The sequence below is a fragment of the Tachyglossus aculeatus genome, chromosome X2 (assembly GCF_015852505.1).
Source record: "Tachyglossus aculeatus isolate mTacAcu1 chromosome X2, mTacAcu1.pri, whole genome shotgun sequence".
NCBI classification, from domain to species: Eukaryota; Metazoa; Chordata; class Mammalia; order Monotremata; family Tachyglossidae; genus Tachyglossus; species Tachyglossus aculeatus.
The window spans coordinates 9,029,601-9,163,531 of NC_052100.1; the positions used below are offsets into that span (position 1 = coordinate 9,029,601).

At 54.8% G+C, this 133,931-nt stretch overlaps 11 protein-coding genes across 21 annotated transcripts in view; 3 read left to right on the forward strand and 8 right to left on the reverse strand.

Annotated features, from left to right (window-relative positions):
• The window catches only part of ICAM3 (intercellular adhesion molecule 3), a 5,889-nt gene extending 160 nt beyond the window's left edge, over positions 1-5,729 (reverse strand). The window contains exons 1-7 of one of the 2 annotated variants that reach the window (XM_038770873.1): positions 5,672-5,729; positions 2,693-2,959; positions 2,070-2,390; positions 1,578-1,874; positions 1,210-1,464; positions 377-625; positions 1-278 (exon numbers count right to left, since the gene is read on the reverse strand). The exon at positions 1-278 is cut by the window's left edge and continues 160 nt beyond it. In XM_038770873.1, the coding sequence (XP_038626801.1) occupies positions 73-278; positions 377-625; positions 1,210-1,464; positions 1,578-1,874; positions 2,070-2,390; positions 2,693-2,957 (1,593 nt within the window). In that variant the 5' untranslated portion in view covers positions 2,958-2,959; positions 5,672-5,729 and the 3' untranslated portion in view covers positions 1-72. Of the gene's footprint in view, positions 279-376; positions 626-1,209; positions 1,465-1,577; positions 1,875-2,069; positions 2,391-2,692; positions 2,960-3,280; positions 3,718-5,671 lie in introns of those variants that run through there. The other variant, XM_038770872.1, reaches the window with a different exon arrangement.
• On the reverse strand, positions 5,684-17,411 carry TYK2 (tyrosine kinase 2). Its single transcript, XM_038770871.1, has 24 exons — positions 17,326-17,411; positions 15,599-15,793; positions 15,383-15,506; positions 15,072-15,219; positions 14,664-14,827; positions 14,014-14,413; positions 13,701-13,910; positions 13,157-13,314; positions 12,955-13,078; positions 10,448-10,658; positions 9,627-9,730; positions 9,209-9,361; positions 8,957-9,044; positions 8,657-8,784; positions 8,271-8,406; positions 8,022-8,173; positions 7,413-7,563; positions 7,216-7,313; positions 6,903-7,095; positions 6,672-6,790; positions 6,385-6,557; positions 6,186-6,303; positions 5,980-6,090; positions 5,684-5,872 (listed from the first exon to the last, which is right to left on the reverse strand). The coding sequence occupies exons 2-24, from the start codon at positions 15,777-15,779 to the stop codon at positions 5,684-5,686; spliced, it is 3,633 nt and encodes a 1,210-aa protein (XP_038626799.1). The 5' UTR covers positions 15,780-15,793; positions 17,326-17,411.
• Positions 17,412-18,418: 1,007 nt separating this feature from the next.
• CDC37 (cell division cycle 37, HSP90 cochaperone) lies at positions 18,419-22,999 on the reverse strand. Its single transcript, XM_038771541.1, has 8 exons — positions 22,829-22,999; positions 20,853-21,140; positions 20,455-20,560; positions 20,155-20,270; positions 19,912-20,034; positions 19,432-19,614; positions 19,265-19,336; positions 18,419-18,889 (listed from the first exon to the last, which is right to left on the reverse strand). Exons 1-8 carry the CDS (start codon positions 22,928-22,930, stop codon positions 18,740-18,742), a joined length of 1,140 nt encoding a protein of 379 aa, XP_038627469.1. The 5' UTR covers positions 22,931-22,999; the 3' UTR covers positions 18,419-18,739.
• A 22,639-nt stretch (positions 23,000-45,638) lies between these two features.
• On the forward strand, positions 45,639-51,500 carry PDE4A (phosphodiesterase 4A). 3 transcript variants are annotated; one of them, XM_038771077.1, is made up of 10 exons: positions 45,639-45,753; positions 47,474-47,567; positions 48,168-48,346; positions 48,452-48,550; positions 48,646-48,810; positions 49,233-49,332; positions 49,733-49,887; positions 50,003-50,125; positions 50,223-50,405; positions 51,075-51,500. In XM_038771077.1, the coding sequence occupies exons 1-10, from the start codon at positions 45,688-45,690 to the stop codon at positions 51,402-51,404; spliced, it is 1,494 nt and encodes a 497-aa protein (XP_038627005.1). In that variant the 5' UTR covers positions 45,639-45,687; the 3' UTR covers positions 51,405-51,500. The 3 variants fall into 3 exon arrangements, with proteins under 3 accessions (XP_038627005.1, XP_038627003.1, XP_038627006.1); XM_038771075.1 differs by lacking the exon at positions 45,639-45,753 and adding an exon at positions 46,601-46,624; XM_038771078.1 differs by lacking the exon at positions 45,639-45,753 and having other exon boundaries at positions 47,465-47,567.
• A 2,225-nt stretch (positions 51,501-53,725) lies between these two features.
• KEAP1 (kelch like ECH associated protein 1) lies at positions 53,726-59,815 on the reverse strand. 2 transcript variants are annotated; one of them, XM_038770962.1, is made up of 6 exons: positions 59,745-59,815; positions 57,244-57,921; positions 56,039-56,727; positions 55,541-55,746; positions 54,417-54,593; positions 53,726-54,164 (listed from the first exon to the last, which is right to left on the reverse strand). In XM_038770962.1, the coding sequence occupies exons 2-6, from the start codon at positions 57,787-57,789 to the stop codon at positions 53,998-54,000; spliced, it is 1,785 nt and encodes a 594-aa protein (XP_038626890.1). In that variant the 5' UTR covers positions 57,790-57,921; positions 59,745-59,815; the 3' UTR covers positions 53,726-53,997. The 2 variants fall into 2 exon arrangements, with proteins under 2 accessions (XP_038626890.1, XP_038626891.1); XM_038770963.1 differs by having other exon boundaries at positions 59,741-59,787.
• A 5,633-nt stretch (positions 59,816-65,448) lies between these two features.
• Positions 65,449-68,408, reverse strand: S1PR5 (sphingosine-1-phosphate receptor 5). Its single transcript, XM_038770706.1, has 2 exons — positions 68,338-68,408; positions 65,449-66,786 (listed from the first exon to the last, which is right to left on the reverse strand). The coding sequence occupies exons 1-2, from the start codon at positions 68,406-68,408 to the stop codon at positions 65,511-65,513; spliced, it is 1,347 nt and encodes a 448-aa protein (XP_038626634.1). The 3' UTR covers positions 65,449-65,510.
• Positions 68,409-83,211: 14,803 nt separating this feature from the next.
• Positions 83,212-86,250, forward strand: ATG4D (autophagy related 4D cysteine peptidase). Of its 2 annotated transcripts, XM_038771273.1 has the most exons (10): positions 83,212-83,534; positions 83,980-84,063; positions 84,149-84,322; positions 84,414-84,672; positions 84,852-84,916; positions 85,073-85,206; positions 85,305-85,383; positions 85,499-85,575; positions 85,657-85,776; positions 85,894-86,250. In XM_038771273.1, the coding sequence occupies exons 1-10, from the start codon at positions 83,345-83,347 to the stop codon at positions 86,065-86,067; spliced, it is 1,356 nt and encodes a 451-aa protein (XP_038627201.1). In that variant the 5' UTR covers positions 83,212-83,344; the 3' UTR covers positions 86,068-86,250. The 2 variants fall into 2 exon arrangements, with proteins under 2 accessions (XP_038627201.1, XP_038627200.1); XM_038771272.1 differs by having other exon boundaries at positions 84,852-85,206.
• Positions 86,251-86,735: 485 nt separating this feature from the next.
• Positions 86,736-93,440, reverse strand: KRI1 (KRI1 homolog). The gene is made up of 19 exons (XM_038770933.1): positions 93,347-93,440; positions 93,158-93,234; positions 92,263-92,368; positions 91,673-91,796; positions 91,263-91,320; positions 91,094-91,140; positions 90,904-91,000; positions 90,693-90,770; positions 89,707-89,837; positions 89,249-89,375; positions 89,040-89,135; positions 88,783-88,953; positions 88,421-88,499; positions 88,255-88,328; positions 87,937-88,093; positions 87,645-87,775; positions 87,472-87,536; positions 87,289-87,384; positions 86,736-87,199 (listed from the first exon to the last, which is right to left on the reverse strand). The coding sequence occupies exons 1-19, from the start codon at positions 93,438-93,440 to the stop codon at positions 86,842-86,844; spliced, it is 2,166 nt and encodes a 721-aa protein (XP_038626861.1). The 3' UTR covers positions 86,736-86,841.
• A 1,570-nt stretch (positions 93,441-95,010) lies between these two features.
• Positions 95,011-96,529, reverse strand: CDKN2D (cyclin dependent kinase inhibitor 2D). Its single transcript, XM_038771383.1, has 2 exons — positions 96,343-96,529; positions 95,011-96,061 (listed from the first exon to the last, which is right to left on the reverse strand). The coding sequence occupies exons 1-2, from the start codon at positions 96,484-96,486 to the stop codon at positions 95,690-95,692; spliced, it is 516 nt and encodes a 171-aa protein (XP_038627311.1). The 5' UTR covers positions 96,487-96,529; the 3' UTR covers positions 95,011-95,689.
• Positions 96,530-97,582: 1,053 nt separating this feature from the next.
• On the reverse strand, positions 97,583-104,713 carry AP1M2 (adaptor related protein complex 1 subunit mu 2). 3 transcript variants are annotated; one of them, XM_038770960.1, is made up of 12 exons: positions 104,662-104,713; positions 104,378-104,534; positions 103,833-103,900; positions 101,828-101,958; positions 101,150-101,297; positions 100,888-101,014; positions 100,097-100,239; positions 99,899-99,970; positions 99,432-99,590; positions 98,993-99,118; positions 98,414-98,489; positions 97,583-98,288 (listed from the first exon to the last, which is right to left on the reverse strand). In XM_038770960.1, the coding sequence occupies exons 1-12, from the start codon at positions 104,701-104,703 to the stop codon at positions 98,266-98,268; spliced, it is 1,272 nt and encodes a 423-aa protein (XP_038626888.1). In that variant the 5' UTR covers positions 104,704-104,713; the 3' UTR covers positions 97,583-98,265. The 3 variants fall into 3 exon arrangements, with proteins under 3 accessions (XP_038626888.1, XP_038626887.1, XP_038626886.1); XM_038770959.1 differs by having other exon boundaries at positions 100,097-100,245; XM_038770958.1 differs by having other exon boundaries at positions 100,876-101,014.
• A 4,455-nt stretch (positions 104,714-109,168) lies between these two features.
• Positions 109,169-125,574, forward strand: SLC44A2 (solute carrier family 44 member 2). 4 transcript variants are annotated; one of them, XM_038771033.1, is made up of 22 exons: positions 109,169-109,299; positions 114,341-114,389; positions 114,605-114,678; positions 114,778-114,862; positions 115,061-115,145; positions 115,422-115,541; positions 118,178-118,238; positions 118,449-118,572; positions 118,846-118,929; positions 119,024-119,136; positions 119,372-119,503; positions 119,976-120,075; positions 120,190-120,282; positions 120,765-120,849; positions 121,012-121,271; positions 121,454-121,548; positions 122,060-122,163; positions 123,019-123,092; positions 123,358-123,428; positions 123,744-123,832; positions 123,965-124,049; positions 124,475-125,574. In XM_038771033.1, exons 1-22 carry the CDS (start codon positions 109,260-109,262, stop codon positions 124,594-124,596), a joined length of 2,145 nt encoding a protein of 714 aa, XP_038626961.1. In that variant the 5' UTR covers positions 109,169-109,259; the 3' UTR covers positions 124,597-125,574. The 4 variants fall into 4 exon arrangements, with proteins under 4 accessions (XP_038626961.1, XP_038626963.1, XP_038626962.1 ...); XM_038771035.1 differs by having other exon boundaries at positions 125,026-125,574; XM_038771034.1 differs by lacking the exon at positions 109,169-109,299 and adding an exon at positions 113,924-113,985.
• Positions 125,575-133,931: the final 8,357 nt, after the last annotated feature.

Consider the following 133,931-nt stretch of genomic DNA (forward strand, 5'->3'; position numbering starts at 1 on the left):
CTTACGAGGAAGAACTTCGGCTTTCATTTCAAGCAGTTTATGGAGGGAGGAGGCTGATTATGGACCTATAGGCTAGGAGCTGGAGGGGCAAGGGGGCTGAGGGATCATCGTGTCCCCTTTGGGTAATTCGCTCAGAGCCGATCCTTGGGAATTCTGCACCTGGTAGCGGCGAATCCGCTGCTTTCGGTAGTACCCGTAGCCTGCACTCGCCAGTCCAGCTGCGACGGCCGTGATCACAAACACCCCGATGACAATGGCGAACACATTCACATCGTGGACTGGCGGAGAGAGGGGAGGGCAGAGGTAAGGCTACTGGGGGTGGGGGGAAGAGTGAGGGGGGGCACCCCAGACCCTCAGACCCTCTGCCCTCACTCACAGTCCACGGTCACGACCACGTCCCTGGCCTCGGTGCCCAGATGACTGCTGGCTGTGCAGCGGTAGGTGCCGGCGTGGGCTCGGGTGACCCGCAGCGGGGTCTCGGGGAGGAACGTGTCCTTGATCCCAGCGTGGACACACTGCACAGTCGGGGGCGGGTTCCCCCGGGCCCGGCACCGTAGAACCTGCTCCGTCCCCTCCGGCCACGTCCAGTTCCCCGGGCAGTCCGAGGCATTCATCCGCGGCCCATCTGGGGGAGCACAGACTTGGCCAACAGTGGCCTGGGAACCCCCCTCCATCCACTGCCCACCCTTCCGGCTCTCCCCGCTGAGCAGTCTGAGCTGGGGGGTGCAGGGTCAGAGGTCACTGGGGTCAGATGAGGTAAGCATGGAGGACCGGTGGAGTTGGGAAGGGGCAAGGACTATCACAGGGTCAGTGGTGCTTCAGGACCACCTAGAGGCCCGAGGTTGGGCAGGGTCTGGTGACTGGCCCCAGACCTAGCCTCACTTTTCCTCATCTCCCACTCCCTTCTGCGTCACCCTGACTTGCTCCCTTTGCTCTTCCCCGCCTCTCCGCACCCCCCACAGTACTCATGTATATATCTGTAATTTTATTTATTTATTTATATTGATGTCTGTCTCCCCCCCCCGCTCGCCCAGACTGTGAGCTCACTGTGGACAGGGATTGTCTCTATTGCTGTATTGTACTTTCCCAAGCGTTTAGTACAGTGCTCTGCATAGAGTAAGTGCTCAATAAAAACGATTGAAATGAATGAATGAATGAGTGAATGAGTGACTGGGAAAGGGATGATTTGTGAAATCACGAGGCACTCACAGAGGACGTGGAGCTGGACGTTCTGGCGCTTGACGAGCCGCACATATCTCAGCGACAAGGTGGCCTCACAGGACAACACGCGCCCATCGTCCTCCTCCCGGGCAATCAGCTCAAGATAGGCAGGCTCTCCAGGGGGCTGCTCTGGTTGCCCCTCCAGTTTCACTGAGGCACCGGACCGGGCCCTACAGCTCACATTCACAGGGGTCTTCTCCATGGGGTTTTGCTCGCTGAGGATCAGCTCGGGAGGGAGGAAGTCTGAGGACACAGATACACACACACAGCTGAGGGAGGCCCTTCCCCTCCCAGGACCAACAGATTCCCCCCTCCCTCCATCTCCCCAGTACCACACACACCCCCACCCCGCTTACTGTAGACGGTCAAAGTTTTGTGGGCCGTTCGGCTCTCGCCCCCCACGGCCACGGTGCAGTTCAGGTCCAGCTCCCGCTCGGGTCCTTCCTCAGCCCAAACCGTGGCTTCGGCCGCGAGCCGGTCTCCGTGCCGAGTGACTGTGATGTTCTGCTCCTGGCGCCCCAGAGACAAGTGGATCTGGGCCTCCCCAACGGGGAACACCTCAGCCTCGCAGCTCACGGACTTTGGAGACCCAGCCTCCAAGAGCCGGGTGGCGTTGACCTCAGAGAGGTTCAGCTTGGGGAGACTCAAGAATTCTGCACCGGAGATAAAGAGATTCAGAGAGAGGCAGGCACCCAAAGACAGAGAGCATCAGGGAAAGAGGTTGACATACACGGCTAGAAGGCCGGGTGGGCAGGAAGGTGAGGGAGTTTGAGGGGCTGGCCCCCATTCTGGGACTCAGGCTCTCCCTGCTCCTTACTCGCCCCCTGGCCTGCCCCTCTGGTGCTCACCAAAGACGTGGAGCTGGATGGGCTTCGAATGGCCTTGAAAGATTTCTAGGTCAAGTTTTCTCAGGTCCAAGTCAGCCCGGCAGGACAGATTGGCCCCGTGGTCCTCCCTGTGGGCAGGGGATGTGAAATTGGCCGTGACCACTTGAGATCCGGGTGCCTTCCCCTGGAAACTCTGGTGTCCCAGCTCCCGAGTCCCCTGCAGCAACACCACAGTGAGACTCGCCAAGGGCACTGCCCCCTCGACCTGGCAGCCCACGGTGTAGTTGGCCCCCACGGATGGCCAGTGTTCCGGTGGCACCAGCTCCACGTGCTTTGGGGGCTCTGTGGGGAGAAAGAGGCACGGTGAGGGATGTTGGGGGACCAGGCTAGTGCTTTCTCAATTCCCTCTTACACCTACCTCCATGATCCCCCTCTGCCCCGCCGTCTTCGGGAGGGTAGCGTACGTATGGGGGTGTTTGGTAACCTACCCCCCCACCCCGGGCCTCACCAGGAAACCCCTGGGATTAAAGCCCCCCGGAAGAGAAGCGGCGGCAGGTGCCGGCTTCCCCACGGAGGGTTCGGTGCTCTACACTTCTCAGGAAGATCAGGGGCCCCCTGCCCTACCATGGGCCATCTCCACTCACCGTAGGCAGTGATGTTGACCTCGGCCTCCATCTGGGTCCCGTTACAGTTGGCGAAGCAGAGCGCCCGCCCTCGGTCCGCACCCGCCGTCACAACATACGCCCGCCAGTGCGTCCCACTGGCATTGAGGTGCTTCTTCAGGGCCGTCTCCAGCCCCAGTCCCTCCGGATTGGGGCAGTCCGAGCTGCAGTTGAAGAGCAGGGAGCTCCATGCCCTCACGGCAGGCTCCTGGGGTTCAATCCACAGAGAGAACGGGGTTCCCCACATCCCTAGAAGGACACAGGGTGTTCAAAGCCCCCCCAACCCCACCCTTCGGTGGGCCTCCAGTGCCTCGCAGCCTATCTCCTCCTGCTCCGGCACAACCTCCCTGACTGCAGGAAGGAAGAGGCGTGGATGGAGCCCCACGGGGTTTTGTCCGCAGCATGGGGGACAGGAGGGGGGACTCCAGTGACCACCCTTTTCCCCTTCCAGCACCGAGAAGAAGTCGAAGAGTGGGAAGCCACGGGGCCTCAGGGCCATGGCCTGTGCAGCGCCTCTCCTCCTGAACCACAGCACTCTCTCCTCTAGGTCTTCCCCGTCCCCCATCTCACCCGGGTAGAGCAGTAGCAGCAGTAGCAGCGGATGCGGTGGCCCTGGAAGCAGCATGTTAAATTGCGGAAATGGGGAGGGAGGCAGGGGCAGTGGTAGTTATATTCTGGTAGTGGAGGGGAGAGGAAGTACAACCCTTCTGAATCCAGGAAGCCTTGCAATTCTGCAACAGTAACCGACTGAGTGACGGGTGGGGACTGCACGCTCTGCACTTTGCTTTTGTTCTCACACATTTCTTGGCCTCTTCCTCCTTAAAGGAGGGGTCACGGGGGCTGTTGGTGGATAGAATTCAGCTGAGCGCTAACACCGATAATTTTGTGGTATTATAGATTTGGCAGGACACCCCCACTTCTACCAATGGGCGGACTCTAAAATAGTAACGGCATTAATTAAGCGCTTACTATGTGCAAAGCACTGTTCTAAGCGCTGGGGAGGTTACAAGGTGATCAGGTTGTCCCACGTGGGGCTCACAGTCTTAATCCCCATTTTACAGATGAGGTAACAGGCACAGAGAAGTTAAGGGACTTGCCCACAGCTGACAGGCGGCGGAGCCGGGATTTGAACCGATGACCTCTGACTCCAAAGCCCGTGCTCTTTCCACTGAGCCACGCTGTGCTATCACTTACCTTGGCTTCTTCGGGGAGGCGGGGGTAAAGTCAGTCAGCTGGGGTCAGGGTTGGGTTGGGGGAGAGTAGGGGTGTGACCACGTGAACATCTCTGTGGGACAAGGGGTTGTTGCAACCAACAGAGTGGAAAGTAGCAGCAATGACGCTACTGAATCGGCAGTGTGACTGATGATTGGTTAAAGGCCTGATTCCAGATTGCAGCCTCTGACCCTCCTTGAGCCCACGCCTAAGAAATTAAGCAAAGTCCCCGCTGCCAGGACCCCACCCACCAAACCCCAGTCTTTGTTACGGCCACTCTGTGGGTCAGGGAATCTCATCCTAACCTCCCCGCCGCCCCCGCCAATCCTGTCCTTCCTTCCCCCAGATGCACACACAGATTGGCAGTCTAGAAGGATGATGGCTTTATTAGGACGGGTGGTTACTCAGATTGCTCTAGGGTGGATTCAGTCTGGTGGGAGGAACGGCTTCCGCGTGCTGCCCAGCAGCAGAAAGGTGAACCTAAGGGCAAGCCTAGTGCCCGTGGCTGGCTTTGGGGAAAAGAGGTGGCCTAAGAGGGGGGTACTGATCACCCCGCGGCAGGTTGTACGCACCTGCGCGCGCACACACGCACCCGGAGACTGTCAATATCCTGTCCATCCGTGTGCTGAAGCCTCAAGCTTTGGCTGACATTTTGCCTAACCATGGGCTGCTGAAAGGCAAGACCTGAGCCCTACCGCCACCCTGTCCTGCAGAGCCTCTAAGGACAAGCCACCTCCGCAGAGGATCCCCTGATGAACGGGAGGATGGCCGGCAGATTCACGGCTCCTGGAGGGGACCGGATGAAGGCGCCGGAGCCCAACCGCTGCCAGGGCAGAAGGTGGGGTCCTGAAACACCCGGGGATCATCATCATCAATCGTATTTATTGAGCGCTTACTATGTGCAGAGCACTGTACTAAGCGCTTGGGAAGTACAAATTGGCAACGGGGATGGTGTTTGGCTGATGAGGGGGGAGAGCAGAAAAAAGCCCGGACCCACCGGTAAGCGGTGATGGAAAGATCTGGGGAGGCCCGGATCCAGGGAGAGATTTGCGGTTTATAACTGGGTTGGATTTAATGCTATTTTGACCTTGTACTGCAGCAACCTTGTTATCTCCCGCAAGCCCGTTCACTTCCAATTGTCACTTATGACTTTAACACGGGAACAAGCTTTCTTCAGCTTTAGCAAAACATTCCTATTCTTTTCCGAGAGAACAGCGTGTGACTTGTGTTTCCAGGCCTCCCGCGACCGTATCTGACCCTGAATGAGTCCTGCGTTTATGGGTCAGGAGAGGGGATTTGTAACTCTAAGGCACGGCATGGTGGCAAGTAGTTTGACCTAAATAATCATCTCGGGGTATCCAACTAGGGAACAGCCAGAGGGGGACCGATTATAGTAAAATAAAACAGGTTATTGGCTGGTGGTCACAGGTGGGAGGAAGCCCTGGGGCAGGGAGAGTTTAGACAAGGAACCTCCACTCTGGGTCTCAACCGAACTGCCACCCAGGGCTGGAAGTTAAGTCGGCCCTGGAACACGCATGCACATCCAGGGCGCCCAGCTCCCTCTCCCAGGAAGCGGGGCCACAACCCCTTGGCCTTTCAAAGCAGGGAGCATGCCAGCATACTGGGGGTCGGGGACGGAGGACGGCCCGGAACCAGGGATCGGGCCCAGCCGGACAGGAAAGGGAGGGCTCCAGGGTGTGAACTCAAACCCCTCCCCGCCCCTCCCGGCCCTCAGGCCTCCCACCTCACCCCCAAAACGTTCTATCCTCCGGGACGTGGGACTGGAGGGGGACCGAGTCCTGGACAGGAAGGGGAAGCAGGCCTGCTGAAGATGGAGGGGGCCTGGCCCCGGTACTTCTCCCGGAAGGCCCCGAGAACGGGGATGAGGTTCTTGAAGGTCGGGCGGAAGGATGGGTCGGGCTCCCAGCAGTTCTTCATGAAGAGATAGATCTGGAGTTGGAGGGGAGCAGGGGTGTCAGGGTTGGAGAGGAGGGAACAGATAGGGTAGAGAAATGGGAGGGAAAGGGGGCAGGGTAGAGAGGGAGAGACGATCTGACCTCCCAGGGACAGTCCTTAGGGCAGGGCAACCTCTGGCCTCGGTCCAGCAGGTCAATGAGCCTCAGCACAGTCATCTGGCCCTGGGTGGTCCCGATGAGCTCCACTAATTTCTGACCCAGACAGACGAAGAGAGAGAGAGAGAGAGACCCTCAGTTAGCAGGCTGGCTGGTTGGGCGGGGACGCTGACCCGATCGAAGGCTCTCACCATCGGGGGACTCTGGCCGGGGTCGCAGTGGGTCAGGAGCTCATAGAGGGTGACCCCAAAGGACCAGATGTCGGAGCTGTAGTAGAACTTGCACTCCTTGAGGCACTCCACAGCGTACCTGGGAGGAGCGAAGTGGAGTTGGGGGCGCAGGGGGAGGGAGGGAGCCCAAGCCCAGCCTCCCGCCCCGCTCTCGGCTCACCAGAACACAGGACTGTCCCCATCCTCGCGCACACGGTAGTAGTCCTGCCCGTCAGGCACGGCCTTGGCCAGGCCAAAGTCCCCGATCTTGACCACACTGCCATTCTCCAGCAGCACGTTGCGGGCCGCCAGGTCCCGATGGACGTAGTGCTGGGAGTGGAGGTAGGACATGCCCTGGCAGGGAGGTGGGGGTGGCAATAGGTCAGTCGGTGGCCATCCACGCTGGCCTCCATGGCCCTGGCTTTGCTTCCCTCCCTCCCTCCCGTCCCCTCCCCATCCGGGCCGCACCTCACAGATCTGCTGGGCAAAGAGCAGGATCTGGGCCAGACCCACGCTATGTTTGGGTAGATAGTCCCGCAAGCTGCCCAGCGGCATGTACTCCATGACCAGCTGCAACACCTTCTCCCCTGCAGGACAGAGCGGGGCAGTGGGAGTGAGGGAAAGGAGGGAGGAAGCGGGGGAGGGTGGGGAGAGGAAGAGGAGGGGGGAGGGACGGGGCCCCTCCGACTGGCCACCCACCTTGATCACTGCAGCAGCCCTTGTACTTGACAATATTTTGGTGATAGAGCGCCCGCAGGATCCGGATCTCCCGCTCCCAGCTTCCCCGGAGCCGCGAGCCACAGTCGGCCTTGAGAGACTTGACGGCCACCATCTCGCCGGTGCCGTCGCCCACGGGGTCGTAGCAGCACAAGCTCACTTGGCCAAAGTGGCCCTGGCGGGGGTGGGGCGAGCAGGGCCATTACCACCCTCACCCGTGCCACCCCTGTTAACTGCTCCTTCCCTCCACCGCCCGGCCCCGGCCCCCCAGCCTCCCGGCCTCTCCCCCTCTTACCTCTCCCAGGTCTCGGACCTTCTTCAGGTAGCGCTTCTGGAACAGCGAGGGGTCCACGGCGGGGGCACCGGGCCTGACCGCGATGATGCCGAGCAGGTCTGAGGAGCCAGGGCCATCGTCAGCCCCTGGGGCCTCCCCACCAAACACCTGACTCGGCCGAGCCCCTTGGGTGACGGGGGGTGGGGGGACGCCCTTACTTTGAGGTTGCAGCTGGGTGAGGTCACGCAGTACGGTGCGGAAGGAGGGCCGCTGGCTGGGGTCGTAGGTCAGGCACTGGCCAATCAGGGTGGCAAGTTCTCGGCATGATGGCTCGGGGAGCGGGTGCTGCTTCTCATAGAAACGCTCCTTCTGCGGGGTGGGGAGCACGCTTTTGACACCTGTCTACGTGTTTTTTTTGTTGCCTGTCTCCCCCTTCTAGACTGTGAGCCCGTTGCTGGGCAGGGACCGTCTCTGTTGCCAACCCGTACTTCCCAAGCGCTTAATACAGTGCTCTGCACACAGTAAGCGCTCAATAAATATGAATGAATGAATGACACTGAACCTGTTCCACTGGTGGTGGGGAGGGGACGGAGGGAAGGAGGAGGAAGAGGAGGAGGAACAGGGCAAGGGGCCAAGAGGGGACAAGCCAGGATCGTCTTTCCCTTTCCCTGCCCCCTGTCCCTCCCTAGAGACCAGCAGCTTGTGTGTTTGGCAGGGAAGGAGGGTGAGAGAGAGGGTGGCGGTGGGGCTCCCCAGCAGGGCCGACGGTCCGGGATTGGGGGGCGGGAGGGAGAGAGGCAGCAGGGAAGCCCGGGCCGGTGGTCTACCTCAGAGGGAGTGCGTTCCCGGAGCGGAGCGTCAGCATCGAAGCAGATCTCCAGGAGCGTCGTGCCAAAGCTCCACTTGTCCGCGGCCGGGCCGCAACCTGTCCCGCTCTGCACGCACTCGGGCGCGATCCAGGGGATCCTCTCCACTCGCTCTGCCAGAGGGCGGGGTTGGGGGGGGGAGGGTTGGGACGGTGAGGTGGGGACCCTTTCCCACCTCTTCTCCCCTGCCCCGCCCCCCACCGCTGGCACCTTCCCGGGAGAGCACAGCAAAGCTGACTCCAGGGTCACTGAGCTTGATGAAAGGCTGCAGGCCGTCTTCCAGGCCCCGCCGCGCCAGCAGGACATTCTTAGCGCAGACGTTCCCGTGCATCAGGTTCTTGTCCTCCTGGAAAGGGGACGAGTTCGGCTTTGGTGACTGGGCCAAGGGGCGGGGACTCGGTACGGTTCCGAGCCATGTCCCCTGCCTCCAGGGGAGCCCGTGGTCGAGATCCTGTCCCCGGGGAGCTGGCCACAACCCTTCCACAGAGTCGCAAGTGGCCCAGCCCACGGGCACAGCTTCACCACCGGAGTGCTCGCCTGCCCCTTTCCCCATGGTTCCTGAGCACCGCCCTCAACCCTCAGCCCCGGGCACCCACCAAGTAGCTGAGGGCACTGGCCAGCTGTTGGGCCACGGTGACCTTCCAGGCCACAGGCAGGCGGCCCTTCTCCCGGCGGAGGCAGACATCCAACGGGCCGGCCTCCACAAACTCCTCCACCATGATGTCTGTCATCGGCCCGGAAGAGGGGAAGAGGGGACATGGGGAATGAGGTTGGGGGACCCAGAGAGCTGGGCGTTCGGCAGACTCCTCGGGAGGAACGGTCCCGGGGCCCCGGCTGTAGCCCCCCCTAAGCCCCGCAGACACAGTTCCGCCAACCGCCCCGGCCCCGCTCCTCACTCTCAGAGCCTCGCACACAGACGCCGTAGACGAAAGCCACGTGGATGTGGGAGACCTGGTTCATCAGGCTGGCTGTCTCGAAGAATGCCTGGTTGGGAGGAGACACGATGCAAGGTGGGCCGGGGCGGACACCTGAGTGGGCACCGCGCTCCCACTGGGTCCCACCAGTGGGTCAAAGCAAAGGCTGCAACGACCCCACCTGGCAGAGCCCCCTGCCCCCCGGCCCGCCCGACCCACAGCCCCGGCGCTCACCAAAGAGATGTTCCGGTGGCTGGGGTCCAGCACCTTGAGCACCACGCGCAGCTCCTGCTGGTTGTTGTTTGGCTCCGAGGGGCTCCCCGCGGCCCCCACGCGAAGGCGGCCCTCGTACAGCTGTGTCCGGGTGCCCTGGCCCAAGTGGGCCAGCTGGGTGCAGACCGAAGGGAGCCTCCTGTCACCGCGGCATTGGGGGCGGAGGAAGAGGGAGGAGGTGCGAAGGGGATGGGTAGGAGGGGGCATGCCTTCTTGCGACCGGTCCTAAACTACACGTGCAGGATACGGGTGGTGAGGGGTGGGGGGAGAGGCCCCCCAGGGCACCCAAGCTGCCAACTAGGCTCTCGGAAATGCCGAGACCCTAGTTTTTTCCCACTGCCAGCTCTGTCCTCGCCCCCGCCTCCGCTAACTCTCCTACCTGGGTGATCTCGTCCTTGTGGATCTGGTGGAAGCTGAGCTGGGTGAGGCTGTGTGGTTTGGGGCTGTCCTGAGGTCGCCGGGTAATGATCAGGTTGGAAATCTCTGCAAGGTGGGGGTGAGGGGGGTAAGGGGGGTGGAGAAGCAGACGACCCATACCATGTGCGGGGCAAGAAGGAAAATTTCCAGTGGGGAGTAGCCTGGACAGAACCACTGGGGGAGGGGAGGGGGCCCAGCCATAAACTGGACAGACCCATTTGTGTGCTTGGGTGGGGAAGGAGACCCCCCAATGAGGATGGCTTGGATGGTACTATCCCCCTTCAATTGGGAGCCCCGTGGGAGACAGGGACTGGGTCCATCCTGATTCTCTTGGGTCTACCCGATGCTTGGCATGTAGTCAGCATTTAGCAGGTAATAATAATAATGATGATGGTATTTGTTAAGCGCTTACTACGTGCCAAGCAATGTTCTAAGCGCTGGGATAGATACAAGGGTTATCCGATTGGCCCATGTGGGGCTCACAGTCTTAATCCTCATTTTACAGATGAGGTAACTGAGGCACAGAGAAGTTAAGTGACCTGCCCAAAGTCACACAGCTGACAAATGGCAGAGCCGGGATTAGAACCCACAACCTCTGACTCCCACGCCCGTGCTCTTTCCAACTAAGCCACGCTGCTTCTCTACATGATAACAAGTACCGCTGTTATTATTCACTATTATTATTACCGGTGAGGGAGGGGTGCCACCTACTAGAGATCTCAATGGTGCCAACCTCCCTGCCCCCCCCAGCTCCTCCCACCATCCCCATCCCTCCCGTGGTACCTCCCGGCCGGGGTGGGCAGCAGCGGCGGACGGTGAAGCTGTCGGGGCCAGAGCGCAGGCTGCAGCCCCGGAGAGCGGCCGTGAGCTCGCCGATGGTGGAGAAGCCGCGTTCCCAACCCTCCAGCTGGAACGTGGGGCCCTGGTGCTGCCAGATGCAGAACTGCCTGTAGGTCAGCTCGGAGAGGGCGGCGGTGGGAGTGGGGGTCGGGGCCTGGGTAAGGGCAAGAGGAGGATGGCCAATTCCTCAAGAAACCTCCCCTGGGACCTCAGGCTACAGGGGTCTCTCCGCCCCCACCACTCCACTCTGATCCTCCTTGACCTCTCAAACCCTCCGACACCAAGGACCACCCCCTCCTTTAAACACTCCCAGACCTTGCTACTGCCGGCCCGATGTGCTCATGGCTCTTTCTCCTTTTACCTCACTGGCCGCTCCTTTTCAGTCTCGTTCGCGGGCTCCTCTTCTGCCCCTAACCCCCTCCATGTGGGTCTCCCACAACATCCCCCTTCTGGGGGGCTCATCGCTCTCACGGCCTCAACCACCTGCTCTACGTGGCCGACTCCCGAAGAGCATGACCGTCGGTCGCTATCCCATACGGCTCGCTGGGCACACCACGGTGACATCACTGGTGCCATTTTGCACGAGTCTAGAATGTCTCTCCAGAGGGACACCTAATCCCCCCGCTGGCCCCAGAGCCTTGGCACTCCCCTCTCAGATCTGAGGGAGGCTGGTGGCCAAAAAAAAAAACCAACAAAAAATCAGATATAAAAGCATCCAGTTCCATATCGGAACCCTCCAATTTAGAATGGGAGCCCCATCTGGGACAGGAACTGTGTCTGACTGGATTACCTCGGGTCTTCCCCAGTGCTTGACACAGAGTATGCACTTCATTCACACCACAATTACCCTTATTTGAACTGGACAGGGAACAGGCCAGCTGAAATTCAGGCTGTTCAGAAGAAAACTAGACCCCCTCTGTACTCCTAAATCTACAATACCACACTTCCTCCTGCTTCTGAGACCTATCCATGTGATAGGGCACTAGACTAGATAGGTCCCTAGAAAGTGAGCCTTCTGTGGGCAGGGAATGTGTCTACCAACTCTGTTGTACTGTACTCTCCCAAGTGCTTAGTACAGTGCTCTGCATACAGTAAGTGCTCAATAAATACCACTGATTGACTGATTGATGTGGCTGTCCAAAGATAACGTGTCCAAAATCCCTCCCCGGATCACTCCTAAATTTCCCATCTCTGGCAAAAATACCACCAGCTTTCCTGTCCCAAAGTCCAGAAGCCACTTTCTCATCTTCAAAACCTTACTAAAAATCACATCTCCTCCAGGAAGCCTTCCCTAACTAGCCCTACCCTCTGCATCGTCTATGCACCCCTCAGGTGCTTGGATTCTCACCCCATCCCCAGCCCCACAACACCTATGTCCCTCTCCTTGCACTCTACCGCTTCCTCCTACCTATAGTTTATCTTACGGTCTGTCTCCCCGGCTAGAACGGAAGCTCCTTGAGGACAGGGACCGTGTCCACCGACTCTACTGTACTGTAGTCTCCCTGGCTTTCTGCACACAGGGAACGCTCAAAAAAACCCCACTGATTGACACTGATTTTGTCCTCATATTCACTTAATTGCTACATCTTGACCGTCCCATCCGCAACATCGACGCGCACCTCCCTCTCCTCCCACGAAGCGACTAGCCCTGTGGTCAAATCACCGTTCAGATGACCGCATCAGCTTCCTCGCTGGCCCTCCGGCCTCGAGACTCCTTGCTGTTGCGCAAATCGACGCACATCTTTCCTCGCTTCTTTAAAGCCCGCCTTCCACTGCCAGAACCAAACCGCACCCCTCACCGTCGGCTGCGAGACCCTCCGCCAACTCACCCCACCTCACCGATCGGTCCCCTTCACCCTCTACTCCCCAATCTGCTCTCTTGGTTTCTCCCAAGCCAACCTTCTCCTCACTGTACCTCATCCCTGCCTCTCCTGCTTCTGACCGACCCCTCGCCCACGCCATTCCCCCTCCCCTAAGCCACCGGGTCTCGGCTCTTCTCATCTCTCGAGTCCTACTAAAATTCCACCTCCTTCAGGAAGCCCTCCCCGATTCATGCACAATGTCCTCGAGTTGCCTCACCCTCCCAGAACCCCCACCCTGGGCATTTGATCCTACGATCCTGGGCATTTGATCCTATTCTCGGCCTTTGTGTGGATAGGGAGGTGTGTACTTTTTTTCTTTTAATTTAAAGGTATTATTTAGAGCTTTATCTTGACATTCAAGCGTCTGGACGCCTGTTTTATCCTGAAGTGGATGTGCTGCTCCCTGCTTGGTCCTGTTCTCCCCGTGGCTTTCGCTCTCTGAAAATTGAGTTCCACCTGTCTCCCCCGTTAGAGCGTGAGGCTCCCCGAGAGCGGGGAACACAGGCGTCTCGCTCCCGTCGTGCTTTCCCGAGTGTCCGGTACGCTGTCTACCGCTCGATCAAATGCCATTTTGATTGACCAACTGACCCTGGCCCGATCCCACCTGGACACAGCCAGGATCATCTTGTGGAAATGACGGGCGCTCCAGTGGATCAGGTACAGCCCATCTTCTGGTTCTTCTCTCTGCAGCTTGGCCCGGACGTATGCCTCTCTGCGGAGGGGAGGGGAGCGGGAGTGAGCGAGGCCCCGGCGCTCCCGTTCCCAGCCTCCCCCAGGCCCCGCCACTCACCCGAGTGGCCCGTGGATGCCATTCATGATGCTCATCATCAACTGGGGGGGAGCTACCTGACGGCACAAGTAGTGGCTGGCATCTGTGGTTAGCCGAAAGTAGCCGTCTACCAGAGAGATCAGGGAGAGGGCGGCTGCCGGGGTAGGGAGGGCCAGCTCCTGCACGGGGTGGGGGAGAGGGAGAGAGAGAGAGAGACACACACACACGCGCGTGTGGGGGATAATAATAATGATAGCATTTGTTAAGCGCTTACTATGTGCAAAGCACTGTTCTAAGCGCTGGGGGGGGGTACAATGTGACCAAGTTGTCCCACGTGGGGCTCACAGTCTTAATCCCCATTTTTACAGATGAGGGAACTGAGGCTCAGAGAAGTTAAGTGACTTGCTCAAGGTCACACAGTGGACTTGTGGTGGAGCCGGGATCCGAACCCATGACGTCTGACTCCAAAGCCCGTGCTCTTTCCACTGAGCCACGCTGGGATGGGGCAGGGGGAGCAACAACTGGGTTGCGATCCTCTGAGCCCACTCCGAACCGCAGGTCTTACCAGGCTCTGATTGTCCCGCCGGTGGATGGTGACGCGGCTGCCCGTGAGGACAACGTGCGTGATCTCCTGGAAGTCACAGAAGCGTTCCCACGGCGCCTCTTTTCCCGCACCTGTCTCCCGGCTCTCAACCTTCCGGGCTCGGTGCCTCGGCCTTCTGAGGCGGGAGCCGCCACCAGGGAAGGGGCCCCTCTCCGGGCCCAGAACCGGGTCCTGAAACCGTCCAGACAGCCCCTTAGCTGTGGGCCGGGGAGGGGAGAAGGAGCGGTAGCATCCAGCTCCCCCGGCCTCCACCCCCAGCCCCGGTCCCGCTCACCTGGGCCGGCAGCGGCCGCCACGCAACACCCCCGGTGCCTGTCACCAGCACCTCATGGGTGGCCGTTGGGTCCCCGGGGGCTGGCGGGCCAGAGTGGGTGTCAGGCGCGAGCAGAGGGTGGCTGCTGGGGACGCAGCCCGGTTCCGGCTCCAACCTCGGCCCGACCGGCAGCGCCAGTTCCAGGGCCGGGAAGCGCTCGGTGCCGAAGCGGGGCGCCAGCTGCTCCAGAGTGGCCAGGTACTTGACCATGACGTCCTGGGGGCCCAGCTGCCCGGGCCGGGCCGTCTCCGTCTGGAAATGCCGCAGGAACTTGCGGAAGACGTTGTGCATGCGGAAGCGGGTTAGAGAGCTGTGCCGCTGCAAGTGCCAGTAAAAGGAGCGCGGGATGCAGTCCTTCAAGCTGGCGGGGAGGGGAAAGAGGGCCGTCCTGGGGTCACGGGAGCCGAGGGCAGGCTGGGCCCCGGACTGTCTGGCCAACGGGTGCCAGCCTGGCCCCGGGGCCCACGGGCCCAGGCGGGGGTCACAAACGGGAACAGGCCGGGGGCCCAAATCGTGGCCGCCTCAGAGCACCCCTCTCCCCCACTTCCCCTGAGGAAGGAAGACTCTCGCTTGGGTTAATGGCTCCCCCCCCCCCCCCGGGGCCCAGGAACCTGGTGGTCTTGGCCACGTCCCAGATGGGGACGCCTCGCCGCAGGGCCAGGTGAGCGAGGTGCAGAACGGCCATGCCCAGACTCTCGTTCTTGAAACGGCGGATTTCAGCCTCACTGGGTTGCTCCCACAGGGACACGACGTCGTTCACAAAGTCAAACTTGCCCTGGATGGCGGGAGTCGGGGGGAACCACAGGGCAACCAGCGCGTCACCGGGACACAGGCACCCTCTCCCGGCCCGGGCCGGCATTCCCAGCTGCCCAAACGGGCTGGGGCCGGCAGAGCCTCCCACCCAGCGGTCTGGCTCCCATACCCCCGATGCCGTGGCCGCCCCCAGACCATGCCGTTGTCCACCCCGGCCCTGGGGACCGCTTCTCGTCTGACCCCCTGGCTCTTGGCACCACGCCCACCTGCTCGAAGAGATACTCGAACGACGCTTGGTCCAGCAGCGCCTCTCCCTGCTCTGCCCGCCCCCTGGGGCCCCCAGGGGCCCGGGGCCCGTGGCGGTACACGGCCAGCTCCTGGGTGTGCAGCCCATGCCAGTTACGGAAGTAAAATCTATAGGAAGACCCCCAGATGCCCACGGATGACTCACAAATGCCACCCCCATATGCCCGCCCATCACCCCCGACCTCAGGGAGAGGGGGTTCCCCTTGCCCTTCGGGACACACGGCCGGACGGTGACGGACTGGAGCCTGTCCATCAGCCTCTCGGCCCCCACCTCATGCGGAAGTGCAAGCTCCAACTGCTATCCCGGGCGACCTCAAAGACATGGCTGGGAGGAAACCAGGTCCGGATCTGTGGGTCATACAGGGCAAAGAGGCTGTGGCAGATGGGGGTGATGCCTGAGGAGGAAATAGCAGAGGCAAAGAGTCAGGGGCTCTGGCTCCAGCCAGGGTCCCACCTCCCCTGCTCCCCGCCTCCCCCTTCCCAGTACCGATCTTCTGGGCAATCTGGATGCAGATCTCCTCGGCAGTCAGGGTGCCCAGGTCGAACGTCACGTGGCCCTCCCCACCATCACTCCAGTACAGGAAGACCTTCAGGCCTCCGGTCACTGAGCCCTGGGCCTTGTCCACGTCCAACTCGCTAGACCGCAGGGAGCGGCGGCACAAGGGCATGGCATCCGCGTCGGCTGCAGGAGGGGGAGAGAGAGATGGGCACGGCGGGTGGGGTGGCGGGCCTGGTGTCTGACCCCAGGGAGAAGCCCGTGGAGTCCCAGTCTCCCTCACGTCCACCTTGACTGGCTCTCTACCTGCCCCCCAGCCTGGCAGAGGACAGATAGAGATCAAGAGGATTAGGATTCTGCGGTCTCAACAGATACAGACTGAAAGCTTACAGGATCTTCAAGGGTGCAGACAGGGCAAACACAGAACTGCTGTTTTCCAAATGCCCCAGCACCGGGAGGAATCTGGAGGGAGGCAACCTCCAAACATACAAAAGGAAACACTCCTCGACTCGGAGAGTCAGAGATGGAGAGGGAGCTGCTTGAAGGCTCAGAGGGGGTTTGGAGAGATTCAGGAGCAGACGGTCCATATTGGGTCACCAGAGGGAAAGCTAGGGCTGGTTGGATGGCCCGTCGCTAAGCCTGAGACGCGGCCCTGCCGTCGGTCCAGGGGAAGGGGCTCGGACGTGGGAATCGGTCGACGCGGGTTCTAGTTCTGGTTCTGCCTGGAGTGGCGAACGTGGGCAGAGACCGCACATGCACTGCGCTGCAGCCCTGCCCGCCTCCTCACTCATTGCCCTCTGTGCCCAGGGGGTACGGGACCGGCAGCGCCCAGAGAATGAGATTGGGACAGTGACAAGCCACTAGCTTGTCAATTCTTCTGCACGGGTTCTCGGCCCTGAGAACTAAGGTCCATCTGTCGTCCCTGACAGGAGACTCATTTAACTGTGACGATAGAGAAGTAGCGTGGCCTAGTAGAAAGAGCATGAGAACCTTAGAGTCAGGAACCCTGGGTTCTAATCTCAGTTCAGCCACTTACCGGCTGTATGCCCCTGGGCCAGGCGTTTAACTTCTCTGTGCCTCAGTTTCCTCAGCAGTGAAATGGGGATCCGAAATCCGTGCTCCCTCCCCCTTTCGACGGGGAACCCCATGCGGTACGGGGACCGTGTCCACATTTATCTTGTATCCGCTGCAGTGCTTGGCACGGTCGGTGGCTAACAACCACGGTTAGTTTTCTCTAAATGTTACCAACTTGTACTTCCCAAGCGCTTAGTACAGTGCTCTGCACACAGTAAGCGCTCAGTAAATACGATTGATGATGATGATTAACCAAAGAGGGTGGGTGTCCAAGAAAGCCACCATGTCACGACTCTTGCAACTCTCCCGGGAGGCCGTGGGAGACGGAGTCCCCTTCCTGTTCACCAGCCCCGCAGTGGCCGGGGAACCGACAGCCGCGGGGCTATGAGGAAGGGAATCAGGGCAACTGGGCTCACCACAGGCCCAAGGCTAAGGAATGGGGGCACATGTGAGGCAGGCATACAGACGGCCTCCTTCTTCAGACCCAAGAAAAGGTTGCGACCACTCCCACCATGAGCCCCAGCTGCATCTGCAGCATCGGCATCATCGTCATCACCCTCCTCCCGGGCCCTGAATCCATCGTCCCTTTTGCAAAAACCGCCCCCAGCTCCTCTTTAATAGCTGGAGGGGAGAATCGCTCCCACCTGTCACTCTTGGCTCGGCTCCAGCCTGGTCCTTGCGCGGTTCTTCCGGCTGCCAAGAGGCCGCTTCCCATTGGTTCCCTGTAACGCGCGTCCCCATTGGCCCCCGGGGGCATTGGCCGCTCGAGCGCACTTGAAAGCTCGGCCGCCATTGGCCGGGGCCGCGCTAGCGGTTGGCAGTTAGGCAGCTTGATAAGGAGAATTACGGTAGTTGGCGAGGCACTGTATTAGGCGCCGGGGTGGAGACAAGCAACTCCTGTTGGCCCCAGTCCCTGCCCCACGGCTCAACCCCCAGTTTACAGATGCAGTAACTGAGGCCCAGAGAAGCGAAGCGACTTGCCCAAGGTCACACAGCGAATTCGAACCCATGCCCTGGCCACCGGTTCTCTGTAGTTTAGGGGCACCTTTAGCACCCTTGAATCGTGGAGGGGCCTCAGTGGGGCCGCCATCTCCCCCCCCCCCCAGTAGGGGCAAGGGTAGGCCGAAGAGGAGTGAGGTTTTCGCGTTTTTCTGGTAGACCGTCTTCACAGCCCTCCCGGCAAAAGTCGGGACTCAGTGGTGAGTCGCTTGGCCATATCCATGGACGGTATTGGAGCTCAGGTAAGGTCAGGGACCGAGCGGGGAGAGAGAGTTCTCCCCAACGGGCCCCAATCTGGTGAGTCAGGCAATGGCTCTGCACTCCGGGGTCCAGGAGACCCTTCACCAGTTTAGCTCCACTTGGGGAGGGAGGGCCAGTCGCCCTTTGTGCTTTGGTGCACTTTGGTACTGGGGGATGTGCGATAAGGACGGGGAGGCCGTTCCACTCTCACTGTGGCTGCGCTGGCCCCCGGGCTCCCCATCCCTGGGAATCACGGGGCCTGGGCAACGGCACCCACCTAGTCGCCATTTTTTTTGGTTAGATTCGCCCGACAGCGCCCCGCCATGGTCAGGAGGCAGAAGGGCTCAGTACAAAAGCTGCTTCTCCAAAGGCCTTGGGGAGCCTGGCCATCGAGTCGACTCCCCTCTCAGTTCATCCAACTCTTTATTTTTAAGGTTGTAACTGGGTTCTCGCCCCCTCCCCCCCCCCACCCCACCCCGGCACGCTCCCCACCCCCCTCCCCGCAATGAAAGAGAAGCAGCAGCCCATTCACTGATGAACAGGGCTCAAAAGCCACCTCCGACACACTAGGCCTAACATCCGAACCTGCTCTGACAGACACCCTCACGGCCACCCCACCCACAGCCCCGTCGGGAGGCTGCCAGCAAAGGATGGGCGGCAAGGAGAAGGGGTTGGGGGAGGTCAAGTCCTTGGAGCTCGAGGGGTGCTGGGGGAAGGAAGTGAAGCTGGGTGGTGGGGGAAGGTAAAACAGGCGGGCCCACATTTCTTTGTCCCTCAGGGAAGAGTGTGTGTGTGTGTACGTGTGTGAATGTGTGGCCCTCAGGGATGCTCCTTGTCCGCCTCAGCCTTCTTGGCTGCTGCTGACAGCAGCGCCGCCTCCTCCTCCCCCTTTTCCAAACTGGAGGCTGGTTTCGCATTCGGCACCCACAGCCCCGAGTCGATACAACGCTGCATGTGGTACTTTGCTTCCTGAAACAGAGATGCAGGGGGTGGAGGCAGAGTGAGGGTGACCTCCACCGCCCCCCCAACCCGATAACTCAGCTCCCATCAGCTCCTTCCCTCCCCCGTCCCCACAGGCTGGTCCGAGGTCCCCCCCACTGCCCAGACTCAATGCCTGGCTGGTGAGTGGACTTGCAAGGGAAAGTTCTAATGCCCACCACCCCTGCAGGTGACCAGACAGAGACCAGGAGGGAGGTGGGGTCAGAAGCCAGAGCGGAGAAAATGGCCGGTCCTTTCCCAAACAGACTGGGCTACTTCCACAGTGGGGGAGAATCGTAAGGAGGGGATGCTGGGAGTCAGCCGGCCCCCGCCAGGAGCTACCGGTCACCCATGACCCAAACTCACAGTGGGATCCATCTGGCTGATGGTGTCCTGTAGCATCTGGACATCTTTCACGTCAAAGCACTTTTGCAGTTTCTGAAAGAGTGGGAGATGGGGAGGGAAGTGAGCTGGGGGCTCCCTAGAATGAGGTCGTCCCACCCCAGCCCTCCCTGGCCTCCTAGGTCACGTACCACAGGCAGGGCCTCGTACACTTCCACGGGGTCCAGGCCGCCGGGACCCAGCCGCTTCCGGCGTTCCTCCTCCTCATACTCCTGCACGGCTCGCTCGACCCGCACCTTGGCCCGGCCCCGCACCCGTTCCTTGAAGGACTCCAGTTCGTCGTTAAAGCCCTCCATGTACTGCTGGTCGGCCGTCTGCACATCCGGGGGATGGACAGAGAGAGGGATGAGAACACAAGGACATGCACCCCAGCGCGGGGGGGGGACAGATCCACAGATGACAAGAAGACATTTGGCACGGATCCGCCCCCCCACCGCCAACAAGTCCCTGCTGAGTCTAGCCCTTAGTTCCTGCTCTCCAAGAAACAGCAAATCGCAATTGGCATCCCTGATCCTCTTAGCAGAAGCGTCTTTTGGATGGCGGTGAGAGAAGACTGAGGAGATGGGGACTGACTGATTGACATGCACGTGCGCGTGCACGCGAACCCCCACCTTGATTTTGGTGAAGAATTGGCGGAAGCAGGCACGGGGATCAACCTTGAGGCTCTTAGCCAACTCCAGGATGAACTGCATGACGATGGTCTGGTGGGCCACTTGCTCCATCAGAGCGCATTTCTGTGGAAGGAGGGGATGGGGCAGTCACGGTGGAGGACAGGTTCCTCCCTGCGCCCTCCCCCCACCCACCCCAACTGGTTCGTGCCAAGCCCCCCACCAACCTCTGCACTGGCCACTCACCTCTTCCACCTCCAGATCGATACACCAGATAACCAGATAGTTGGCTGTCTCCTCACAGACCAGGTGGGTGTGATCAGACAGATATTTCTGGCTGTCATCCCAGCGCCTCAACATACCTGCAGGGAGACCAAAAAAGGCGTGGTGGCTTAGAAATAGCCACAGACGCCCCCCGGTACTCTCCCCGCCCCAGCAACCTCTGGGAAGGGAGGAGTGCGAGGTCAGAGGGCTCCAGCCGGAAAGAAACCTCGATGGATGGGACCGCTCAGCTCCTGACCCTCTCCCCCAGGCTTCTAGCCTCACCGAAATGCTTGATCTGAGCCTCGTACTTCTCTACGAAGGTTTTATGTTTCTGCTCCTTCTGTTCCTCCGACTCTTCCTCCTGGTCCGGCTTCACATTGAAGACGCTCTGTGGGACCAGAGATGGGCCTCAGGCCCGGGTCCGGGCCCGAGCCGGGAGGTGCAGCAGGAGGAAATCATCTCCGCTACCCGCCTGGGGCCCTGGCCTGGGGGTGAGTGAAGTCGAGGGGAGACCTTGGATGAAAACCGGATGGGTCTCCGTTCAGCCGGGACCTGACAGGGGCAGGCCAGTGGCTTCCTCCCCCAGATCCGTCCGTCCGTCCGTCCGTCCGCCCGCCCCAACCCCCGCGGCCTCTCTCCTGTGGCCACCGGGGCTGGGGCCATCCCAGCTCAGCACCCACCTTGCTGAAGCCATCCCGACTCAGCGTGTCCACATTCCACGGCATGCTCTTCTCCTTCCGGTGCAGCTCATCCAGCTTCCTCTCCCAGGTCTTCTCTTCCTTGCGCAGTTCCTGGGCCTCCGCCTGCAGCCGCTGCCACTCGCCCTGGGCCCCTTTCCCGTCCCCGTCAGCCACTTCCAGCGCTTTCAGCTTCTGTTGGCACTCGGCCACCTTGCGCTGGCAGTCCCGGCAGCCCCGGTCCAGCTCCTCCTTCTCTTTCTGGAACTGCTCCATGCGCTCCACACGGGCCTGGGCAACAGGGAGACAGTAGAGGAGGAAAGTTGGGGGGGAGGGAGGGGACGTTTACCCCCTGCAGGGGGAGGGGGCCATCCGGCACATGGCACCACTCCCTGTCCCAGTTCCCATGCCGGCTGAGGTCTGCGGTGGGTTCCAGCTCAGCTGGACTGGGCCCCCGCCCAAAATTAACATCAGTGACGGCCGGCCGCTTTCGGGAATGCACAGCAGAAATGAGAGGCAATCCCTGCTCTCGAGTAGTATACGGTCTAGCGGCGGGGTGCGGGGGGAGAGAGGCAGATGGAAATGGTCATTCACAAAACAGGTACAAGAGAAGGCGCCCGGCCTGGTGCTCTGCTCACGGTCGGCGCCCGGTACGTATCGGTGCTGGTGATGACCACGGTGAAAAGCCGAAATGTAAAGGCAAATACACCAACCGATTGACTAAGGAGGCAAATCCAGGCTTTCTTAGGGTGGTGGCATGACCCGGAAGGCGAGGGAATCAATCTGGGAAGGAACCTCTGGTGGCTTTATAGGAGACTCGGAAGGGGCTCTCCCCTCCTCATCTCCTGACCCACGGGGCCTGTTGGGCTGTTTGTGGTTTCCCGAGGGACGGGTGGAAAACCCAAAGGGAGTTGGGCCTCTCCCTGTTTTCAAGGGGAGACCCTCATGGCTCGGGCCTCTCCCTGTTTTCAAGGGGAGACCCTCATGGCTCGGGCCTCCGGTCACCAGGATGGAGGCCTCGGGCTCGGGAACAGATTACCCCTGCGGCTCTCGGTCCTGCTGACCCCACTCCGGGGAAATCGAGACCCAGAGCAACAGAGGGAGAATTCTACTGCCGCTCCCAGCAGGCCGTGGCCTACTTTGGCCTCCAGCCTCGGCTCCCTTTTCTTCTCGTCCCAGACCCCGGTAGGCGGCTCAACAAAGGAGTTGCTCCCGGCAATTATCACTTGGGGAAGAAAAGGGGCCGGGAGGAGTGGAGGGAGCGCGGTTTCCTCAGTTTGGGGACGAGGGAACGGCTTGGATTGCATTTCGGGGAGCCGTCCCGGGCAAGTTCCAATGGGCACCCGGGTGGAGCCGGGCTTCGGGCGGGAAGCGGCGGGGTGGGAGGGAAGGTGTCACAACCCGGCCCGAATTAGGAGAGATTGGGGGGGGGGGGGGGGGGCACAACATGTGCCCGCGGCACACGGGGTAAGGGAAAAAGGGAGGGGACAAGATGAAGGAGGAGGAGGAGGAGCCCCAAGGACAGAACTGGTCTAGGTAGGCCTGGCTGGGTGGGACATCAGAAGGGCTAAACAGGAAGTATGAAGAGAAAGGAGACGGGAAAGGGAGCGAGGGAGAAGGGCGGAAAGTAGGGAACGGAAAGACAACACCCCTAAAGCCCAGGTGACCGAATGGAGAACTTGTACTTCCCCAGCGCTTAGTCCAGTGCTCTGCACACAGTAAGCGCTCAATAAATACGATTGATTGCTTGACTGATTGATTGATTGAGAAAAGAGCCGGCCCCGACGCCCGGCAATGGCGAAGCCGGGAACGGCGCGGGGGGGGGTGGGAAACGGGCGGAATGGCCTGGGGGAGGTCCAGGAGGTTTGGGGGGGAATCTCGGGGACCGGGATGGGGGCGGGGTCAGATGGAACGCATCGTTTCTAGATGGAACGGAACGGAGGGGAGGAATGAGGGGCCCGAAGCGCGCCCCTGCCCACCTGGTGCCGCCAGCGGAAGAGACTGGCCGTGTCGATGTTCGGGTGCGTCTCATCCTCATCGTCCGACACCTCGATGTGATCCCACACGCTGTAGTCCACCATCTTCGTCGGGCTGCGGAGCCACTCCCAGGGGCTGGGGCGCCTGCGGAGCGGTGCGGTGCGGTGCGGAGCGGTGCGGAGCGGAGCTGGCCGCGGCCCCGCCCCTTCCGCTTCCGAGGGCCATGGCGACATTGGGCCCGGCCCGCCCTCCTCCGTCGGTCCGATCGCCTCGTTTCCATAGGAACGGGGCCAGTTGCGCGCGCGCGCAGCTTTGAATCAATCAATCAATCAATCATATTTATTGAGCGCTTACTATGTGCAGAGCACTGTACTAAGCGCTTGGGAAGTACAAATTGGCAACATCTAGAGACAGTCCCTACCCAACATTGGGCTCACAGTCTAAAAGGGGGAGACAGAGAAAAAAAAAACCAAACATGCTAACAAAATAAAATAAATAGAATAGATATGTACAAGTAAAATAAATAAATAGAGTAATAAATATGTACAAACATCTATACATATATACAGGTGCTGTGGGGAAAGGAAGGAGGTAAGATGGGGGGGATGGAGAGGGGGACGAGGGGGAGAGGAAGGAAGGGGCTCAGTCTGGGAAGGCCTCCTTTGAACATGGCAGTCATTTGTTTTTTCCTCCCCTTTCTCTCTGTGGGGGCTGTTAAGCGCTTACTCTGCATCAGCCACCGTATTTAGCCCCCGGGGAGCTAGCAGATCTTCACGTGGGAACCCAGTCCCAATCGAAGGGAGGGGGCTCCAATCCCCATTTTCCAGACGAGGTCGCTGAGGCCCGGAGAAGTGAAGTGACTGGCCCGAGGTCACACAACAGAGCAGGGGCAAAACTGGGATTGGAACCCGGCCCGCCGACTCCCGGGCTCCTTCTCAATCGAGGGGAGAGGGTGAACTGGTAGACAAAGGAGATTGAGACCAGGAGCCCCACGTGGGACAGGGACCGTGTCCAACTCGATTTGCCTGTATCCACCCCTGTGCTCAGTAATAATAATAATAATGATGGCATTTATTAAGCGCTAACTATGTGCAAAGCACTGTTCTAAGCGCTGGGGAGGTTATATACCTGTATATATGTTTGTACATATTTATTACTCTATTTTACTTGTACATATCTATTCTATTTATTTTATTTTGTTAGTATGTTTGGTTTTGTTCTCTGTCTCCCCCTTTTAGACTGTGAGCCCACTGTTGGGTAGGGACCGTCTCTATATGTTGCCAACCTGTACTTCCCAAGCGCTTAGTACAGTGCTCTGCACACAGTAAGCGCTCAATAAATACGATTGATTGATTGATTGATTACAAGGTGATCAGGTTGTCCCACGGGAGGCTCCCAGTCTTCATCCCCGTTTTCCAGATGAGGGAACTGAGGCCCAGAGAAGTGAAGTGACTTGCCCAAAGTCACCCAGCTGGCAATTGGCAGAGCCGGGATTTGAACCCATGACCTCTGACTCCAAAGCCCAGGCTCTTTCCACCTAGCCACGCTGCTTCTCTACAGTACAGTGCCTGCCACATAGTAAGCACTTAACAAATACCACAACTAACTACTACTACTACTACTACTACTACTACAAAGCACTTGGAAGAGAATAACACAATCGAAGCAAGAAACCCCTTCCTCGATGCCTTGAAGGAATTAATAGAGAAGCAGCATTCCCTAGTGGCTAGATCACAGGCCTGGAGTCAGAAGGACCTAATAATAATAATTATTATTGTTATTATTAATAATAATAATGGTATTTCTTAAGCACTTACTATGTGCCCAAAACTGTGGTATAATAATAATGGTATTTCTTAAGCACCATGTGCCCAAAACTGTGGTATTTGTTAAGCACTTACTATGCACCAGGCACTGTACTAAAAACAGGGGTGGAGAGCAGCAAATCAGAGTGGACACAGTCCCTGTCCCGCGTAGGGCTCACAGTCTCAATCCCCATTTTACAGATGAGGTAAATGAGGCACAGAGAAGGGAAGTGACTTACCCAAGGTCACACAGCGGACAAGTGGCAGAACTGGGATTAGAGCCCGTGACCTTCTGACCCCCAGGCCCGTGCTCTATCCAATATGCCATGCTGCTTCTCTAATCCTGGCTCTGCCACTTGTCTGCCGTGTGACCTTGGGAAGTCACTTCACTTCTCTGTGCCTCAGTTCCATCATCTGTAAAATGGGGATTTAGACTGTGAGTTCCCATGTGGGACAGGGACTGTGTCCAACCTGATTAGTCTGTAACTACCTCAGCACTCAACACAAAGCCTGGGCACATAGAAAGCACTCAACAGATACCATATAAAAAAGACAGAATACATGATCTCCGCTCTTAAGGAGTTTATAGCCTAATGGAGGAGACAGACACTTAGTCATAGGGTCTAACTACATAAGGGCTATCGTGGCAGTTGGAGGATATAAAAGTGGGGAGATAGAGATGAGGCGGGGAAGGCCCTGGAGGAAATGTGATTTCAGGAGGGCTTTGAAAATGGGAAGACCTGTGGTCTGTCAGCTATGAAGGGTGGGAGTGGGGGCGGAGGGGGGAGTTCCAATCAGAGGGGAGAGAGTGTGCAAGACCAGAATGAGGAGAATGAAAGAGAGTATGAGGTGGGGTGTAGTAGGGGAAGAGAGTGGATAAATACGATGGAGGCAGAGAGATCAGCAAAGCTAACAATAAAATTGAGTAGACAGTAGTACTAATAGTAATAGTATTTATTAAGAACTTAATTGTGTGCAGAGCCATTGCGTTAAATGCTGGGAGATTATAACACAGGTGGGCATTAGACACGGTTCCTGTTCCTAGCAGGCGGGAGCTCACAGTCTAAAGATATAAAAGGGAAGAGGAGATTGGTGACAGACACATAAGAAGAAAAACAATGCAGAAAAAAACAAATTTGTAAATGAAACGGGGGACGAAACAAGGCCATAAAAGGAAGTAGTACAGCTATATCAGGATGATATGGGTGAATAAATGTACTAATAAAATATACATATGTTCATAGGGGCTGAGGTTAGAAACGAAATACGAAAGCACAAAGTGTGACTGTTAGGGAGTTGTGAATTAATCAAGCAAGGCTTGAAAGAGGTGGGATTTTAGGAGGGCTTTGAAGACAGGGAGAGCTGTAGTGTGGTAGATTTGATGAGAGGGAAGAAAGTGTCAAAAACACTTTCAAACTCTGTCCAAAACAAGAGGACAGCGTGAGAGAGGGGTCAGTGGCAGGGAGAGCTGAAAGCATGGTACTGTTAGAAGGAGAATTTGGAAGGAGAGAGGAGCATGAGCTGGGGAGTAGAGGGTGAAGAGAGCCAGTGTGTAAAATGGGGAGAGTTGAGAGCTTTGAAAACAACTGTGAGGAATTGGCTTGATGCAGAAGGAGATGGGCAATCACTGGAGATCTTTGAGGGGGAGTGGAGAGACAGGTATCCAGCAACACTGCAGGAAGGGGATCCGTGCTGCAACGAGTAGTAAAGTCTCAAGTGAAGGGAGACGGGCGGCAGGGAGACCAGTTGAGGAGGCCGATACAGCAGTCCAACTGTGATAGGCTAAACACGGGATGGGGTGGTGGCTATCTGGGCGGAGAGGAAGAGGCAGGTCTGGGATATGCGGCGGAGGATTTAGCGGTTTATTGGATGTGAGAGCTGAAAGATGGGACACTGGGGGCCCATGGTCTCCTGCCCCACCCTGGGGAAGGACTCGATCAACTGCAGCCAAGTCAGCTGTCCATGGCTCTCTCTGCTCCCGATCCCCGGGGCCCAGCCGCAGTGGAAGGACGCTGACTCTTCCCCAGGACACCGAGACTCCCATGATTTCCTGCTCTGGGCCGGGGCAGCCCGTGACCTTCCGAACTTTAAGAACTTTGAGGTCAGCAAGGTGGCCGCGGCTGTGACTTCTGTGACTGTAGGTCTGAGCTGGGTGAAGCCTCATTGTGGGCAGGGAATGTGTTTATTGTTACATTGTACACTCCCAAGCATTTAGTATGGTGCTTTGCTCACGGTAAGCACTCAATAAATACAAATGAATGAGCCTGAAATCCCGCGGCTCTTTTCTTGTTGGTCGTCATCTTGTATTTCGTGTTTTTGTTCGCCTTTTCTTAAGTGTCTATCTCCAACACATTCTAAGAGTGTGAGTTCCTTGGGACCAGGGACCATGTCTGTACCTTTTCCGTGTATTTCCTTCCCAGGGCTGATTACAGTGCTTTGTACTTAGTAATAAATATTTAATGAATACTATTACTACTACTAGGAGTTGAGGATGAATCAAACTATCAATAGTATTTATTGAGCACTTCCTGTATACAGAGCACTGTATTAAATGCCTGGGAAAGTACAATTGAATTAGTAGGTGTGATTCCTGCCCTCAAGGGGTTTGCAATCCAGCAGGGGAGGAAGCATAAACTACAGATAGGAGGAAGCAATAGAATAGAATATAGAATAAAATAGAATAGATTTTCTGTAAGACTATAGAATGAAAGTAACCTGTGCTAGTGGAAAGAGCCTGGGACTGGGAGTCAGAGGACTTGGTTTCTAATCAATCTATCAATTGTATTTATTATTAATAATTATTATTATTATTATCATGGTATTTGTTAAGCGCTTACTATGTGCCAAGCACTGTTCTAAGCAATGGGGTAGATACAAGGTAATCAGATTGTCCCATGTGGGGCTCACAGTCTTAATCCCCATTTTACAGATGAGATAACTGAGGCCCAGAGAAGTGAAGTGGCTTGCCCAGGGTCACACAGCACACAAGTGGCGGAGCCAGGATTAGAACCCACGTCCTCTGATTCCCAAGCCCGTGCTCTTTCCACCTAAGCCTACTGTGTTCAGAGCACTCTTCTAAGCACTTGGGAGAGCACAATGTAGCAGAATTGGTAGACGCCTTCCCTTCCCACCAGGAGTTTAGAGTTCAGAAGGTGAGACAGACATTAAAATAAATTACGGAGATGTACCTAAGTGCTGTGGGGCTGAGAGTGGGGTGAATATCAAGTGCTTAAAGGAGACAGATCCAAGTACAAGGGCAATGCAGAAGGGAGAGGGAGTAGGGGAAGGCCTCTTGGAGAAGATGTTATTTTAGGAGGGTTTTGAAGGTGTGGAGAGTGGTGGTCTGTTGGCTATAAAGAGGGAGAGAGTTCCAGGCCAGAGGCAGGATGTGGGTGAGGGGTCAGCGGCAGGATGTGGGTGAGGGATCAGCGGCAAGATAGACAAGATTGAGGTATTCATTCAATCGTATTTATTGAGCGCTTACTGTGTGCAGAGCACTGTACTAAGCGCTTGGGAAGTACAAGTTGGCAACACATAGAGACGGTCCCTACCCAACAGTGGGCTCACAGTACAGGGAGTAGATTAGCATTAGAACAGCCAATTGAGGGAGAGGGCTCTAATCTTGGCTCCACCACTTGCCTACTGCTTAATGTTGGGCGGGCCATTTCACTTCTCTGTGCCTCAATTTCCCCATCAGTAAAATGAGGATTAAATACTTGTTCTCCCTCCCCACTAGACTGTGGGCCCCATATTTGGCAGGGACTATGTCTGCCCTGATTATCTTGAATCTATCCCAGCGCTTAATAGCCAGCGACGAGTTGGAATATGATGAGTGCCGGGATCAGCGTGGTGGCCTTTTGGATGGAGAAGAAGGGGCGGGTCCTGCGGAGGAGAGGGGGGCGAGGGGGTGTCCACAGGGTCGAAGGCAGGTGAGAGCTCAAGGAGGATTAGGAGGATTAGGACGGCTATTAGATTTAGTGAGGAGATCATGAACAGTGGGGATTTCCCTCAGGCATAGAGAATAATGGGCACTGGGGACCTTGAGTAGCCAACCAGTTCAGCCCACTGCCTCCGGGCATGGCTAATACTCGACCTAAAGATGACTGGTGCCATATCAGAGGGGTGGAGTCTCTCGTCATAAAAGGACGGCCAAGCCTCCGGCTGGTCCGAAGCCCCTGCAGATAAGGACCAGTTCAGAAGAACTGCTTTTAGTGCTAGTAGTTGGTGCGGTGCTACTTGCACTCTCTGGTTCCTGCCAGCCCTGTTTCCATCGGGGCACGGAGGGCAACGAGTGAGGAGGTGGGCGGGGCTTGCAGCAAAATGTGAAATGCAGGCAGAAGGGTTTGGACGCATTGAAGGCCAAAGCAACTGCAGCATCGTGCCTATTCGAAGCTAAAGCATCATAGACCAGCAGGCAGTTGCCAGGGTAGCTGCTGCCATCTCCGCTGCTCATGCTTGCCAGCTATTTTCAAGATTCCTACTGAGCCTGTCCAGCACACAAAGCACCGTTAGCAGTTCCCAATCCTAAACCTTCGGCTCTGAGAGCCTGGGCCTAGCATTTCCCTGCTTCTGGCTATTTCACTCCACAACAGACGGAGGAGAAAAGGGGGCACGGCTGCCTCTTCACCGTTCTCCCCTCCTCTGACTTGGTAGGGTGCAGCTAGACTATTGCGTCGGTTTCTTCGCCAGTCTCCCTGCTTCCAGCCTCTCCCCTTTCCGGTCTCTATTACCCCTTCCTGCGCAGATCATCTTCTTGAAGTGTCATCATCTTTGAGAAGCAGCGTGGCCTAGGTTTGGTTTGGTTGCTGGAGCACTGGGATTCTCCAATAGAGGCTGCTGTGCTACTTAGGGAATGCCGGGAAAGGAAGGAGAAGCAGGAAATCAGTGTGGCCTGGTGGATACAGCCCGGGCCTGGGAGTCAGAAGGAACTGGGTTCGAATCCCAGCTCTGCCACTTGTCTGCAGTGTGACCTTGGGTAAGTCACTTCACTTCTCTGGGCCTCAGTTACCTCATCTATAAAATGAGGATTAAGACTGTGAGCCCCATGTGGAACAGGGACCGTGTCCAACCTGATTACCTTGTGTTTACCCCAGCGCTTAGAACAGTGCTTGGCACATAGTAAACGCTTAGCAAATACCACCATTGTTATTATTAGTGACTGGTACAGCCAGTGTGAGTGTCTCTCACCATAAAAATGATAATGGTATTTGTTGAGCACTTACTAGATGCCCAAGCACGGGGGTACATACAATATAAGCAGAGCAGGCAGTTAATCCCCATTTTGACAGAGGAGGAAACTGAGGCCCAGAGACATCGAGCCACTTGCCCAAAGTCACACAGCAGACAAGCGGAGGAACTGGGATTAGAACCAAGATCTCCTGACTCCAAGGCCCTTGTTCTCTCCACTAGGCTAGGCTGCTTCTTGACACTCCACACATCACAGCAGTCTACTAACTAGACACAGCAAGATCTGCTGCTGAGAGAGTGTGCAGAGATAGGCTGTTTCAGATTGTAAGCTCACTGTGGGCAGGGACTGTGTCTGTTTATTGTTATAGTGTACTCGCCCAAGCGCTTAGTACAGTGCTTTGCACACCTTAAGCGCTCAATAAACACAATTGAATGAATGAATGAGTGGCCACTGACTTCAATCAATCAATCGACCAACAGTATTTACTGAGCACTTACTCTCTGCCGAGCACTGTACTAAGTGCTTGGGAAAGTACAAGAATAATAATAATAATAATAATGGCATTTATTAAGTGTTTACTATGTGCAAAGCACTGTTCTAAGTGCTGGGGAGGTTACAAGGTGATCAGGTTGTCCCACGTGGGGCTCACAGTCTTAACCCCCATTTTACAGGTGAGGGAACTGAGGCCCAGAGAAGTTAAGTGACTCGCCCAAAGTCACACAGCTGACAAGTGGCAGAGCCGGGATTTGAACCTGTGACCGCTGACTCCAGAGCCCGTGCTCTTTTCACTGAGCCACGCTGCTTCTACAACAGAGTTGGTAGGCGCAATCGCTGCCCATAAGGAGCTGACAGTCTACAGGGGGAGGCAGACATTAAAATAGATTAGGAATTAGAGGAAACAGAAGAGTATTTACTGAGCACAAGTGCTTGGGAGAATTCAGTAGAGCTAGTAGACATGATCCCTGCCCTCAAGGAATGTGCACTCTGCAGAGGAGGAAGGGAGAAACACCACAATAAACTGAAGATCTCTACAGAGAAAGGTACATAACTGCAACAACGGGGTGTGAGAACTCAAGTGCTTAGGTGATGGGGAAATGCTGAAGTGACAGTAGGGAAGGAAATAACAAGTACCATCATTTTGGTTATTATTACTATTATTATTATAATCTCCATTCCTCTCAAGCCAACCTACTGTCCAGCGGCTGACCCCTGGCTCGCACCCTCCCCGTGGCCCAGACCACCTCCCAGAGGCCTTCCCCACATACAGTAGCCTGTAACCCTACTTTGTTTCCCAGACTGCCACCTCAGTTCATTGGCATCACCTAAGTACTTAACGGTAGTAAGAGTAGTAGCAATAATAATAGAGAAGCAGCACGGCCTAATGGAAAGAGCCAGGTCCTGGGAGTCAGAGAACCTGGGTTCTAATCCCAGCTCTACCACATGTCTGCCGTGTGACCTTGGGCAAATCACTTCTCTGCTCTGTGCCTCAGTTTCCTCCTACCTTAGGACCGGGAGCCCCATGTGGGAGAGGGCCTGTGTCCAATCTGATAACTCTGTATCTACCACGGCGCTTAAAACGGTGCTCGGCACATAGTAAGCATTTTACTATTTACATTTTAGAGAAGCAGCGTGGCTCAGTGGAAAGAGCCCGGGCTTTGGAGTCAGAGGTCAGGGGTTCGAATCCCGGCTCTGCCACATGTCTGCTGTGTGACCTTGGGCAAGTCACTTAACTTCTCTGGGCCTCAGTTACCTCATCTGTAAAATGGGGATTAAGACTGGGAGCCCCCCGTGGGACAACCTGATCCCCTTGTAACCTCCCCAGCACTTATAACAGTGCTTTGCACATAGTAAGCGCTTAATAAATGCCATCATTATTATTATTATTACAAATAAGATAATTAACATGTATTACTCACCTACTGTGGGCAGAGCACTGAACTAAGCACTAGGAAAGAAAACACAGGGGGGAATTAGACTCGGTCTCCAGGCCCTCAAGGAGCTCACAGCCTAAGAATATAAACTGGGGGACTGGGGACTCAGGACAGACACAGAAGGAGAAATGAAATAATAAAACACTAAAATAATAACAAAGGGAAGGACGAATACAGAACATAAAAACGAAAATCAGTGGGGTGCTGTGGCTAGAGGAGTGGAATTTCCGGCTCCTAGGGCTCAGAGTTCAGGATACGCTGCAGCCACAGCGACCGCTCCGGCCACCGCCAGTCTTCCGGGGGTTTGGTGGTGGCCTCTGGCTGCGGGGGCTTTTCTCTTTCCCGCCGGAGTGGAGGGAAGGAAGGACGGGATGGTGTCTCCTCCACGGTGCAGGAGGAGAGCCAGGGTCGTTTCCTGAGGAGGCCGTGTGGCTGGCTGGCTGTTTGTCAGTCTGACGGGCTGGCGGGGGCTGTGGGAGACACGGAGGGCGCTCAGCTGCGGCTTGAATCCCCACAGCCTGGCGCGCATGCAGAACATTTCAAGAGCAGGGGTCCTGGGTTGACACAGAGAGAAGCGGCAGTTAGCGGTTACATACCACAGCTCCCTTAGCACTTAAGTACTTATGTCCTAAAGGCTCTAATTTATATCCTTTATTGAAGTGTCTGTCTCCCCCGCAAAATTCTAAACTCTTGAGGACAGGGATCGTATCTCCCAACTCCTCTGTACTCCCCCAAGGGCTTCGTACAGTGCTCTGCACACAGTAAGCGCCGAACAGGGTCACAGTAAAACAAAGCTTCCGACAAGGCTGCATCCCGGCCAGAAACTGGCAGTCAATTGCCAAGGATAGATGTGCGTGGGGCATGGCTGTCGGGAAACAAGCGTCTATGAGCAAAAGCTCTGAGAAGAATGAGTGACGAGGAGGCAAAAGAGAAAACAGCACGGCGAATATCAGCTGTGACAACACAAGGGATAGTCTTTCTGTGTGCACAGTGTGGCTACTACTGTGGGTCCCTCGTCGGCCTTCTCGGCCACACGTGCGCTTATAGGTGTCCTCTTGGAATCCAGTGGACAAATCTCTATCCAGCTGCTCGATAACGCTTCTGCTGATGACGATGATGGATCTATCCAAATCCCCAAGGAACCCGCTCCCGTTTCCGACTTCACAGCTTCCTGGGGGAGCAGATTACGTGCGCTTCTCCCTGCTGGGTGAAGAACTGTTTCCCTTGATTTATCTGGACCAGCTGCCTTCCGCCTTAAATGGGGAGAGGGGGCTCCCCCTCACCCTGGAGGGGTGAGATGTAGGGAACGACAATTCCGGGTCCGCCCTCCCCACCGCTTTCAGGATTCGCTACACTTCAGCCCTGTCTCCTCTCAGCCTGCGTCAGTCCAGACTGCAGAGTCCTGACCCTTTCGATCTCTCCTCACATGGCCGCAGCCCCACCCCACCGATCATCCTGCCCGCCTGGCCTGCCCCTCCCGCACCACCACCGGACTGGTGAGCCACATGGCCTAGGTCTGTGCCTCCCCCCACCCACGTCTGTTGGCCAGGAAGGAGTTGGCTGCGGCTGCCGCCGCTCTTGGACTCTGGCCAACCTGGCCACGAGGAGCCTGACAACGGCTCCTTCAACCACCAGGTTCTGGTGCGCCTGGGTTTTGATCCCTGTCCTTGCGTTCTTATGCTGCTTTGTCTGTATGTAGCCGATCTTTCCTCCTGTACCCCTTGCCGATCTCCCCGCTCCCCTTTCCGATTTTGAGCCCCCTGAGGGCTAGGGGACTGAGTCTTCCCCAGCGCTTAGTACGGTGCTTTGCACAGGGTAGATGCTCAGTAAGTACCATGGAATGCATGAGTGCCCATTCCTGCCCCTACTCTACGGATAGTCCTGGGATATGGAGTCCAGAGCCACAGATCGGGTTCTCAGTGCCAAAGGGCAAAATCCAATCGTAATCTCTTCCGGTTCCTCTTGTTTGGGACTTACTAGACAAGAAGAACATAAACAACACCATTCCTGGATCCGCTCTCTAGTCTGTCCAACCCTAGAGAAGCAGCTCAGCCTAGTGGAAACAGCCCGGGGCCTGGGAGTCGGAGGAACTGGGTTCTAATCCCGGCTCTGCCTGCTGGGTGACCTTACGCAAGTCACTGAACTGCTCTGTGCCTCAGTTTCCTCACCTGTCGAATGAGGATTCAATACCTGTTCTCCCTCCTACTTAGGCTGAGCCTGATTAACTTGTCTCTACCCCAGCTCTTAGTACAGTGCTTGGCCATAGTACACACTTAACAAATCCCACGCTTATTACTACCAGGACCGTTTCCAACAGGATACTTGGAGAAACATTAATGTTTATTTATGTGTAGCTCCCTGCTCTTTTATGTATTATGTCTCCGGTCTTCTCTATTTGACTGTGAGTTCCTTAAGCGCTCTGCACACAGTAAGCGCTCAATAAATACGATTGATTGATTAAGAGTGGAGTCCCTGTTTTTTTCAGTTATTTTCCTTTCTCTGCTCATTTTTCTCTCTGTCTTATGCCGCTTTGGTGTTTTTATCGTTTCATCTCTCCTTACGTGTCTGTTGCCGTTCCTCTCTCCCTTTGATACTTGGCTTAATTAATTAATTAATCATGGTATTTGTTAAGCTCCTACTATGTGCCAGGCACTGTACTAAACGCTGGAGTGGATACAAGCAAATTGGGTTGGACACAGTCCCTGTCCCACTGGGGCTCACAGTCTCAATCCCCGTTTTACAGAGGAGGTAACCGAGGCACAGAGAAGTGAAGTGACTTGCCTAAGGTCACATAACAGACAAGTGGTGGAGACGGAATTAGAACCCATGACCTTCTGACTCCCAGGCCCGTGTTCTATCCACTAAGCCAGGCTGTTTCTCTTTCAGCACCTAGAACAGTGCTTTGCACATAGTAAGCACTTAATAAATGCTATTATTATTATTATTATTGTGAACCACTTGAGGGCCAGTGACCGTGTGTAATTCCCACCCTTGGGTTCTTTTCCCAGTGCTCAGTACAGTTTTTTTGCACATAGGAAGCGCCTAATGAATACTATTACTACTACTACTACTACTACTACTACTACTACTACTACTACTACTACTACTACTCTCTGACGCTAGAAGTGGAGCATGCAGTCGGTGCTCAATAACTTATAACATCCATCTCAAACCTAACCAACTCGGATTTACTACTCTCAACCATAACCTCCTAATCTGCTGGAATCAGGGGGAAAACAGGTCACCACCACCGCTGCTCCACCACTTTAACCGTCCAGGAAGGGGCAGACAACACATAGGACAGGGAACATTCGCCTGCTCTCTGACCCTACTGCTCTGAGCTACAAAGCCATGGGTTGGGTGGGGTGACAGAGGCAGCAGGTGAGGGTGAGACAGACGGCGACCTCTAGACTGTGCGCTCCTGGGCAGGGACTGTCACTTTTTACTGTTGTTTTGTACTTTTCCAAATGCTTAGGACAGTGCTCTGCACACAATAAGTGCCTAATAAATATGATTGAATGAATGCCCAAGCAGCAGGCAGAGTAAGTTTTCACTCATTGGATACCTACGCCTGCTCTCTCCCCTCCTATTTTTTCTCCCGTTCGTTCATTAAATCATTCAATCATATTTATTGAGCGCTTACTGTGTGCAGAGCACTGTACTAAGCGCTTGGGAGAGTATAATACAATAATAAACAGATACATTCCCTGCCCACAACTAGCCTACAGTTGGAAAAGTGAAAAGGACCCTCTCCTCAGGGTTCTTGTCTCAGACACTCTGGTCTGGAGTCTTCTTCCCCTCTATCCTTCTCTTCTCCCCTTTTCTTCCCTTCCCCCCACCATTCTCTTTTCCTCTTCCCTTTCCCCATCTCTTCCCTTCTCTTCTCCTTCTCCTTCCCTTCCCTTTCTCATTTCTTCATCTTTCCCATCCCCACTGGCAGCAACAGCTGTTGCTATGAAACAACCTCATGGTGCAATGACATCATCACACTGCGCCATGCACTGCATGATGTCATGACATCAAGTGGAGGGCCATAAATTGTAGGGTCTTTGAGCACCAACATTTCAAAGGTTTTGAAAGGCTTCTTTGGAAAAAAAAAAAAAGGCCAGCCCTGGGGCTAAACTCTACTCACTGTGCCTCATTCTCTCTTCCCCCACTAATCTCTTGCTCTCTGCCATTTCACATCCAGCAGATCACAGTCCTATCCATCTTCAAAAACCCTTAAGAAATTGCTTCTCTTCCAGGCCTTCCTTGATTCAACTCTCATCACTCCACCCTATTCTCCCCTCACCCCCCACCCCCGGCTACTTAAATGCCGATATATGCACATCCCTCTTTTCCTTCATCCACCTACCTGTAATTTGTCGGTCTCTCCCACTAGATTGGAAGCTCTTTGAGGGCTGCGATGGTGTCTGCCAACTCTATTGTACTCTCCAAGGAGCTTGAGTACAGTGCTTCGCGCAAGGTGAGTGCTCAGTAAATACGATTGATTGATTGATTGATTAATTGAGCCACCCTGCCCAGGGGAACTGCAGCTGGATAGGACTTGGGTGCCGGGTCATTTCCTGAGGAAGAGTTGGAAGGACAGGGATGGGAGAGCCCCGGGTGAGGAGTCAGAATGCCTGGGTCCCATTTTTTTTTATGGTATTTGTTAAGTGCAAGGCACTGTACGGAACACTGGGGTAGTTAACAGATAATCAGGTTGGATACAGTTTGTGTCCCACATGGGCCTCGCAGTCTTAATCTCCATTAGACAGATGAGGTAACTGAGGCCCAGAGAAGTGAAGTGACTTGCCCAAGATCACACGGCAGACAAGTGGAGGAGCCGGGATTAGAATCCAGGTCCTTCTGATGCCCAGGCCCATGCTCTATCCACTAGACCACACTGCTATTGCTGCAGAGGGGGATGGCGGGCTGGATGTGGGGGTCTGAGGGGGGGTGCAGTTGGAGAGGGAGAAGGGGCGGATGGACGGGGGACGGGGAGGGGGTGACTGTTCCTACTGAGATGCCGGGGGCTAGGCAGTAGGGAGCAAAAGAAAAGGGAAAGGGAGTGAGAGAGAGGGAGAAACGGACAGCCGTGCACCCAGGAACAGAGTCGGCTTGGGGGTTCCCGGGGGAGCCGAAAACTCCTCTGGTGAAGGACAGAAGAGGAATTTTCGGCCCTTTCTCCCGATGCCCCTCCGAAGCTCTTTCTCCTATCCCCGGATCGGCGGGCGAGGGGCATGGACATGGGCCGAGACGATCCACGGACCGCGGGGAAGGGAAGGAAAGGGAAGGGAAGGGAAGAAAAGGAAAGGAGGAATGGGGTGGAATGTGTCCCGGAATCAGGAATGAGAGCGGGAGCGGGAGACTCCCGGGACCTCGAACAAAGACGGAAAGCGTCCAAGGGGCGGGGAAGTCAGGGAAGTGGACGGAATAGATCCTAGACCCACGCTGAGAAGCCGCGTGGCCTACTGGCTAGAACGCGGGCCTGGGAGTCAGAAGGACCTGGGTTCTAATCCCAGCTCCGCCGTTTCTGTGACCTTGGGTAAGTCACTTGGCTTCCCTAGGCTGCAGTTCCCTCATCTGTAAAATGGGGATGAAGACTACGAGCCCCATGTGAGACATGCACTAGGTCCAACCTGTTTAGCTTGTATCTTGACCTCCGCGCTTAGTCCAATGCCTGGCACATAGTAAGCGCTTACCGAATACCAATAAAAAAGGAAGAAAAATCTTAATAGAGCGTGGAGCCGGTCGCCCCCTAGCGGCTGCAAGAGCGAGCGATTTCCCCAACGCGGGAGGATCAGGACCCCGTCCCACTCATTCATTCAATCGTATTTATTGAGCGCCTACTGTGTGCAGAGCACTGAACTAAGCGCTTGGGAAGTCCAAGTTGGCAACATATAGAGACAGTCCCTACCCAACAGTGGGCTCACAGTCTAAAAGGTAGTCACAAGGTTTCTGCTGCATAGGGATGGGGCATGGGCCTGGGAGTCACAGGGTTTGCTGCCATTTGTCTGCTGCATGGGGTTAGGGCACAGGCCTGGGAGTCATCATCATCAATCGTATTTACTGAGCGCTTACTGTGTGCAGAGCACTGTACTAAGCGCTTGGGAAGTCCAAGTTGGCAACATATACAGTCCCTACCCAACAGTGGGCTCACAGTCTAAAAGGTAGTCACAAGGTTTCTGCTGCATAGGGATGGGGCACGGGCCTGGTAGTCACAAGGTTTGCTGCCATTTGTCTGCTGCATAGGGTTGGGGTACGGGCCTGGGAGTCACAAGGTTTGCTGCCATTTCTCTGCTGCATGGGGTTAGGGCATGGGCCTGGGAGTCATCATCATCAATCGTATTTATTGAGCGCTTACTGTTTGCAGAGCACTGTACTAAGCGCTTGGGAAGTCCAAGTTGGCAACATATAGAGACGGTCCCTACCCAACAGTGGGCTCACAGTCTAAAAGGTAGTCACAAGGTTTCTGCTGCATAGGGATGGGGCATGGCCCTGGAAGTCACAAGGTTTGCTGCCATTTGTCTGCTGCATAGGGATGGGGTACGGGCCTGGTAGTCACAAGGTTTGCTGCCATTTGTCTGCTGCATGGGGTTAGGGCACGGGCCTGGGAGTCATCATCATCAATCGTATTTATTGAGCACTTACTGTGTGCAGAGCACTGTACTAAGCACTTGGGAAGTCCAAGTTGGCAACATATAGAGACAGTCCCTACCCAACAGTGGGCTCACAGTCTAAAAGGTAGTCACAAGGTTTCTGCTGCATAGGGATGGGGCATGGGGCTGGGAGTCACAAGGTTTGCTGCCATTTGTCTGCTGCATGGGGTTAGGGCACGGGCCTGGGAGTCATCATCATCAATCGTATTTATTGAGCGCTTACTGTGTGCAGAGCACTGTACTAAGCGCTTGGGAAGTCCAAGTTGGCAACATATAGAGACAGTCCCTACCCAACAGTGGGCTCACAGTCTAAAAGGTAGTCACAAGGTTTCTGCTGCATAGGGATGGGGCATGGGCTTGGGAGTCACAAGGTTTGCTGCCATTTGTCTGCTGCATAGGGTTGGGGCACGGGCCTGGGAGTCACAAAGTTTGCTGCCATTTGTCTGCTGCATGGGGTTAGGGCACAGGCCTGGGAGTCATCATCATCAATCGTATTTATTGAGCGCTTACTGTTTGCAGAGCACTGTACTAAGCGCTTGGGAAGTCCAAGTTGGCAACATATAGAGACAGTCCCTACCCAACAGTGGGCTCACAGTTTAAAAGGTAGTCACAAGGTTTCTGCTGCATAGGGATGTGGCATGGGCCTGGGAGTCACAGGGTTTGCTGCCATTTGTCTGCTGCATGGGGTTAGGGCACAGGCCTGGGAGTCATCATCATCAATCGTATTTACTGAGCGCTTACTGTGTGCAGAGCACTGTACTAAGCGCTTGGGAAGTCCAAGTTGGCAACATATACAGTCCCTACCCAACAGTGGGCTCACAGTCTAAAAGGTAGTCACAAGGTTTCTGCTGCATAGGGATGGGGCACGGGCCTGGTAGTCACAAGGTTTGCTGCCATTTGTCTGCTGCATAGGGTTGGGGTACGGGCCTGGGAGTCACAAGGTTTGCTGCCATTTCTCTGCTGCATGGGGTTAGGGCATGGGCCTGGGAGTCATCATCATCAATCGTATTTATTGAGCGCTTACTGTTTGCAGAGCACTGTACTAAGCGCTTGGGAAGTCCAAGTTGGCAACATATAGAGACGGTCCCTACCCAACAGTGGGCTCACAGTCTAAAAGGTAGTCACAAGGTTTCTGCTGCATAGGGATGGGGCATGGCCCTGGAAGTCACAAGGTTTGCTGCCATTTGTCTGCTGCATAGGGATGGGGTACGGGCCTGGTAGTCACAAGGTTTGCTGCCATTTGTCTGCTGCATGGGGTTAGGGCACGGGCCTGGGAGTCATCATCATCAATCGTATTTATTGAGCACTTACTGTGTGCAGAGCACTGTACTAAGCACTTGGGAAGTCCAAGTTGGCAACATATAGAGACAGTCCCTACCCAACAGTGGGCTCACAGTCTAAAAGGTAGTCACAAGGTTTCTGCTGCATAGGGATGGGGCATGGGCCTGGGAGTCACAAGGTTTGCTGTCATTTGTCTGCTGCATGGGGTTAGGGCACGGGCCTGGGAGTCATCATCATCAATCGTATTTATTGAGCGCTTACTGTGTGCAGAGCACTGTACTAAGTGCTTGGGAAGTCCAAGTTGGCAACATATAGAGACAGTCCCTACCCAACAGTGGGCTCACAGTCTAAAAGGTAGTCACAAGGTTTCTGCTGCATAGGGATGGGGCATGGGCTTGGGAGTCACAAGGTTTGCTGCCATTTGTCTGCTGCATAGGGTTGGGGTACGGGCCTGGGAGTCACAAGGTTTGCTGCCATTTGTCTGCTGCATGGGGTTAGGGCACAGGCCTGGGAGTCATCATCATCAATCGTATTTATTGAGCGCTTACTGTTTGCAGAGCACTGTACTAAGCGCTTGGGAAGTCCAAGTTGGCAACATATAGAGACAGTCCCTACCCAACAGTGGGCTCACAGTCTAAAAGGTAGTCACAAGGTTTCTGCTGCATAGGGATGGGGCATGGGCCTGGGAGTCACAAGGTTTGCTGCCATTTGTCTGCTGCATAGGGATGGGGTACGGGCCTGGTAGTCACAAGGTTTGCTGCCATTTGTCTGCTGCATGGGGTTAGGGCACGGGCCTGGGACTCATCATCATCAATTGTATTTATTGAGCGCTTACTGTGTGCAGAGCACTGTACCAAGCGCTTGGGAAGTCCAAGTTGGCAACATATAGAGACGGTCCCTACCCAACAGCGGGCTCACACTCCCCTCCCAACAACTCGCCCTCACCCCGCAGACGCAGAGGGACCCCGACGGACAGAACCCCCTTGCCCCTCAACCCTACCCCGGGCCTCATTGAGGTCGGGGATAGCCGGGCGGCAACAGTATGATCGACTTGTACTCTCCCAAGCGCTTAGTACAGTGCTCTGCACACAGTAAGGGCTCACTAAATGCAACCGACTGACTGACTGATTGGTACCCAAGACACCCTTTCTCCCTGTCCTCATCCTCCACCTGAGGGGTGAGTGCCTTTCCAGCAGCGAGAAGGAAGCAGGTTAGACTCCAGGAAGCCTTGTTTCCCACCATCCGGCCCAGGGAAGCTCTCTGGCCCCGGAAGGTTCACTGGAACCCTCTGCCTGGCCCCCAGCTCCCCAGAGTCCCACCCCGGGGGTGAGTGCCAGTCTGACTCTGGAGCCGGAAAGAGGTCCTTCCCATTTTTCTAAAACATCGTCCTGCGTACATCTCCCCACTCCTCAAAAATCTCCAATGGCTGCCCATCTCTTGCTGCGTCAAACAGAAACTCCTGGCCCTCAGCTTTAAGGCAATCAATCGTATTTATTAAACACTTACTGTGTGCAAAGCACTTGGGAGAGTATAACAATAGAACAGACACATTTCCTGCCCCTAGCCAGCTTACAGTCTCCTACCTATCCTCCCTTCTCTCCCACTACAACCCAACCAGCACATTTCCCTCATCTCAAAACCAACACACTTTCTGTGCCTCGATCTCCTCTCACCTTCAACACCTTGTTCACATCCTTCCTCCAGCCTGGAACTCCCTCCTCCTTCAGATCGGGGAGACCAAAGCTCTCCCCATCTTCAAGGCGTTCTGAAATCAATCGTACCTTCTTCAAGAAGCCTCCCGACTAACCTCTCATCTCCGATCCTATTCTCCCTTCTGTCTGTGTTGCCTATGTACTAGGGTCCACATCCCCTAGGCACTTTGATACTCACCCCAACCCCAGTCCCACAGCACTTATGTATAATCTTTATTAAGCCGCGCATACATGAAAATATCATAATTGTCTCTCCCGAAAGCTTCGCACAAGCTTGCTCAGTTGAGTCCAGGCAACGTCTCCTTTAATAGCCCACCCTGCTGGGACTAAGGCAGACTAACTGGCACAGAAAATCCACCAGGAACCTGTCGTCTTCCCACCCCGACTCCCGGGGTCCTCGGCGTCCCCTTCTTTCGGACCGGCTGCCTCCCGGGGAGCCCGTAATCAATCAATCAGTGGTATTTATCAAGACCTTTCTGTGTGCCGAGCCCTGTACTAAGTGCTTGGGAGAATACAATATAACAGAGTCATTAGACACATTCCCTGCCCACAGCGAGCTTACAGTCTAGAGGGAAAGACAGAAATTAATATAAATAAATCAGTTACGGCTATGGACATAAGTGCTGTGGGGCTCAGAGTGGGGCGAATGAAGGGTACAAATCCAAGTGCAAGGGTGACGCAGAAGGGAGTTGGAGAAGGGGAAATGAGGCCTTAATCAGGAGATGTGCCTTCAATACAGCTTTGAAGCTGGGGAGGGTGATTGTCGGATATGAAGAGGGAGGGAGTTCCAGGCCAGAGGCAGGATGTGGGTGAGAGGTGGGCAGTGAGATAGAGGAGATTGAGGTACAGTGAGTAGGTTAGCGTTACAGAAGCGAAGTGTGCGACCTGGGCTGTAGTTGGAAAACAGTGAGGTAAAGTAGGAGGGGGCAAGGTGATTGAGTGCTTTAAAGCCAATGGAAAGGAATTTCTGTTTGATGTGGAGATCTGTTTGATTGATTGTGTCCAATCCAGTTATTTTGTATCTACCCCAGCGCTTAGAACAGTGCCTGGCACATAGTAAGCGCTTAACAATTACCATTATTATTATTATTATTATTATTATTATGTGGAGGTGGATGGGCAACCACTGGAGGTGTTTGAGGAGTGGGAAAACACGGCCTGAACGTTTTTGTAGAAAAATGATCCGAGCAGCGGAGTGAAGTATGGACTGGAGTGGGGGGAGACAGGAGGCAGAGATTTCAGGGAGGAGGCAGATGCAGTTGTGAAAGTGGGAGAGGATAAATTCTTGGATTAAAGTGGTAGCAGTTTGGATGGACAGGAAAGGGTGGAAACCGCACCGGCTCGCCTCCACATCACGGAGGAATCTCCATCCCAACCCGTCTCCCACAACCCCGGTGGGAGAGAGAAAAGCAACCACAGCCTGGCAGCCTCCTCTGCAGAACCTCGGGAAGGCTGTGGTGGCTGTCTCTGGAGCAGTCACTGTGGCCCTACTTACTGAGCTTCGTTTTTTGCTTCTGTGTCGTCTTAGGGTTTATCTCCTCATGTGTGCGTCGGCAGTACCCCCCGCCGTCTTATGGTGTAGTAAATGAAGCATGGGCCTGGGAGTCAGAAGGTCATGGGTTCTAATCCCAGCTCCTCTACTTGTCTGCTGTGTGACCCTGGGCAAGTCACTTCACGTCTCTGGTCCTCAGTTACCTCATCTGTAAAATGGGGAATGAGACTGCGAGCCCTATGCGGGGCAGTGACTGCGTCCAACCCGATTTGCTTGTATCCATCCCAGCGCTTGGTACGTAGTAAGCGCTTAACAAATGTCATTATTATTACTCTTAGACTGTGGGCCCTCTGAGGGACAGAGACCATGTCCAATTCTCAGCATGTAATACAGTGCTCTGCACACAGTAAGCGCTTGATAAATACTATAGTACTATTGTGCTGGTTGCCTTGTCCCTGGGGCTATGCTTGGCTAAGATGGATATGAGGCAGCAGAGCTGTCAGAACCGGAGCTGAGCTTCAACAATCTCCCCTACCCCCGACTTCCCACTTCTCCATCAACAACGCTCTCCACAGCAGAGAGGAGCAATTTGAAATAGTTGTCGTGAACGCACGGTGTCAGCGGGAGCGGAGGGAGGCGGCGGTGGCAGGGACTGCAGACTGATGCCAGAGCCACTGTCCCCTATGATATAAAGCATGAGCGGTGGCCATTTGGGAAAGGTCCATTTCAGCCATCAACTTCACAAAGCCCCAGGCGGTGGCCATGTTGTTAAGACCGTAAGATAATTGTGGGCAGGGACTGTTTCTGTTTATTGTTGTATTGTCCTCTCCCAAGCACTTAGTTCAGTGCTCCGCACACGGTAAGTGCTCAATAAGTATGATTCAATGATTGAACGACGGTCAAGAGAGGGTGTGATTTTGGAGGGGTGCCCAGGACCTGATTTCTCCCTTCCCCTGACCTTCAAGGGAGGCCCCCCTCCTTTCTCTCTTCTCCACTCTCTATTTATCCCCTGTTTTCATCTTTCCCTTCCTCCTCCTCCTCCTCCTTCCTCTTCCCTGGGCCATGACCCACCTCTCCCATCTTGCCCTCTGGCCGCAGCTCTGAGGTAGAAGATGGTCGTAGGCCTACGGAGGCTCCAGGAACCCCGGCTGGGTCTTGCTCCCCAGCTTCCTGCAGAGCCAGTATCAAAAGTACTTCCCACACCAGTAAGACAACAACTACCCCCTTCCCGGTTGCGAAGAAGGGGATGGAGACGTAGGGTTAGGGTTTCCTCTCTGAGCGTTCCCTTGGCTCTGCAGAACAGGTGGGAGCCCTGCACTGCTCCCCACCCTTCCGATTCAGAGGCAATGGACCAACGGTCGGCCTGGGAGACCCTGAAGAAACTGGACTGGAGCCTGGTCCATCTGGAGACCATCCAGACTCACCACTTGGTCAGCGAGATGGCGTCCGATAAAGGGGTGGTGGCTCAGCCCAAGCTCAAGGGTCGCTGCAGTGGAGTGATGTGGGGAGGCCAGAGGGGGAAAAAAATCCTGAATTCCCTGCTGGGCTTAGGCCTAGAGGGGTGGGGCTGGGGAAGCTCATGAGACAGCCCCCTCCCAAGGCACAGGGTGGACACGGTCTCCCCCATCTTCCCCCACCCCTCCCAAAACAGTGAGGCCAAGAGGAGTTGGGGGAGAGCATGAGGAGGGATTTGGGGAGCATGAGTGGGTGTGCGTGTATGTGTGTATATGTGTGCGCGCATGCTCTCGGGTATCTCTGTTGGATGCATGAGTGTCCTCTAACCCTCCTCTAAACCCTCCCCCCACTTCCTCTCCCCGCCTTCTTCTCCCTCCCTCCCCTTCCTCTCTCCCCCTCCCCATTGCTCTCAGCACCACCTGACATCATATTCCAGCCTGCCAGTGCTGCAGTGAGACGGGCAGGGACACACACAAGCTCGCGCCCGCACTCAGACCAGAGCCTGGAGCTGGAACCCGAGGAACTGAGCTGTCTGAAGTGGGAGGGGGGTGCTGATGGGGCAGCAGCCAAGCCGCAGAAAACCCGGGACCTGATTTCTCCCTTCCCCTGGCCTTCAAGGGAGAGCTTCCCTCCTCTCTCTCTTCTCCACTCTCTATTTACCCCCTCTTCATTCTTCCCTTCCTCCTCCTCCTCCTTGATCCCTTCCTCTTCCCCCCAGCCCCTCTCCTCTCCCTCACGCCTCCATCCCCTCCACACTCTGCTGCTTTGTCTGGCGCTCGATTCCCCCTACATTCTTCCACTTCCCTCCCCCCAGTTCTTCCCCCATCGTCTCCTCCATCCCCTCACCCCCCCTCACCCTTCCCCTTGTCTCATTTTCCTTCTCCTCCTCCTCTCCCTGCAGGAATCTGGAAGCACAGGGCTTTCCCATGGGGCCTGGGTTGGGGGCTTCCCAGGCCATGTAATAAGCCAGGCCTTGGCTGGGGGGGGGGGGGGAGGGGGGCGGGGGGGGATAGAGGAAGCAGACAGGCCTGGCACTGGCCCCTCTGGGGTTACTCTGGGCCTGCAAGGGGTTGGAGGGGGAGGGGCTGTTTTTTTCCCCTCCATCCCTCCAACTCCTTCCCCTTGTCCATCTATCCATCTCTCCTCCTAGCCCCTCTCCTCCTACCTGTCCTACCTGTGTCCGCTCTACCAGGTCCAAGTAGTGACTGGCCGGTGGAGGGGGGCGGTCTGGGACCCTTGAATTCTTCCCCCTTCCCTCCCTTCACCCCCCCCCCAACAACCCCTACCCCCCACCCCCAGTCTGTTTCTGACCTGGCCCCCGGGCGTGGCCGCAGCTGCGGCCGCTGAGCATAGAAGATGCCCTTAGTGGATTTCTTCTGTGAGACGTGCTCAAGACCATGGCTGGTGGGCTGGTGGGACCAGGTAAGGGTGGGGGAGGGGCCAGGGGCATGGGGACGGGGGGAGGGGGTTCTGGAGAGCGAGGAGACACACCCCCACATCCTCATCTGCTTCTAGCACATGTGATTTTTCTGCCCAAGATCAGCTCGCACGTGTGTGTGAGTGTGCGCATGTGTGTGTGTGTGTGTCTGTGTGTGCATGCCTAACCTTCTGTTGGAACCATGTCTGGGTGTCCAACCGGAGGTCTAGGGAGTGGGATTGTATATGTGAGTCTGGACCTCTGGACTGGGATAGTCAGTATTTCTGTTTGTCATCCACGCCAAAGGATTGGGTCTGCCTAGCTGACTAGGTTGGGGATCTAGAGTGGAACTGTGGTGTGTGTTTGTGTGTGTGTGTGTGTGGTGTGTGTCTGGATGGCCGCTATCTGGGACTGTGCGCATCATGATGAGGAGGAGCAGGAGGAGGATGGAGTCTCCCTTCAGGACCCTGGGACAAGCCGCGGTCCTGAGACTCAGGGCCAAGAACCTGTGTGAAGGAATTGCTTCTAGTGCTAGTAATTTGTGCAGCGGAACTCACACTCTCTTGCCCCTGCCGGTTCCGTTCCCCCCGGGACGCAGAAAGCTGTGTCTCTCTGTGTGTGTCTGTGGGTGGGTGGGGAGGGGGTGTATGGGTACCTATGCCCAGGGTCTGCAGCTGTGGCTTCGGCTCTCCGTGTCTGTCTGTGGACTGTCTATGTATCTACACGAAGGGACCGTATCTGTCTGCGTAGGGATTGGGGGGTCTGCTGGGGCAACTTTCTATTTCTCTGATCTGGGGGACCAACTATATGTCTGTCTGGCCTTTGGAGCTGGCTTTGACCTCCTCTGGTGCCTCCATCACTCTGACAATGCCTCGGGTAGGTCCGCCCAGCCCCCACCTCTTCCTCCCTGCGAGGACCCAGCCCCACCAAGACTGAGGGAGATCCCAACTGGGGCTCTGGATGAGGGGGCAGGGGAGGGTGTCCGGATGGCTGGGGGCCCCCAGGGAGTTCCAGGGCCTCCTCCTCCTTTGGATGACTTTGTCCTTCCTCTCCCTCCACAATGTCATGGACTTGGGTGGGGTGCATGCGTCTGGGTGTGTCTGGATAAGTGCGATTGTGTCTGGAGAAGGGCGCGTGTTGGGGGTTGCAGATGGGGCAGGAGGCGTGAATTTGGGGGCGGGGGGGCAGGGGTTTGGGGGCGGCATCCACGGGAGTGTGGACAGGGAGGGGTTAATGTGCCCCGCCCCCCCACCCGTTCTGCATCATTCACCCCCATGTTTTGGGGGGTGTCTGTCGGGGGGGGGGGATTGGGGCAGTTCCCAAGAAGACTCCTGTCACCATGGAGATTAGGTTCCCTGCCATCCCTCCACTGAGGGAGGGGTTGGGGGGAGCCCTTCCCCAGAAGCTCCACCCCCTTCTCGGATAGCTCCCCTAGCCCCCCCCCCCCACCACCACCACTCTGGTGTTGGCACGCAAAAGCCTAGGGTCTGGGGGCGCCTTGGGAAACGGGCGCCTTGGGTGCAGCTGTGCATGTCGGCTTGTGCATCCGCCCACGTGGGTACTGTTGTACCCAATTTGAAGTATCCCCCCCGTCCCCCCCAAGTCCAAGCAAGGCAGAAGGAGAAGGGATGAGGTTTGGTGGGGAGGAGGGAGGAGGCTCGTGGGGGGAGGGGGTTAGGCCTCCGCCTCGGCCAGCCCCACTCACCCTTTCCCTAAATGGCACAGTTCAAGAGGATGCTGAACCGTGAGCTGTCCCACTTCTCCGAAATGAGCCAGTCGGGCAACCAGGTCTCTGAGTACATCTCCAGCACCTTCCTGGGTGGGTGAGCGAGCGGTGGGCCCAGAGGGTGGCACGGGAACCCCGCCCCGCCCCCTGCACTGCTCGGCATCTTCCCCCCTCTCCTGGCTGGGGCAGAGCGGTCGTGGGGTGGTGGGGAAGGGGGTGATTTCCAGGACCCCAGAGTCCTAACTCCCAGTGTCCTAGCCAGTGAGGAGAGAATGTGCAAATGAGTAGGAGGACCATCATTATGGCCTAGCCTTTGGTCCCAGTGGTGATTCAGGGGGGAGTGGACCTGCGAAGGTGGAGGGGATGCCGATCCCCTCTTTGGTCCTGCGGCCCCGCCTTGCGAGAAGCCCGATCCAGCTGTGCCACCCCCACCCTGGCCCCGGATCCTTCCAACCCACCCCCCAACTCCCAATGAAGACTCTTCCGAGAGCAACCCTGAGCCCTCCACCCTGCAGTCTGCTCTCCCTCCTCCTCAGCCCAGTCATCCTCTCTGCATGGGCCCTCTGGGAGGCCCATGAGCTCCCCGTTTACCCTGCCCGCTGAAGGGCAGTGGGGAGTAGCAGATCCCTGGGGGGAGGCGGTGGGGACCTGGGGCCGGGCAAGGGAGCCTGACACCTCCCCCCTCGGCCTCAGACAAGTCGAACGAGGTGGAGATCCTGTCCCCGGCACCAAAAGAGCATGAGACACCGACGCAGCAGCAGCCGCCTCCGATCAGCAACAACACCCAGAATCTGTCGGTCGACTCCAGCCTCCCACATTCTAGCTTCCCCCGCTTTGGGATCAAGACAGACCAGGAAGAGCTGCTCAGCCAGGTGGGGGGCCAAGGAGGGAAAATGGGAGTTCCCCTCCCCTCCTCTCCCGCTCTCCACCCTCCACCTCCACCCCGGCCACTGCTGACCTCACCCTGCCTCTTCCAGGAGCTGGAAAACCTTGACAAGTGGGGGCTGAACATCTTCCGCGTAGCAGAGTTCTCCAAAGGCCGTTCGCTCAGCTGTATCACATATACGATATTCCAGGTGGGGTGGGGACGGGGGCGGCACGGGGGGGGGACGGTGGGCGGGGGCAGGGGCTTGGGTGAAGCCAACCGACCTTCCTCCCTCACCCCACCCAGGAACGAGAGCTGCTGAAGACGTTCAAGATCCCGGCCGATACGCTCATCACCTACCTTTTGAAACTGGAAGATCACTACCATGCGGACGTGGCCTATCACAACAGCCTGCATGCTGCTGATGTCATGCAGTCCACACACGTTCTTCTGGCCATGCCTGCCCTGGATGTGAGGCCCCTCCCCAGTCCCACCCCTTTCTCCCCTGTGAGGCCCCTCCCCGCCACCACCCCCTCCAGCTCTGGACCTCAGTTTCCTGCCTGGGCCGCTGGCTCCCCAGGCAGAGGGTGCAGTAGGGGCCGGCGCCCCCACCCCGGGTTTCCAGCAGTGGGGTCGAAGCTGTTGTGTCCCCCGAATCTTTGGGTCGGCCTAGCCTTGCTCGGCCCAGGTCTCTGAGCAGGGCTGGAAAGACACCCAAACTGGGTCATTCTGACCCGTGAGCTCTTGGAATCCTGCCAGCCCCGCCCCAGGCCCGACTCCCAACCCGGATGCTGGCACCCATCCAACCCCCACCCCGCACCCACGCACGCATCCACGCACACTCCCATCCCCCCTGATCCCCGCCCCCGACCCTGTGCCCCCCGACCCCCCAGGCAGTGTTCACGGACCTGGAGATCTTGGCTGCCTTGTATGCTGCAGCCATCCATGACGTAGACCACCCCGGCGTCTCCAATCAATTTCTTATCAAAACCAGTAAGTAGCACCCCACTCCCTGGGACCCTCCACCGACCCCATTGCCGCCAGCTTCGCCGCCCCTCAGCACCCCCCACTCCCACCAACCCGTTCCCGCGCTCCTCCAACTCCCGAGACGCAGATCGGTAGAAGGATGGATGGAGCGAGCGAGCGTTGCTATGTGCGGAGCACTGTACTGAGCGCCTGGGGGAGTACGACGGAGTCGGAGGACTCCATCCCGGCCCCCGAGGAGCTCGAACTCTAGTGGGGGAAGCAACTGAGTAGAAAGAGATGGACAGAAGTGGGGTCTGGACCCCAGTGCGCAGGCGATGCAGAAAAGAGGGGAAATCGGGTGGGGAGCCCCCGGAAAACGGGGAGAGAGAGTGGCTCCGGACGGGTCTGCCTCCCCCTCCGCCCCCAGACTCGGAACTAGCCCTGATGTACAATGACGAATCGGTGCTAGAGAACCATCACCTGGCCGTCGGCTTCCGGCTGCTGCAGGGCGACAACTGTGACATCTTCCAAAACCTGAGCAAGTGGCAACGGCAGACCCTGCACCGGATGGTCATTGACATGGTGTGGAAGCGGGGAGGGGAGGGGACGGAGGACGGGGGAGGGAAGATGGGGCTGGAGGCGGGGGTGGGGTGGGGGTGGGGGGCCGCTGACCCCCCACCCTACCCCTGGGCCCTAGGTACTGGCCACGGACATGTCCAAGCACATGTGCCTGCTGGCTGAACTGAAAACCCTGGTGGAAACCAAGAAGGTGGGGAATTCGGGAATGCTGCTGCTGGATAACTACACCGACCGCGTTCAGGTGCACCCCCTCGTTGTTCCCCGCCCATCTCTGCCCTTCCCACCCCTCCATCCCCGTCCCGCTTCCCTCCTCACCCCGGCTGTCCTTCCCCATCCAGGTCCTCCAGAACCTGGTGCACTGTGCAGACCTCAGCAACCCCACCAAGCCGCTGCCGCTCTACCGGCAGTGGACGGAGCGTATCATGGCCGAGTTCTTCCGGCAAGGAGACCAGGAGCGGGACCGTGGCCTGGAGATCAGCCCCATGTGTGATAAGCACACTGCCTGCGTTGAGAAGTCGCAGGTGCCCCTTCCTCCCTCCCTCGCCGAAGCTTGGCCCCATCTCCCAGCCCCCGCCCCGTTCCCCCATCTGCTTAAGACCCCCTCCCAAACTCCTAGGGGACTGAAAGGCCTAGTTGGGGGGGCTGGGGGGGGGGCGATGTCACCGGCCCTCTCCCTCATTCATTCATTCGTACAGTCGTATTTATTGAGCGCTTACTGTGTGCAGAGCACTGTACTAAGCGCTTGGAAAGTACAATTCAGCAACAGAGAGACGATCCCTGCCCACAACGGGCTCACAGTCTAGAAGGGGGGAGACAGACAGCAAAACAAGTAAACAGGCATCAATATAAATAAATAGAATTATAGCTATATAATTCTATATGTATTGAGGAGCAGCATGGCTTCGTGGAAAGAGCCCAGGCTTAGGAGTCAGAGGTCGTGAGTTCTAATCCCACCTCTGTCACTTAGCTGCGTGACTTTGGGCAAGTCACTTCACTTCTCTGGGCCTCAGCTCCCTCACCTGTAAAACGGGGATAAAGACTGTGAGCCCCACGTGGGACGACCTGCTTACCTTGTATCTACCCCAGTGCTTAGAACAGTGCTTGGCACATAGTAAGCGCTTGACAAAAACCATCACTATTATTATTATATATTATACACGCCCCTCTCCCCCCGACATACCCTCCCACAGGTGGGGTTTATCGACTACATCGTGCGCCCGCTCTGGGAGACTTGGGCCGACCTCGTCTACCCCGGAGCTCAGGAAATCCTGGAGACATTGGAGGAAAATCGCCACTGGTATCACAGCGTTATCCCCCGGAGCCCCTTGCCCTCTCCAGACCCCGACCCCACCAGGTTCTGCTTCGAGCTGATGCTGCAGGCGACCAGCGAGGAGGAAGAGGAGGAGGAGGATGAGGAAGACGAGGACAGCAGCCCTGAGGGGGAAGGGGCAGCCCAGCCATCCATGGAGACAGATGAGGACGGGGTCTCGGCCCGCCCAGGAGAGCCTGGGAAATGTTGAGTTTTTGCCAGCGACGGATTAGATGAGTGAAAAAGAAAGCATTTCCCCTTCCTTTTCCTGTTGTGTTTTTCCGGGGGGAGGAGAAGAAAGCATGGGGAAGGAACCAGGGGGGTTGGGGGTGGGCGCTTCAGTTTTTGGGTTTTTTTTAATAACCTTTTTAGGAGAAAAGGGACTGGGGGGAGGAAACACAGCCACTGTAGAAACCCTGGGCAACCTGGTCAACATCCCCCCTACCCTCAGCGTGGCTCAGTGGAAAGAGCCCGGGCTTTGGAGCCAGAGTTCATGGGTTCAAATCCCGGCTCCGTCGATTGTCAGCTGTGTGACTTTGGGCAAGTCACTTAACTTCTCTGTGCCTCAGTTACCTCATCTGGAAAATGGGGATTAAGATTGTGAGCCCCCCGTGGGGCAACCTGATCACCCTGTAACCTCCCCAGCGCTTAGAACAGTGCTTTGCACATAGTAAGCGCTTAATAAATGCCATTATTATTATTATTATTATTCCGGCCCTCAGGACAGGCAGCGGGGTGAAGGGCCCAGGGCCAGGCCCTCCCCCAACTCCTAGTTGAGCCCCTAAAGGAGCCGCATACTACAGGCACTGACTTGACCCTTTTCCCCCCCAGACGGAGGACCCTTACCACGAGGGACAGTCTTCCTCTGTTCTACATTTTGTACACACACACACACACACACAAAAAGGCAATGGGGAGACCCCGGGGTGGGGGTGAGCTGAATTTGCCCTTTTACGCTGGCCATGAATTCAGGAGGTGGGTGGCTCACCGCTCTGCGGAGCGGGGTGACTGTGGGATAGGGGTCCTGAATCCACCCCTTCCCCTTCCCACCCTTCCCCAGTCCCGCTGCTTGCTTATCCTGACCCCTGACCTTGCCTTAATGGTTCCCATTAGCCATGAATGAGGCTGGCCCAGGGTGGGGAGAGGGGAGGAGGATGCACCCCTCTCCCCCCCCCAAAAAAAAACAGGGAGGCAAATGTCAAGCAATAAATGTGCCCTGCCCAACTTCTCAACCAAAGTCTACATCACCCCCTTCCAAATCCGTGGTAGGGGACAGGCATGACTCTGCTTGCCCTCATCTCCTGTGCCCCCAGGAGGGAGGAATGGAAAGATGCCAGGTCCCCGCATCTGTTTTGATTGCTGCGTTACCTCCATTTCTGAGCCTATGGACCCCCGCCAGCTTCCAGATTGGGTCTTTTTTTTTTATTTTTTTAAGGAAAATGATTAGGGTGCCTGCTGGGAGCGGGGCGGTGCGGGAAGAATGGTACCTGTTTGCGGTTCGCTTATTGTACATACTGTAATGTTGGACTGTAAATTCTTTTAGGAATCTCTCCTCCCCCACAGCCCTCCCACACGGTTGGTCCCCTTTCCCTTGTATTGATATTGTGTAAATAGACCGCTGGGAAAATCGAGGCGGATTTCTCATTATTATGGGGGCAGACTGTCACTCCCGGAGAGAGCTGTGTGTGGACTGTGGAAGTGTCCTCCCCACTTCAATTCTTCCCTCTTCTCCTTGGAGCGGTGGGGCGGGGGGAGGCCTCTCCGGCACCCAACTACCCAGGCATCGTTCCGTAATTAGGTGTTGCTATAATTGATTAGGTATTGCCGCTGAACGTGCAGGACTTGAGGGTTGGGGGCGGACGATGGCTGCTCTGTGCATACCGGCCCATCCCCGGGAAGCTCTCCATGCTGTGCTGATGCCGCCCCATCGACTGCTTTTGTCGGGGTCCCTGCCTGTCCGGAGTGGAGCACGGTACCCTGCCCGATGGTCCACACCCTAGCTGGGGGTCGTGCCCAACGGAGGCCTGACTGACTGATGGCGGCAAACTGCATTTCACTCAGCCAGATCCACTCCCCCTTTCCCCAACACGTGTGACTGAGAGCGCCTGATGGCGGGGTGTAGTTTGACGAAGGTCCGCCCTGTGCTGCCCGTTCCCTCCCTGTCCCCCACTTCCCCAGATTTAACAAGTCGTGCCACCGCTGCCCCGATCCCGCCAGGCACCTGTGTTGGGTGGGCCCGCCTCCCAGCCCTTGTGACCAGGCAATGATTCTCCGTGGCACTGACTGGAGATGCTGGGAGGGGTAAATATCCAAATCGGGACAGAAAATAAGGCATTCCTCCACCTCTCACGGCAGGGTGTGGTCCCGGGTCGCTTCTAGCCCAAGAGCTGCAAGGGCTGAAAAATGGGACACAAACAGGGGTGCTTTGCTTCCTCCCAGGAGGAAGCGGCAGACCCCAGTTTCTCCTCCAGCTGTGGTGCCGGTTGGAGGGAGGGGGAGAGCAGGAAAGCGTGGAGCCCCCCACTTGTCAATTCATTCATTTATTGGCAGAAGAGTGGGGAAGGGGAGGAAGCAATCAGATCCCCGGTTTGGGGAGGTGGGGGGAGACCACAGGGGTTTGGCCGGATCCGTCAGGTCCGCAAACCCCTCCCCCTGGAAGACCTCAGGCGGACGCTGTCCTGCAGGGCACGGTGAGGGTCCGAGAGAGAGAGAGCAGGGTTGCCCAGACCCGGCCACTTCAACGCGGAGGCGGGTCCACGCCCCAACTCGCCCGTCTTCTTTATGAAAACGCCCACCCCTTCCCCTCAGCAACTGCAGTCCCGGCTGGTGATCTGCTTCCAGCAGGGTTCCATGGTGACCGCCACCCCGACACCACTGCGGCCCGAGGTCATGCGTGTCACCTCAGTCCAGGTGTCCGTTGACGGGTCATAGCACTCCACGCTGTCCAGGAAGATGTGGCCATCGTAACCGCCTGGGAGGGGGGGTGGGGGCAGGGAACAGTGGATATGGACAGGACCGGGAATGGGGACAGGGGATGGGGGACAGGGGATGCCATCCCCTTCCAGGCCTCTCCACACCCTTCTGCTACTGGTCTTCCTCCCCAGATCAGAGTTTCCCCCACCCCCTAGAGTTGAGCCTGGAGGGGCCCCTGGTCAGCAGCAGATCTCCTCTCCTCCCTCGTCCCACCCCTCCCCTCATGCCCGCCCCGCAACCCGTTCCCTACCCAATACGTAGATCTTCCCCTGGTGTACTGTGACCCCCAGTGCACTCCGCCGGTGCTTCATGGGGGCGACGAAGGTCCAACTTTCGGTCTCCACGTCATAGCGCTCTACGCTATTCAGTTGGTCGGTGCCATCGTACCCCCCCGTGGCGTAGATGCAGTTGTTGAGGGCGCAGACACCTGCCGGGAATGGCGAGGGGGGACCCGGAGTCAGGACGGCGCAACTCCTGAACGGGGAATCCGTCAGCCGCTGGGGTGAGGGGGCTCCAGTGGGGAAGGCGGGCAGCCGGGCAGCCTCAGAGACCCACTTCCCCCGAGTCACACTGCCCCTCGGTTCTCTCCTCAGCCGTCCAAACTGACGGGGCCTGAGCTCCCCGAGGGCAGGGCCGAGCCCCTGATCGGACCCTGGGGACGGGGCAGAGGGAGAAGGCCCGGGTAGGGGTCCCTGCCCTCGAAGGGGGTCACAGTCTGGTGGGGGCCACAGGACCGGCCCAGAGTCAGACAAGTACCCATAAAATCTCAAGTGATTTAAGACACGTACGACAGCGGGAACACGTTTCATACAGAGGGGTAACGGGGTCTGGAGTAGAAAAGAGCCCACAGGGGTCAGTCTCAGAGGGCTTCCTGGAACAGCGTACCATCCGTCAGCCTGTCGGCTCGTGTCTTCCACCTTCACTGCCGGCTGCTGAGCCCTCTCAGTACAGTGCTCTGCGGGCGGCAGGCACCCAGTTCAGTGCTCCGCACACAGTAGGTAGTAAATACTGACAACGAGGAGGAGAGAGAGGTTTTCAGGAGCGTTTTCGGGGTTTGGCTAAGAAGACCGTAAGCTCGCCCCTCTAGACTGCCAGCTCATTATGGGCAGGGAACGGGTCTGCTAATTCTGTTGTACTGTACTCTCCCGAGCGCTTAGTACAGAGCCCTGTATACAGTAAGCGCTCAATAAATAGCACTGACTGATCGACTGACTGACTGACGAGCAAGGAAGGCCTTCCTGGCAGGCCGAGGGGAAGGGGAAGGCTGGACGCTGGAGACTCAGGGGAAGGGGAGGCTGCTACACTCGTCGAGACTCAGCCCTCTCCCTTCGTCCCAGACCCCTCCCCTCTTCCCCTCAGCCCCCAGCTCCCCACCTGCACCGCTGCGCACGGTTTTCATGGGCGTAATTGGCTTCCACTCATCCCTCTCCGGGTTGTAGCGTTCGGCCGAGCTGAGCCGGCTGGTCCCGTCGAAGCCGCCGACGGCATACAGCAGGCGGTTCAGGACGGCCACCCCAACCCCGATCCGGCGTGTCAGCATCGGTGCCACCAGGTGCCACTCATCTTGCTCCGGCTCATACCTGTGAGGAAAGCGGGCAGGGATGGCGGAATTGAGGGGAAGGTGTCCACACCCCTCCTCTCGTCCTCTCTTGCACCCACCAGCTCCGAAAACCCTCGCAGGGAAGGGGTGAGGAGGGAGAGTGGGAGGTGCCCGGGGTCTTCCCCGCGTCCCCCTGCAAGTCCCCGTCCAAGCACCCAGCGGCTCCCTGGGGAGCCGAAGGGTTGGGGAAGGGATTCTCCCCCGTCCCCCGCCTCCTCCCAGCAGGCCTCCCCCCATCTCCCGCCCCACCGCCCGGGCTGTGGCACGTTCACCTCTCCACGCTGTTGTGATGCACGCAGCCGTGGGAGCCGCCCACGGCGTAGATGAGGCCGTCGATGACCCCCACGCCGATCCGGTTCCGCGGCACGCTCATGGCCGCGCAGGGGGCCCACCGGTCCGTCATGGGGTTGTAGCAGTCGAGCGCGCTGGAGTCCATGTTGCCGTCGGGGGAGTTGTTGCGGCCGCCCACGGCGTAGAGCAGGCCGCCCACCACGCAGCCCGCGAGGCCGCTGCGAGGCGCCTGCAGGTCCGCCAGCCGCACCCAGGCCCCGCTGCTGGGGTCGTAGGCCTCCAGGTAGCTCAGCGACTGGCGGTAGTAGCCGCCGGCCGTGTAGATGAGCTGCCCCACCTTGGGCGCCCTACACGGCAGCCCGGGCTGCGGGGGCTTGTGCAGCGTCAGGTCCTGGAAGATTTGAGCCAGGTAGTCTGAACAGCGAGCATCCGACCGCAGGATCTCGCACTTCTGCAGCTGCATCTGCAGGAAATGCGGGGTGAGGGAGTGGCAGCGCACGGCCCGCAGCAGGGCCTGTACATAGAGGCGCCGCTGCTCACAGTCGTACTTGACCCAGTTGATGCAGGCGTGGAAGACCTCGGATTCACAGCGGACGTTCAGCTCATCCCGGCTGATGAGCGTCACCAGCTGACAGTGCGACAGGTTGAAGAACTCTTCCTGCTTGGCTACCTGTGGTGCGGGAGCTGGTTCACAGGGGCTGCTAACAACCCCCCACCCTCTCATCGTCCCCCAAGGCGCGTGCACACACAAACACACACACACACACGGCCCTCAGCCCCCAAAACGCTGCAGTCCAGGCTCCCAGTCTGGAGATCGATGGATCGGTGGGTGGATCTTGCACCCACCGGCTCCTTTGGAAGCCAAAAACCCTCACAGGGAAGGGGTGAGGAGGGAGACCGGTAGGTGCCCGGGGTCTTCCCCGCGTCCCCCTGCAAGTCCTCGTCCAAGCACCCAGCGGCTCCCTGGGGAGCCGAAGGGTTGGGGAAGGGATTCTCCCCCTGTCCCCTGCCTCCTCCCAGCAGGCCTTCCCCCATCTCCCGCCCCACCGCCCGGGTCCCCCAAACCAGAGCAGGACCCAGCCCGGCCCAGAGTCAACCCCCTCAGCCCACTTCCGGGCCTCCCACTGAGCACGGATTTAACCCAAGGGGGCGGTGGGAAAGGTCCACCCATCCAGCCTCGCCTCACCTCCCCAAAGTGCATGTAGATGTACTCGCGGGCCCGCTGGTGCAGTTCGGTGCAGCCGATCTGCTCGGCAAAGTTGGCAATGCCGATGGCGTTGCTAGGGTCCAGCTGCTGCACCAGGAAGTCACTGCAGGCCCGCACGACGCTGTCTATCTGGTACATGACAGCGCCGTTCATCACATGCAGGACGCACTTCTCGCCCATGGAAATGGAGGCTGTGTACGCAAACTCGATGAGCCGCTCCATAACCCGGGGGTGGATCCCCTCGATGGAAACCACTTCCATCCCTTGCTCGCGCAGTCCAGTGGTGAACATGGCCTTGAAGACGGGGCTGGAGGATGCCAGCACCACTTTGTGGGCCACAAACTGGGCGGCCGGGACGCCCTCATACCGCACCTGCAGGGTCACGTCACACAGCTGCTGGCTGAGGCGCAGCTCGTTCATGACGCCAAAGGCCTGCCGGGTGTGGTCCTCCAACGTGTAGCTGAACGTGCGGTGGCCCCCCTGCTGCGAGGGGGTCACCTCAGCCTTGCACTCTGGTGCGTACATCACCGCATTGCCCGGTGGGGGAAGACGGGGAGGGAGATCGGGTGCAGTCTGACGACGGGAGGGAGCGGACAGGGCTGGGAGGGTTTCTCTTGCTACGCCAGAGGAGCACTAGTGCCACTCAGAGTCATCCACCTGGAAAGAAGAAAAGGGGGAGGGTGGTCAGGGTCACAAATCTGGGGGTCAGGTGCACCCCTCCTCTCTTCCCCCCCATTAGAAGAAAGGTCCCTGTCCATTTCCTCCCTACCTGCTCCCCTCCCACAAACACACATCCAGGCGAGTCAAGTGGGGTGGAGAAGGTTGGCAGCTGGAGTCACCGTCTCCAAGTTTGTGACTCCAGCTGCCAATCTTCTCCACCCCACTTTACCCTCCCACATGTGTGTGGGGGTGGGGGGTCAGGAGCAGGAAGCGGAGGAAATGGACAGGAACTTTTTTCCATACACCTGGGGGAGGGGGGGGGTCAGCAGCTGGTGAAGGAGCGGTTCAGAGTTAGATGCAAAGGACAGACGTGTCTCCCAATCCTCCCTCCTTCCCAATAACAGGGATGGTCCTTATAATCCTCCCCCACAGAAATGCATCATCCATTTAGGAAGGACAAAGCGCTTAATATAGTGCTCTGCACACAGTGAGTGCTCGATAAAAACGATTGAATGAATGACACAGTGGGAGAGTGAGCCCAATCCACCAGTGCAATGTCTGTCTTCTCGTTGTGAGTGGGGAAACCCTGGTGGGGGGCGGCACGGGTGGGCTGCGGGGAGCCGGCAGGCCCACGGTAACCCGACCGTCAGTCAGTCCTCTGGCCCTGCTCGAAGGCCCCACTCGTGGCGGGTGATCGAAGACCTGGGGCGCGCCAGATAGGAGCCCAGCCCTGATCATCATCATCATCATCAATCGTATTGAGCGCTTACTGTGTGCAGAACACTGTACTAAGCGCTTGGGAAGTCCGAGTTGGCAACATATAGAGACGGTCCCTACCCAACAGTGGGCTCACAGTCTAAAAGGGGGAGACAGAGAACAAAACCAAACATACTAACAAAATAAAATAAAATAGATATGTGCAAGTAAAATAAATAGAGTAATAAATATGTACAAACATATATACATATATACAGGTGTGAGCCCTGTTTTTTAGACTGTGGGCCCACTGTTGGGTAGGGACTGTCTCTATATGTTGCCAACTTGTACTTCCCAAGCGCTTAGTACAGTGCTCTGCACACACTAAGTGCTCAATAAATACGATTGATGATGATGATACAGGTGCTGTGGGGAAGGGAAGGAGGTAAGATGGGGGGGATGGAGAGGGGCCGAGGGGGAGAGGAAGGAAGGGGCTCAGTCTGGGAAGGCCTCCTGGAGGAGGTGAGCTCTCAGTAGGGCCTGATGGCCGGGGTGGGGGGGGAAACGTTGCCCACCCTCGGTCCTGTCTCCATGTGCCCCCTTCCCACTCCTGGGGTTCCAGCCACATGAACTTGGAGGGGTGGGGGGGAGAAGAAGCGGATTGGGAAATCTGTAGGGGGGTGGGGTGGACGGCTGACAGGGAGGAAACGGCGGCGGCGGCGGCGGGGAAGGGGGGGACGGCCCGGGGGAAACAATGGTTTGGCCGGGGCCAAAGCGGGAGCGAAGCCAGGGCCAGCCCTGCCTCCTCTCCTCCCCTTACGGCCCCGGAGGGAAACGGAGGCCGGAGAGCGGGCGCCGGCCACGCCCCCAGCAGCCCCTCCTAAGGCCCAACGGGGCTGCCCGCCCCCCAGCCCGGGGCCTCCCCCTCCGCCGTTTCCCCGGTCCACGCCGTTCGTGGGGGCCCAGGTGTCCCACTCAGGTGTCCCCGGCCCGGCCAGCCGTGGGGGCAAACGGCTCCCCTGGCCCCGGGCCACTGGCCCCTGGCGCTCCCTGCCCTCCGGCCCCGCTTGGCCCCCTCCTCCGGCCGGGCCCGGGGGCGCGGGCGGCCAGGGTTACTCACTGACCGGCCCGTGCCCGCGGCCCAGTTCCTCCTCCGCCTCCCGGCCTCCGGCTCCTCCATCGCGGCGTCGCGGCGGCGGCGGCGGCGGCGGCGGGCAGGGCGGGGGGCGGGGAAGCTGGAAGTCACCGTGACTAAGCAGTGAGCGCGCCCCGGCCGTGTCACAATAAAAGTCCTCCCGCCCGGGACGCCGGCCAGCGGTGGCGGCGGCGACGACGACGAGGAGGAGGAGGGACAAAGGGAAGGAGAGAGAGAGAGAAAAGGGGGAGCGGGGAGGGAGCCTCTTCCTTTCTTCCTTTCTTCCTTTCTTCCTTTCTCCCCTTTCTTCCCTTTCTTCCCTTTCTCCCCTTTCTTCCCTTTCTCCCTTTCTTCCTTCCTCTCCCCCTCGTCCCCCTCTCCATCCCCCTCATCTTACCTCCTTCCCTTCCCCACAGCACCTGTACATATGTTTGTACCTATTTATTCCTCTATTTATTTATTTTACTTGTCCATATCTATTCTATTGATTTTATTTTGTTAGTATGTTGGGTTTTGTTCTCCGTCTCCCCCTTTCAGACTGTGAGCCCACTGTTGGGTAGGGACTGTCTCTATATGTTGCCAAGCGCTTAGTACAGTGCTCTGCACACAGTATGTTTGTACATGTTTATTACTCTATTTATTTATTTTACTTGTCCATATCTATTCTATTGATTTTATTTTGTTAGTATGTTTGGTTTTGTTCTCCGTCTCCCCCTTTCAGACTGTGAGCCCGCTGGTGGGTAGGGACTGTCTCTAGATGTTGCCAAGCGCTTAGTACAGTGCTCTGCACACGGTATGTTTGTACGTATTTATTACCCTAGTTATTTATTTTACTTGTCCATATCTATTCTATTTATTTTATTTTGTTAGTATGTTTGGTTTTGTTCTGTGTCTCCCCCTTTTAGACTGTGAGCCCACTGTTGGGTAGGGACTGTCTCTATATGTTGCCAACTTGGACTTCCCAAGCGCTTAGTACAGTGCTCTGCACACAGTATGTTTGTACATATTTAGTACTCTAGTTATTTATTTATTTTACTTGTCCATATCTATTCTATTTATTTTATTTTGTTAGTATGTTTGGTTTTGTTCTGTGTCTCCCCCTTTTAGACTGTGAGCCCGCGGTTGGGTAGGGACTGTCTCTATATGTTGCCAACTTGGACTTCCCAAGCGCTTAGTACAGTGCTCTGCACACAGTAAGCGCTCAATAAATACGATTGATTGATTGATTGATTGATTTTGGCTCTTCCCATTCCCTGTCCGTCCGGGGCAGAGGCGGGAGTCGGGAAAGTGTGCCCCACGGCTGCTCCACTCACACCTTCAGGATGGAGCAACGGTAAAGGGACGGCGTCGGCTTTCAGGTGCGGGGAATCCAGGCGGAATCCAGGGCTCTGGACTTGGAAAACAAGGATGCACAGAGAGGGAGAGCCATTCAGTCGCCCAGGGCTCCTAGACCCCAAAGGGGAGGCAATGTCTGGTGGCACAAGTCTGGGCTCTTGACCAGAAGCCACATCGATCAATCAATCGTATTTATTGAGCTCTTACTGAGTGCAGAGCACTATACTAAGAGCTCGGGAGAGTACGGTATAACACAGTTGATAGACCCGTTCCTTGTCCCACAATAATAATAACGATGGCATTTATTACGCGCTTACTATGTGCAAAGCACAGTTCTAAGCGCCGGGGAGGTTACAAGGTGATCAGGTTGTCCCACGGTGGGGGGCTCACAGTCTTCATCCCCATTTTACAGATGAGTATAGACCCGTTCCTTGTCCCACAGTAATAATAATAATAATGGCATTTATTACACGCTTACTATGTGCAAAGCACTGTTCTAAGCGCCGGGGAGGTTACAAGGTGATCAGGTTGTCCCACGGGGAGTGGGGGCTCACAGTCTTCATCCCCATTTTACAGATGAGGTGACTGAGGCCCAGAGAAGTGAAGGGACTTGCCCGAAGTCACACAGCTGACAATTGGCAGAGTCAGGATTTGAACCCATGACCTCTGACTCCAAAGCCCGGGCTCTTTCCACCGAGCCGCGCTGCTTCTCCAAGCTTCACAAGGAGCTTACGGTTTAGAAGGGGAGACAGACATTAAGATAAAGAAATTACGGATATGTACGTAAGTGCTGTGGGCAGGGAATGTGTCCGCCAACTCAGTTATAGTGTACCCAGCGCTCAGTACAGCGTTTTATCCACAGTAGGCGCTCAATAAATAATAAAAATAGTTATGGGTATTTAAGTGCTTACTATGTGCCAAGCACTGTTCTAAGCGCGGGGGTGGATACAAGGTAATCAGGTTGTCCCATATGGGGCTCACAGTCTTAATCCCCATTTTCCAGATGAGGGAACTGAGGCCCAGAGAAGTTAGGTGGCTTGCCCAAGGTCACACAGCAGACAAGTGGCGGAGCCGGGATTAGAACCCACGTCTTCTGACTCCCGAACACGATTGGGAATCAGGAGTTACTGGTTCTAGCCTCAGCTCTGCCCCTGGGCCTGCGGTTGATCTCGGGCTAGATGCCTAACCTCTTGGAGCCTGTTTCCTCATCTACAGCGAGATTGCCTCTCCCTGTCCTATGGGCAAGGTATGAGGATAAAATAAAATCAAGGCAATGGGGAAAATAAAAGCCCTCTATATATTTAAGGAGTGATTGTCGTTATTGCTTTCACTTGGCACCTCCACACTGACCCTTTCCTGTCTATTTCCGCATAAAATGATCGACAGCCCCTGACTTCCATCCATGGAGTGGAATAATAATAATAATGATGATGATGGCATTTATGAAGTGCTTACTATGAGCCCCTGACTTCCATCCGTGGAGTGGAATAATAATAATAATAATAATGATGATGATGATGGCATTTATGAAGGGCTTACTATGTGCAAAGCACTGTTCTAAGCGCTGGGGAGGTTACGAGGTGATCAGGTTGTCCCACGGGAGGCTCACGGTCTTAAACCCCACCTCCATCAACCAGGTTTCCCCGATTCATTTCTCAGCACCCTGAGTCTTATCATCCCTCAGCCATCTCTGAGGCTGATCAATCTATTTACGGCCTCCCTAGCACTCGTGTCTGTCTGTCTGTCTGTTCCACTTATTTATGTATTCTGCTCACTTTCATTGTCAAGATCTTTACGTTTGTCTTCCCGTTAGAGTGTAAACTCCCTGCGGGCAGATGAGGTACCTGAGGCACAGAGCAGTTAAGTGCCTTACCCGAAGTCACACAGCTGACAGTTGGCGGAGCTAGGGTGTGAACCCATGGCCTCTTGACTCCAAAGCCCGGGCTCTTTCCATCATCATCATCATCATCAATCATATTTATTGAGCGCTTACTGTGTGCAGAGCACTGTACTAAGCACTTGGGAAGTACAAATTGGCAACATATAGAGACAGTCCCTACCCAACAGTGGGCTCAGGAGAAGCAGCGTGGCTCATTGGAAAGAGCCCGGGCTTTGGAGTCAGAGGTCATGGGTTCGAATCCCGGCTCCGCCACATGTCTGCTGTGTGACCTTGGGCACGTCACTTAACTTCTCTAAGCCTCAGTTCCCTCATCTGTAAAATGGGGACTAAGACTGTGAGCCCCATGTGGGACAACTTGATCACCTTGTATCCCCCCCAGCGCTTAGAACACCGCTCTGCACATAGTAAGCGCTTAACAAATGCCATCGTTATTATTATTATTATTATTATAAAAGGGGGAGACAGAGAACAAAACCAAACATACTAACAAAATAAAATAAATAGAAAAAATAGATATTTTCCACTGGAGCCACGCCGCTTCCGGAAGGGGATATCATCATCATCATCATCAATCGTATTTATTGAGCGCTTACTATGTGCAGAGCACTGTACTAAGCGCTTGGGAAGTACAAATTGGCAACATATAGAGACAGTCATCATCATCATCATCAATCGTATTTATTGAGCGCTTACTATGTGCAGAGCACTGTACTAAGCGCTTGGGAAGTACAAATTGGCAACACATGGAGACAGTCCCTACCCAACAGTGGGCTCACAGTCTAAAAGGGGGATATATGGAGGCTCCCCGAGGGGCTCCGGCTTTTGTTTCCCCTTCTGCCTACTTCGTAGGCCGGTCCCTGTCCGTCCTCTCCCACCAAGCGCCTTCCGGCCGGGGAACCGGGAATCTCCTTTCCCTGCTGTGGGGACACAGCAGGGAAAGCTGGTGGGGCGGGGGCAGGGCGGCAGTGGCGGCTCCTGGCCACGCGGGGGCGCCACACGCCCGCTTCGGGCCCCGGAGCCGCCAGCCGTTCCCAAGCTCCGACTGGGTAGATCATCCCCGGCGCCCCACGGCCCAAGGAAGAGAAGAGGAGCCCACGAGGGACTGCCGTGTCCCAACCCCCAATCGCAGCATCCTTTCCTAAAAATTTATTTATTTTGCTTGTACATATCTATTCTATTTATTTTATTTTGTTAGTATGTTTGGTTTTGTCCTCTGTCTCCCCCTTTTAGACTGTGAGCCCAATGTTGGGTAGGGACTGTCTCTATATGTTGCCACTTTGTACTTCCCAAGCGCTTAGTACAGTGCTCTGCACATAGTAAGCGCTCAATAAATATGATTGATTGATTGATTGATTAAAAACCCCCCCTCCCTCAACCAGGTTTCCCCGATTCATTTCTCAGCACCCTGAGTCTTATCATCCCTCAGCCGACTCTGATGCTGATCCATCTATTTACAGCCTCCCTAGCACTCGTGTCTGTTCTGTTTAGTTATGTATTCTGCTCGCTTTTATCGTCGAGATTTTTATGTTTGGCTTCCCGTTAGAGCGTAAACTCCCTGAGGGCAGGGAATGTGTCACGCCGTTGTTCTGCATCTTCCTATTAATAATAATAATAATAGTGATGGCATTTATTAAGCGCTTACTATGCTCAAGGCACTGTTCTAAGCGCGGGGGAGATTACAAGGTGATCAGGTTGTCCCACGGGGGACTCACAGTCTTAATCCCCATTTTACAGATGAGGGAACTGAGGCCCAGAGAAGTGAAGTGACTTGCCCAAAGTCACACAGCTGACAATTGGCGGAGCCGGGATTTGAACCCATGACCTCTGACTCCAAAGCCCGGGCTCTTTCCACTGAGCCACGCTGCTTCCCCAAAATCCTATTCAGAATTCTTTTAGACTGTGAGCCCACTGTTGGGTAGGGACTGTCTCTATATGTTGCCAACTTGTACTTCCCAAGCGCTTAGTACAGTGCTCTGCACACAGTAAGTGCTCAATAAATACGATTGATAATGATGACGAATTGTTACTTGACTAAGGTGTAATTCATTAATATTCATTTTCATCTTCTTCTGAAACAAAGGGCAGCCTGCTTTCCCCAAACGCACGCACACACCCCACACACCCACACGCCTCTTCTGGGCAGTCTACAGTTCATCCGTCTCTGTGTATTAGTTGTGCCGTTTCTGCGTTTCAATCAATCAATCAATCAATGTTGTATTTATTGAGCGCTTACTGTGTGCAGAGCACTGTACTAAGCGCTTGGGAAGTCCAAGTTGGCAACATATAGAGACAGTCCCTACCCAACAGTGGGCTCACAGTCTCACAGTTTCCTGTTGGATGCTCAATAAATGGTACGACTACTACTATTCTCCTGCACCTTTCCCCGCCGTCCCCCCTGGTCATTCGGGTTATTTTGATCACAAAGAGTTTTATTTTTTTTTAAAAAAGGAGGGTGTGTGTATGTGCATGTGTGTGAGTGTGAGAGAGAGAGGAGCGTGTGGGAGGGTCCCGAAGGCCGGGTCAGTAGACACCCTGAATCCCCGGCGCCGGGACAGGCGTGAGGTTGCCGGTGGACCCGCTGGAGTCCAGTCCGTCGAGCTGGGGCGACCTTCTGGCATTGCCACCCAGGGTGCGGGGCCGCCGGCAACAGCCCGCTCCTCCGCCCACATCGCTCGCCCCACCCGCCCGGTCCTCCTCCCTCCCGGACGAGGAGCGCGGCCGTAGGCCGCAGCAAGGGTCCAAGAGCCGCAGCAGGGCGCGGCGCATGTCCCGGCTGGTGAGCGTGTAGATGACCGGGTTCAGCAGCGAGTTGACCATGGCCAGGCCCAGAAAGTAGTCGGCTTGGTAGAGCACTGGGCAGGCCTGCGTGGGGCAGGCCACGTCCACCAGCAGCAGGAAGAAGAGCGGCAGCCAGCAGGCGGTGAAGGCGATGAGCACCACGGCCACCGTGCGCAACAGTGCCAGGGAGCGGGGGTGCAGGCGGCGCGCGGGCGGGCGCGCGGGCGCGTGGGCGTGCACGAGGCGGTAGATGCGCAGGTAGAGGGCCAGGACGGCGGCCAGGGCGGCCAAGAAGACCAGCACACAGAAGAGGACGTAGTCCCTGGTGAAGAGCGGCAGCACCGTGGAGCAGGAGGCCAGGCGGCCCACGCAGTTCCACCCGAGGGCCGGCAAGGCGCCCAGACCCAGCGAGGCCGCCCACGTGGCCGCCGCGAAGCGCAGCGCTCGAGCCCGACCTCCCCGGCAGCCGCCCACCAGCCGGGCGTCCGCGGGGGTCCTGCGGGCCATGGTCGCGTGGCGCTCCAGCGCTATGGCCAGCAAGCTGAGCACCGACGCCGTGAGCGCCACGGCCACGCCGCCCTCGCGCGCGAACCAGAGCGCGGGGGAGAGGCGCAGGGTACGCGCCCCGGACAGCAGGAGGTTGGCGGCGTAGGCGGCGCCCGCCAGCAGGTCCGACAGGGTCAGGCTGCCCAGGAGCAGGTAGGCCGGCGCGCGGAGCCGGGGGTGGCCACGCCAGAGGGCGAGCAGCACGGCCAGGTTGGCGAGGACGATCAACGCGCACATGGCCAGGAAGGCCGCCGCGTCGACGCGCACCCCTTCGCCGGGCAGGTAGCGGGAACCACGCAGCTTGCCGGTGTAGTTGTAGTGGAGGACGAGGACCGCGTCGGCTGGCTCCATGGCTGCGACGTAGGGGCCCGCTCCGGTGCGGCCCTTCCGACGGCTACATCGCTGGGGGCGGGGGGGACAGGGTAAGGGGCAGCCGGACCCTGCGGGGAGGAAGCCAGGACAGGAGAAGTGGCTCAGAGACAGGAATGGTGCGGGCCACCCCAGAGAAGCCCCATCTCCCCAGCCCGTGGAAGGGGCCTATTCATTCATTCATTCATTCAATCGTATCTATTGAGCGCTTACTTTGTGCACAGCACTGCACTAAGCGCTTGGGAAGTACAAGTTGGCAACATCTAGAGACGGTCCCTACCCAACAGCGGGCTCACAGTCTAGAAGGGGGAGACAGAGAACAAAACAAAACATATTAACAGAATAAAATAAATAGAATAAATATGTACAAGTAAAATAAAAATCATTCCATTGTATTTTTTGAGCGCTTACTGTGTGCAGAGCACTGCACTAAGCACTTGGGAAGTACAAGTTGGCAACATATAGAGATGGTCCCTACCCAACAGCGGGCTCACAGTCTAGAAGGGGGAGACAGACAACAAAACAAAACGTATTAACAGAATAAAATAAATAGAATAAATATGTGCAAGTAAAATAAAAATCATTCCAACATATTTTTTGAGCGCTTACTGTGTGCAGAGCACTGTACTAGGCGCTTGGGAAGTACAAGTTGGCAACATATAGAGACGGTCCCTACCCAACAGCGGGCTCACAGTCTAGAAGGGGGAGACACAGAACAAAACAAAACATATTAACAGAATAAAATAAATAGAATAAATATGTACAAGTGAAATAAAAATCATTCCATTGTATTTTTTGAGCGCTTACTGTGTGCAGAGCACTGTACTAAGCACTTGGGAAATACAAGTTGGCAACATACAAAGACGGTCCCTACCCAACAGTGGGCTCACAGTCTAGAAGGGGGAGACAGACAACAAAACAAAACATATTAACAGAATAAAATAAATAGAATAAATATGTACAAGTAAAATAAAATTCATTCCACCGTATTTTTTGAGTGCTTACTTTGTGCACAGCACTGTACTAAGCGCTTGGGAAGTACAAGTTGGCAACATATAGAGACGGTCCCTACCCAACAGTGGGCTCACAGTCTAGACGGGGGAGACAGAGAACAAAACAAAACATATTAACAGAATAAAATAAATAGAATAAATATGTACAAGTGAAATAAAAATCATTCCATTGTATTTTTTGAGCGCTTACTGTGTGCAGAGCACTGTACTAGGCGCTTGGGAAATACAAGTTGGCAACATGTAGAGACGGTCCCTACCCAACAGTGGGCTCACAGTCTAGAAGGGGGAGACAGAGAACAAAACAAAACATATTAACAGAATAAAATAAATAGAATACATATGGACAAGTAAAATAAAAATCATTCCATCGTATTTTTTGAGCGCTTACTGTGTGCAGAGCACTGTACTACCCGCTTGGGAAAGTGCGATACAGGGCCTATCTGTCTTCCAGGCTCAGGGCAAAGGAAGGCAGCGCCGAAAGGCCCGCCCAGAAATATCTAGGCAGGCCCAGGGACGGACACGGAGGGACACACGCGGTCGGACCCAGACACAGAAGTCCAGCCCCACACACACTCATTCAGACGTGCACAGACTGATACGCACGCGAGGGATAGACCCAGCCCTGCGATCAAGTCTCCCACCTCCCGCTGACCACCGTGGGAATGCTCTTCGAAATATTAAAAACGTTGGGGAGGCCGCGGCAGTTGGTCATCAAGAACTGACTCTTGCGTGGAGCAGTAAACAGCCTGAGGACCCCGCCTCCCACCCCCCACCACTATTTTTAGCTACTCTACTTAGTTCAACGTTGATTTGGATGGTCCCATTTGTGGTTTACTGTTCGTGATTCGCCGTTATTGTTTTCTTCATCTGGGTGGGACAGTGACTGTGGCTGATCCGGTTATCAATCAATCAATCAATCAATCAATTGTACTTATTGAGCACTTACTGTGTGCAGAGCACTGTACTAAGCGCTTGGGAAGTCCAAGTTGGCAACATATAGAGACAGTCCCTACCCAACAGTGGGCTCACGGTCTAAAAGGGGGAGACAGAGAACAAAACCAAACATGCTAACAAAATAAAATAAATAGAATAGATATGTACAAGTATCTTGTATTTACCCCAGAGTTTAGCACATAGTAAGCGCGCAGTAAGCGGCACAACTAATACACAAAGATGGATGAACTGTAGACCGCCCAGAAGAGGCGTATGGGTGTGTAGGTGTGTGGTGTATGGTGTGTGCGTGCGTTTGGGGAAAGCAGTCTGCCCTTTGTTTCAGAAGAAGATGAAAATGAATATTAATGAATTATACCTTAGTCAAGTAAGAATCCTGAAACCACCATAAGACACCCAGAAAAGTCCCTGGTAGCACCTGGGAAAGTTCAAAGGAGGCCAGCTCGGAGATCAGGGGAGGATTCGGAGAAGTTGGGAATCGTGGGAAAGCTAGCTGATGACTCATTCACCTCGGGAGATACTGTAAAAAGGCTAAGAGAATGACTCAGAATTATCTGCACCGAGTGGAGATACAAGGTGTGAAAGTTACAGTGCTTGGGTTCAGCAGGATCCAACCCTCAAGTTAAAGACCCAAGTGTGATTTTTTTTTTTTGCAGGAGATTTGCGCTCATCAGTACTCAAGCCTGAAAAAAAGCCTGAGCATGAGTGTGTGTGTGTGTGTGGGGGGCGGTTGGGGAGAGGGGAAGCTCGTCGTTACCTGGCTTCTTGCCTCACAATCTGTGAAGCCCGCAGCTCCATGAAACTTGGATCTCGGCTAGGTAGCAAATAAAACTTCCTGAGGCTCCTGAGGCTAAGGCCCCTGCCCGCTCAACTCCCGGACAGACATACCCAGGCACAGCGCCCGGACTAGCCACACGGAAAAGCATTCTAGACGCTCGCGGAGACTAACTGAAAGATGGACACATCACAAACACACAAATAAGCGCCGAGGCAGAAAGGCCCACATGGGTAAGCGCTTAGTACAGTGCAAGCGCTTAGTACAGTGCTCTGCACAGAGTAAGCGCTCAAAAAATACGATTGAATTGAATGAATACCTGTAGACACCCAAGCGCATACAGATTCCTGTTTTCCCTCCTCCTTTGACCGTGAGCCCCATGTGACACAGGGACTATCTACCCCTGCGCTTAGCACAGTGCTTGACACATAGTAAGCACGTAACAAATACAATAATGATAATTCTTCAGACGTGCACACAGACAAAGCATACACACAGGGGCCTCCGTAGACAGGCATTTACTGTACACACTCAGACACTCAGTGACGCACATGTGCACACACAGGGGCCTCCATAGACAGGCATTTACTGTACAAACTCAGACACTCAGCGATGCACGTGCGCGCACACACACACGCACACTCAAACACACTACCACCTCATTGCCCTAGACCCTTCCATCCCTCTCCCTGCAAGCACAGCTGGGTACGGCTGGATTGTACCCTCCCAAATGCTTAGTACAGTGCTCTGCACAGAGTAGAACTCAATCAGTACCACTGATGGATTGATGTGTGAGATTATGCGCGCACGTGTGTGTGTGTGTGTGTATGTGTGTGTTTCTTCAGGAGGGACAGCCAAGCCAGAGGGAGAAACACGCACACACACACACATGCTCTCACACATCAGTCCATCAGTCCGCAGTGCTGATTGAGTTCTAGCTCTGTGCAGAGCGCCGTACTAAGCATTTGGGAGAAGCAGCATGGCTCAATGGAAAGAGCGCGGGCTTTGGAGTCAGAGGTCATGGGTTCAAATCCCAGCTCTGCCAACTGTCAGCTGTGTGACTTGGGGCAAGTCACTTCACTTCTCCGGGCCTCAGTTACCTCATCTGGAAAATGGGGATTAAGACCGTGAGCCTCCTGTGGGACAGCCTGATCACTCTGTAACCTCCCCAGCGCTTAGAACAGTGCTTTGCACATAGTAAGCGCTTAATAAATGCCATCATCGTCATTATTATTATTACAATCCAGCCGTACCCAGCTGTGCTTGCAGGGAGAGGGATGGAAGGGGCTAGGACAATGAGGTGGTAGTGTGTTCGAGTGTGCGTGTGTGTTCATCATCATCATCATCATCAATCGTATTTATTGAGCGCTTACTGTGTGCAGAGCACTGTACTAAGCGCTTGGGAAGTACAAATTGGCAACATCTAGAGACAGTCCCTACCCAACAGTGGGCTCACAATCTAAAAGGGGGAGACAAAACCAAACATACTAACAAAATAAAATAAATAGAATAGATATGTACAAGTAAAATAAATAAACAAATAAATAGAGTAATAAATATGTACAAACATATATCCATATATACAGGTGCTGTGGGGAAGGGAAGGAGGTAAGATGGGGGGATGGAGAGGGGGACGAGGGGAGCGCTTGGAACAGTGCTCGTCACATTCATTCATTCATTCAATCGTATTTATCTTTTAGACTGTGAGCCCACTGTTGGGTAGGGACTGTCTCTATGTGTTGCCAATTTGTACTTCCCAAGCGCTTAGTACAGTGCTCTGCACATAGTAAGCGCTCAATAAATATGATTGATGAGGAGGAGGAGGAGGAAGGAAGGGGCTCAGTCTGGGAAGGCCTCCTGGAGTTGGAAGGCACTCACGGGTTCCCCTGGGGTACAATAACCCCGTCATCATCATCATCATCAATCGTATTTATTGAGCGCTTACTATGTGCAGAGCACTGTACTAAGCGCTTGGGAAGTACAAATTGGCAACATCTAGAGACAGTCCCTACCCAACAGTGGGCCCACAGTCTAAAAGGGGGAGACGGAGAACAAAACCAAACATACTCACAAAATCAAATAAATAGAATAGATATGTACAAGTAAAATAAATAAATAAATAAATAAATAGAGTAATAAATATGTACAAACATATATACATATATATATAAACATATATACATATATACAGGTATATATATACATATGTACATATACATATACATATACCCACTGTTGGGTAGGGACTGTCTCTATGTTGCCAACTTGTACTTCCCAAGCGCTTAGTACAGTGCTCTGCACACAGTAAGCGCTCAATAAATACGATTGATTGATTGACCGAGTGACACATAGTAAGCACGTAACAAATACAATAATGATAATTCTTCAGACGTGCACACAAAGTATATATATATATATATATATATATATATATATATATCCGGCCTCGCCCCCCAATGCCCGAGACAGCCCGTCCTCCGCGCCCCCGGTCCCCGGCACTCACCCCTGCGGCCGAGGCTTCAGCTTCCCGAGCTCCGAGGCCGGAGCGGCTCCCGAGCCTAAACGGGGGCGGGCCGGGGCGGGCCGGGGCGGGCCCGGCCGGGCCGCGGGGAGGGTCTGCGAGGCCTCTGGGAACGGGGAAAAGGCAGGTCCCAGTGAGCGAGGCGGCTCCATTCCCACGCCTGTGTCACCAGGACAGTGAGCTGCGCCCACCTCCCCCCCGACGGACCCTTTGGCAGCGGAAAGGGAGCGTGTCCCCTGGGGCTGACACACAGATGGGGGCGTGGGGGGGGGGGGGGGAGGGCGAGCCCCTGAGGCCCCATTCTTCGGCCGTCTGACTCGAGAGTCTGCTTTCAAAAATCTACTCTCCCTACTGGGTCTCAGGCCCCATCCCCTCTCACCTTTCCTTCTCCCAATCCCCTTCCCTCCCTGACTGCTCCCTTCAACCGCTTACTCCCTGACCTGGAATGCCCTCCCTCCACACATCCGCCAAGTTAGACCTCTTCCTCCTTCAAAGCCCTACTGAGAGCTCACCTCCTCCTTTCATCATCATCATCAATCGTATTTATTGAGCGCTTACTATGTGCAGAGCACTGTACTAAGCGCTTGGGAAGTACAAATTGGCAACATATAGAGACAGTCCCTACCCAACAGTGGGCTCACAGTCTAATGATACTCTACTGAGCCCCTTCCTTCCTCTCCCCCTCGTCCCCCTCTCCATCCCCCCATCTCGCCTCCTTCCCTTCCCCACAGCACCTGTATATATGTATATATGTTTGTACATATTTATTACTCTATTTATTTTATTTGTACATATCTATTCTATTTATTTTATTTTGTTGGTATGTTTGGTTTTGTTCTCTGTCTCCCCCTTTTAGACTGTGAGCCCACTGTTGGGTAGGGACTGTCTCTGTACGTTGCCAATTTGTACTTCCCAAGCGCTTAGTACAGTGCTCTGCACATAGTAAGCGCTCAATAAATACGATTGATGATGATGATGAAATACGATTGATGATTTGTACAGATTTACTACTCACTTTATTTTACCTGTACATATTTACTACTCCATTTTGATCGTGATGTGCATATAGCTATAAGTCCATTTGTTCTGATGATTTTGACACCTGTCTACATGGTTTGTTTTGTTGTCCATCTCCCCCTTCGAGACTGTGAGCCCGTGGTTGGGTAGGGACCGTCTCTATATGTTGCTGATTTGTACTTCTCAAGCGCTTAGTACAGTGCTCTGCACACAGTAAGTGCTCAATAAATACGATTGATTGAATGAATGAATGAATGAATGAATGAATGGTGGCTTCTTCCCCTCTGCCTTCACACACACCTACTTCTCCCCATTCTTAAAAAATAAAAAAATACTTCTCTGATCCCACTTCACCACCCAGCTATGGCTCCATCTCCCTGCTCCCATTCCTATCCAAATTCCTCAAGCCCACTGCCTCCACTTCCTCTCCCCCAACTCCTTTCTTGCCCTACTGCAGTCTGGTTTCCACTCCCTTCACTCTGCAAAGTCCGCCTTCTTGCCAAAACAAACAAATGGGTTGTACTCTCTCCTCACCCTCCTTGACTTCTCCGCTGCTTCTGAACCTGTGGACTGCCCCCTTCTCCTGGAAACTTCACTCAACCTTGCTTTTAGTAATAATGATGGTATTTGGTAAGTGCTGACTATGCGTCAAGCACTGGGGTAGATACAAGCTAATCAGGTTGGACATGGTCTGTGTCCCACGTAGGGCTCAGTCTTAGTCCCCATTTTACAGATGAGTAACTGAAGCACAGAGAAGTGAAGTGATTTGCCCAAGGTCACACGGCAGAAAAGTGGTGGAGGCAGGATTAGAACCCAGGTCCTTCCGACTCATAACCGTAAGTCTCCATTAAGGCTCTCTTCTGGACCCCTTCTCATTTTAACTCTCTCAGGGAACCCAACCACTCACAAGCCTTCAGCTGCCCCTCTCTGTGGATGGTTTGGACGACTGCCAAATCTACTTCGCTAACCGGCACCTTTCACCTTCTCTGCAATCTCACAGCCCCGCTTATCTCTAGAACATCTCCACCTAGATGTCTTGCCCATACCTTAAGCCCAATATGTCTAAAACTGAACCGCTCTAGTCATTTCCACACTCCTCCACTAAACTTTCCCATCACGGTCAACACCACCACCCTCTTTCCTGACCCAGAAACCTCAGTTACCTCATCTGTAAAATGGGGATTAAGACTGTGAGCCCCGTGTGGGACATGGACTGTGTCCAACCTGATTGGCTTGCGCCGACCCCAGCACTTAGTACAATGCCTGGCACATAGCGCTTAACAAATACCATTAACAAACAACCTCCGATGGTTACCCATTCTTCTGCACATCAAGCAGAAACTCCAGATCATTGAGTGGTTTTAAGGCACTCCATCAGCTCTCTCCCTCTTGCTTGTCAGCTCTTTTCCCACTACATACTGCTTGCCGTTCCTCCCACGCTAACTTTCTCACTGTGGCTCATCTTCAACTCTCCAGCCTCTGATGCCTGGAACTCCCTCCCCCGTCAAATCTGCCAAACAGCAGCTCTCTCTGTTTTCCAATGTCTCCTCAAATCCCACCTTCAGGAAGCATTCCCCGATTAAACGCCCCCTTCCCAGGTCACATCCATCCAACAGTCAAAAGCTGGCCTTGGAACTGATGTTTTTTCATCCTAACAAGATTAATTTTATTCATTTGTCTATTTATCCTTCTAAACTTTTGCTGGCCACACCGATAGCATTTGTGAGTGGCTTGTGTCTGTCGGTCCCCCCGACGTAAACCGTAAACTCCTGAAGTGCAGGATCGGGATCTTTTACTTGATTGGACTCTCCCATGTGCTTCATTCGTACTGCGCTCTGCATACGTGCCCAGTGAATGTGATTGATTGATCAGTCGGGCTCCAGTTCTCGTAAGGCCCCTGCCTCTTCCCACTCCTGCAGAATATGGGGTGTCCATTTTTCTGGTATTCGTTGAACACTTACTAAGTGCCAGGCACTGTTCTAAGAGCTGGGGTAGATACAAGGTAATCAGGTTGGGCACAGTCCATGTCCCACAAGGGGCTCACAGTCTTAATCCCATTTTACAGATGAGGGAACTGAGGCCAAGAGAAGTGAAATGACTTACCCAAGGTCACACAGCAGACAAGTGGCGGAGCTGGAATCAGGACCCAGGTCCTTCTGATTCCTAGTCCCAAGCTTTATCCATTAGGCCACGCCGCTTCTCTAGGCCACGCTCTCTGAGCCTGGGGAGCTCTTTTTTTGAGGGGGGGGGGGCCTCAGTACAAGGGACTGTGAGCAAAGAGGTGAGAGGAGATGGAGGCTGCCAGAGTTCCCCACCATGCCAGAGACCCGGGCCTCTTCCCCAAGTCTAAGATGGTGGAACATAGAATGATCAGAGCGAATGCTGGGGGGTGTGCAGCCAACAAGGAAGGATCTAAAATTAGAACTCAGGGTGAACATCGAACACGTTCTGTGGACACCCAGATCCTGGTTTCCTTCCCCTCCACTCGGATCCTGTCCTGGATGCTGATGGCCTAAGGCAGTGGGATTGGAAACTGGCCAACAAGGAGAGGCCCAGGGACCATGTCTAATTCCCAACTGGGAAGTCTTTCTCAACACTTTGTACAGTGCTCTGCACACAGTGCGCACTTAATAAATGCTATTACTATAAGCGTCGGGCTTGGGATGAATGCCTTGCCCCAGAACCTGGCCTTGGGATACAAGGGGGCGGGATTGTAAACTGGCCAATCATAGAGACGGTGAAGGGATTTGGGGCCATTTAGGAAAGGCCCAAAGTCAGGGTTTGGCGTTAATGCCATTCCCAAGCAGAGACAGGTCCGGGCCTCAAGAAGACTACAGCCTAAGGGGAGGGCAGGATCCCAAACGGGCTAAAGGGAGAGGCCACGGGAAGAAGGAGGAACAGAGCTCATGGCCAGAGACCCCTGGGTCTTCGGCTTTGGGAGAGTCTCTCCGTGGGTCTGGCAGCATTAGCGCTTAGTACAGTGCTCCGCACACGGTAAGAGCTCAATAAATACGATTAAGTGAATGAATGAATGAATGAATTCTCTCCGGGCTAGACTCACCCATCAAGAAGCCTCCCTCTCTCCACCACTTCCTTCCCCGCCCCCTCATTTTATAGTCTTGGGTTTCCCTTGTCAGCAGCACCGCCCCCCCCGCCCCTCCCCCAAGATCCCTGGTAGCAAATTATTTCAGGGGTGCCTAGCTGGGAGGAGGTGGGACAGCGACGGGAGGCCCTGGTTCAGCCCAACCGGGAACTGGGGAGGGAGCCAGGGAAGGACTCAGGACCGCATTGGAAATTCACGGTGCTTCCAGGTCGGGGGTGGAGGTGGGGTGGAGAAGGGGTTGACCTCCTCGCCAGGGCCCCTGACCACCTCTTCCACCTTCCTGCCTCTGCGGAGGGTCTCCGAAAAGTCAGTCTCCAAAAAGTCAGAGTCCTAAGGCTGCCTATTCCGAGGGTGGGGGCCAGTCACAGCCCGTGGGTGGTTTAGTGGGGAGCCACTGGGTGGGGGCTGGGGAAAAGGTGAGGTTGTAACAGGACCAAACAGGATGGGGGCCGGGGGAGTGAACTGGGCAAGGTTGCAGCTGGGCAATCTCTAGGCTGCGTGGGTTGACCACATTAATCCTTCCCACCCTGGATTCACATCCCGGGAAACTATTGGAGTCTGGGGATACGGAGTTCTCCCGTTCCCCCACCCTCTGAGCCAAATCACAAGTCACCTGCGAGGTGGAGTCCTACTCTGTTCCCTGGCTAGTCCGATTATCCATCCCTCCCGGGTCAACCAATAAAGCCTTCTCCTTAGTTTTAGAGAATCCACCGCTGCTTGGTCCATTGCCAATTTGGCGGGTGATTTTGCTCCCTCCACTCTTCTCCCCACTTCCTGGGACAATCCAGTGCAGGGATTCTGGTCCCTGGAGAGTAGGCTGAGACCACTTCCTTCCTTCCCTGCCCTCCCCGTCACCTCTGTTCCTTATGGTTTGAGGAGGATGGGGTTGGTCCTCACCAAAGCCTCTGGCTGGGAGGCTGAGGGCTCAACCAGCTCCTCCGCCCACTCCCTGCTCTCGCTTCCACGTGTCCCAGCTCGCATGGCCTGGGCTCAGCCGGATTCCCGCGCCTCAGTCTCCCTGCAGCTGCACACCCGGCTCTGCCGGTTCCTCTGGCTGGAGGAGGGGCGTGGGGGGGGGGGGGGGGAGAGGGGGAGACGAAGGGCCCAGTGAGCCACCTTCTACCCAGGCCGCGAAGCAGAGGGAAGGGCAGAAGTTTTCTGGGGAGACAAGCAGAAGGCGGCTGGAAGACTACCCAAGGTTGCTGAGCCTCACTTAGCCAGACCCTCACACCTCCCGCCACTTCGGGGAACTTTGGCCTGGGGCCAGGGGCGAACCTTATGGTTGAACTCGGGGAAACCCATCCCCGGACTCTAAAAACTTCCTCAGTAATCCTGCCTCCAGAACATCTCTACTTGGATGTCCCGACGGCACCTCAATCAATCAATCAATCAATCCATTGTATTTCTTGAGCACTTACTGTGTGGTGTGCAGAGACTGTAATCTCGTTGTGGGAAGGGAAATGTGTCTGTAGTATTGTTATATTGTACTCTTCCAAGCGCCTTGTAATAATAATGTTGATATATACACCTGTATATATGTATATATGTTTGTACATATTTATTACTCTATTTATTTATTTGTACATATCTATTCTATTTATTTTATTTTGTTAGTATGTTTGGTTTTTGTTCTGTCTCCCCCTTTTAGACTGTGAGCCCACTGTTGGGTAGGGACTGTCTCTATATGTTGCCAATTTGTACTTCCCAAGCGCTTAGTACAGTGCTCTGCACATAGTAAGCGCTCAATAAATACGATTGATGATGATGATGATGATATTTGTTAAGCGCTTACTATGTGCAAAGCACTGTTCTAAGCGCTGGGGTAGATACAAGGTAATCAGGTCCCACGAGGGGCTCACAGTCTTCACCCCCATTTTACAGATGAGGTAACTGAGGCCCAGAGAAGTGAAGTGACTTGCCCAAAGTCACACAGCTGACAAGTGGTGGAGCCGGGATTTGAACCCATGGCCTCTGACTCCAAAGCCCGGGCTCTTTCCACTGAGCCACGCTGCTTCCCCTTATATAGAAAAACGCTCAGTAAATATGATTGACTGACTGACATTATGTCCAGCACTGAACTCATCATCTTCCCTCGCAAATCCCCTCCTGCTCCTAACTTTCTCCATATCACTTGATAACACTACCATCCTCCCCATCTCAGGAGCCCACGCCCTTAGCATTTCCTTAACTCCTCCCTCTCTTTCAACGTCCGTATTGAGTCTATTGCAAAATCCTGCCACTGTCTTCTTCCACAACATTTCCAGGATCTGCCCCTTCCTCTCCATCCAAATGGCCCCCCACATGCTGGTCCAGGTGTTTGTGATATTACTTGGCTTAATTACGGCCTTCAAACTTCCTCCTTGATCTCTGTGTCCCTACGTCCCTCCCTTCTTCAGTCCATACTGAAGTTTTCCTGCCCAATTATTTTTCTAAAATATCATTGGGCACATGCTTCCCCACTCCTCAAAAGCCTTCAGTAGTTGCCCAGCCAATCAATGGTATTTATTGAGCACTTACTATGTGCAGAGCAGTGTACTAAGTGGGAAAAGACAATAGGAAAGACTAGACAGATATGATCCCTGCACAGACTAGAGGGGGACACCGACATTAAAATACATTACAGAGGGATTCGGACCTAAATGCTGTAGGGCTGGGGAGGGGTGAATATCGAAGTTCTTAAGTCTTCTCCACATCAAACAGAAACTCCTGACCACTGGCTTCAATAATAATAACAACTGCGGTATTTGTTAAGTGCTTACTATGTGCCAGGCCCTGTATTAAGCACTGGGGTGGATACAAGCAAATGCGAGTGGACAGAGTCCTTGTCCCATGTGGGGCTCACAGTCTCCCATTTTACAGATGAGATAACTGAGGCACAAAGGAGTGAAGTGACTTATCCAAGGTCACACAGCCGACGAAAGAAAGGGTTTCAGAGCCTGGGCTGCTTCATTGGATGGACCCCCCCCCCCCACCTCATCAAGTAAGGCAGCCTGTCCAACGTGGGAGCCAAGGCCCGGGACGAGGAGGGAAACAGAGGAACGGTAAGAGAGACCTCTGCTAGTCCTCTTGAGCTCCTAGGTGTCCCATCCCATCCAGGCTGCTCTTGCTCAGTTAGTCAGTCGATCATATTTATTCAGTGCTTAATTGTGCAGGGCCCTGTAATAACAATAACAATGATGATGACATTTGTTAAGCGCTTACTATGCGCAAAGCACTGTTCTAAGCGCTGGGGAGGATACAAGGTACTAAGCACTTGGGAGGATACAATATAATATTAATTATTATAGTATCTGTTAAGCGCTTACTATGCACCAGGCGCTGTTCTAAGCTCCGGGGTAGAGGCAAGATTGGCAAGGGTTGGACACAGTCCCCGCCCCACATGGGGTCACAGTCTTAATGCCCATTTTACAGGTGAGGCACTGAGAGGTTAAGTGACTTGCCCAAGGTCACACAGTAGACAAGTGGTAGAGCCGGGACTAGAACCCAGATCCCTCTGACTCCCAGGCCCGTGCTCTATAACAGACACATTCCCTGCCCACAGTGAGCTTACAGGCTAGAGGGGGAGCTACATATTAATATAAATGAATGCATTACAGATATGTACATAAGTGCTGTGGGGTTGGGAGGGGGATGAGTAAAAGGAGCAAGTTAGGGTGATGCAGAAGGGATTGGAAGAAGAGGAAAAGAAGGCTGTCAGGATAGGCCTGTTGGAGATGTGAAGGGAAAAGCGTCATTGTCAGATTCATTCATTCAACTGTATTTATTGAGCACTTACTGTGTGCAGAGCACTGTACTAAGTGCTCGAGCGAGTACAATATAACAATAAACAGACACGTTACCTGCCCACAACAAACCTACAGCCTGGGTGGAGGGAGGGAGACAGACATTAATATAAATAAATAAATTAGAGATATGTACATAAGTTCTGTGGGGAAGTATAAGAAGAGGAAGGGGGGCTTAGGGAAGGTCTCTTGGAGGAACTGTGTTTTCAATAGGGCTTTGAAAGGGAGGAGAGTAACTGTCTGTTTGATTTGAGGAGGGAGGGTGCTCCAGGCCAGAGGCAGGATGAGCGGCGACATAGAAGAGATCGAGGTACAGTGAGAAGGTTAGCACGAGACGGGCAAAGTGTTTGGGCTGGGTTGTAGTAGGAGAGTAGCAACGTGAGGTAGAAGGGAGCAAGGCGATTGAGTACTTTAAAGCCAAAGGTGAGGAGTTTCTGTTTGATGCGGAGGTGGTTGGGCAACCACTGGAAATTCTTGAGGAGGGGGGAAATGTGGACTGAGCATTTTTTGTAAGAAAAATGATCTGGGCAGCAGAGTGAAGAAAGGACTGGAGTGGAGAGAAACAGGAGACTGGGAGGTCGGCAAGGAGGCTGATACAGTAATCAGATGGGGATGGGGGTCCTGGAACCCAGATTTTCAGATGCCCAGACCCTTGGGCATCCCCAGGCTCCAGCTGGAGTCTCAGGCTGAGCCAGGCTGCTAATAATAATAATGATGGGATTTGTTAAGTGCTTACTATGTGCCGAGCACTGTTCTAAGTGCTGGGGTAGGTAATAATCAAGTTGGTCACAGTCCCTGTCCCATGTGGGACTCACAGTCTTAATTCCCATTTTACAGATGAGGTAATCGAGGCCCAGAGAAGTGAAGTACTCGCCCAAGGTCACACTGCCGACAAGTGACTTTGGGCAAGTCCCTTCACTTCTCTGGGCCTCAGTTCCCTCATCTGTAAAATGGGGATTAAGACTGTGAGCCCCCCGTGGGACAACCTGATCACCTTGTAACCTCCCCCAGCGCTTAGAACAGTGCTTTGCACACAGTAAGTGCTTAATAAATGCCATCATTATCATTATTTTTATGGGTTCAAATCCCGGCTCCGCCAATTGTCAGCTGGGTGACTTTGGGCAAGTCACTTAACTTCTCTGGGCCTCAGTTACCTCATCTGTAAAATGGGGATGAAGACTGTGAGCCCCCCGTGGGACAACCTGATCACCCTGTAACCTCCCCCAGCGCTTAGAACAGTGCTTTGCACATAGTAAGCGCTTAATAAATGCCATTATTATTATTATTATTGTAACCTCACCTCCCTTCTCTCCTTCTGCAGCCCACCCCGCACCCTCCGCTCCTCCGCCGCTAATCTCCTCACCGTGCCTCGTTCTCGCCTGTCCCGCCGTCGACCCCCGGCCCACGTCATCCCCCGGGCCTGGAATGCCCGCCCTCCCCACATCCGCCAAGCTAGCTCTCTTCCTCCCTTCAAGGCCCTACTGAGAGCTCACCTCCTCCAGGAGGCCTTCCCACACTGAGCCCTTTCCTTCCTCTCCCCCTCGTGCCCCTCTTCATCCCCCCATCTTACCTCCTTCCCTTCCCCACAGCACCTGCATATATGTATAGATGTTTGTACATATTTATTACTCTATTTATTTATTTATTTTACTTGTACATATCTATTCTATTTATTTTATTTTGTTAGTATGTTTGGTTTTGTCTCCCCCTTTTAGACTGTGAGCCCACTGTTGGGTAGGGACTGTCTCTATATGTTGCCAACTTGTACTTCCCAAGCGCTTAGTACAGTGCTCTGCACACGTGTAGTAAGCACTCAATAAATATGATTGATGATGATGATGATGATGATTTGTTACTCTATTTATTTATTTATTTATTTTGCTTGTCCATATCTATTCTATTTATTTTATCTTGTTAGTATGTTTGGTTTTGTTCTCCATCTTCCCCTTTTAGACTGGGAGCCCGCTGGTGGGTAGGGACCGTCTCTAGATGTTGCCAAATTGGACTTCCCAAGAGCTCTGCACACAGTAAGCGCTCAATAAATACGATTGATGATGATGCTGATGCTTTGTTACTCTATTTATTTATTTATTTATTTTCCTTGTCCATATCTATTCTATTTATTTGATTTTGTCAGTATGTTTGGTTTTGTTCTCCGCCTCCCCCTTTTAGACTGGGAGCCCGCTGGTGGGTAGGGACCGTCTCTAGATGTTGCCAAATTGGACTTCCCAAGAGCTCTGCACACAGTAAGCGCTCAATAAATACGATTGATGATGCTGCTGATGCTTTGTTACTCTATTTATTTATTTATTTATTTTGCTTGTCCATATCTATTCTATTTATTTGATTCTGTCAGTATGTTTGGTTTTGTTCTCCATCTCCCCCTTCTAGACTGTGAGCCTGCTGTTGGGTAAGGACCGTCTCTAGACGTTGCCAACTTGGCCTTCCCAAGCGCTCTGCACACAGTAAGTGCTCAATAAATACGATTGATGATGATGATTTGCTACTCTATTTATTTATTTATTTATTTTGCTTGTCCATATCTATTCTATTTATTTGATTCTGTCAGTATGTTTGGTTTTGTTCTCCATCTCCCCCTTTTAGACTGTGAGCCCGCTGGTGGGTAGGGACCGTCTCTAGACGTTGCCAACTTGGCCTTCCCAAGCGCTCTGCACACAGTAAGCGCTCAATAAATACGATTGATGATGCTGCTGATGCTTTGTTACTCTATTTATTTATTTATTTTGCTTGTCCATATCTATTCTATTTATTTGATTCAGTCAGTATGTTTGGTTTTGTTCTCCGCCTCCCCCTTTTAGACTGGGAGCCCGCTGGTGGGTAGGGACCGTCTCTAGCTGTTGCCAACTTGGCCTTCCCAAGCGCTCTGCACACAGTAAGTGCTCAATAAATACGATTGATGATGATGATTTGCTACTCTATTTATTTATTTATTTATTTTGCTTGTCCATATCTATTCTATTTATTTGATTCTGTCAGTATGTTTGGTTTTGTTCTCCGCCTCCCCCTTTTAGACTGGGAGCCCGCTGGTGGGTAGGGACCGTCTCTGTAGGTTGCCAACTTGGCCTTCCCGAGCGCTCTGCACACAGTAAGCGCTCAATAAATACGACTGATGATGATGATGATGATGAACCTCCCCAGCGCTTAGAACAGTGCTTGGCACATAGGAAGCGCTTAACAAATACCATTATCATTATTAACGAATACCAGGGGAACCCCAAAAACTGCGCGGGGCCCTCGAGCCCCGGTGAGGGAGGCGCGCGCAGTTCCTTTCTCTCCGCTAGAGGGCGCGCAGCGCAGCCCGCCGCCGCTTCCGGGCGCTAAGATGGAGGCCGCCGCGGCCCCGGAGTGAATTGACAGCCCCGGTCCCCGCGCTCAGGTAAGGGATCAGCAAAGCGGGGAGGGGGGCTTGGATCGCCCCCACCCCCCGTTCCCGGCCCCCGGAAGAGCCCGGCCCGGCCCCTCCGCGCCCGGCGGCCCCATGAACCCGGTGTCGCCTGCCGCGGGCCAGTACCGGAGCGGAAGCCCCAACGGCCGAAAGCCGCCCGGCCCCAGGAACCGCGCCGGCCCGAGCGGGAGGTCGGAGGGAACGGGCCCCCCTGACAGGGATGCCGATGAGGTGGACCGCTTGAAGAGCCGCTTCCTCTCCGCCTGGAACAACGTGAAATATGGTGAGTGGCCTCATCATCATCATCAGTCATATTTATTGAGCGCTTACTGTGTGCAGAGCACTGGACTAAGCGCTTGGGAAGTACAAGTCGGCAACATATAGAGACGGTCCCTACCCAACAGCGGGCTCACAGTCGAAAAGGGGGAGACAGCGAACAAAACCGAACATACTAACAAAATAAAATAAATAGAGCCTTCTCGAAGTGGCTTAGAGAAACAGTGTGGCTCAGTGGAAAGAGCACAGGCTTTGGAGTCAGGGATCACGGGTTCGAATCCCAGCTCTGCCAATTGTCAGCTGGGTGGCCTCGACCGCCCCTCGCCCCCATTGCCCCTTGCCTGGGGGCAGGGAAGAGGGGGGAGTCCCCACCGCCCTCAGTTACCTCCTCCTCTCCCTCCCTCCACTGGTTCCATGGCCATCTCCCATCCAACCCCATCCTCCGCCTCCAGGCTGGACGGTCAAGACCCGGCCTAGTTTCAGCAAACTGTCCACCATTTACCTCTGTGGTCGCCACTACCGCTTTGAAGGTGAAGGTGAGTGAGCCTCCACCCCCCACCCACGTTCCCCCAATTCGCATCCCGCCAGAGGCCGACCGGTGCCCCATGTCCCTGCCCTCAGGTGATGTCGAGTCCTTCCAGAGGGACTTCGTGTCCCGCCTGTGGCTCACCTACCGCCGGGACTTCCCTCCGCTGGAGGGTAGCGCCTGGACCTCCGACTGCGGCTGGGGTTGCATGCTGCGAAGCGGCCAGATGCTGCTTGCCCAGGGACTCATCGTGCATCTGCTGTCCAGAGGTGGGGAGCAGGAGGTGGAAGGGGATGGGATGGGAAAGGTGGGAGATGCCGGCCAACCGGTCCCATTCGCCCACTCTCTCCCTCTGGCTAGACTGGATTTGGGCCGAAGCTGGGCCGGCTCCTAAGCTGGGCGAGCACCGACTCCTCAAAGGTGACCCCGGAGGGCCCAGCCGGTCCCTGGCCCCGCCACCCCTCCAGGAGCAAGAGCGGCAGCATCGGCGCATCGTGTCATGGTTTGCCGACCGCCCCCAGGCCCCCTTCAGCCTGCACCGGCTGGTGAGGCTGGGCCAGGGCTCAGGCAAGAGGGCGGGAGATTGGTATGGCCCATCCCTCACTGCCCACTTGCTCAGGTGAGCCCCGGGGGTGGGGAGGTGGAAGGGTAGGTGAGGGGGGCGGGAGGGAGAGCACACCAGCCCCCATTTACCCCTGCCCCATCTCTAACTCTTGTCACCTCCACCCCCCGCGTAAAGCCCAAGCTCTACCGCCTCCCTCCCACCTCAGAGCCCCCTCCTCTTCTCCCACCCCTCAGGAAAGCTGTGGAGGGCAGCTCAGAGGTGAGCGGCATGGTGGTGTACGTAGCTCAGGACTGCACGGGTAAGGAGGTGGTTTTGGCTCCTTCTCCCAAGCCCCTGGGGTCCAAGATGGGTTCTGCGGGGCATCGCTTCCAGCAGCGGAGGGGAATAGCCCAAGCTGTTCACTTGACTCCTCCCTTCCGTACCAACTCCCCCTCTTCCCCCCCGCCCAATTCAGTCTACAAGGCCGACGTGGCCAGGCTGGCCGGTCAGCCAGGGGACCCTGAGGCTGAATGGAAATCCATCATCATCCTGGTGCCAGTGCGTCTGGGCGGTGAGACCCTGAACCCTGCCTACATGCCGTGCATTAAGGTGCCAGACTGCGGCCAGCACGGGGTGGTGGAGGGAGGACGGAGAGAGGGCGATCGAGCTTGGGGCAGGTCCCTAAGCTCCCGGCTTCCCCGTCCCAGGAGCTGCTGCGGATGGAGCCGTGCCTGGGGATCATCGGTGGGAAGCCCAAGCATTCCCTCTACTTCATCGGCTACCAAGGTAGGGAGCCCTGGGTGGTTCCCCAACCTCTCCAGGCCCACGGCCGTTTCAGCTTCCCAATACTCACATCCTCCCCCGCCCCCCTAACACCCTCCCCACCCACTGGCCTTTGCAGACGATTTTCTCCTCTATCTGGATCCCCACTACTGCCAGCCATGTGTGGACACCATGAAAGACAGCTTCTCTTTGGAGGTCAGTGGCTCCTCTTCCCTCTTTCCCCACCTCCTCCCCTTCTTGGCCCAAGGGAGCCCCTGACCAGCCTGTGCCTTCCAGTCATTCCACTGCACAGCCCCCCGCAAGCTGCCTTTTGCCAAGATGGACCCCAGCTGCACCGTTGGTTTCTATGCGGGCACCAGGAAGGATTTTGAGTCACTGTGTTCCCAGCTGCTACAGGTGAGCCGAGCTGGGCAGGGGGAGGGAGAGGGGACACCGTAGGGTGGGAGAAGCGCAAGGGGCAGGGCAGCAGAGACAGCACCGGCAACTCACGACCCCCCTCTCCCCCCACCCCAGGCACTGAACTCCACAGCTACCCGTTACCCCATGTTCACCGTGGCTGAGGGCCATGGCCAGGATGACCACTGCTCCCCGCTGACTCAACGGACAGTCCGGGCCACCTCCCAGCCTCGGGCTGGATGGCTGGGTAGGGCTAAGCACTCCAGCCCTGAAGACTTTGTGTTTTTATAGGGACACTCCCCACCCTGCCCCATCCCCCCTCAAAGGGGGTGCACACAGAACTATTTATTTTATTTATGGTTAAGGAAGCAGGGTTGCAGGGCCTTTAACCCTAAAAGGGTGGGGTCAAAAGCAATAAACTCAGGATCAGTCCGGAGGGAATGGGACTCTTCAGACGAGCCCCCTCCGCCCCCCCCCCACCCCTTGCAAAAAAAGCCTCGGGGTGGGTATTGTCTGCTGCTCTCTTTCAATTCCAGAATAAACAAAAAAAAATCAGCACTTGTTGCAAACAGACCAAATCTGCCCCCCTGTCAGCTCTGGGCAGCTAGGAGGCCAGTCCCCTCTTCAGGCATCTCTGGGGCGGGCATCCTCCTCAGCCACAATCTGTACTTGCTGTACCTAAGACTACGGAGCCCCAACCTTTGCACCCATTCCCCGGGATAGGGTCAATCCAGCCCTCCGCTGGAGCCCCGCAGGTGGCCACACTGGATTCTTATCCCAATTGTGGAGACCGGAGCCCAAGGGCAGTTCCCGCCCCTCTGCAGGCATCCAAGTCCATGTCACCTTACGCCTTTGCGGGGTGGCGGATGGGAGCGTCAGCCCATCACATATACAAAATAGCATATTGGTTTATTTTGCACTTTGCACCAGCTTGGAAGGTGGTGGTGCGGTGTGGGGGGGGGGTAGGCTGACAGGCAGCCGGACGGGGATAGGGGAAAGGGAGAACTACAGCCCGGCCCCAATCCCAGCAGGGACTGCGGCTCTCCAGTCTGATTCCTTGGGGGCTCAGGCCTCGGCCTGGGGTCGGGGGCTGGCCCGGCGCTGTCGTTTTCGCTTCTCCCGCAGCAGCTGGCGGTAGTGAAGGCGCCTGGCATTCAGCCCATAGGCCTGCAGCCTCCCACGGCTGAACTCCCGCCCCCCCAGTTTCACCCGCTCTCCCAACATAGCTTTCAGCCAGAGCCTCTTCTTCCTGGATCTCTGGCTCTCTCCGGACCCCCCAGGCGGGGCAGGGGTGGGCAGGGTGGATGGCTCGGCCGGAGCGGTCCCCACCCGGATCCTCTTCTCTACAGGCTCCTCGCTTCTCACCCCGGCCTCTTCTTCGGCTTCCTCCTCCTCAGCAGGAGATTCCTCAGGATCTTTGGATCTGGGAGGGAGAGAGGGGGAGGATCGAGGTTAGAAGGGGTGGGGTCTTGGATCTGGGGGGAGGGATCATCTGTAGACATGGCCTCTTACTCAGTAGCCAGGGACTTCAGAATCTGCCGTTTCTTCCATGTGTTCTGCCCCTTCAGACTGAAAGCTTTCTTGTCTCGCAGCTCCTCCTGCTCAGAACTACATCCACAAAGATTACGGCTCTCATCCCGCACAGCCCTTCGGTGGGACAACCTCCCACCCCAACAGACGGGCCCAGCCCCTCACCGGTACATGCAGGTCTTCTTCAGTGAACACCAGCGATTCAGCTCTTTGTCATCCGCAGCCAGGATCTGCGTGGGGAGAGGAGGGCCGCGGGGTGAGGTAGCTGCAGCACAGACGGGGCAGCTCCCCATCAGATTCCCGCCCGCCCCCTCCCCATCGCACTCTCTGACAGGCACCTCCTCAGTGCTGAGGCCAAAGTCACAGGGCAGGACAGAGCGGTACTTAAAGCGGCACGGCAGGTCATCGATGATGTCCTCGTAGTCCAGCTGGTAGAACTCGTCCAGGTACTGCTCAAAGGTCCTGGCCTCTGGAGGGGATGGGAGAGGAGGAAAAAAAGGGGAAAGATGGGAAGGGGATTCTGGGCTTTAGTACACGTCCTGTCATCTCTAGGGTTAGCCCTTACACACCCACCCAGGGTGGGGTGACAAGTTGAAAAGGATGGTTGGGCGTGTCAAAAAGGAAGCGTACCCGGGTCAAAAGTTGGCTTCTCCCTTGTCATGGCCTGTGCAAAGTAGGATTTCCGCTTCTTTTTGCCCAGCTGCAGCGTGTCTCTTCCTATCCTCATCTTCTTTGCCTTCTTCCCGGCCGGCCAGGGCTGCTGGCTGGGGTCATAGTCTGCATCCATCTGGGTGGAGTGGACGGACATTGTCAGAACAGAGCTGGGGTGGTCCAGACATGCATACACACGCTCTTTTCCCGCCCTCATCGGCCTCAAAAAGAGCCTGATAGCTACTCGTCCCCCCACAGGAGGGCTTCTGGATACCAGGGGGTGGCACCTGGACCTACATTGAAGTTGGGGTCTTCACAGTGAAGTTCGCTGCTTCCCCCAGTGTCCGTCCATGTGTCCCAATTCCACTCCTCTGCAGGGGGAAGAGAAGATGATGGTACCATCCCCGCCCTCCCCCTAACCCCTCCCTCAATCCATCTGGGCCCAGACCCAGCAGGAACCCACCATCATCGAGTCCTTCCTCTTCCTCAAACTGTGGCTTCTCCTCTTCTCCGACGCCATAGAACTCATCTCCAAAACACTTCTGTAAGGTGGGGGAGAGGAAAAGGTCACTTGAGCCCAGCTGCTGCCGAGGCCAGGATGGGCGGTACCCCCCCCCCCCGCCCCAACTTTCACCTACCCTTCAAATCAATCAATCAATCAATCAATGGTATCTCTCGGGTGCTTCCAGTGTGCTCAGCACATGGGATGAGAGAAAATACATTACAATGGAGTTGGGAGCCACAGTTCCCACCCTCAAGGAGCTAGGGAACACAGGTGAGAGGTAGGCAAGCCAGACGCAGCTCATGTCTGGGGCAGACAAAGACCTGCATGAGTTGGTCGTGCTGGGCGGGATCGAAGTCTTCCTCGAGATCATCCTCATTGAAGCCAACTGTCTCGTTGCCTGTGATCTCCCGCAGCTTCTCCAGCTTGGCCAGAATCTCCCGCCGTTTCAGATTCTTCAGCTGCTTCAGCTCCTCCTGCTTCTTGGCTTTCTCCTGTGGAGGGTCGAGCAGATGGCAGGATGCCCGGGCCCAGTCAATGGGGCCCCTCCCCGCTCCCCGCCAGGCAGCCAGCTGCTCACCTTCTTCTTTCGCTCCCGCATTTCCTCCCGCTTCTCTTTCCTCCGCTCGTCCTTCCTGCGCACTGAGGTGGAGATGGTCCGAGGGTAGGTCATCACCTGTCGTGGGACCAACGGGGCCAGCTGAGTCCCGGCCCTATTTCCCCGTCCACTCCACGGGGTCCAGTTCCAGCCCCCCACCACCCCCCAACATCTGTGGTGGGGAGTCTCACCGCCTCAGAGCCTGGCTCTTCAAAGCGAAAATTGTATTTGCGCTCAAAGTCCTCCTGCTTTTTCAGGAACAGCTCCCCCTCGTCGGAAGAGTCCTGTAGCACCAGCTGGCCCCCAGCCCCCGCGAACCTGGTGACAGAAAATACAACACGGCACTTATTATTAGGGTATTTGTTGCGAGTTCGCTATGTGTCAAGCACTGTTCTGAGCGCTGGGGTAGACACAAGGTAATCAGTTCCTGTTCCGCACAGGCTCACTATCTATGTAGGAGGAAGAACAGGCATTGAACCCTCATTTTACAGATGAGGAAACTGAGGTACAGAGAAGCAATCTGCCCAAAGTCATAAAGGAGACAAGTGGCAGAGCTGGGATTAGAACCCAAGTCCTCTAACTCCTAGGCCTCTCCCTTTCCATTAGGCCACGCTGCTCTGACCCTGGCCCTCAGCTGCCAGACACCTACCTGTCCTCCTCTTCTTCTTCCTCCTCTTCCTCCTCCTCCTCTTCCTCATAACCCTTATTCAGGATATAATCCCGCAGGAATTTCTCCCCTTCATCCAGTTTCGGGTTGCTCCAATACTCTTTCAGATGGGTCTGTGGGAAAGGAACATAGGTCAAGAGGCTCAATATGACCAGGATGGATTAAGACCAGGCAACTGTATTTACTTAGCGCTTATTGTGGAAATCGCTTGGGAAAGTATAATGAAGTGAAGAGACATGACCCTGCCTTCGAGAAGCTGACAGTTTAATGGATGCAGAGTACTGTCTTTGGTACATTAGAGAAGCAGCGTGGCTCAGTGGAAAGAGCGTGGGCTTGGGAGTCAGAGGTCATGGGTTCGAATCCCACCTCCCCCACATGTCTGCTGTGTGACCTTGGGCAAGTCACTTCACTTCTCTGTGCCTCAGTTCCCTCATCTGTAAAATGGGGATTAAGACTGGGAGCCCCACGTGGGACAACCTGATCTCCTTGTATTCCCCCCAGCGCTTAGAACAGTGCTATGGACATAGTAAGCACTTAACAAATACCAACATTATTATTATTATTATTATAAAATAGAAGTAAATGACAAGAACCTTGCCCATGAGAAGTTTATCATCTAATGAGGAAGACATAGATAAACCATGGTTAAGGGTGAGGAGAGAAACAATGGGCCCAAGGGGATAAATAAATCAGTAACACACAAGCAGATCAATCTATGAAGGCAGAGGAGGCTGAGAAGGTGGCATAACTAGGAAGGCAGAGTAATGGAACAGGGAAGGGTTCCCGGAACAGGCGGCATTTTAGGAGGTGGCGAAGGGGCAAATGCGATACGGAGAACTCGGCCTTACAATTAACAAAAATAGCACGTTTGAGGTCCCCCACTGGGAAGACTTTAGTAACGACCCGGTCCACGCCAACAGGCAACACAGCCAAGACCCACCCCTGCCCGCCTAAGCCTAAGCCCTTACCAGTTCCTTCAACTCCTCCTCAGGAGGGATGTCCCGTTGTCCTTTTAGCCAGTCGATGTAGTCAGCCTCCTCCCGGGCCTAAAAGAAGGGGGAGGGGGGTGTGTGTGGCATGTGCTGGGGTAGGGGGAACAGAGTGAGGGGGAGACTCAAAGGCCCCATTCTCAGCATGTCTCAGCCTTGCCCCCAACCCCCAGGCCTGTCCCATCCCAACCTTGTCCTCTTTGGTCTGGGCCTTCTTCTGGAGCAAGCTGGACCCCCCTTCGCCTGCGCTCTCCTCCCCATCGCTGTCTGCCACAAATTGACGGAAACTGTGGGCACGAGAAAGGGCAGTAGTGTCAGCACCAGGGGCACCCGGGAGGCCTTCCCACCCAGACACTGCCCTCCTTTGCCCTCAAACTTACCTCTCCTTGATTTGTTTTTGCTCTTCAACATAGTTGAGGGAGGTGGTCTACCAGACAGAAGGACGTATTTCAGAGTCCCGCCCATCTCCCTTCCCTGCCCCCTCCCCTCAATTCCCTCCCACAGCCTAGCAGACTCCCCAGCTCTCAAGCCAGTGGTACCCCGCCTCACCTGTTGTTTCTGCCCTTCAGCTTCCCCACTGTCTGAATGTTCGTCATCTTCATACTTGCTACGAGAGGATTGAAAACAGGGAGCTTGAAGGTCTGAGCAATGGTGTGTTTTGTGTGTGTGCTGGGGGGTGGGAGATGGAGGAGGAGAGTGCACTAAGGTCCATCCCCCTCTGGCACCGCTACAGGGTGTTTCTAGGGAGTTGGCATTAGCCCCGTTGCCTTCCTGCACCAGCCTGGGCCACCAGCTGGAGTTGGTGCCTGGTTGGGAGGTGGGAAGTAGAACAAAAGAGAACTGTACCTATCCCAGTTCTTAGAACAGTGTTTGACACCTAGTAAGCACTTAAACACCAAAAAAAACCCCAACAACAACAAAAAAAACCCAACTCCAAAACCAGTCGTGTCTCTCCTCACCCTGCTTTCTCTAAAATGACCTTCCTCTCATAGTCCTTCAGGTACATGGGCTTCTCCTTCTTCTTCTTCTTCTGCCTCTTCTTCTCCTCCTCTTCTTCCTCATGCTCACTGTCAGAGGCAGACTCTGCATCCCCAGAGTGACGGGAACATATGAAGGGAAAAGGGAGAGAGCACAGGGGCTGGGTTCAGGGAGTTGGAAAAAATAAAAGCCGGGATGGGGACACTGGTGGCAAGGGGCGGGATCAATCAGTCGTATTTATTGAGCGCTTACTGTGTGCAGAGCACTGTACTAAGCGCTTGGGAAGTACAAGTTGGCAACATATAGAGACGGTCCCTACCCAACAGTGGGCTCACAGTCTAGAAGGGGGAGACAGAGAACAAAACAAAACGTATTAACAAAATAAAATAAATAGAATAGATGTGTACAAGTAAAATAGAGTAATAAATACGTACAAGCATATATACATATATACAGGTGCTGTGGGGAAGGGAAGGAGGTAAGGCCGGGGGGATGGAGAGGGGGAGGAGGGGGAGAGGAAGGAGGATGGGACCCAGGGGTGGAGTGGAGAGATTCCCCTGACCAGACCCACCTCTCCCCTCGTAGAAGGTGGTCTCCTTCTGATAGATGCAAGGATCCTTTTTCTTCAGCAAGGACAGAGTTCGATAGAAGTCCCGTTCCAGCCGGGGGTCGAACTCCTGCGATGGAGAGAGGGGATGGGAATGAGGTCAGGCACGGTAAGGGCCCGATCACGGGGGTCAATAGCTGAGTGGGGCAGGGGGCTTTCCTAAGCGTTTAGTGTGGTGCAGCGCACAAGGTAGACGCTCGGCAGATGCCGTCACTAATAATCAATCAATCGTATTTATTGAGCGCTTACTGTGTGCAGAGCACTGTACTGAGCACTTGGGAAGTCCAAGTTGGCAACATATAGAGACAGTCCCTACCCAACAGTGGGCTCACAGTCTAGAAGGGGGAGACAGAGAACAAAACCAAACATATTAACAAAATAAAATAAGTGGAATAGACATGTGCAAGTAAAATAAATAGAGTAATAAATACGTACAAACATATATACAGGTGCGGTGGGGAAGGGAAGGAGGTAAAACGTGGGGGATGGAGACTTGTACTTCCCAAGCGCTTAGTACAGTGCTCTGCACACAGTAATTGCTCAATAAATACGACTGATTGACTGATTAATATGTTTTGTTTTGTTCTCTGTCTCCCCCTTCTAGACTGTGAGCCCACTGTCGGGTAGGGACCGTCTCTAGATGTTGCCAACTCGCATTTCCCAAGCGCTTAAGTCCAGTGCTCTGCACACAGTAAGCGCTCAATAAATACGATTATTAGCGACGGTATCTGCCGAGCGTCTATGAATGAGTGCAAATGAATGGAGAGGGGGACGGGGCTCGGTCTGGGAAGGCCTCCTGGAGGAGGTGAGCTGGGGACTGGGCAGAAGGGGGGGAGAAAAGGGAGAGGGCGGCCCTTACCACACGCTCCTCGCTGGAGTCGGAGGAGGAGGAGGAGGAGTCGTCGGCGGCGCCCCGGTCGCCATATCGATCTTTCACTGGGTAGGGCGGGGTACATCGAGTCAGGGCCGGCCGGGCCGATGGGGTGCAATCTCAGGGCCCCCCCCCCTTCCTTCCTTCCTCCCTCCCTCCCCGCGCCCCCGCGCTCACGTCTCTGCAGCTCCTCGCGCTGCCGATAGCGGCCGTACCGCTCCGCGAAGGCCGCATTCACCCGCAGCGGGGACGAGCCGCGCGGCTCCGGCATGGTGGGCCCCTCCTCGCACTGCGCAGGCGCCAAGGCGTAGCCCCGCCCCCAACCTGGTGGCCCCGCCCCTCTCCGGCCTTCCGCCCCGCGGAACTCGCCCTCCCCCCTGGCTGGAAGGCGGAGCCGGGCAGGCCCGTGGCCTCCAGCCGCGGCCTGCCTAAAAGGTGACGAGTTTATTTTCTTTATTTTATTTTGTCAGTATGTTTGGGTTTGTTGTCTGTCTCCCCCTTCTAGACTGGGAGCCCACTGCTGGGTAGGGACTGTCTCTGTATATTGCCAAATTGTGCTTCCCAAGCGCTTAGTCCAGTGCTCTGCACACAGTAAGCGCTCAATAAATACGATTGATGATGATGATGACTGTCTCTATATGTTACCAACTTGTACTTCCCAAGCGCTTAGTACAGTGCTCTGCACACAGCGCTCAAATACGATTGATGATGACTGTCTCTATATGTTACCAGCTTGTACTTCCCAAGCGCTTAGTCCAGTGCTCTGCCCACAGTAAGCGCTCAATAAATACGATTGATGATGATGATGACTGTATATGTTACCAACTTGTACTTCCCAAGCGCTTAGTCCAGTGCTCTGCACACAGTAAGCGCTCAATAAATACGATTGATGATGATGATGACTGTCTTTATATGTTACCAACTTGTACTTCCCAAGCGCTTAGTACAGTGCTCTGCCCACAGTAAGCGCTCAATAAATACGATTGATGATGATGATGACTGTCTCTATATGTTACCAGCTTGTACTTCCCAAGCGCTTAGTCCAGTGCTCTGCCCACAGTAAGCGCTCAATAAATACGATTGATGATGATGACTGTCTCTATATATTACCAACTTGTACTTCCCAAGCGCTTAGCCCAGTGCTCTGCACACAGTAAGCGCTCAATAAATACGATTGATGATTGATGATGACTAGTTCCGCCCCTCCCTTTTCGCTCGCACGCCCCACGGAGACTCAGCTGAGGCCCATTGCCCCACTCCCCAGTTCCGGCCCTCCCTTCCGCTCCCCTCACCCCCAGCAGCCCCAACGGAAGGGAGACGGGATCGGTAAACGGGCGTGGTGTGGGGGGGATCAATCAATCAATCGTATTTATTGAGTGCTTACTGTGTGCAGAGCACTGGACTAAGCGCTTGGGAAGTCCAGGTTTATAATCATGATGGCATTTATTAAGCGCTTACTATGTGCAAAACACTGTTCTAAGCGCCGGGGAGGTTGCAACGTAAACAGGTTGTCCCACGTAGGGCTCACAGTCTAGGAGGGGGAGGCGCACAAGTTGGCAACATAGAGAGACGGTCCCTACCCAACAGTGGGCTCACAGTCTAGGAGGGGGAGACAGAGAACAAAACCAAACGTCTTAACAAAATAAGTAGGATAGATATGGACAAGTAAAATAGAGTGGTAAATACGTACAAACATATATACAGGTGCTGTGGGGAAGGGAAGGAAATAAGGAGGGCGGGGGATGGAGAGGGGGAGGAGGGGGAGAGGAAGGAGGATGGGAAGACCCTTTAACTACGCAGGGGGGGTGGAACGGACCACAGACTGCACGCATTCCAACCCAGCTGTTAAATCTTAATTTAATGGGTAAAAACATTAAATTATCATACATCCAATAGCTCTCTCTTCTCTCGCCAAAGAAAATAAATAGAATCAATTAAAAACACTGTACAAGTGGAGGACTGGGAATAGTCAACACATGAAAGTCCCCAGTCTCCTGGCCTCCTCTTCCCACAAAACTTTTCACCCAGTTCGAACTCTGGATTACAGGGTAGGGGCCAGCTCTCTTTCCATCCCTTCTCGGGGCTTAGGAAACAGGGTGGGAGGGGCTGGAGTGAGGTCACTGGAACTCACAACAGGCACGAGGGTGCACTCCGGTGAATGGGCAGGTAAAACACCCCAGCCCCACCCCCCCACCCCAGAGAGCAAGAACCGTTCATCACACCTGGGAGACACAAAGGTGGTTCGCTCCCTAGTTGTTCCTCCCACATCTAGAACGAACTCTTCCCCTTCTAACTGGCTGCCCTTTTCATTTAACAAAGGGAGCGGGGTGGGAGAGGAGGTTAGTGAGAGAAATCCCCACTCCTCCGTGGATAGAACAAACACAAACGAGCCACAACAAACAGCTCAAGCAGCCTGCCCCCCCCCCCCCGCCTTCAGCTCGGAATCGGGTGGGAAGGATCTAAGGGACAATTGCCCCCGGCATTCGGGGGGCAGTTGTCTCGGTGGCAGCGGGGGCAGTGTCACAGCATGGAGGGAGAGGAGTCCCTCTCGGCGGGATCTGCCATCTCGGGGGTCTCGACCCACCCTGGCTGCTCCTCTGGCTCGGGTGGATCGTGGCTGTTGGGGTCCCGGGGCTTGAGTTTGGTTCGTGGGGCCAGGTAGGCCATCACGGTTAGGTGCCTCTCACGCACGGCCAGATGGAAAGGCAGGGACCCTTCGGCATCGGGTATATTCACGTCAGCCCCGTGTTCCACCAGGGCCTGCAGTGTGTCCAGAAAGCCGGTGCGGGCAGCGTCGTGAGCGGGTGTTATGCCCGACGCATCTTGGACGTTGGGGCTGGCTCCTTGCTTCAGCAGCTCCAGGGCAATGGAAGGGCTCCCAAACATCATGGTCTGGGATGAGAAGGGAAGAGTCTGAGGCCTCTCCCACGTTCAGTAGGTCCGGGGCGACAGAGGTGTTGCCAAAGTACGGCCGGGGGAGGGGGGGGCAGAAAGAGACACTCCCCGAGGTGCCCCCCGAACCCTCCCCATTCGGCAACCCTCGAAAAGACGGGAGTTGCCCCCTACCTGAAACCCCGGCCGGCTTCCAGAGGGCCACCCCGGCCGTCGGGATTCCCCGGCCACCTCCGCTGATCCCCTCCCTCCCCCTCTCCGGCCTGCCCCGCCCCCTTCACCTGCAGCGCGGTGCGGCCGAACCGGTTCACGGAATCGGGATGCACCAGCTCCTGGTGTAAGAGACGCCGCACCTGGGCCAAGTCCCCCCGGGCGGCGGCGCCGCTTAACCGGTCTCCGGCGCAGATCTCGCCTTCCCGCAGCATCCTCGCCTCACCCTCCCGACGGGGAGTTCGGGCCTACGGGGGGTCGGCGGGAGGGCTCTCAACGGGTTCGGGGGGGAGGTTGCGGTCTCCGGTTCGGTCGCCTCTCGGCTCGCCCTGCCCCGTACGGGGGGGGGCCGGGATTCCTCTGCCGGCCGGCCGGCCGACCAGCCCGTCCACCCGGCTCCTCCCACCTGTCAGCCGAGCGGTGCCGGCAGTCCCCGGCCCACGCCCCTAAGCCACTCACTCTGGGCGGGGGCCGCTCTGTCAAGAAAGACGCAGTGGCGACGAGCAGCCGGGACCGATCTGAGGCCGGAGGAGGAGCTTTCCCCCCCCAACGCGTGGGGAGGACGGGGGGCGCTGGCCACCGACTGGCTTTTTCTCCAGAATGGCTACATTGTAGATGGGGGCCCGTTATCTCCCTCCCCTCCCCTCCCCTCCGGGTGGCCTCTGAGCGACCCAACCCCGCCAGCCAATGGCCACGAGGCTCCGGGGCAGCGCCGCTCCTGATTGGCCCGGCCGCCGGGAGGCGGGAGAAGGCGGGGACGCAGGAGACAGCGCCGGGAAAGGCGGGGTTTTGCCTTTCAAACGCTCGGGATGGGCGGGAAAGAGGTGGGCGGCCCTGTAACTGACCCCAGGGGTGAACCAGAGGGTACGGCCCCTCGCCGCCCGTTCCCCTAACCTTTTCAACTTGACGGAGGAGGGGACGCCCTGTTTTGTACTCCACCCCTTCCCCAGCGCAAACAAGATGCCGCCGGGGGCCCGGCCCAATCGCTTTCGAGGTTAACCGGGACTCTGGGGTCCCGCTCCTCCCCAGTCGCCACCCCCAGCTATGCACAGACAGGACACGGCCCACGGAACGCAATCTCATTTTAATCAGTTACTCAAAACCAAGGTGGCTTGACCTGCTGCTCAATCAATCAATCGTATTTATTGAGCGCTTACTGTGTGCAGAGCGCTTGGGAACCTGTATATATGTTTGTACATATCTATTCTATTTACTTTGTTAGTATGTTTGGTTTTGTTCTCCATCTCCCCTTTTAGACTGTGAGCCCACTGTTGGGTAGGGACTGTCTCTATATGTTGCCAATTTGTACTTCCCAAGCGCTTAGTACAGTGCTCTGCACATAGTAAGCGCTCAATAAATACGATCGATGATGATGATGGGAACTACAAGTTGCTGCTCCCAACCTTCCCATCCTTTCTGGGTCCCATGAGCAGGCACAAACGGCATGACAGAGCACAGCAGACACCATTAAATTCACAATCCCTTAGTTAAAACCCACGACCAGCAGCCCCTCTCGCCCCCCACCACCTAGGTCACATCTGCTCCTAAACTACTGTCTTCTCTGCCCCCTGCCAGGGCTCACAGAAGAAACAGGAGGAAAGGGTCTTTGTGGGGAGGAAGGGTTGGGTGGAATACCACATCAGCTGCTGCTGGTTCATCTGAAGGCACAGAGTCAGGAACACGGATGGAGGTTGGGAGACGAGGCGGGCTTGCAAACTCAGTGACACGGCGGAAGGGTTGAGAGGGTGGGGGCTGGGCAGGCCGAGCGCCGAAGGAATTGGAAAAGTACAGAACCAGCCTTCCCCCTCCCCGTGGAAAGGAGCCGCAGGGAAGGGGCTTCAGAAAGAATGAGTCATACCTTAGGCCCTAGTGGTTTGGACAAAAGGAGAGATACACAAACCCGCACGCACACAACGCATGCACGCACCCCACAGGGCTTGGGATCAGTACACCAGGTTGCCCCCAGACCAGCCCCCACTCCCAATCCATCTCGGCTAATTGGTTCGAAGTTGATAATCTGAAAAGAAAAAGAGGGGAGGAAGGGATCCGTTCAGAAAGGGTAAAGAGACAATCACACCCCCTCCCCCGCCACCTCTCCCATTTCAACGTATCCTCTCTCCCCACTCCCAAACACCCACTCACCCCCACTCTGGGTGATGTAGCGGACCCAAGGAAGAGCCTGGTAGCCACTCTTCTCAATGATCTTCATGTACCGGACCTATGAGGAGCCACAACTGAGGCCAGGGGTAGGAGAGGCTGGTGGATTGCCTATGAATGGGCTGGAACATCTGGGGATTGGGCCCAACTCCCACACCAACCCCCTGTTTTCCTGAGCCCCCACTTTGGGAAACAACATGGCCTAGCGGCAAGAGCACGGACTTGGGAGTGGTGAGTGGTGGGTTCTAATCCCGGCACCACCACTTGTCTGCTGTGTGACCTTGGGCAACTCACTTCACTTCTCTGCCTCAGTTCCCTCATCTGTAAAATGGGGATCAAGACTGAGCCTCATGTGGGACAGGGACTGTGGACAACCTGATTACCTTGTATCTACCCCAGCGCTTAGAACAGTGCTTGGCACATAGTAAGCGCTTAACAAAAACCATAATTATTCATTATTATTTTCCGACGAGAGATTAAAGCCCTCCTCCACCTCCCTGGGTAGGGGGTTCCCCCAGGAGAAGCACATGCTCCTTCCTCCAGTCCCCACTTCTGCCCCCTCACCTGGATGCCGGAGACAGTGAAGTACGGGATCTCAAACTTGACCGAGATGGGGGGCCGGCCTTCCACCTCCTCCTTCTCCACGCTGGGCAGGCCAAAGTGAGCCCGCATCAGATAATCCTTCCCGCCCTGCCAAACCACCAAGAGGGTGGGGTAGGAGGTGCAACAGGGAGACAGAGATCAGTTCAATGTGGCTGAGGCTGGACCGAGGAGGTTAGGGCATAAAATGGCTCAGTCCACAGAGCTACGTTTCCCCAACCCTACCCCTCTGGGCTACATGAAGTATCCTAGGAGTTTCCAGGATAAACTTGCTGCTTCCTGGACATCCCAAGGTATCTCCTGGGGAGGCAGGAAAAGGGAAAGATAGAAAGGGATGAGGAATTGTCGAAGGGGGACAGGAGATGTGAGGCAGAGGAAGCAGAGGGGCAGGGGTGGTGCCCACCGGGAAGGATTTGATGGTCCAAATCACCATGTTCTTCTCAGGGAGGTACCTGGCGCTGCCCACGCTGGTTTTGAAGCGGGGAGAATCGGCATCACTGGGCACGGGGACAGAGATCTCCACTCCATTAGCCACCGACTGCTTCTTGAACTGCCCCTTTGCCTGGGGGCGGGTAGAGGGGAGGAGGAGGATGGCTGATCTCTAGGGTCCAGGCCAAGATACAGCCCCCCGCCCCACCACCCCAAGCCCCCATCACCTCCCAGGTGCCCAGGGTTCCCGCCCTCCTCCCACATCAGTTCCAAGTCTGTGGGGGAAATCTGAGAACACTGGGGCACTTGGGCATCTACTTCTTGCCCCGTGGATTTTTTTGGCATCAGCAGACAGAGAGGCACTGCGACAGAGAGATGGAGGGCCAGTCTTAAAGGCAGGGTGGGGATGGGAGGGAGGGAGGAAGGAGAGTCAGGCCTAACCTTGACCATGATCTCCACACGGCTGTGTGAAAACTTCTCAATGACAGACTCGATCCAGATCAAGGGCTTCACCTGTGGATGGAGGGGGCTAGAAGGGGCTCAAACACGGGGGGGGGGGGCACGCAAGGAAGGGCCGTGACCCCCACCAGACAAGGGACAAAGAAAGAGGGCGGAGAAGATCAGCGTTAGGGCTCCCACCTGAGTGTTGAGCCGATAGGACATGAGCTCAAAGTCACCATCGGGCGGTATGAAGGAGATGGTGCGGTCGTTGTCGAAGCGAGACAGCCGCACACACTGGTGAAACTTTACATCCTCCAGCTCCACGGACTTGTTCTTATTGCCTGGAACTCAGAGGAAAGGAAACTGTTAGCCGCCAAGGATGGGGCTCAATGACTCACTGTCCCAGCACCTCCGGGTGCAAGAGAATAATAATAATAATATGCTGGCAATTGTGGTATTTTAAGTGATTACTAGATGCCAAGCACTGTACTAAACGCTGGGGCAGATACAAGATAATCAGGTCCCACATGGGGCTCACAGCCAAAGTAGGAGGGAGAACAGGTATTAAATTCCCATTTTGCAGGTGAGGGAACTGAGGCTTAGTAGAAAGACCCCGGGCTTGGGAGTCAGAGGTTGTGGGTTTGAATTTCGGCTCCACCACTTGTCAGCCGTGTGACTTTGGGCAAGTCACTTAACTTCCCCGTGCCTCAATTACCTCATCTGTAAACTGGGGATTAAGACTGTGAGCCCCATGTGGGACTCCCCCCACCCCCACCCCCCAGTGCTTAGAACAGTGCTTGGCACATAGTTAAGCACTTAAATACCATCATTATTATAATGGTGTTAACCCTTCTATCCAAATTCAGGGCAAACCGTACACTGGAAATAGGAGGTCGCCGCTCAGATCCCAACCCCTCTGAGGTTTCACATGCAAGGGAGAGGTGGAGAGGGGAAAGGGGTGGTCCACACAGGCTCACCCCAGGACTTACGTCCCGTGAGCTCGAACAGGACGCGGTCATTGAGGCCAAGTCGCAGCTCTGGCATCCCCGACAGAAAGACCTTCAGCTTGATGGTGCCCACGATCTCACTAAGCAGCACGCTGCCGTTGCCATTCACCTGAGGTAGTAGGGTCAGGTTGAGGGGTGGGGTGGGGGGAGTAGGGTGTCAGTGAAGGTCATGCTTCCCCAGCTGTTCCCTTCCCTTCTCACTGACTCTCCTCCCACCCAACCTCATCCACCCCCAAGCGCTCACCAGCAGGTTGACAGACTCAATGACATCAATGAAGACTTCGTTCTTCTTGTACTTGATACCCTCTGAGCGCCAGGACACAGCATTGGTGACTGTTGGAGGCACCCGGGATTTGCCCGTATCCAATTTATTGCCCTGCTGGGTGATGTACCTGGGGAAGAACAGCAAGGGCAGAGGCTCCTCAGCACCCCCATTTCAACTTACCTCCCATATTAAAGCACTCACTCGTCTAAGTCCCTTTCTCCTTCTAGCTGTAAATTTCTCTGGGTCCCTCTCCCTTGCTAGATTGGAAGCTCCTTATAGGCAGGGTTCATGTCCTCTATTGTACTCTCCCATGCGCTTAGTTCAGCGTTTACAAACAGAACGTTTTCAGTGTGTATCATTAATTGATTGAGGGGGGCACCAGACCGTAAGGTCGTTATGGGAAGGGAACGCGTCTTCTGCTAATTCGGTTGTACTTTTCTCTTCCAAGTGCTTAGTACAGTGCTTTGCAAAATAGCACTTTTGATTGATTAAGGGGGCTGGGTCTGACACCTACCTCCTTCTTCCAGGAATCCCCTCCCTGGACTCAGATCCCAATCTGGCCGAGCTCTCCTCCACCCCACCCCTCTGGCTGGGCTGGGTCCCAGCTTCCTGGGGGTGAGCCAATGAGGGGGGAGGGAAGGGCTGGATGACACTCACTCTTGCAGGATCTTGCTGTCCGTGGTCTGGGGAAAGCCGAAGTCCATGAGTTCATCCAGTAGCTCGTACACAATGACAAAGTTGTCTCGGATGCTTTCTTCCTCCAGCTCCTTGAAGTACTCGGAGAACACCTGGCCGGGGGAGATGGGGTAGAAAACCCCAGCTCCAGTTTTCTCTTGGGTCTCCTCTCTCTCTGACTGCTCCTCCATCTCTTTCACCAGCTCTTCCTCCCACTCCCTAACTGTGGTGGTCTTTCAAGACTCTATTCCGGGTCCTCTTCTCAATCTACCCTCACTCCCTCGGGGAACTCTCATGGCTTCAGTGACCTCTTCCAGGCTGATGATTTCCAAATGTACTTTGCTAACCCTGACCTCTCACCTCTGCAGTAAGTGCCCCCTGTAGACTCTAAGCTTGGTTGTGGGGGGAGAACGTGTCTACAAATTCTATCAGACTCTCCTGAGCGCTTAGTCCAGCGTTCTGCACATAGTAAGCCCTCAATAAATACAACTGGTTGATTGCAGTCTCGCATTTCCTGCTGCCTCCAGGACATCTCTACTTGGATATCCCACTGACATCTCAAGCTCAATATGTCCAAAATTGAATTCCTCACCTTCCCACCCAGACCCTCTCCTCCATCTAACTTTCCCATCGCAGTTAACAATACCGCCTTCCTTCCTGTCTCTGAAGACTGCAACTTTGGTATCATCCTTAACTCTCCTTCGATCCCCATATTCAGTCTGTCCCTAAGTCCTGCTGGCATTTTCCTCCACAACATTTCTGGGATCCGCCCCTTCCTCTCCATCCAAATGGTCACCAGACTTGTCCAGGCATTAGAACATCCTAGCTTGACTACTGCCATCAGTCTCCTCACCTCCAGGCTCTCCCCTCTCCAACCTATACTTCACTCTAAACCTGGACTCTTTGTTCCTCTTAAACTCTCCTATTCACAGAACTGTGCTATCTGTTAAGCGCTCGCTACGTGTTGTCGGGCACTGGGGCGGATACAAGCAGATCGTGTCGGACACAGTCCCTGTCCCACGTGGGGCTCAGTCTCAATCCCCATTTTACAGATGAGGTCACTGAGGGCCAGAGAAGTGAAGTGACTTGCCTAAGGTCATGCAGCTGACAAGTGGCGGAGCCGGGATTAGAACCCATGACCTTCTGACTCCCAAGCCTGTGCTCTTTCCACTGAGCCACACTGCTTCTCAATGCTATGCTAGGCATGGACAGAGCCACATGCCTCCTTCTCCTCTCTCACACCTCCAACTCCTTATTCTCGCCTTTCTCCCTGCCTGAAACTCCCTCCTTTTTTCAGATCCCCCAGACTACAGCTGTCTCCATCTTCAAAGCCTCTCTTCTAAAGAGGCCTTCCCCAGTCCCTGTAGTCTGTAAACTCGTTGTGGGTGAGGAGTGTCTACCAACTCTGCTCCATAGTATGCTCCTAAGCGTTTAATACAGTGCTCTGCACACAGTAAGTAAGCACTCAAATACCATTGCTACCATGGAAAGCAGCGGGGCGTAGTGGAAATAACACGGGTTTGGGAGTCATGGGTTCCAATCCCAGTTCCACCACTTGTCTGCTGTGTGACCTGGGGCAAGTCACTTAACTTCTCTGGGCCTCAGTTACCTCATCTGTAAAATGGGGATTAAAACGGTGAGCCCCATGTGGGACAACCTGAATACCCTGTATCTACCCCGGGGCTTAGAATAGCGCTTGACACATAGTAAGCCTGTAACTAATACCATAATTATTATTATTGCTCTCCCAAGTACTTAGCACAGTGCTCTTCACACAGTAAGTGCTCAATAAATGCTATTGATTGAGGGTAGGGATTGTGTTTATCAATCCTTTGTATTCTCCCAAGCACTTCTAACAGTTGTCTGGCACACAGCAGATGATCAATAAATGCTACTGATTGATTGGCGGAGGTTCAGGCCCCTATCCTCTCTTTTTCACTGTGTGTGTGTATGGGGGGTGTGTGTGTGTGTGTGTGCACACACTTACCTCCACAGTCTTGTAAAGGAAGGAGTAGACCAGAGATGCATTTGCATTCTTTAGCGTGGTCGCCACCACTGGTCAGCAAAAAGTTAAGGAAACGGGTGTATGTTGGATTGGGGGGTAGGAGAGTGGGCTGAGAGGGAACCAGGAGTAGGCAAGTGTCAACTCCACCAACCCCTTCCCCACTCTGGATCTCGGTTCTTTTCCTGGGACGCTGGTTCACCCCCAGGGGTGCTGGCTCTATGGGGGCCTTGGGGCCCCGGGTCCTCTACCCTCAGTCGTTTTTCAGCCGCGGTCTGGGCTGCACAGCCACGCGTGCCAACCAGACCCGAGAGGTTCCAAGCAAAGCAAACCCAAGCCCAGTCCCGTTGGCTCCCTCCTCCCTAAAAGGCCTCTTTGTGCCCTCTGCTCAGGGTCCGGCCACGGCTGGGGGAGGGCAGAGCCACTTTAAGGGTGGGACGGGCAGTGCAGAGGAACTGCCCACATCCTAGCCTCCCACCACCAACTTGCGCCGGGCTCCCCGGGTTGAGACGGGGAGGGGCCGGGGGTACGGTAGAGGTTGCTGTACTTGATCCAGAGGAAGTGCACTTTGCCGTGAGTTAGCAGCGGGGTGAGCACCCCCTCCTCCTCCTTCTGCACCAGCAGCGGCATGAAGTGGTCGATCTCCCCCATGCTCACGTCCCCCTTGTAGTTCCGGCTGATCAGGGGCTGGGGGAGGGGAAGGAAGGGGGAAAGGTCGGGTGAAGGGGGGTCGCAGGAGCAAGTTCTCCCGGGCCTGGCCTCCCCCTGCTCTGGGCACGGGGGAGACCAAGCGGCCCCTGCAGCCCCGCCTGACCTTGCCCTTCAGATCCAAAATGAAGACGGCCGAGGCGGACATGGTGGCAGGACAGCGGGCCGCTTCCGCCTTGCTGCCGCCCGCACGTGACCTCGCCCAGGTGAAAAAAAGGCCGGAAGCCTCAGGTGAGCCGCCCTTAAAGGGCTGGCTGGGCCAGGTGAGGGGGCCGGTTGAGCCGACAGAAATGTTGAAAATCAATCGCTCATCGACAGAAATTTTTCAAATCAATCAATCAGTCGTATTGATTGAGCGCTTACCGTGTGCGGAGCACTGGACTGAGCGCTTGGGAAGTCCAAGTCGGCAACACATGGAGACGGTCCCGACCCAACGGTGGGCTCCCAGTCTAGAAGGGGGAGACAGAGAACAAAACCAAACATGCTAACAAAATAAAATCAACAGAATAGATATGGACAAGTAAGATAAATAAATAGAGTAATAAATATGTACAAACATATATACATATATGCAGGTGCTGTGGGGAAGGGAAGGAGGTAAGATGGGGGGGGCTCCTCTTCTCATCGGCCCAAACGGGTGGACGCCCTACCTCATTTTTCGCCCTATATAGATGGGAAACGGCGTGGCCCAGTGGCAAGAGCCCGGGCTTTGGAGTCAGAGGTCATGGGTTCAAATCCCGGCTCCGCCAATTGTCAGCTGTGTGACTTTGGGCAAGTCACTTCACTTCTCGGGGCCTCAGTTCCCTCATCTGGAAAATGGGGGTGAAGACTGGGAGCCCCCCGTGGGATAACCTGATCACCGTGTATCCTCCCCAGCGCTTAGAACAGCGCTCTGCACATAGTAAGCGCTTAACAAATGCCATCATTATTATTATTATTATACACTCTCTCTCCCCCCCACCCCACTAGGGATACAAATGTAGCTGCCAACGTCCTCAAGCTCTTAGTACAGTGCTGTGCACACAGTAAGCGCTCAATAAATACGATTGAATGAATGAACGTCCTCTCCCAGCAGAAACGTTGGCAGCCCCCCAACACCCGCAAAGTGTACGACACCGGGGTCTTGGGGGGTATGCAGCTTTCCAGGATCCACCAGGTTTGCGATTCTGTATCTAGGCCCACTAGGGCCCCCTCCCCACCATGTCCCCAGCCCTCAGCAACCCCCACAAAATCCAACCCAATCAGACCCCTCACTATCTTTCCAGCGCTTAGAACAGTGCTGGGCACAAGTACCATCATTATAATCACTATCCTTCCTGACCATTTTGGGCCTCTGCTGGCTCAGCGCTGCGGGGTGGGGTGGGGGGTAGTAACTCCTCACTTAGCCTCTCAGCACCCCTAATCCTAACCCCTCAGCCACCAGCAGCAACTCAGTTCAGCCACTCTATCATTCATTCATTCAATTGTATTTATTGAGCGATTACTGTGTGCAGAGCACTATACTAAGCACTTGGGAAGTACAAGTACTCTACCCACTAGGTCATGAGAAGCAGGATGGCCTAGTGGACAGAGCCCGGGCCTGGGAGTCGGGAAGACCTGGGTTTTAATCCCGGCTCCACCACTGGTCTGCTGTGTGACCTTGGGGAAGTCACTTCACTTCTCTGGGCCTCAGTTCCCTCACCTGTAAAATGGGGACTAAAACTGTAAGCCCCATGTGGGAAATGGGCTGTGTCCAACCTGATTAGTTTGTATCTACTCCAGCGCTTAGGACACAGTGAGTGCTTAATTAATACCATCATTGTTATTTACCCCAGTTAACCTCTTAGTCTCCTGTCGGCTGCCCTCAGCTTCCAGCTTTCCAGCCCCTCAATCCCATCCGCTGGCCCCAGCCCTCAAACCTCAAGTTTCCTGGCCCTTCCCAGCTTGAAGGTGGGAAATGCTCTACAGTCTGGCCAAAGGCAGTCCAGGGATAGTGGAGAAAATTCATTCATTCATTCACTGAGCACTTATTGTGTGCAGAACCCTGTACTAAGTGCTTGGGAGAGTACAATATAACAATAAACCAACACACTCTTTGCCCACAAGAGCTTACAGTCTAGAAGGGGAGACAGACAATTAACATAATTAATTAGAGAACCCAGGATGCGTGTCCCTGTGTGTGTTCAATCGATAGTATTTATTGAGTGCTTACTGTGTTCAGAAGACTGTCCTAAACGCTTGGGAGAATATATTGCATAATTGTCTGTATTCAAAAAGACCCCACTGATGATGAAGAATTTGGGAGAGTACAACAGAGTAAGTAGACATGAGGTCTGCCCTCCAGGAGCCTACAATCATCATCATCATCATCAATCGTATTTATTGACCGCTTACTATGTGCAGAGCACTGTACTAAGCGCTTGGGAAGTACAAATTGGCAACATATAGAGACAGTCCCTAGCCAACAGTGGGCTCACAGTCTAAAAGGGGGAGACAGAGAACAAAACCAAACATACTAACAAAACAAAATAAATAGAATAGATATGTACAAGTAAAATAACTAAATAAATAAATAGAGTAATAAATATGTACAAACATATATACATATATACAGGTGCTGTGGGGAAGGGAAGGAGGTAAGATGGGGGGATGGAGAGGGGGACGAGCAGAAACCTATTTGCCAAAATCCGGTGTTTTGTGGGGAAGTAAAAGGTTGTGTGTTTGAATGTGGTTTGGGTGTACGTATGTGTCAGTGGTGTGAGTGCATTTAGTATTGTGTGTGAATGTTTGCGTGTGTTGTGTGGGTGCATATCTGGGGTGTGTATTGTATGCATTGTGGATGCGGGTACTGTAGTGAGAACCACTATGGTCTAGTGGAAAAAGCACAGGCCTGGGAGTCAGGAGACCCGGGTTCTAATCTCACTGTTATAATGTACTCGCCCAAGTGCTTAGTACAGTGCTGTGCACACAGTAAGTGCTCAACAAATACACTTGATTTGTTTATTAATCCCAGCTTGACAGCTGGCCTGTTGTGTGACCTTGGGAAAGTCACTGAACTTCTCTGTGCCTCGGGTTCCTCATTTACAAAAAGGGGGATAAAGTAACAGTTCTCCCTCCCCGCTTAGACTGTGAGTCCTATATGGGACAGGGACTATGTCCCATCACCTTACTTGTATTTAATACAGCGCACATAGTGAGCACGTAACAAATACCATCATTATAGGTGGGTGTGCATGCACTGAGTGTAAATTTAGGGGTGTCTGTGTTTGAGCGGCTGTGCCTGTGTTACGTGGATGTGTGTGTGTGGATGAGTAGATATGTAGGTTGTATACCTGTTTGGGGCAATGTATGTGGGTGGGCGTGTTACATGTTAGAAGAGTTGTGTGTTGCGTGTCCCTGCATGTGTAGTGGGTGTATTTGTTATATGTGTTTTACAGACACACTCATAGGTGAACGGCACTGTCAGTGGCACCTTCTAATGTGGTCAGTCAGTCAATTGTATTTACTGAGCGCTTACTGTGTGCAGAGAACTGTAGTAAGTGGTTGGGAGAGTACAATGCAACAATAAACAGATACATTCCCTGCTGACACCTGTCCACATGTTTTGTTTTGTTGTCTGTCTCCCCCTTCTAGACGGTGAGCCCGTTGTTGGGTAGGGACCGTCTCTATATGTTGCCGACTTGTACTTCCCAAGCGCTTAGTACGGTGCTCTTCACGCAGTCAGCGCTCAATAAACACGATTGAATGAATGAATGAATGATCTTACAGTCTGGGGGGGGCAGACATTAATATAAATAAATTACAGATATGCACATAAGTGCTGCGGGGTGGGAAGCGGGGATAAATACGGGGAGCAAGTCAGGGTGGAGCAGAAGGGAGTGGGAGAAGCGGAAAAGAGGGCTTAGTCAGGGAAGACCTCTTGGAGGAGATGTGTCTTCCACAAGGCTTTGAAGCGGGAGGAGAGTAACTGAAGGACTGTTCCATGTGGGGAGTGTGTGTGAACGCACACATATGCAGTGCGAGTTTACTATATCTCTGAAGTAGGCAGCCGGGAAAGACCGGCACCTCGGTGGTGGAGTGGAGCCTTTTTGGGTGGGGGTTGGGGGGCTGGGTCCATTCGGTCCCTTAGAGAAGAAAACTGATCCACCTGGATCCTTTTGATGTCCCAGGAGCCTCAGACTCAGAGAAGCCTGCCCAGATATCTCTCCCCTCTGCCTTCCCAGACAAGGTATCCAGCAGAGGAAATAATCCTGGAGAGCACAGGGGTATTGACTAACCTCCCCTCTCATCAGCACCTCTCTGGGGCCTCCCCTGCCCGCTCCACCCTGGCCAGGGGTGGCTGCATTTCCAAGCCAGAGCCTGATGTCGGGGGAGGATGGAAAGTTCGGCCTGACTCCGAGAAGTTGGCATTTCCTCCCCGGCCGACTTTCCTTCTCTGCCCTCTCCCGAAAGGAATGGAGGGGAGAGAGGAGACAGAGTTGAACCCCTGCAAGGACTCATGGGCGGGGCTGGGAGCCAGGACGCCTGGGTTCAGCTCCCAGTCTGGCCTGGGCGGGGAGAAGGTGGGCCCCGCCTCCCCGTTGGAGTGTGCTGCCGGGGGCTGGGGGAGCGGGCGAGCCGAGCCGAGCCGAGCCGAGCCGAGCGCAGCTCCAAACCGAGCTGCACGCCAGGAGATGGGGCCGCGCTAGGACCGATCGCCCCGTCCCCCCTGCTCCGGGCCCGGTCATGGAGGGCAACAGGAAGGACCCAAACGGTGGGGAGTACGGTAGGTCCCTCCCCCTGAATGGAAAGGGGGCGCCCGGCCGGGAAGTCGGGGTGAAGCCTTCCCTCCCCCCCCCACTTCCCAAGTTAGATTGGGAACTCGTGGCCCGCCCCCCCGTTCCTCCGCCTTCGGGCCCGTTAGCTTGGGGCCGGGCCGCGCATGCTCCGCCCGGAGCTCCCCGTTATCTCGGCGGCTCAGATGGCAGCCGGCGGAGAGGAGGCGGGGAAGAAGGGGGCCCGACCGCCGGCTGCACCCCTGCCCCGGGGAGATCGGCCCTCCGTCGCCGGGACGTGGGCCAGGAGGGGGAAGCAAGCCGGAATGGGGACCCCGGCGTCCCGGGTCAGGGGGCCCCTGGACCTTGGGGTTCAAACCTCAGCCTCTGCTGCAGTCGCTGGGAGGGAGGACGGAAAATGGGGCCGGAAACAATTTGGAAAAGTTCCAGTCTTCGAGATAGGAAGTCCTGTAACAGGACCCCCCGCCCCCAACCTTCTCCCCTTTTCTCCAGCTTTGTCTGGGGCTCCCCCCCACCCGTGCATGACCCTGGGGGAGGTGAAGGGCGGAGCCGGGAGTTCCTGTAGCCCCCAATATACGTGCGTGTGTGTCTCTGTGTGTTTGTGGGTCCAACTGGGTGTGTGCCTCCTTGGGCATGGGGGTCCGCCCATCTAAATCGGGCCGGGGGGAAGTGGCTCAGGTGGCTGGCTCCCACGAGGCCTGGAAACCGAAAGTACAGCTTCTGCTTTATTTTTAGTTTCCCGGGGTTGTGCTGGGGGCAACTCCTCACTGGCATCTCTGCAGCCCCAGCTTTAGGACCACAGAAGGGTGGGGCGAGGCTTCCAACCAGCTCCCACGGAGCCCCGTGAAGCAGCTAGCAGAGGAGGGGTGGATGCAGGAGGGGGAATGGGAGTGGGAAGAGAAGGAAACGGGGGCCTAAAATAGCTTGAGATCAACAAGGCGGTGCAGGCCTGGGTGGGGTCAGGAGTTTACAGACTGGGCCAGATCTTCCTCCACCCCCTATCTTCCATCACCCCCGCCCGCTCTCCAGGGTGGAAACTGCGGTTGAAAGGAGGGTAGGGCAAGGAGAGGGAGGGAGAGAGACCCTGGCTCAGACTGCGGCTCGATAGGAATCTCGGACCCCGCCCTCCTCCCGCCCCCCCCCCCCCACCCCCAAGCTTGGCCTCCCAAGCAGGAGACAGAAAAGGCTTCAGCCAAGGAAAGGCACAGAGACAGAGGAGTCTGTGTTACAGACATACTGAGATGGAGGGAGGCACACCGAGTGAGATGCAGTGAGAAATATAAAGACATGTCGATTCTCTAAGCTCCTTGTGGGCAGGGAAGGTGTCTACCAACTCTGTTGTATTGTCCTCTCCCAAGCACTCAGTGCAGTGCTCTACGCCCAGTAAACACTCAATAAATACTATTGATTTATCGAGTGAAATGCAGATGTATGTCAGTGCTTACTATGTACAGACCACCGTACTAAACTCTTGGGAGAGTACAATATAGTGGGCAGACACGTTCCCTGTCCTGAAGGATCTTGCTCTCTAGCTGGGGAGACAGACAGGAGCAGTGACAGAGTATAAAGACTGTACCTAAGTGCTGTGGAGGTGGGGTGAGAATTTAAGTGCTAAGGGGGTAGGGACTCAAATGCATAGGTGATACAGTCGGGGCAAAAATTAGAGTGGAGAGATGAGAGATTAGTCAGGGAAGACTTCCTGGTGATGTGTTTTTAGTAAGGCTTTGACGCTGGGGGAAAATGGTGGCCTGTCAGATACGAGAGGGAGTTTTAGAGAAGGGAGGATGTGGGAAACGGGTTGACAGCGAGAGATGAGAGCCAGGCACAATTAGTAGGTTGGCATTAGAGGAGTGAAGTTTGTGGGTTGACTTGTAGTGGGAAAGGAGTGGGAGGGCAGGTAGGAGGAAGAACGCTGGTTGCGTGCCCTAAAACTGATGGTTTGGTGTTTCTGTGTGATGTGACCATAGATGGGCAACAATTGAAGACTTTTGGGGAGTGGGGAGATGTGTGCAGATCTATTTTTTAGAAGAATTATCCTGGTTAGCAGTGTGAAATATAGGCTGGAGAGGGAAGGGATTTGGGGCAGGGACCGACAAACTGAGGGGGAGAGAGAGAGAGATCCCGAGTGAGATGCAGAGACAGCAGCCGGCAAGACCCGGATCACACCGAGTGAGATGCAGAGAGACATCAGAGATAGCGAAGAGACAGGCAGAGGAGCCGAGCAAAACAGGGGAGGGGTTGGGAGGGCTAGCTCTCTCGGATGCTGTGCGTTCCAGTCTGCCTCGGTTTCCCCTTCCTGTCGACCCTCCTCAGCCGTCGGTGTACCGGACGGACCCACCCGCCGAAGCCACGTGCGGAATGGTAACCTGATCAATCAGAGCGGGGCCAATCGGGGAGAACCAGAGAGAGCCTCATCCCTCGGGACCACCTTTTGGGCCCCGGGAGCTAATTACTAATGGCAACCAATGGCAGGCGCGTGTGACGTCACCGTCGGCCAATCGGGTCACCGCAGTCCCCCCCCAGCTGCCTCGTGATTGGTTGAGACCAGCTATGCAGCAACAAATCCCCCGGCCTCGCCAGACCCTGCTTTCTGAGCCATGCTTATACTACGACCCAATGCTCCTGCTCAGTCTCCTTCCCTTGCCCAAAATGCCAGTACGAGTATGAGATGAGCAAGGAGGGAGGACTTGGAAGGCCCTCACTGCTCAGGGGTGCTGTGGAGGCCTCGGAGCCGGAGGGTTCTGGGCTGGGCCCCGGGAGAGGTCTGGTGGTAGTACCTGGCGTCACGGGGTTTGAGAAGGGGCAGGCAGGGTCCGAGAGGACTTCCCTCAAATGTCGACTTGGGGGCTGGGAACTCCCACCTCTTTTCCTCCCCGCCGCCTCTGACAGCTCTCCTTGGAGCAGATCCGGGAGAAAGTTCCCGTCTACAGCTCCTGCTGCAGCCTGCCACCTCCACTTTAGTGCCAGCTCTGTGGAGGCCAAGGGGGCCGTGCCTCCTCCTCCCCCAACCAATTTCCATCTGAGCCGGCCAAGCCGTTGTTTTCCCCACAGCTGCCTGGGCTAGACTTCCAACTTTCCTCACCACAGGGCTAGACAAGGCCCATAAAGCTCTGAGGGTGCTGTAAAAGCCTGTTTGCTCCCTGCATCCTTTCCTTCCCTCAAAATTAAAAAATGGTGCCTCCCGAGAAACACCCACCGAGCCTGAGTCCCACCCAGCAGTGGGGCCTCGAGGAAAGATCCCAGGGTTGGGAGTCAGGAGACCTGGGTTCTAATCCGGCTCTGACACTTGCCTGCTGTGTGACACTGGGCAAATCCCTCCACTTCTCCGGGCTTCGGTTTCCTCCTCTGTAAAAATGGGAATGAGATGAGAAGCAGCTTGGCCTAGTGGAAAATGCATTATCCCTACCTGGTGGAGAGCGGGGAGGGAGGAGGATGGGGAGGGAGGGAAATGCATCTTCCCTCCAACCAGTCCCAAGAGCAAGATAGAAATCAGGACTGCACTCAGCACTAGGGGAGAAGGAATGCTAAAAAGGGTTGTCAAAGGATTGCAATTGCATAATCAACAGCTTCTAAGTAGACTGACTGTCAGTGTAGGGGGAGATGACTGAGGGGAAGGGGGGGGGATGAGGCAGGCACCTCAAAGTGCTTGCTTGGGTCAGCATGAGGAGTTGCATGTAGTTGGACAGTAGGAAGGGTCAAAGTCCGGCTCCCGCTACCTTCCCTTTTGTGACTTTAAGAGACTGGGAGTGTACACTGTTGACATTCACTAAGGCTCCAGCATCCACACCAGGCAAGAGGCTAGCAGTGGCCCTTCTCTCCCCCGCCCTTCCCCCGACCACCATCGTGCTTCCTCCAAAACCACCCTGGGCGCTGTAGAGGGAGCAAATCTGGAGTGGAGTGGGGTGCTCGCTAGATAGATCTTGCAGGGGGGACTGCCACTCAAAGGCTGGACACCTTGTTCAGGGGTTCTGAACTGGCAAGAAGGTCCCGGGGAAGGATGGAGGTAGAGGGTGGCGGGGGTATGATGGTCAACAGGGTCTATTATTCCCCCCCCCATCCTCACCAGCTCTGACCTCCCCCAGTGCTGGACTGTGAACTCCCATTGCCCCACTGAACTCAGTGGTTCACTGGCCCACATCTCCCCCCACCCAAGGAGCTCCTCTTCCCCACGGTAGTCAGACCAACCCAGCTCTGCCCCTTTTCCACTGGCAGGACCTTCCCTGGGCGGCCCCCGGGGCAGACGAGGCCTTCCAGTTTCCAGTGCAGAAAGGGAGAAGCGACGTTCCTGCCCCCGTCCCCCCTCCCATCCTTGTCCCCCTTCTGGCCCCAGCTTCCTTCTACCCCGGGGGCTCAGCGAGTGGCAGGGACAGGTGCACGGTTCATCCCGGGCCTCTTCCCCCGCCTTCCGCACAGCGGCCGTCCCAGTGGCTCGGAGCCAGGGCGGCGCCGGCCTTGCTAAGGCACAGCGGTGGCGGGAGAGGAAGGGAGGGGGGGCGAGACTGGTCTGACCGGTTTGGGCCAAGGCAGGAGATTCGGGGGACCCCATTGGGCTCCTGGTGCCCAGCTGACAGCCGGGGAGGGGAAGGGAGACGCCAGTCCAGTGGAAAGGTCAAAGGACTGGAGCCAGTGCGAGAGAATGGCGGGCGATGGCGAGGAGCTGTACTACGGCAAGCATGGTAGGGAGTGGCCCTGACTCGACCCCTCCCTCCTCCAGGGCTCCGCAGCCGGCAGCCCTCCTGCGGAGGGGTGAGGAGAGATTAGGGCCAGAGCTGGAGCTCTATGGCCCTCAAGGGGAGGGGGTCCCCGCCCCCCAGCCTCCAGTCCGACCCCTGGCTCAGGTTGCCCTCCCCAGACCCTTCACCTACTCTCTTTTCCTAGGGTCCGGCCCGGCTGCGTCTCTGTGTGCCGGGCCCGCTCTTCCCCTCTGCCTGGCACCGCAGAATGGCGGGGTGGGGTGGAGTTTGCAGGGGGGCAGAAAGCCCCAGCAGACCTCTCCCTCATCACCGTGGTGCTCTTGGGTTTGTCTCGCAGGAATTCCACAGAAGTACGATCCCACCTTCAAGGGCCCTATCAACAAGAGGTAAAAATGAGGAGGGGGCACCATGTCCTCCTCCTCCTTCTCCTCCCCCACGCATCCCACTTCCCTCTTTCACCCCTCCTTCCCCATCAACCCCCAAATATGGGGTTCTTGCCTTCCCTCTGATCCGCTCCTCCGGCGGCTGAGATGCTTCAGGCAAGGTCGGGGGGCACCCCAGCCTGACCCCGCTCCCCTCCGCCCCGCCTCCCTCCTGCCAGAGGCTGCACCGATGTGATCTGCTGCATCACCCTGCTCCTGGCCATCGTTGGCTACGTGGTCGTCGGCATCGTCGGTGAGTTGGGGGGGCCGTGGTCCCTGGGATGGCGGGGGAGAGAAGGGAAGAGAAGGTTCAGGGATGGGGGTCTCAGCGATCAGTCCGGCTTCTCCACAGCGTGGACTCACGGTGATCCCCGCAAGGTGATCTACCCCACGGACAGCCGGGGCCAGTTCTGTGGCCAGAAAGGCACGGTCAATGAGTAAGTGTGATCCTTCTTTTCCCCTTTCCCTCCCTCTCATCCCATTCTTCACACTCCAGCCCATCCTGCCTCCCCCTACCTTCAGAGATAGTGGGGCTGGGCAGGAGGGGCTTGGCGAGTCTGTTCTGGACCCCTGCCCCCTCCCAGCTCTGAGCCTGGTATGTGGATCTCCCCCCCCACCCCCCGCCCCCTCGCCAGGAACAAGACCTTCCTGTTCTACTTCAATATCATGAAATGTGCCAGCCCACTGGTTCTGCTAGAGTTTCAGTGCCCAACCACGCAGGTAAATGCACCGTTGCCACCAGGTAGGGTCTATCCCACATTAACTTCCCCCTTCGCCCATTCCTGTCCCATGTAACCCCTCCTCTACGGAAACCTCCCCCTCCCCGAAAACCCAGGGCCTTGTCTTCCCTGAAAAGGGGATTCTCCCTTGCCCCTAAATAGAGTGGGGGGGGGGAGAGCCATAATATCCCCAGATAGGAACTGTGCCCATTGTGTATGAGAGAGAGAGAGAGACAGAGAGAGACCCGGCTGGGCTGAAGAGTTTCTTTTCCCCCAGATCTGCGTGCAGAGCTGTCCGTCCCGCTACCTCACCTACATGCAGGCCCAGAGCAATCCAGAGGAGCTGAAATATTACTCGCAGTTCTGCCAGCCGGGCTTCGACTGGCATCAGGGCAAGGTGAGAGGGTAGCGGGCCAGCTGGGGGTTCTCAATCAATCACTCAATCAATCATATTTATTGAACACCTACTGTGTTCAGAGTATTGACCTACGTGCTTGGGAAAGTGCGGTAGAATTAGAAGACACCGTACCTGCTCTCAAGGCTCTTACATTCTAGCGGAGGAGACAGACACTCACATTACTGATAGAGGAAGTAATAGAGTAGATGAGATATGTTCTTAAGTGCTACCCGGCGGGGGCGGCTGTGGATGACTTAAGTGCTTAAGTAGTGCGGCGGTGCCAGGCACTATACTATGCGCTGGGGTAGATACAAGCTAATTGGGTTGGACATAGTCCCTGTCCTACATAGGGTTCACAGTCTTAATCCCCATTTTACAGGTGAGGGAATTGAGGCATAGAGAAGTTAAGTAACTTGCCCAAGGTCACATAGACAAGTGGCCAAGCTGGGCTTAGAACCCTCTGGGAGTTTACAGTCTAGTCGAGGGAACAGGTATTAAAAATAAATTACAGGTAGGAGAAACACCAGAGCATAAGAATCCATACTTAAGTGTTGTGGGGATGGAGGCGGGGAAAATATCAAAGTGCTTAAGGGGTTCAGACCCAAGTTGAGAAGCGATGCAGAAGGGAGAGAGCGAATAGCGTGGGGAAATGAGATCAGTGCTGGCTGGATCATTTTTCTAAAAAAAAGGTTAATTCCATGTCTCCCCACTCCTCAAGAACCTCCAGTGGTTCTCCATCCACCTTCAAATCAAACAGAAACTCCTTGCAGTCTGCTTTAAAGCACTCAATCACCTTGCCCCCTCCTACCTTACCTCACTGCTCTCTACTACAGTCCAGCCCACACACTTCCCTCCTCTAATGCCAACTTATTCACACTACCTCGAGCGCGTCTATCTCCTCACCGACCTCTCGCCCACATCCTGCCTCTGGTCTGGAATCCCTCCCCCTTCATATCTAACAGATGATCACTCTCCCCGCCTTCAAAGTCTTATTAAAATCACGTCTCTTCCAAAGGCTTTCCCCAACTAGCCCTCATTTCCCCCACTCCCTCTCCCTTCTGTCGCCTTTGCGCTTGGCTTTGTATCTTTTATTCACCCCCACCACTCAGCCCCATAGCACTTATGTACATAATCGTAATTTACTTAAATGTCTGTCTTCCCCTCTGGACTGTAAGCTCCTTGGGGGCAGGGAATGTGTTTACCAACTCTGTGATACTGTGTTCTTCCAGGGGCTTAATATAGTGCTCTGTACACAGGTAAATACGATCGACTGATTGACTGACATCTATTTGGAAAAGTCCTAGAGGCAGAAGGAAATGCTAGATAGCAGGGAAGGAGAGAGGGGAGGGCTAGTGAAATAGATTTGGAAGTCATCTTCAGAGAAGCAACATGGCATAGCAGATTGAGTCCAGGCCTGGGAGCCAGAAGGTCCTGGGTTCTGATCCCAGCCCTGCCACTTGTCTGCTCGGTGACCCTGGGCAAGTCACTTCTCTGGGCCTCAGGTACCTCATCTGTAAAATGGGGATGGAGACTGTGAGCCCTATGTGGGACATAGACTGTGTCCATGATTAGCCCCATGTCCCATGCCCAGCGCTTCGTGCGGTGCCTGGGTACAAAATCAGTGTTTAACAAATACCATAGAAAAAACAGAGTTTCAAAAGAAAGAAGTGTCCATCATGTTGAAGGCAGCTGAGAAACTGAGAAGGATTAGGATGAGAACGAGATCATTGGTCACCCTGGAGAGGGTGGTCTCAACGGAGTGAGGGAGGGAACTGGGGCAGAGCAAGTGGAAGCAGCCGGTGTAGACAACCTATACAAGGAGTTTGGACAGGAATGGGAAGAGGAAGACGGGGGTGATAGCCGGATGGTGCAGTGGGGTCCTGAGAAGGATTTTTTAGGACTTGGGTGAAGGCTGAAGCTGTAAGAGAACAAGCTGTTGAAGATGGCTGAAGGGGAGGGAAGAAGAGGAGGCACGAGGGTCTTTACAAAGTGAAACGGGAAGGGGTCGGAGGCACAGGTGGAGGGTGGGGGGGGGATTCTCAAATCGGGTGGAAGAGCTTTTAAGCGATAGCCGAGGAGGACGAGAGAGTGGATGTAGGGGTGGGAGGGAGCTGGGGAGGTGAGGAGGAGATCTTGGGGAACTCATGCCAAGTTGAGTTGTCAACGAAGTGGTTGGTATGGTCAGTAGGGGCGGGGACGCTGAGAGAATCATCTCAGTGGGGTCTGGAATAGTTGGTGGGGGCAATGGGCATAAAGAGCTGATGAGGGAAGAGAAGTAATGGCGCTGAGTGGAAGGGAAGGCAGAGTTAGAGCAGGTGAGGGTGCATTTGAAGTTGCCCAGGTCGGCCTGGTGCCTGGATTTCTGCCAACAGCCTGTGAGGGCCTGCCTGTGAGAGAGAGGAGGAGGAGGAGAAGAGTAAGGTTCAGACCGAACCGGGCTAAGACCTGGAGCTGCTGGAGTGGGGAGAGGTTGAGCAGCAGCCCAACAGGTGCCCCTCTCTCTCCCTTCCCCTCGTCTTTTTTCTCCCCTTCTCTATTCCCCCCCCCCATTCCCCCCTTCCCCTTTTCCCTTTACTCTTCTCCCCTTCTCCTCTTTTCCCTCCCCACCTACCCCGCCCCATCCTCCCTCCCAACAGAGCTTCGTGGAGGTGCTGCGTGATGGAGACTGCCCAGCCATGCTTACGCCCAGCAAACCCCGTGAGTTTGGGGCAATTGGGTCCAGATAACGCCTGGGCCTCCGGCTGTATCTGCCTGGGGAAGGAGAAATACGATTGAATGAATGAGTGGTCTCTGATCTGACCAGAGTGGTAGCTGCGCTCTTGGGGGGCGTATGGCTGAGGGGGGTGGAGGGGAGTGAGGAGGGGCCCTGGTTCCCTTGACTACTGATCTATTGCCCCCCTCAACCAGTGGTCCGCCGCTGCCTGCCGGCCATCCGGGCCCACAAAGGGGTGCTCTTGGTGGGGAACGAGACCACATTCGATGATGGGCGGGGCCAGCGGCGCAATGTCACAGACCTGGTGGAGGGAGCCAAGTGAGTGGGGGAGGCGGGGGGAGAGGGAGGGTAATAGGAAGGGGAGAAGAGGCCAGGCTCCCAGTTCTCCCCTCCCCACCGTCCCATTTTCTGTCTGACATGGGGCATCCAGCCCTTCCCTTGGCGGGGTGGGGATCTGGGTCTGGAACCCTGTTTCCCTTTCTCCTCCCTGGGACAGTGAACCTTCTTTCCTTCCCAGCTCCTGACCCCTCCCTGATTGGGGGGAGGGAGGGGGGGACAGTGCTGAGGCCCTCCTTCTCCCCCCACCCCCAGGAAGGCTAACGTGGTGCTGGAAGCCCGGCAACTGGCCATGCGTATCTTTGAGGATTACACGGTGTCCTGGTACTGGATCCTTATGTGAGTTTGAGGTCCTTGGGGTACCAGGGTCTGGCTCTTTGTCTCCACACCCCCCCACCTCACCCTTTCTCCCCTCTTCTCCCCTCCCCTCTAGCGGCCTGGTCATTGCCATGGTGATGAGTTTCATCTTCATCGTTCTCCTCCGCTTCCTGGCTGGTATCATGGTCTGGATCATGATCGTCCTGGTCATCCTGGTGCTGGCCTATGGTGCGGGTCCTCACCCCTCCCTTCCTGGCCCCCCAGACTCCTTCCTGGGACCCTGCCCCCCCCTTCATCCCCAACCCCTTCTCTTCCCCGGATCTTTCGGGTCCCTCCACTCCGGACCGACCATACCCTGCCCCCACTGTCTCTTGCCCCCATCCCTGGGGTACTGACTAGTGTTCAGTCGGCGGGGCAGAGGGCTTTGGGTTCCCCGTGACCCTCCTGCCTTCCCCCCACCCAGGAATCTTTCACTGCTACATGGAATACGCACGTCTGCGGGGTGAGGCTGGGGCGGACGTATCCCTCAGTGACCTTGGCTTCCAGACCGACCTGCGTGTCTACCTGCACCTGCGGCAGACCTGGATGGCTTTCAGTGAGTGATCTTGACATGTGTGACTTATTTATGGTATTTATTAAGCGCTTACTCTATTTCAAGCGCTGTTCTAGGCGCTGGGGTAGATACAAGTTTATCAGATTGGACACAGTCCCTGTCCCCCGTGGTGTTCACAGTCTCAGTAGGAGGGAGGAGGATTTAATCCCCGTTTTACAGATATGAGGTAACTGAGGCACGGAGAAGTAAAGTGACTTGCCCGAGGTCACACAGCAAGGAATTGTCGGAGCTTGGATTAGAACCCAGGGCCTCCAACTCCCAGGCCCCGGCTCTTTCCACTAGGCCACGCTACTTCTGCCCCCAATCTACACATCCGACTCCGTGACCTACAAGGCTTCTGACTCCTGATCCGCCCAGGACCTGGTTCTGGAGATGGAAGGGGGCGCGGGGGTCCGTGGGAAATGGCGGGGCGGGGAGGGAATCTCAGCTCTCTGTCGTCTCTCAACCGTGTCAGTGATCATCTTGTGCTGTGTTGAGTTTCTGATCATCCTGCTGCTCATCTTTCTGCGCAAGCGTATCCTGGTGGCCGTGGCACTTATCAAGGAGGCCAGCCGGTGAGGGGCCCCGGGGGAGGAGGGAGGCGGTTGGCAGCTGGGAGGGGAGTGAGGGACTCCGGGGAGCGGTTTTAATCCCCACTCCTCTGTGTCGTCATCCCCCCCAAACTGCAGGGCTGTGGGCTACGTCATGTGTTCCCTGCTCTACCCCCTCGGAACCTTCTTCCTGCTCTGCCTCTGCATAGCCTACTGGGCCAGCACCGCCGTGTATCCAACCTGCTTCAACCCGGCCCCCTCTGGACCCCAAAGAGGCCACCCAACCCGCGGTCTCCACTTAGTGCCTGTGGAGAGGTTGAGGGGGCAGGTGGATGAGAGGATTTGGCCGCGGGCGGCCCCCTCCCCATCCTTCCCCGACCCCGCAGTCAGTCAACCATTCAGCGGTGTTTGCTGAGCGCCTGCTGGGTGCGGAGGACAGTACGAAACAGTAGAGTTGGTAGAAACGTTCCCCGCTTAGTCAGGAAAGGCCTCTTGGAGGAGATGTGATTTGAACAAGGCTTTGAAGGTGGGGGGAGTGGTGTTCTGTCAGATGTGAAGGGGGAGGGAATTCCGGGCCTGAGGCTGGACATGGGTGAGGGGTCGGTGGCGAGACGGAGGAGATCAAGGTACATCGAGTAGGTTGATGTAGATGGGTGAAGTGAGAGTGCTGGATTGTAGTAGGAACCCATTCCCCCTTAACGCCCAACCCCCAGCTTCCTGTCCACGTCCAACGAGGCCGTCTACAAAGTCTTCAATGACTCAGCCTGTGACTTAGCTGGACAAACGTGTGACCCCAAGGTGAGAGATTGGAGGGGACGGGTAGCCCCGGGCGGGGGCCCCCAAAAACAATAGACTCCCTTACCCCCTACTGACCACACTCCCCTCCGTCCCCGCTGATCATCCAACTCCCCCGCTGACCCCCGCCCGCCTTCACCCGCTGACCATGTGGTCCCCTCTCAGAACTTCACAACCAACGTGAGCCAGCAGTGCCGGGATGCCCGCTGCCAGTTCGCCTTCTATGGAGGGGAGACAAGCTACCACCGGGTGCTCCTGGGGCTGCAACTGTACAATGCCTTTATGTTCTTCTGGTTGGCCAACTTCACCCTGGCCCTGGGCCAGGTCACGCTGGCCGGCGCCTTCGCCTCCTACTACTGGGCCCTCCGCAAGCCAGATGACCTGCCTGCCTTCCCACTCTTCTCAGCCTTTGGCCGTGCCCTCAGGTCTACCCCAGGGGACTGGGATGGCAGGGGGCGGGGGGGCTTAGGAGGAACTGGAGGATGGGAGGGGTCTGGTAGGGGGCGGGGGCGGGGAAGAGGTGGTCAGGGGTTTCCTGGGGGAGGGGACCAGGAAATGACCACCCACCTGCTTATCATCCCCCTTTCCCTCACCCCTCCCCTCACAGGTACCACACTGGCTCCCTGGCATTTGGCTCCCTGATCCTTGCCATCGTCCAGCTCATCCGGGTCATCCTGGAATATCTGGATCATCGCCTCAAAGGTTTGGTGGGGGGGGGGGGGGGTGCTGCCCTGGAAGAGATAATAATAATGGCATTTTATTAAGCGCTTACTATGTGCAAAGCACTGTTCTAAGCGCTGGGGAGGTTACAAGGTGATCAGGTTGTCCCACGGGGGCTCACAGTCTTAATCCCCATTTTCCAGATGAGGGAACTGAGGCCCAGAGAAGTGAAGTGACTTGCCCAAAGTCACACAGGTGACAGTTGGCGGAGCCGGGATTTGAACCCGTGACCTCGGACTCCAAAGCCCTGGCTCTTTCCACTGAGCCACGCTGCTTCCTTTTAGACTGTGAGCCCACTGTTGGGTAGGGACTGTCTCTATATGTTGCCAACTTGTACTTCCCAAGCGCTTAGTACAGTGCTCTGCACACAGTAAGCGCTCAATAAATACGATTGATTGATTCTCTGCAGACGGGGGGCTAGAGAGGGATGAGTGGGGATGGTCCGAGCGAACTCTCCTTCTCTCATTCCCCCTCTCCTGCCTCCCACCCCCAGCTGCAGAGAACAGGTTTGCCAAATTCCTCCTGACCTGTCTCAAGTGCTGTTTCTGGTGCCTGGAGAAGTTCATCAAATTCCTCAACCGGAATGCATACATCATGGTGAGTGACTCAGTTTCCCCGGCTCTCGGTCTCTCTCACTCACGCACGTCAGCAAGAAGCGGCATGTGGGCTAGGGGAGGTGATCTGGAGCTGGTAGGCAGAAGTTCTAATCCCGACTCCGCCTCTTGGAGAAGCGGCGTGGCTCCGTGGAAAAGAGCTCGGGCTTGGGGAGTCAGAGGTCATGGGTTCAAATCCCGGCTCTGCCAACTGTCAGCTGGGTGACTTGGGGCAAGCCACTTCACTCCTCTGGGCCTCAGTTCCCTCGTCTGGAGAATGGGGATGAAGACTGGGAGCCCCCCGTGGGACAACCTGATCACCTTGGAACCTCCCCAGCGCTTAGAACAGTGCTTTGCACATAGTAAGCGCTTAATAAATGCCATCATCATCATCATCTTGCCTGCAGTGTGACCTTGGGCACGTCACTTCACTTCTCGGTGCCTGTTACCTCATCTGTAAAATAGGGATTCAATCATATTACCTCTTTTAGACTGTGAGCCCACTGTTGGGTAGGGACTGTCTCTATATGTTGCCAACTTGTACTTCCCAAGCGCTTAGTACAGTGCTCTGCACACAGTAAGCGCTCAATAAATACGATTGATTGATTGATTGATCTGTAAAATGGGGATTCAATCATATTCCCTCCTAGACTGTGAGCCTCCTGTGGGACGGGGACTGTGTCCAACCTGATTAACTTGTATCTACCCCAGTGCTTGGCACACAGTAAGCGCTTCTCAAGGACTATTATGGTTACTGTTATTACCACCCCAGGGGGTGGGTATTGGGAGTATCAGGTAGGACCCTGCTGACCCCCTCCTCTGTTCCTCCTCTTCACTCCCTTAATGTGCCTCCCAACAGATCGCCATCTACGGCACCAACTTCTGCACCTCAGCCAAGAACGCCTTCTTCTTACTCATGAGAAACATCATCCGGTGAGAGCCGGCCCCTTCTCCGCATGGACCGCCTGCCACCACCCCTCTTCCTGGGCCAAGACCTTGCCTCTTTCCTCTCCCTCCCATCCCCCCCGCCTCCACCTGTGCTATGCCTCGCCCCTCTACTCCGTCTGGTAGCTATAATTAACCACTCCACCACCCCTCAGCACGAACCAACCCACACTCAATCCGGTGGGGACCATTATATGCCCTCCCACCTCAACCATCCCATCCAGTGTCTCTCATATTCTCTTGTTTTCCCCAGGGTGGCCGTACTGGATAAAGTGATAGACTTCTTGCTCCTCCTGGGCAAGCTCCTGGTTGTGGGCAGCGTGGGTAAGGGCTCTCCTCTCAATTCCCCCCCCCCCCCTTTTTTTAAATGGTATTTGTTATGCACTTACTATGTGCCAGGTACTTTACTAATGGCTAAGGGTAATCCCTGTCCCCTGTAGCCTAGTCTCACTTTTTCTCTCATACCCTCGGGTCTCTGCAGCCTGGTTTCTCTGTAGCTGTGGGCTGAGCTGACTGGTGTGTTTTCCCGCTCCCCCAGGGTTGGGATGGGGGCCATCGGGACCCTTTCCTCCCTCTCTCTCTCTTGTCCCTCACCACCCCAGCCCTTTGGCCTCTCTTTTTCTCTCTCCCCTCCTGCAGGTATACTCGCCTTCTTTTTCTTTACCCATCGCATCAGGATTGTGCAGGACACAGCACCCCCGCTCAACTACTATTGGGTCCCCATCCTGGTATGTTGGCATGTGGGCGTGCCCATGTGCGTGCAGCCGTGATGTTGTCGGTGCCGCTTGGCTGTTCCTGGGGGGATGTTGTAGGGCAGCCAGGGCCTGGGTTGTGATAGCTATGTTTTCCTCTCCTTGCAGACGGTCATCGTGGGCTCCTATCTGATTGCTCATGGCTTCTTCAGTGTCTACGGCATGTGTGTGGATACGCTGTTCCTCTGTTTCTGTGAGTGTCAGCCCCCACCCACCCTCCTCTAGCCCCATGATCTCTGGCGGGGGCGGGGGGCGTTCAGAGACGGCCAGACCCTGGCTCCTTTGGGCGAAGCTGCAGTTTCCATGTCCTAGACTCCCAGTCTGGTCCCCACACCCCTTTGCCCCCCACCACTGCAAACACCTCCCCTTCCCCCCCCCCACACCCAAGCTGCAGCTCTAACATCTCTCCTTGCTCCTATCCACATCCCCCAACTCCCCTTCCTGGTTTCTGACCTCTTTGGAGGGATCTGGTCTGCAACTAACCCTGCTGTTTCCCTCTCTGTCTCTGGTTTGATCTCTTGGCTCTTCCGCTGTGCCACCTCCTTGCCAATCCCTGTCCCCCTCGCTCCCCACCTGGTCATTCCCCCCCCTCCCCATGCTAACCCCGTGGGGCTCCAGGCGAAGACCTGGAGCGGAACGACGGCTCTGCTGAACGGCCATACCACATGTCGCCCGAGTTGAGGGCCATCCTGCTCAAGGGGAGTCTGGAAGCGGCGAAGGGCACCGATGATGAGGGTTGAGGAGGGGGTGGCACTACCCTCACCCACTGCATCTCACGTCTCCTCTGGCCGGGCGGGGGGACGGGACAGGACCTGAGGGGTTGTCTGCATGTTATCTGTGTCTGCCCATGACTGCCCCCAACTCTGTCTGTCCGTCTGCCTGTCAATCCATATGTGTGTGTGTATGTGTGTGTGTGAGAGAGAGAGAGAGAGAGCGCCCAGTCAGCTCAACTCTGGGTCTGAACTCACCTCATGTGGGGAAAGATGGTGAGTGATTAGGTGGGCTACTAGCCCAGACTCCCTCTCTTCCCCTTTGTCTCCTGGCCTGCCCAGGATCTGACTCCTCCTCCTGCTTCCCGCCATCTAGCTATGCATTTCTCTTGGCTGGGGCCTCTTTTGGGGCTGGACTGACGCAGCCCCCCGCCCCCCGCCCCTCCACTTTCTCCACAGTGGAAGATCTGGAACGCAACGACGGCTCAACTGAGAAGCCGTATTTTATGTCCTCCAACCTCAAGAAGCTCCTGAAAAAGTCCAACAAATCGGCGGAGCTGTAGCAAGAACCCAACCCCTGCCCCCATCTAACGTCACTGCCAAAAGACGAGGCCCTGCCTCACCCCCTCTCCCCCAGAACCCCGTAAGGTCACCGCTCCGCACTGTAAGCTTAAGCTTTTAACTAAGGGGGAAGAGGTCACCTGGCCATGAGGCGGTGCCCCTCCTTTCCCCCCACCCAAGCTGGGATGATTTGGTTCATCCCGTCCCTCTCCCAGCCTTTTCCCCAGCCCCAGAAGTGTCTCTCCATTGTTCCCCTTTTAGGCTCAGAGGACAGTAGGGATTGGAGTGGGGAGGTGGGTGAGAGGCCAAACTCTAAATTATTCTGCTTCGAGTTTCTGTGTTTGAACCCACCTGGTTCCCCAGCTCCTGCAGGTGACAGAGACTGACTGCAGTGGGATCTCATTCTATCCAGAGCCAATAAAAGGTCTTTGATTTTTTTTTTTTAAATGTATGTCAGTGGGTTCATCTGTTCATCCGAACTGGCTCTCAGGGAGCCGCTCCCTCTCACAACGTGCAAACACCAAACCCGGCTGAGTACATACACACGCAAAGATACAGAAACACATACCTGCCCTTACAGCCCCTCAACCAGGCAGGCGCTGGTCTCATTCCCGCCAGGGCGGTGGAGAGCAGGATGGGACAAGGTCTCCTCGTTGGGGGGCTGCCAACGTGCATGGAGGCGAGGCTGCAGATGCTTGAAGTTTTGTTCAACTCTGGAGGTGAAGAGGGTCTGAACAGGCACAGCAGAGGCTTTTGTACTCAGCACAGAGCAAGCAGGGGGCAGGCAGAGGGTTCCTCAGCTGTTGTGGGAGGTGGAGAGCAAGTAGGGGTGCATTTTGCTCAGCTGTGGTGGAAGAGAAGGGCCAATAATACTTATAAGAACATTCTTTAGGCACTTACTATGTGTCAAGCAGTGTTCTGCGCACTGGAATTATATCTATTGATGTCTCCCCCCTTCTAGGCTGTGAGCTCATTGTAGGCAGGGATTGTCAATCTTTACTGTTGTACTTTCGCAAATGCTAATTCATTCAATCGTATTTATTGAGCACTTACCCAGTCCCTGTCTTACATGGGGCTCATAGGATGGAAAACAGGTATTGAATCCCCATTTTACACTTGAGGAAACTGAGGCCCAGAGAAGTGAAGGGACTTGGCCAAAGTCATACCACAGACCCATGAGAGAGCCAGGATTAGAACTCAGGTCCTCCAACTCCCAGGTCTGGGCTCTGTCCACTAAGCCGCACCGCTTCCCAAGCAGAGAGAGGGCTTTCTACCTGGCTCAGCATGCACAGTGCATGCGGAAGGCCGGTAGAGAGTTCCTCAACTGGGTGGTATGTGTGTTTAACTTGGTGTCGTGTGTGTCTGTGCATAGGCTGGTAGTGTGGGGATACGGCCTGTTGGTCTCTGTGTGTGTATGCAGCCTGATGCTGAGAGAGAGAGAGAGAGTGTACATGCATCTTGATGGCCCATGTGGGTTTGTGCAACTGTTTTTTTGTAGGTGCTCAGCCTGGTTTTCATTATTATTATATTAAGGGCTTACTATGATGATGGTGGTATTATGTTCCAAGCACTGTACTAAGCACCGGGATAGAAACCAGGTAATTGAATGGGACATAGTCCCTGACTCAAAAGGGGCTCCCAGCCTAAGGGGAAGGGAGAACAGATCTCGAAACCCTATTGTACAGATGAGGCTTTGTGTGTGCGCCTTTGGGCCCCGGGGGGGCGGGTGGGTGTTGTGCGTAGCCTGGGGTGTGTAGGTGCATCCTGGTGTTCTGTATATATGTGGGGCACCCCCATCCAGCCCTACCTTAAGGATGCCAGGACTCATCCCCTTGTCCCCCCTCACCGCACCCTCCTAGACTCTCTCCCAAAGTTGGGCCTGAGAGCCGGCTTCCATTCTCCCGCCCCCTAAAGGCGGGCCGGTGAATGTGTCTGTTGTTCTAGTGTACTCTGCCAAGCGCTTAGTACAGTGCTTAGCACACAGTAAGCGCTCAATAAATACGATTGATTGATTGATTGATTGATTGGGGGGCGTGCATTGACTGCTCCTTTCACAGCCTGTTCCGGCTATAGCTCGTGGGCGCCCCCTGGGGTCTGTTTGGGAAACGGAGGGAGAAGAAAAGGCCGGTCTTGCATTCATTCATTCATTCGATCGTATCTCTCGAGCTCTTTGCAAGGGGCCTGAGCCCCCAACATACACACAATGTCCTGGGGGCCGGGGGACACAGCACCGACCCAGATTGTTCAGTTTCCAGAAGCAGGTGGGACACAAAGGGTCCGGGGGTGCTGACTCGGGGAGCCCCTGCAGCCCCCACACTGGGCCTAGCAATAGGAGGGGTGCTTACTACATGCCCGGTGTTACAGAGAGGCCCCCGAAGAGCCACCCCGGTCCCCAACAGCCATCATCCTAAGGATTCAGCTTCACGGAGGGGCCCGGAACAGTTCTTAACTTCCTGGGGATCATCTGGAAAGGGCACGGATTTAGCTTTGTTTGCTTTTTTTTTTAAATGGTATCTGTTAAGCGTTTACTATGGACCCGGCACTGTGTTAACTCCAGGGGTGGATACAAGCAAATCAGGTTGGACGCAGTCCCTGTCCCACATGGGGTTCACAGTCTTAATCCCCATTTTACGGATGAGGGAACTGAGGCACAGAGATGTTAAGTGACTTGCCCGAGATCACAAGGCAGATAAGCAGCAGAGCTGGAATTTGAACCTAGGTCCTTCTGCTTCCCAGGCCTGTGCACTACCCACTAAGCCACGCTGCTTCTCAAGCTGATGGCTTGCATAATAACAAGAAAAAGAATACTGGTACTCATTGAATGCTTACTATGTGCCCAGCGCTATATGAAGCGCTAGGGTGGAGGAAAGATAAGCAGGTCAGACACAGTCCCAGCCCTACAAGGGGCTCCCAGTCTAAGGGAGAGGGAGAACAGGGATTGAATCCCCATTTTGTAGATGAGGAAACTGAGGCACTGAGAAACGAATCAATCAGTCACATTTTTTGAGCGCTTACTGTGTACAGAGCACTGTACTAAGCGTTTGGGAGAGTACAATATAAAGATATAACAGACACATTCCCTGCCCAAAATGAGCTTCCAGTCTAGAGGAGGAGACAGACATTAATATAAATTAATTAATTAATTAATTAGAGATATGTACACAAGTGCTTTGGGGCTGGGAGGGGGGATGAATAAAGGGAGCAAGTCAGGGTGACGCGGAAGGGAGTTGAAGAAAGGGAAAAGAGGGCTTAGTCAGGGAAGGTCTCTTGGAGGAGATGTGCCTTCAATAAGGATTTGAAGGGGCGGGGATAGTCATTGTCAGTCGGATAGGACAGACATTTGTGCAGTGTCACTGGCCCTCTCTGGTCTCTGCCAATCCTGTTCCCACTGGGACATGGAGGGTGAGGAGGGGGGTGCAACACCTCACAAAATGTGTGGGACAGTCCTTTCAGAGTGCAGGACCCACTTCATTCCTTCATTCATTCAATCAGTCATACTTCTGAAGCGCTTACTGTGTGCAGAGCACTGTACTAAATGCTTGAGAAAGAACAAGACAACAATAAACAGGGACAGTCCTGCCCACAACGAGCTCAAAGTGCCCTCAGCCTAGTGCCGGAGCTGCAGACTTTCCTGACTGTGTTGGCCAACTGCTTTTCGGAATCAGAGAAGCAGCATGTCCTAGTGGGTAGAGCCCGGGCCTGCGAGTCAGGAGGTCATTGGTTCTAATTCCAGCTCCGCCACTTGTCTGCTGTGTGGCCTCGGGCAAGTCACTTGACTTCTCTGGGCCTCAGTTACCTCATCTGTAAAATGGGGATTGAGACTGCGAGCCCCACGTGGGACAGGGACTGTGTCCAACTCGATTTGCTTGCATCCACCCCAGTGCTTAGTACAGTGCCTGGCACATAGTAAGTGCTCAACAAATACCATCATCATTATTATTATTAGAAACTTTGACCACTGATGGTACAGCCTCAACAGACACAACTGTACCAACTCTGTTATATTGTATTCTCCCAAGTGCTTAATACAGTGCTCTGCACATAATAAGTGCTCAACAAATTACCACTGATTGAACTGGAGTTAGAACCTAGGGCCACTCATTCCCAAACCTGGGCTCTTTCCACTGGACCAACAGTAAATATTACTGGGCAGGGATCGCGTCTTCCAACTCCGTTGTACTCTCCCGAGTGCTTAGTGCAGTGCTCTGCCAACTTGTTGCCAAGTTGTTTCCAACTTGTACTTCCCAAGCGCTTAGTACAGTGCTCTGCACACAGTAAGCGCTCAATAAATACGATTGAATGAATGAATGCTCTGCACACAGTAAGCACTCAATAAATACCATTGACTGATTGATTGATTGAATGAAAATGTCTCCTGGGACACGGAATAGTTGAAGGGTGAGGGGAGTTCCCAACATCAGACTAGAACCAATTTCACCTTGGGTCAGACTCATAGTCCATTCTGCGTGAGATTCAATTAAACCAGGGGGTGGCAACCTTTTGGTGCAGAAGACCAAACAATGAGAAATCTTCGAGCAGGTGGTAATAATAATAATAACAATAAAAAATTGAGTGCTTACTGTGTGCAGAGCACTGTACTAAGTGCTTGGGAGAGTACAATATAACAGAGTTGGTAGACATGTTCCCAGCCCATGATGAGCTTAAAGTCTAGAAACAATAATAATAATATTTGTAAGTACTTTCTATGCACCAAGCACTGTATTAAGCGCTGGGGTAGATACAAGTTAATCAGGTTGGACGCAGTCCCTGTTCTACGTAGGTCGGGCTCACAGTCTCAATCCCCATTTTACAGAGCAGGTCACTGAGGCACAGAGAAGTGAAGCGCCTTGCCCAAGCTCACACAGCAGACAAGTGACAGAGACGGCTTTGGAACTCGTGACCTTCTAACTTCCAGGTCTGTACTCTATCCAGTACGCCATGCCACTCCTCAGCAGAAAGGTAGCAGAGAGTTAAGAAAGAGAGAGCTGTCACACAGTTCCCGATGCTTTAAAAAGAACAATCGAGAATGATTGGGAGGATCTCTTTCCCAAGTCTGAGGAGCCTTGGGATGGTTGCAGGCACTAAAACAGCCTCACATGAGAGATCAATATTCGAGATAGTTAACACCCCTGATGAAGAAGAGTTGCTGATGATGACCCGACAACATCTCTGTTCTGTTCTAAAGTACCGAAAAGATTGGGTGAACGTGTTGGGATTGGGTGCACCCTCTCGTTGGTGTAAGAGTGTGAATGTGTGTTCTGTTTTAAGTGTTGAAAAGCTGGTGTGAAAATGTATTCAGATTGCCCCCCCCACACCCCGCAATTTGTGTAAGAGTGTCTGTGTGTAGAGTGGGTTATGTTTAAATGAACTGCTTGAATCCACCCAGCTAGTTGCAAGGAATCTGCAATTTAGGGCCTAGTTGGGACTAAGAAGAACCCTAGGGGGGCTGGAGCTACCAGTTTTTAAAAGATCAAAAGAAATTTGTTTGCGAGAAGCCCCCCCCGCCCCCCTCAATCAAATGGCCACCGCCCACAATCAGACAGTAAAGTGTGAAACTGCAAAGGTGATTGGGTGAGAATTTGCAATTGCTCTCCGGAGCTAGAAGTAACTGTAGAGGTGGTGATTTAATCACTATTTCTGAAATTCTAATGCATTAGATTTTGTTAAATTGGTATAAGCAGCGTGGCTTAGTGGCAAGAGCCCGAGTTTGGGAGTCAGAGGTCGTGGGTTCTAATCCCGCCTCCGCCACTTGGCAGCTGTGTGACTTTAGGCAGGTCACCTAACTTCTCGGTGCCTCAGTTCCCTCATCTGTAAAATGGGGATTGAGACTGTGAGCCCCACCCGGGACAACCTGATTACCCTGTATCTCCCCCAGCGCTTAGAACAGTGTCGGCACATAGTAAGCGCTTAACAAATACTAACATTATTATTATTATAAGCAAGTCTATTCAAACTGTCGCCTTTACATCTGGCCTGGATAAACATGACGGTTTGAAGAAGGAAACTTGCTTTGATATGATTGCTGGGGAGCTAACTAAATGTGTGATGGAAAAAAAAATATAAGGAAATGTATTCTGTTTTTGTATAATTTTGGACAAATTGGAATATTGAAATTTGGTAAAGAAATGTTGTTTGGGGTAAAGTTAGTACTAAGATTGCAAGGGAAAACTTAGAATGATAATTGAATCTGGAGTTTTCCTCTTCTTAAACAGCTATTAAGAATGAACTAAAATAGGACTAGGCTGAGAAATCTTGAATCTTAATCTTAAAGAGTCTAATAAGGAGGCAGCTGAGCCCGTGGGAGAGACTTAATAGCTGAAACATTACAAATTAAGTGTATCAAAATGGAGTTTACCAGTTCATCTTCGCTTGTGCCATTAATCTTTTGGTTCAAATGATCTTCAATATAACATTTCCATTATGTTAAGGGTTAAAACAATACTAGCCCTGCATGCGGTCTCTACTGTAGCCTGGCTAATGGGGCTAGAAGCAGCTATGTTTGTCACTCTTTGTCACACACACATGTAAAAGAAAAGGACTTGGTGTTTACCTTGTCTTTGCAATCATGTTTCCTTTCAAAGGGCTGGGGAAGGTTTCTGCATCGTGTCCCAAGGATTTGGAAAGCAACAGAAGGATAATAATTGGAAATAATTATAAATTGTTAAGAATAGTTTTTTTAAGAATGATTAAGAATAATTGCAGGGTGAAGTAGAAAGAGCACGGGCTTGGGAGTCAGAGGACGTGGGTTCTAATCCTGGCTCTGCCATTTGTCTGTTGTGTGACCTCGGACAAGTTGCTTCACTTCTCTGTGCCTCAGTTACCTCATCTGTAAAATGGGGATTAAGACTGTGAGCCCCACGTGGAACAACCTGATTACTAGCACTTAGAACAGTGCTTTGCAAATAGTAAGCGCTTAACGAATACCCTAATCATTATTATTATTCTCTGGGCCTCAGTTATCTCATCTGTAAAATGGGGATTGAGACTGTGAGCCTCGACCTGGGAAGGGGACTGTGCCCAACTCGATTTGCTTGTATCCACCCCAACGCTTAGTACAGCGGCTGGCACATAGTAATAATAATTATAGCATTTATTAAGCGCTTACTATGTGCAAAGCACTGTTCTAAGCGCTGGGGAGGTTACAAGGTGATCAGGTTGTCCCACAGGGGGCTCACAGTCTTAATCCCCATTTTACAGATGAGGGAACTGAGGCACAGAGAAGTGAAATGACTTGCCAAAAGTCACCCAGCTGACAGTTGGCGGAGCCGGGATTTGAACCCATGGCCTCTGACTCCAAAGCCCGGGCTCTTTCCACTGAGCCACGCGCTCAATAAGCGCTTAACAAATGCCATTATCATTGTTATTGTCATCGTTCAGTCAATGAAAGAATGAATTATAGTTCTCTGACCGTCACACTGTCCAGAACACTTGGAAGAGTACAGTAGAAGTCAAAGACACAATCCATCCCTAATCGATCAATCAATCGTACATATTGAGCACTGAGTGTGCTCAAGAAGAGTGGGAGCTACTGTTTTTAGAAGGTGATTCGGGGATGGGGACAGAGACACAGGCAGAGACTGCAGATTTTTGAAAACTATTTCCCCTAGAAATGGCCGAGAAGGATGAGAAGCGACGATAAGGGTGGGAGGGAGCTGGAGACCTTGGCTAGTGTTTGGTGGTTTCAATTTAATCAGTTAAGAAGTTTGCAAGGCCATCAGGGGTGAGGGGAAGTGGGGCTCCTAGGAACTTCAGGAGGGAGTTGAACTTCTGGAATAATTACCGAGGGCAATGGGGGTGGGTGCTGATGTGGGAAAAGTATTGTTGCTGAGTGGAACAAAGAGCAGAGTCCCAGCCGAAATCAATAAATCAATTGTATTTATTGAGCGCTTACTGTGTGCAGAGCACTGTACTAAGCACTGAGCGCTATACTAAGAAAAGGAGCTGAAGGGGTCCTGGTGCCTGAACTTCCTTTCTTTCATCTATCATTCGTATTTATTGACTGTGTGCAGAGCACTGTACTGAGCGCTTGGGAGAGTCCAATACAACAATAAAAAGACATTCCTCCAACAGTGCCCTGCAGCCCCAAGTGTAGGAGTGGATGAAATAATAATAATGATAGCATTTATTAAGCGCTTAATATGTGTGAAGCACTGTTCTAAGGGCTGGGGTGGATACAAGGTGATCAGGTCACAGTTTTAATCCCCATTTTACAGATGGAGAAGCAGCGTGGCTCAGTGGAAAGAGCCCGGGCTTTGGAGTCAGAGGTCATGGGTTCAAATCCAGGCTCTGCCAATTGTCAGCTGTGTGACTTTGGGCAAGTCACTTCACTTCTCTGGGCCTCAGTGCCCTTATCTGTAAAGTGGGGATGAAGATTGTGAGCCCCCCCCCCCGCCCCCGTGGGACAACCTGATCACCTTGTAACCTCCCCAGCGCTTAGAACAGTGCTTTGCACATAGTAAGTGCTTAATAAATGTCATTATTATTATAGATGAGAGAACTGAGGCCCAGAGAAGTGAAGTGACTTGCCCAAGGTCACACAGCTGACAATATAGTCACCCTGTATATATGTATATGTTTGTATGTATTTATTACTCTATTTTATGTGTACATATTTATTCTATTTATTTTATTTTGTTCCTATATTTTGTTTTGTTGTCTGTCTCCCCCTTCTAGACTGTGAGCCCACCGTTGGGTAGGGACCGTCTCTATATGTTGCCAACTTGAGCTTCCCAAGCGCTTAGTACAGTGCTCTGCACACAGTATGTTTGTACGTATTTATTACTCTAGTTATTTATTTATTTATC

Bases quoted from the DNA above. Each gene is read 5' to 3' on its own strand.
- TYK2 (XM_038770871.1), bottom strand. From the start codon at position 15,779: ATGCCCTTGTGCCGCCGCTCCCTGCGGTCTAGCGAGTTGGACGTGGAC. The intron at 8,785-8,956 runs GTGAGGAGCGGG...GGCCGATGACAG, and splicing joins CTGTGTGCGAGGCTCTGAGA to ACATCATGGTGGAGGAGTTT. The intron at 6,304-6,384 runs GTGAGCCGAGAG...CGCTCCTCCCAG, and splicing joins GGGGACAGTCCTGTGTTCTG to GTACGCTGTGGAGTGCCTCA.
- CDC37 (XM_038771541.1), bottom strand. From the start codon at position 22,930: ATGGTGGACTACAGCGTGTGGGATCACATCGAGGTGTCGGACGATGAG. The intron at 20,561-20,852 runs GTGGGTGCTGAG...CTGGTCCCACAG, and splicing joins GTCGGGATGGCTTCAGCAAG to AGCGTCTTCAATGTGAAGCC. The intron at 20,035-20,154 runs GTGAGTGGCCAG...CTCCTTCCACAG, and splicing joins TCGATCTGGAGGTGGAAGAG to AAATGCGCTCTGATGGAGCA.
- PDE4A (XM_038771077.1), top strand. From the start codon at position 45,688: ATGCCCTTAGTGGATTTCTTCTGTGAGACGTGCTCAAGACCATGGCTG. The intron at 45,754-47,473 runs GTAAGGGTGGGG...TAAATGGCACAG, and splicing joins TGGTGGGCTGGTGGGACCAG to TTCAAGAGGATGCTGAACCG. The intron at 49,333-49,732 runs GTAAGTAGCACC...CTCCGCCCCCAG, and splicing joins TCAATTTCTTATCAAAACCA to ACTCGGAACTAGCCCTGATG.
- KEAP1 (XM_038770962.1), bottom strand. From the start codon at position 57,789: ATGTACGCACCAGAGTGCAAGGCTGAGGTGACCCCCTCGCAGCAGGGG. The intron at 55,747-56,038 runs GTGAACGTGCCA...CTTTCCTCACAG, and splicing joins CATCACAACAGCGTGGAGAG to GTATGAGCCGGAGCAAGATG. The intron at 54,594-55,540 runs GTGGGGAGCTGG...CATTCCCGGCAG, and splicing joins AACCGTGCGCAGCGGTGCAG to GTGTCTGCGCCCTCAACAAC.
- S1PR5 (XM_038770706.1), bottom strand. From the start codon at position 68,408: ATGACCAACTGCCGCGGCCTCCCCAACGTTTTTAATATTTCGAAGAGC. The intron at 66,787-68,337 runs GTGGGAGACTTG...CCTGTCTCTGAG, and splicing joins CCCACGGTGGTCAGCGGGAG to CCACTTCTCCTGTCCTGGCT.
- ATG4D (XM_038771272.1), top strand. From the start codon at position 83,345: ATGAACCCGGTGTCGCCTGCCGCGGGCCAGTACCGGAGCGGAAGCCCC. The intron at 85,207-85,304 runs GTGCCAGACTGC...TCCCCGTCCCAG, and splicing joins CCTACATGCCGTGCATTAAG to GAGCTGCTGCGGATGGAGCC. The intron at 85,576-85,656 runs GTCAGTGGCTCC...TGTGCCTTCCAG, and splicing joins AAGACAGCTTCTCTTTGGAG to TCATTCCACTGCACAGCCCC.
- KRI1 (XM_038770933.1), bottom strand. From the start codon at position 93,440: ATGCCGGAGCCGCGCGGCTCGTCCCCGCTGCGGGTGAATGCGGCCTTC. The intron at 90,771-90,903 runs GTTGGGATGGGA...CCCTTCTTTTAG, and splicing joins CCCAGACCAAAGAGGACAAG to GCCCGGGAGGAGGCTGACTA. The intron at 88,500-88,782 runs GTCTTTGTCTGC...CCCACCTTACAG, and splicing joins AGCACGACCAACTCATGCAG to AAGTGTTTTGGAGATGAGTT.
- CDKN2D (XM_038771383.1), bottom strand. From the start codon at position 96,486: ATGCTGCGGGAAGGCGAGATCTGCGCCGGAGACCGGTTAAGCGGCGCC. The intron at 96,062-96,342 runs GTGAAGGGGGCG...TTCTCATCCCAG, and splicing joins TCGGCCGCACCGCGCTGCAG to ACCATGATGTTTGGGAGCCC.
- AP1M2 (XM_038770958.1), bottom strand. From the start codon at position 104,703: ATGTCCGCCTCGGCCGTCTTCATTTTGGATCTGAAGGGCAAG. The intron at 99,119-99,431 runs GTGGGCACCACC...GTGGTTTGGCAG, and splicing joins GGACCATCAAATCCTTCCCG to GGCGGGAAGGATTATCTGAT. The intron at 98,490-98,992 runs GTGAGGGGGCAG...GGCTCCTCATAG, and splicing joins TCACTGTCTCCGGCATCCAG to GTCCGGTACATGAAGATCAT.
- SLC44A2 (XM_038771033.1), top strand. From the start codon at position 109,260: ATGGAGGGCAACAGGAAGGACCCAAACGGTGGGGAGTACG. The intron at 120,076-120,189 runs GTGAGGGGCCCC...CCCAAACTGCAG, and splicing joins CTTATCAAGGAGGCCAGCCG to GGCTGTGGGCTACGTCATGT. The intron at 120,283-120,764 runs GTATCCAACCTG...CCCAACCCCCAG, and splicing joins TACTGGGCCAGCACCGCCGT to CTTCCTGTCCACGTCCAACG.